Source organism: Numenius arquata, chromosome 6, assembly GCF_964106895.1.
Source record: "Numenius arquata chromosome 6, bNumArq3.hap1.1, whole genome shotgun sequence".
Classification (NCBI taxonomy): Eukaryota; Metazoa; Chordata; class Aves; order Charadriiformes; family Scolopacidae; genus Numenius; species Numenius arquata.
Genome location: NC_133581.1, coordinates 446517 through 585207, shown reverse-complemented (window position 1 = coordinate 585207; position 138691 = coordinate 446517). Strand labels below are relative to the sequence as shown.

Genomic DNA, 138691 nt, shown 5'->3' with positions numbered 1-138691 from the left:
AAATGAGGAGCTTGGAAAGATGCTGCCGGTGGCTCCTCTCTCCCCTGTGCCCCCAGGAACTGGGCTGGGGCTGTGGCAGGGCTGGATCCACACATTGCTCCTCCAGCTAAAGCCTTCAAAAAGCCCAAACACTATTTTCTATTAAGAAAGCAAGCAGATCAATGGTAAAGGCTGCAGCTGCAGAGAGAGAGCAGCTCCACTCCACCCCGTGGGTTTTTTCTATGCCCTTTGCTAAGAGGCCATTCCAGCTCCTACCAAAATCAACCCTCCCATCCCACCCACGGGAGGGGTTATCTTCCTGAAAAAAACCTTTGGCTGCTGGAGCTGAGTCCCAGCCCCTGTAACCGGCTTTGTTTTGCAGGAAGCTCACAGAATCTCAGAATGATATGGGGTTGGAAGGGACCTCTGGAGATCATCTCCTCCAACCCCCTGCCAAAGCAGGTCCACCCAGAGCAGGTCGCACAGGTACGTGTCCAGGTGGGTTTGAATGTCTCCAGAGGAGGAGACTCCACCACCTCTCTGGGCAGCCTCTTCCAGGGCTCTGCCACCCTCAAAGTGAAGAAGTTCCTCCTCATGTTGAGATGGAACTTCCCATGTTCCAGTTTGTGCTCGTTACCCCTTGTCCTGTCCCTGGGCACCACTGGAAAAGACTGGCCCCATCCTCCTGACACCCACCCTTTGGGTATTTATAGGTGTTGATCAGATCCCCCCTCAGCCTTCTCTGCTCCAGACTAAACAGACCCAAGTCCCTCAGCCTTTCCTTGTAAGGGAGATGCTCCAGGCCCCTCATCATCTTTGTAGCCCTCTGCTGTACCCTCTCCAGCAGTTCCCTGTCCTTCTGGAACTGGGGAGCCCAGAACTGGACTCCCCAAATCCACAAGGTGTGTGCGAGCAGAGGAGCGGGTACCACAAGGACTTGAGCATCAGCACAGAGAGCTCCAGCCCCGTCCTGCTCAGGAGGCTCAGCCCGAGTCCAATAAGGGGGAAAAATAATTATCTGTATGGATTTCAGCCAACAGGATGCACACACACCCCTTGTTTTTTCAGCGACAGTGTTGCAGCCAGGGTTGAGGGGAGGTAGAAGGAGGCTGGGTGTGCCAGGGGGCTGCTGGGGGTGACGGGCAGGCGAGGGAGCTTTTGGGGAGGAGGTTTCTGTTCCATTTGCCTCCCCTGAGCCTCCCAGGAGCCCGGAGAGCAGACTCACAGCCGACACACTCGCCAAATTAAATCACTGCCCCAGAGATGCCTTTTGGAAGATGAGGCCAAAACTCTTCAGCTTCTCTGCATGGAGAGGAGCCACCACAGCCCAGACATCAGACTCAAGGGAACGATGGTCCCCAGGTGTGGGGCAACCTTCTGATCCCCACATGTCTCCAGAGGGGTGGCATTTTCCAACAACACACAGGAACCTTTGCCCAAAAGGTCACTATCACTATGGGATGCTCCAGCTCCATCAATCCCTCTTTCCTGGGTGGGTTCTTGAGTGTCCCTGAAGCCTGGTCCTCCACAAGGGGGGTTGGGGTTTTTTTGAGGTCTGAAAAACCCCAACCCTCCCACCACACACTCCTGTGATTTTTCAACCCCAAAATCCTTTTAAATATTATTTTAATGGCATCGCCCATCTCAGCAAGGGGGAGGCTGCAGCTCACGCATCCCTGCAGAACCAAGCACCTCCAAGGGGCTGCAAAACAAGTCTGGGCACCTCCTCTCCAGGGACCTGGCTTTAACCCACCTTCCTGAGCCTCTAAAGCTGCAGGCTCTGCTCTGAGGAACACAGAGACCTTCTTCTTCTTCTTCTTCTTCTTCTTCTTCCTCCTCTTCTTCTTCCTCCTCCTCTTCCCTCTCCTCTCTTGCCAAGCCCTGCAGAGCCCCCACCACAGGGATTTAGGGTTTATGGGGTGTCCCCAGTGCATCACCCCCAAGGGCACCTGTAATCCCTGGGTCCCCACGGAGGGACCACCCCAAGGGTGACAACCCCACAAGCCTTCCCCCCCCCCCCCGTGGTGGATGTAGCACCCTCAAGACCTTGTACCTGAGAGGAGAAACCCCCAGGAGAGCTACTAAAGGCTTTCAGTAATTAGCAATTAACTGCCCTGACGAGCTCCCCCTGGCCTCCTGGGAAGCAGCTGAGCCTGATACTAATGAGGCTTCTTGCTAATTATAGCAGGTGAGCAGGGCCAAGCTGCCTTCTGGCCCTGGGGAGGGGGCTGTGGGCTGGGACCACACTGAGCTTTTGGCTGAAAACCTTCCTGAATTCCTGGTGCTGTAAAAAAAGCTCTGGGTTAATTGAGGACGCCGCTCCCCGCTGTGCCCAGCACTCCTCCGTTCCCGGGAGCGCTGACGGATGCTGTTCCCGGCGCCCGGCCGTGCTTTCTGCCCACAGGCTGGTCCTCTCTCATTCATCATTTTAAATAATTCATGCCAAATAACGTGGGTTTCTGCCGTGCCTGGCACTGCACCAACCCAGAGCCTCAAGGAAATACAGTTCCTTGGGGGCACCAGGGACCTCAGCGATGTGCTCGAGGACACCCAAAGCCTCGGTGGGAGGGATGGTGAAAGGCTGGAGCAGACGTCCAGCATCCCGATGGGATTTCAGTCCCTCTGGAGATGTTAGAGCAGCCCCGTGCTGCTGGGTGAAGGGTGGGCGAGCGAGGCTTGAAGGCTGTGTCTGAGTAGCCACCGGGCTCGTCTCTCCCTGTCCCGGTGGCCCTGTGGCCAGGCTGGCTCTCGCTGGCCGGGGTCCCCAGCTCAGCACCTCCCCAAAGCAGCTCTTTCCCAGCCAGCCCCAAGCAGCAAACTCCGGCTGCCAGACCACAAAACCCCAAGCCCAGCTCGCAGCGCTCAGCTCTCCTGGGAATGCCATAAAAAAAACCCCCAAAAAACTAAAATTAAAACAAACAAAAAACCACCCAGCCCTCGCTTCCCCTTGGCCAGTTCTCCAAGGCTTTAAAGCCCCCGTACGCAGAGCTGTGAGCGAACCATCAGTCCCCGGTGGCACTTCCCACTGCTGGCACTCAAGGATTTAATTAAGAGGCTGGAAAGGAGCAGTCCCAAATTGCTCTCTTGGCCTGGCCCCTCGGCGGGGCTCATTTTCACCCCACGGGAGGGACGTGGGTGTACAAGCGCAGGTGGGATCTAATTAAACCCTTGGAGAAAAAATCCCTTGGCGAGATGTGGGCAGCCCTGGGAAACGCCTCTGGGAGCTGTGAGAGGGGAAGGGGCGTCCCTGCGGGTTTTGGGGCCGGGGGGGAGGTGGGATAAGGGGTTTCCCCAGGCTTCGATGCTCTGGAGGAAGCCCTGCTGTGTCCCCTCCCCGGGCACCCATCCCTGCCTGCCCCTTCCCCATGGTGAGGGGATGGAGGAGCCAGGAAGGCTCGTGGTGCTGGGGCTCGGGCAGAAGCCCGAGGGAGATGCCCGGCCCTAATTTAAAGGCTGTATCCCCCCCCACCCCCATGCACCCCCTTTGCTGCAGTGTCCCTGAAAGGGAAGCAGTGTGATAGAATAGCCCTGTCCCCGCGCTCACAGGCACGAGAGCGTCGCAGGCGGTTGTTAGTTGGCATTTATTGTCACAGGACGCAGCAGCAGACCATGGGACACGTCGCTACGAGGGGGGACATGGGGTGTTTCACCACTGGGGGGGGACACGGGGTGTTAGACCAATATGGGGGGACACAGGGGTGTTACACCGCAGGTCTTCCAGCACAGTCAGCTCGAGCGGCAGCGGGAGGGAGGGATGGAGGGAGGGAGAGACAGGATGCTGTGGGGGGGAGATGCTCTCGCTGCAATCCTGGCTCCTGCCCACGCCTCTGCTGCCCCATCTCCACGCAAAAAGACAAATTCTCAGGCCACCGCAATTTTCCCCTTGGGGACGGGGCAATTAATAAGCAGACAAGGGGGATGTCCCCGCAAGGAGCATCATTTGCACCTCTTGCTATCGGCTCCGTGGCATCCGTGCTTCAAGTTGCCACCCAGGAGTTTTGCTCACCCCACGCTCAGCTGAGTCACGGGGCAAAGGCATTAAGGGGAGGGGCTGCCCCGGGAATACTGTTCCTCCGGGATGGAGAAGCCTGATCTTAACCAAAGGTGTCCATGAAGTTGTGGATCCCAGGTTGCCCAGGGAAGCTATGGCTGCCCCATCCCTGGAAGTGTTCAAGGCCAGGCTGGATGGGGCTTTGAGCAACCTGCTCTAGTGGAGGTGTCCCTGCCCATGGCAGGGGGTTGGAACTCGATGATCTGTAAGGTCCCTTCCGACTCTAACCATTCTGTGATTCTATGATTCTATGAGCATCAGAAAGGCAGTCTGTTTGATTTCCCTCCCCTCGGAGATGGGGACACTGCCCCAACCCGGACGGAGACACGAAATAAGGGGCAGAATCGGGGGAGGCAAAAAAACCCTGGCAAAGCACGGAGCAGGCGGTGCCCTCACCCTGAGCTGGGGCAGCAGCATCTGCTGCCGTCGCTGCCCTTTGCCCGGGGTTTTATTTGCAGTGTCATTAGAGGAGAGCGCGCCAAAGAGCCTGAAACGTTAAAAAATGGGTTTTCAGAAAAGCCAGGGACCAACAGGCTTGCTTTCCCCCCCGCGCTGTAAACAGATCTGTCTTGCTTTTAAACATGCCCCTGGTGCCAGCCCGTGAGCAGCCAGGGAGGGAGAAGGGCTCCGGGGGGGTGGGATATGGGGGTCTGCGGGGGTCTGCCCCTCTGCAGCCACTTCAGTTCACAAACCCGGGGGAAATGGGGACAAAGCGCAGCCCCAGGCTCCGACAGACGGGCACTGGTGGCTGCAGATGGGGGAACTGGCTGGACTGGCTCTTTGAGGGGGGCCGAGGCAGAGGGGGACACAGCCCTCCGTCACCCACCCACCCACACGGCGGGTGGGTCTGGGGGCACCGAGGGATGGATGGGGGCAGCGACCACCCCCTCGGAGCAGCCGACCAGGCTGGGGAGGTTTTGAGGGGATTTTACCCAGCAGCAAAAGCAACACTCCTTTTCCCCGGGACGGGGATGGCTGGTGACAGCTCTGGAGCCAGCACCACCCTCGGGGTCACCCCAGCCTTGTGGGTGCCTGTCTCGGGGCACAAACAGACCCAGCAAGCTTTCTTAGGGGAGTGGGAAAACCCACACAGACGTGTCTCTGCTGAGTCTGATCCCCGCTGAGATGCTTCTGAGCCCCCAGGGGTTGACCCAACACCACTGAAGTCACCACGACCCACCTTCACTACTGACTTCGGCCGTGCAGGAGGAGGAAGAGGGGGCGAAGGGGTAAGATGGACAAAGAACGTCTCCTCTGCCGACTCAAAGCCCATTTGTAGAAGCCTGTGGGCTTTAAAAGGCTGATGGAGCCAAATCCCGCCCTCCCCACCTCTCAGCCTTCCCTCTGGGAGCCAGCACAGCCCCAGGAGCTGCTCCTCGACCCTGGGGCTGACGCGCGGGCGCCCTGGCAGCAGGATGACCTGTCCCTCTGTCCCGGCTCGGCCGTTACTCGCCCCCACAGCGGGGAAGCTCACTCGGGGATGTAGTCCCTGAAGGAGTTAAAGCTGAGGCTCCGGCCCGCTGAGTTCAAGGTGGAGCTGGCTTGCATCTTGGGGATCTTCTCCATCAGCTTCGACACTGTCCTCCTCTTGAAGGAGCCCGGGGAGAAATGCCCCTGTCTCATGAGCTCCTGGTAGAGGGTGTTGAACACCGCCACAGTCTCTTCATAGCTGTCCCGGGTGGAGATCTCGTAGAAAGGAAGCTTCAAAGCTTTGGAGAGGTTTTCACCATCCTCCGTGGACACCATCCTGTCGAACTCCAAGTCCTTCTTGTTGGCCACGATGACCACGGGGGGCTGCTCGCTCCCGCTGCTGCGCTTGGGGCTGGAGTGGATGTGGTTGATGAGGAAACACAGCCGCATCACCTCGTCGAAGCTGCATCTGTCTGTCACCGAGTAGACCACGGCGAAGCCATCGCCCCACTTGATCTTCTCCTCTATCTGCAGGGAATCCTCCTCCTGCCGGGACAGACAAACTCGTGCCAACACCAGAAGCCCCAACATCTCCTCAATGCCAACACCACTGGGTGCAACCCAGAGAACCTCCCAAGGGGCCCATCACCATCTCCCTGGAGGTTGTGGCCCTTGGTTTGCACAGAGCAGTGAGGTGCAGAGCAAGACAGGCAGCCCAGGGCAGGAATTCGATGGGTCGGGCAAAACAAGGGACGGAGAGAGCGATCAGCCCCATCCTGATGCGGACGAGGGGAGGGTGTGCGAAGGCAGCGCTGTTGCCAGAAGAGAATCCATCACAGGGCTCCTGTGGTGGATCCTGGTGGTGGGTGGCCCCTTCAACCCAACTCCCTCCCGCTCCCTTGAGTTGTCCCCTGCCATCAGGAAGCTCCCCCGACGCAGGAGCAGGGCTGTGCCACACAGGGCAGGGAAGTGGGGAATATTTAGCCGAAGCCATGCTGTAATCGATGTTAGAGACACACAAACTATCCAAAACACCCTTTTTCCAAGATAAACTTGTCACGATCGATATTCCGGATACAACAGATGGAAGGTGGTGGAGAAGCAGGGATTGCCTTCAATGCAAGTCACACTGCTCAGATGGTGTTTTCCAGGGTGACCAGCTGTGAGCTCACCTGCCCCGCCGTGTCCAGGATCTCAAAGTGCACCATCTCCCCGTCGATAACGGCCATGTGTCTGTAAATCATTTCTGGAGGAGGAGAGGCAGAAAAGCGTCAGGGAGAGAAGCCCCCGGGTGGCAAACGACAACCCAGGTGCCCTCGATGCGAACCATTCGGGAAAAGTCAATTTTCCCCTGCTGCATCCTACAGCCTGGGTGGTCTCTGTTTCTCGAACCGGTCCCCAGCCTGTCCCCATGCCTGGGAAGGGCATCCCTGTGCCCATGACATCGGCGTCTCTGAGGGGCAGCCGAGACCCCCGGCCAGCTCTTGCCTGGCTGGAAATAAAAGGGTGACAGCGACCGAAGCGCTGGAGCAAGCAGGGGTGACGGAGAGATGCTTCTGCAAAGGGAGAGGGGCTTTTTTGAGACGCTGCTCCTGCTCCTCACCCAGCCCTGACCCAGCTGGCGCTGAACTCCTGCTCCGAAGCAGCGGGGGAGCGACTCCTTTCTCACCGAGCAATCAAAGCGGCTGCGAGGCGTGCGTCTGGGCAGCTCTTCCAGCACGGAAACCGCTCGGAGCTTCCCTGACACCAGCAGGCAGTAAAACCAGCCCTCCCTCTGCTTCGCAGCTGCTGCTCCACGGGGCGCCTCGCTCCGCGCCGACCGAGCAGCTCGGTCACACCGTGCCACGGGGCAGAATCCCGCTTGGCTCGGCTGTTACGGGGTAAACCAGGCACCTTCCCCCTCCTCCGGCTCGCGCTCCCCGCAGGGTCTCTGCATTTCATCCCATCACACGGAGCGAGCCCGGGCGCAGGAAGCAGCCGCGGGCAGAGCGGAAAACCAAGTTGCACTCCGGGGGGAAAAAACAGCTTGGCTCAGCGTCACAGGGGAGGAGCGGGGACGTAAAGGACAGAGGGGACAAGGCGGGGGTGGTTTCTCAGACCAAGCCTTTCCCTCGGGCCCCCCGTGAACCAGCTGGGTCAGAGCAGCACGGAGAATTCCCGCGTTTCCCAGCCCAGCCGGGCAGAGGCACTGCCAGCGACCGGCCGTTTCTGGGATGCTTCGGCAGGAACATGACCTCAGTGCCCCAAAAACCTCAAGCCCGGATGCAAAACAAAACCCCCGACAAGACAGGAAAGCAGTACCCACTGCTCCGGTGGCTTAGATACTGCCTGGCCCTCAAAAGCCACCTCCCCACTGGAGGGTCACTAAGCCCGCTGGGCTCCCTTGTGCCATGCCGACGGCTCGCCCCAACGGAATTTGCCTTGACAAAACAACGGAAAAGGAAAAAGGGACACAAGAGCCAGAGAGGTGCCACGACAGCTGGTGGCCCTGACCACTGCCAGCCTGGTCGAGGAGGAAGAGGAGGGAGTAGGGTGAGTTGGGGGCACTGGAATCTCCAGCCTGAGCCAGTGGCAGCAGAGAAAGCAACGAGAAAAACCTACCGAGGGTTGGGTCGTAGTCTCCAATGAATCTCCTGGTGATGAATCTTACAGTCAAGGCTGTAAAAAAACCAACAAACACAACAAACCCAGTTACGGCTGTGAGACCAAACTGCAGAGAAACACCAGCTGATCGAGGCAGGGGGGACGGAGCAAAGCCTTGCCCTGGCCCCACGGACAGTGCCCGTGTGGGCACCAGGAGAAGACATCCCAGCAGCGAGGCTGCGAGCCCGGCCCCGTGAGGAGCAGGGTATTGCAGGGCTGGGAAAAGTGTCTTTGAAGGCACCCAGAGAGGCTGGGTCCCTGCTGCCGCCGGCCGGGGCTGCCCTGTGACCAGCAGAGAAGACCCCAATAAAGCAGCCAATTGCCAGATCTTGGTGGGAAAAGGTGGGGCGAAGCTGAATGGGAAAGGATCATGGTTGCCCAGGTGGATCTCTGGGACCAAGAGTGTTCCAAGCCCTCTTTTCTCCCCCGAAAGTCCCCAGATGATGACACAGCCCCACACAGGCTGTCCTCTGCCTCTCTGTACCCCCTGTACAGCGTGGGAAAGGAGGAGCCCAGGAGCCCCCCCAGGCTGGCAGCTCCCACCTCACCTCTCCCGAGACACTTCCAGAGCTCGCAGACAGCGGGTGATTATTTCAAATTAACCTCATTGCAGCCCCGGGAACATCCTGGGTGGGTTTTGCATGTTCTTTGCGAACATTTGCCTTGAGGACTGAAACCCCCCCGCGCGATGGGGTGCCACAGGTGGGGATGAGGTCTCTGCCCAGCTCCACGGGCAACACACCCAGCAGGAGGTGGCCGAGGTGGCCAGCATTTCACCCTGCCCCGAGCCCATCCCGAGGTGCAGGCGAAAGGTGGCTCCTCGCACGGGCAATTCGCTTCCCGGCAGGGTCGGGCTTGATAAATTGCATTTTCTGGCCTTGGTCCCGCAAAGATTTATGCATGTGCTTAAGTTTTATGGCAGGTGAGCGGTCCCCTGGGTGGCCTCCAGCCAACAGCTTCCCGAGGGCGAGCTCAACGTGGGGGGAAAAGCCGGTTCTGGGCCAGGCTCTCCCTCTCCATCCCCGGCGCTGACGGTAGAGCTGCCTGGACGGGTCCCACGGATCTCAGCGCTGTTTGTTTAACCTGACCCAGGCTCGGGGAGAGAGGAAAGCCATTGGCACCAAACCTCATGAAATCCATCAAAAGGCCGAAGCCGGAGGAACACGGGGCACGGCGTAGCAGGAGGTCCCCCTTGCACCCGCCGTGGCTTTCAGTGAGACCAGCCCCGGGGAGGCACCAGCAGCCGGGGGAGCGAGAGCTGAGCCCCAAGGACCAGCCCCTGGGTGGACACATCCCCTGCCCACCATCCCCACGGGGACACTGGGGACAAGCGGGGACCGCTGGCTCCGTTTCAGCCCTGCACGGAGCCCTGCTCCCCGGCGTGCAGGGGGACAGAGCTGCAGAAACACCCTTGCTCCTTCCATCTGCTACCACAGCATCAGCATGGAAACCGAGTGATTCTCCTCCTTGGAAGGGCGAGGGAAGGCAGGAGCAGCCTCAGCACAGCAGCGTGGGCAATTAAACCCCTCTTATCCAATTACCACATCTCCCTGCACCAGAGACCGGGAGATGCGAAGCCCAAATTAGAGGCTAATGCTGGGCTGGGTGGAGGTCTGCTGGTGCTGGAGCCTTGCCCAAGAGCTCCATCAAACCTGGCAAGGGCTTTCTCCTCGCTGGGGAGAAGCGCTGCCTCCCATCACCTCCAGCCAGCCAGCCAGACCTCGGCTCCAGAGCAAGGGCTCGTTTGAGGTGGGCAAGCTCCCTGGGGACTGCAAAAAGAAATAATCAAAGAGACTCCTTGTATTTTTCCATAAGGGGTAGGAAAAGCTTTGCCATCATGCAAGGTCTCTGGATGGGTATTTCCAGCAATGGGGACAGCAGACAGGGCTGAGGCTCAGCTGGGAAATGGCCAGAACGAGAAACAGGGGGGAAAAGCAAAGGTTTTCTAAGTAACGAAGCAATTTGGAGGTGCCAAAAGTCCTGCTGGGGGCAGGAAGGCAGCAGGACTTTACCTGTCACTGCTGCCTCAGAGCATCAAGCTTGGAAAAATGTGGCCAAAGGGCCACAAAACCACATCTGTCCCTGCCCTGGTACGTGCTGGGCTTTATCACGGTCTCCTGCTCCAGAGCCTCCCCCAGCACCGCAGTAGCCCCCCCGGCACGGCAGGACCATCGCCGTCCCTATGCCGACACCTGGGGTGGCACTGGGAGGTGACAAGAGGAGATTGGTGCCTGGGAAAACGGGCAGAAGCAGGTGAGATGGTACCAAGCCCTTGGGGAGATGCTGCCGAGCCCTTGGGGAGATGCTACAGAGCCGCTGCCCTTTGGGAAGAGCGCGGCAAGGCTCGCAGCATCCCAAGGGCGGATGCAGGCACCCGGCGCTGAAGAGCTGGCCGGAGATGTGGTTTTGCCCTGAAGCAAAGCCAACATATTTCTTACCTGACTTTCCCCACCTGCAGCCTCGAGCACCCCACAAGGAAGCCCAGGGTGAGCTGCGAGGAGCCGGGATGCTCGGGCCAAAGGGGAGATACAGGAGAGGCGAGGGGGAGCTGAACTGATGGCTGCTATCGATTTCCCAGCAGTACAGAACTTGCCTGCGAGGCTGCCCAGGGGCTCACGGCAAGAGGACTCTGTTGCCCGGCAAGGGAAAGCCACGGCTTGGAGCCTGGGACTGCGGGGACTGAGCGGTCCCTCCTGGCTGTCACAGGGAAGGAGGCACGACAGCAAAGCCGAGGTGATGTTCAGCCCTGCACAGCGAGGGCAGGATGTACAGAGCCTGTGGTGGCTCGTCCTGTCCAGGATGGGATAATTGGGGTAATTACTGTTGGTTTGGCAGAGACCGGTGGCTGCTCGGAGGAGGCGGGTGGGGATGTGTCCGCACGCCGGGGCTGTGGTTGGCAGCTCGGCTCAGACCAAGGGGATAAATCCGGAGTTCCGGCTGCCAGGGATAATTCGGGAGCAGCCCTGTAAGAGCAGCACTACAGGAACCCGGCTCTGGGCCACGGAGCCGACAAAGCAACCGAGCAAACGCAAACATCACCCCTCCTCTGCTCAGCAAACATCAAAGGACGTGGTGCAGGATCCTCTGGAACCCCCCAGTGCTGGAGGAGCTTTTGATCAGCAGGAGAAGGGACCAGCCTTGAAAAGAGATCGCTGCAGGTGACCAACTGCATCCCCTGGGGTCCCTTCTGCTGGCGAAGCACCCCCCGGCCAAGCCCGAAGGTGTATTTTTCCACTCGCTTTCATCTCCATCCCACCCTTCAGAACACTTGCTGCAGGGAATTGCCTTTAGGATGCACCGGGGTGGGCCTGGGAAGCACCAGCATCTCCGAGAGCAGCTCCTGCCCTGGGACAGCGAGCTTTCCTCCAGCTCTTGGGTCTTCCCTCCGGAGCAAGAAGGGGAGCTGTGCCTGGGGGGAAAAGCCGGCAGCAGCACAAACACCCCCTCGGGTGCTGTTTTTGGGGAAGAGTGAGGTGACACAACTCATCTCCACACTGGGTCCTCCTGGTCTAGGTGGATTCCAGCGCCCTGCCAGGCTGCCTCGGCACCCGGGAGCCGGATGCTCGGGATGCGCCGCTTCAAAGCACAACCCTCCATCTTTTCAAGGCAGCCGCTTGGAAAACGCACCGTCCGTGCCTGGGTGTGATTTTCTGGGGAAACCCATGGTGGGGAGGGAGCTTGGGAGCAGGGCTAATGGAAACGGTGCTCAAACCCTTCAAGGTGTTAATGACAGTAATGGGTACGGACGGGCTGTGCGGGGATGGGAGCGACAGGCAGTGGAGAGGCTGAGAGCTGGCTTGGAAAGGCAACAGGACCAGAGAGTGAAATTGGTGGAAAATGAGTGGGAATGGGGGAAAAAACCCTCAGTGAGAGCAAGGCAGGAGTGCAGAGCCCAGGAGGGACAGGATGGAGATGCTGGGCACCAGGCATCACTCAGCAGGAGGAGGGAGATGGAGCAGGAGTGCAAAGGGAGCATAAACCTCACCAAAAACTGGGATATGGTGTTAAAACCCCCTCCCGAAAACAAGACGCTGATGGAAAGGCAGCACCGAGCAGGACGGATGCGCTCCCGCATTGAACTTGCCTTCCCCAGGCAAATCTGGGTGCAGTTTGTCCCAACTGGCCCCCAACTGGGGGATGGCAAACATCCCCCAAGTCCTGTCCCTGCCCACCCCACGCTGGTCAGGATCTGTGCATTCCCCCCAGGACCGTGGCTCCCACCGAGCCGGGATTTCTGCTTCTCCAGCCCCACCATCTCTGCCCCAGGCAGCTTCTCCACCCTCCCACGCCTGCCCAGCTCCCGCGTGGGGCATTCGCCACCCCCTCGCCTTCCAACCGCCTCTGGGTTCCCAGCCCTGCCCGTCAGAGACGGGATTTGATGGAACAAGCATGTAATTCAGCCAAACTGCTCTGTGGAGATAACCAGGGATCCCGCAGGAGGCACGTCTCAGCGGCTTCAAAGAGGCCACCAAATTATCGGGGGGGGGAGCGAGACAAGTCGGGGTGGATTTCTAGAAAGCACCTGATTCTGTGTCAGGCGTTAGGCAGGCACCCAAAGCCGGAGCGCGTGGTGGTGTGTGAGCAGAGGAGCCAATTAAATTGATTAAAAATTGGCCGGGGCGCAGGAACAGGAGGGGAGCTGCCAGTCGGAAGCAGCGGGAGCAGGCAGAGCCCTCGGCCTCCACCCAGCCTTATAAGGAAGTTTTTTTCCCCCATCTTGAACATGAGTAACCTCAGAAAGGGCTCTCCTTGGAGATTCCTGAAGCCGGAAGGGTTAATTTTATACTCAGCTTGGTCTCTAGGGATGGCTACCGGACGGCTGGATGCACAGGGACGGGCTGGTCGCCTCCGGGATGGCCGGGGCCCCGCGTGCCCACGTGCTGCCGTGTTTATGCTGCTGCAGAACATCCCTCTCCCGAGCGTGGCAGCTCCGGTGCCCATCCATCTCCAGCCGTGTTCTGTGAGCAGAGCCCTCCTCTGAAGCCCGGCAGAGTTTACACTGGCGAGCATCAACGGCGGAGGCAGGAGATAAGGAGGCTCTGGCCGGGCTGGATTTACAGCCTCCCGCAGGTGATTTACACGTCCCGGGACAAACCTCTCAGCTCCCGAGGGGGTTCAGCCGCGGGTCTGCACCCAAACCCCTCCCCGCTCGCGGGATCCAGGGCATCGGGTCACTGCATCTTAAAGACTTCCAAACGGCTCCAAAAAATCAAACTGTTCTGCTGAGAACTGAGCGGTTTTTTTCCCACTTTTGCAGCTGCCCAGATTTTAACTGCCCTTTTGACTGTTCAGGCTCCTCGGCCCCCTCAGCTCTCCCAACCCGGCTCCTGCTTCCCACGGGGTGGGTGCCAGCAGCTCCAGGGGACACTCCGGCATGGGATCCCCTCGTATCCTACCAGGACCGGGAGCTTGATGGCTCAGGGATGGGTTTGGATGAAACCCACCTTCACCCTCCTCTGCGTCCCCTCCCCAAAGCAGGGATCCCGGCACATCGCATCCCTTCCTCTCCCAGCCACCTCGGGCAGCCCCGGCTCCCCCCTGCCCCGGGGACCAGCCGCATCCCCCAGCCCGTCCTCCCCGGCCCCGCCGGAGCTCAGTGACGATGCTGAGGCTTTTGCCTCCTTCCTTGCGTTTCACACGCGGGTCCCTCGGGCCGGATGCTCCCCGTCCGTCACCTGGGGTGTAACCGCATCACCCGGGGTGTTAATGGCCCTGCCAGGCGGGGGAAAGCACTTACAGGTTTCCTCACCCCTGGCTCCATCCAACGCAGGGAGTCTGGGACTGGGCAGCTGAGGCACAGCACCCAGAGAAGATGACACGCTGCCCCTTTGCAGGGGAGGACGTGCAGGACAGCATCCAAGGGGACAGGGATGGGGACAGACCCGTGTCAGGGTGGCTGCCAGCTCGCCGGGGATTGTGTGCCTGCTCTGGGGGCTGCTGCTGGTTCCTGGCACCTCCCGCTCTCCTCCGCATGAGCCAGGTATCGATTGCCTCCCTCTGCCCTGATTTCATGGCCTGTGTCACCATCACAGCTCAAGAGGATGGCAAAAAAGCCCTGCTGAAGGGTCTAGAAGGTTGGAGGCACCCACGGAGCTGAGCCACCACCCAGCAGACCCTGCAGATACCCAGCCCCGCTGCGGCAGCCGGCGAGGAGGGGCTGCAGGAACCTCTGAAGACCTTCAGCATGACCCAACCCCATGGAGGAGGCACGACGGCCCCTCGCTTGCCCCCAGGAGGGGCTCCAAGCCCCCAGGCGCCGGCTCCGCGCCAGGTGGGATTAATGCCGGCGGGGGGAGCGTCTGTGCCGGCCGGGGTGGGGGTGAGCCAGAGCGCTCCGTACACTGTGTACAGGCATCGCTCGCAGCTCCATCTGCCTGCAGGGACTGCGGGGCCAAACACCCCACGTGGACCCCCCCCCGAGCTCTGGGTACGCCCGGAGCTGAGCCCCCTCCCCGTGCTGGGCTGCTAATTGAGATCTGGGAGTTGCCTCCTTTAATTTCATCAGGGAAAAATCATGGTTTTTCACTAAGGCTGGGCAAGGGGAGCTCAGGGGCCAGCAAGGCAAGAGCCTCGCCGGTTACTGTATATGGAAACACAACAGCCAAAGCTGCTGGCCACCAGCCAGGCGGAGGTGCCACTGCCGCAGCGTATTTAAAGGTTATGCCTTTTCCGGAGCCACAAGCCAGCAGGGGACATTGCCCCGTCCCCAAGGACACGGCAGCCCTGGCCATGTCGCCCCCCGGGCTCTGTGTGGGTCGCTGCTCCTTGGTCCCACTGCAATAAAACCAAGGTGGACACGCACCTTCCCTTGCCGGCACCTCTCGGCCCCGCTCCTGGCAGGCTGGGTGCTGGGCAGGAACGGAGCCTTCGGCCTCGGGTGCTCACAGCCCGGGCCAGAGGAGTGGGAAGGGGTGGAAGGACGATCCTCGGGCAGGAGTGGCGGTGACCGAGAGAGAGCCCAGGTGCTCCCGGCTCAGCATCCCCAATCCCACCCCGGTCGGAGATGGAGAGCGCTGGGGAAAGCGCAGGGAAAGGGAGTTTTCCTAAAGGCAAACTAACCCCAGCGCTGCGCCACGAGGCTCCAAAACCCTGCTCCTTGGCTGAAAACAAGCTGCACGCTCCAAGCACCCAAAAAAAGCACAAACCTGAGCTTGGATTTCTGTCCTGAAGCTCCTGCGGTCGGGAGCCTCCCCCCCTGCCCCGGGCTCGCCACGCAGGCAGGGACCACTCTGGGACCCTCGGGACCACCGCCACCGCTCCAGGGGGGGGAAACTCCGTGCCCTTGAACATAACGGGCTCAGGGGTCCACCTGGGCGATGCCGCAGCTGCCCCCAAGAAACTCATTCCCCGTCCCGGCTTCCTGAAACAGCCCCCGCCTGCACCCCGGGGGGCTCAGCCCCTCTGCCCGGGGGAAGGAGACCCGGGGGCGCAGGGGGGATGCCGGGGGGATGCTGAGGGGAGGGAGAGGGGATGTAGGGGGGGATGTGGGGAGGACGCAGAAGGGACGAAGGGGGGACGCAGTCGGGATGCCGGGGCGCCCCGTCCTACCTGTCTTGCCCACGGCGCTCTGCCCCAGCACGACGAGGCGCAGGGTGCGGGCCGGGCTGAGGCTCACGGAGCGGCGCAGGGGCCGCGGGAAGCTCATCCCGGGGCCGGGGCCGGCACCCGCCGGGCTCCGCCGCTCTCCCCGCTCCGCCGGGCGCTCCCCGCCGGCTCCGCCCCGGGGGCCGGGCGGGCGCAGCCCCGGGCTCGGTGCGGGCGGTCCCAGCCGGTGCCCACCTCTTCTTCCTCCTCCTCCTCCTCCTCCTGCTCCCCGCGGAGGCGGCGCCCCCGGCAGCAGCGCAGGCGGCCGCTACCTGGTCCCGGAGGAGCCGCGGGCATCGTGCCTCAGTTTCCCCGCACGCCGCGGCTCCGGGGGAGGGGGGTGGGTCTCGCCGGGACCCTTCGCCAAAGGAAAGGCGGGTGCTGGCCCGGAGAGCTGCTCACCTGAAAGGGGGCGACGCGAGGAGAGAGCGGAGAAGGGGGAAACACCTCCCCGGGCGGGGAACAGCGGGCAGGGTGCTGCCCCCCCCCCCCCCAAATCCCTGCATGAAATCACGATTGCGTCTCTGGCCACTTCTGTGTGAGAGAGAAGTTAATCGAGGCAAGAGAAGCTGGTTTAGCCCCCAGCCTCTCCCCCCGCCAAAGCCAGCCCTGGCTCGAAGGGTCCGTCCCGGCTCCGCACAAACCACCCCCTGAATCCCCGTCGGCACCAAAGAGCAAAGGCTTCGCTCCGGGCCGGGAACCACCCTCTGCAGGTGCTGTGGTGCGGCAGCCTCGCAAGGCTGTCAAATAAGGGTGTAAGTGGGGGTGTGTGAGTGTGTGCACAGCCGGAGCAGGCCTGGGTGTGCGCTGTGGGTGCTCGGAGCGCTGGGAAGAAGGGAAAAGACCCGCCACAAACTTCAGCAAACTCCAGGACTCTGCTTGCCCCAAGGTGCAGAATCACGGGCAGCACCAGCGCTGGAAACCACAGCAGAAGAGACCGGACGGAGGGTGCGGAGCAGCCAAATGCCTGCGTTAGGGATTCACGTCTCTTTTCTGAAGGCTTTAGCCATTCCTCTGGCACGGGGACCATCTCGGGTGACTTTGCTTGCACAGACCATCGGTGCCGCCTCGGACGGGGCTCAGGGTAACACAAAACCCGCCCGATATTTATAGACCGTATTGTGTGTCGAGAGCAAACATCGCTGGGGCCTCCAGGAGACGTCTGCACGCAACCAGCGCCTGAGCGGGTGTCACCTTGGAGGGGGAGAAGGGTTATCGGCAGCATTAGATAGAGCCGTAGCTGTTAATGCTGCCGGGGCAAAGCTCTGGCTGGAGAGAGGGGCCTGGATAAACAGGGATTGTCCTGGGGGAGTCCCAGGGTTCTCCTTGGAGAGCAGGGAGACCTCACCCAGCAGCTCATCTTGCCAAGGTTTGGCTACATCTGGAGCCCAGAGACAACAGCAGGAGCAATAAACCTCAGATTTCAGGACAAAAGCTGATTCCCAGCTGGGGAGGGGTGGGGTTGTCAAGAAGAAGTTGTCTCTGTTATGTTCCTCTCCTATTTTTAGCCTGATTTCCTAAGGAAATGAGATGTCTGCAATCAAGTCCTCTGTCTTGCCTCTTCAGTACCATTTCTGAGTACGTTGCTCGATCCCAGCCAAATCTGACAGCGAGGGAGAAGCCGCAGAGAAAATCCTTTTCCCGCAAGTTTTGTGGCAAAAAAAGCCAGTCAAATTTCATGGAAAATCAGCCCTTTCAGTTCGGAAGGCAGGAACCGGCCGGCAGGTTCCCGACTGGAGGAATCCAGAACGACCGCTTCCACTGCTCCCCGGGGCTGCTGAGGTCCCTCGCAGCAGGACCGTGCACCACAGCCTCGTCCCAGGCCGGCAGCCGAGCGGTCCCAGCCTGAACATCTCCATCTGCCTTAACTGTGGTCACGTCGCAGGGGCGGGGATTTGCAGGGGTGCGGGAACAAGCAGGATGGACATAACACTGAAGCGCAGCATCAGCAGTCGTGCTCCAGCCCTGTATTTTCCAGTGTCGCCTTGGGAAAACCACTTCCCCTCCCCTGCTCTCCTGCAGAGCTGAGCCATGGCCACTGCTGGCCGCACCATGGTGGCCCGTCCCTTCCCACGAGCATCTCCCTGGGGAGGGAGGGAGGGGGATGCGCGTCCCTCACAGTCCACAGTCGTTTCCAGTTTCCATTCAGAAGCCCCAAAAAACCCAACCTTCCCTTCACAGGGCTGTTCTGCTGAGAGACCTCAGCAACGGCAGAGGAAGTGATGCCATCTCGTTGTCTTCTTCCAGCACCCAGGAAAAAGACACAAGATCTACCCCCAAGGAAATTCTACATGGCCCGGCTACAACACATAGCAAGAGAGGAGATCCCAGCTTGGACCATGGGACTCCTTCCCCTTTAGCCTGGCCTCAGCAGGTCCCCTCTTTGGTGACTTTTGACCAGCTGTGGACCAGTGAAGCATTTCAAAGCCATCACACAGCCCAACAAGGGCTCAGGGAAGCGGACCAAAGGCAGGACTGAAGGCTCAGCCTTATCCACACAGAAGAAACCCCACAGGAGATCCGTGGGAGATGCTCCCAGCACAGAGAAGGCATCTTTCAGCTCTGAGTGACCTTATGCAAAGTCCCTCAAGCTCAAGAAACAGAGCCTGAGGCAACAACCCATCTTCTGTCCTTCCACCCTCACTGACCTCCTTCTCTAAACCCCCGAAGGCTCCTGCTGGAGGACACAAAAGCACATCCAGACACTTCCCCGCACCCCCAAGAACCGCTTTCACCAAACCAGCCCTGCAACACAGAGGTGTTGTGGAAATAAAGTGCTGTTCTTGCAGCAGAGCCCATAGAGGTGGTGTGGGAGAGGTGGGATTTCCATTAAGACGATTTCCTGTACTTCTTTAGCCCTGGGGACAGAGTACAAGCATTCAGCAGAGTCCACCTAAAGCTCTTTTTGGTGGCAAGTGTTTAAACTCAGCCAAGCATAGAGTGACGCTGTGCTCAGACAGCCCACGGCAGAGCTTTGAAGGCATCATAGAACAGAATCACAGAATGGTTTGGGTTGGAAGGGACCTTGAAGCCCATCCAGTACCACTCCCTTCCCTGGGCAGGGACACCTCCCACCAGAGCAGGTTGCTCCAAGCCCCCTCCAACCCCTCCAGGGGTTGAACCCCTCCAGGGATGGGGCAGCCACAGCTTCTCTGGGCAACCTGGGCCAGTGCCCGGAGAAACACCTCTGGCCGGCTTGCATCCAACCTCCTTCTCTCCCTCCAAAAGCTGTGTTGTTTCTCTTGTCTCAAAATCAGAGATAGGATTGGACTGACCTAGACCAGAACTTGTGTAAATTTGTTTCTTTTTCATCCCTGATCCACATCCACAGACCTGAGGATGCTGCCATTCCCAGTGTCGTGCTCCCCTCAGCCTGGTGAAGAGCTGGCCTCGGGGGTCCCTGGATATCCACGCTCTGCTGCAGACCCTCCTGCCGGGATGAGGAGCTGGAAGCCACGCTCTGAGAGAGAACAGCCCTACCCCCTCCAAAGCCATCTCCCACCCCCGGGCTGGATGGGACCCCTGCCACCCCCCCGTCCAACACCAGCTGCTCCAGAGATGAGGCAGAAAAATATATCCGTGACTTCTTTAGGAGAAGGTTGGCTTGTGCCCCGGAGATGGGGGGTTTGTGTCCCTGGCAGCACATCGGGGACACCTGGAGAAACGCCTGCTCACCTCGGGCACAGCTCTCCTTGCCTGCTGGGAACCCACGTGTGTCTTCTCCCACACGGGCATTCAGCGCCGCTGCCAGCGCCGTCCCACCTCCGCTGGGGACCTTCCAGCTGGAGGACACGGGAAACACCACTTTATCGCCTGCCATCGCTGAATAAGCCGCCCCCAGCCCAGCAGAGCCCCCACGGCGGAGCCAGGTGAGAGGAGGTGGGGTAGATATTGTTTTCTGCTGAAATATCTGTGGTCGGGCTATTCCGTACTTGCCGCTTTTTAAAGCAGTGGAGTCTGCACCGGGAAAGAGGCCAAAGGCACCCACGGATCACGTCCCTGCCAACAGAAATAAAACCTTGTCCTAAAGCTGACAAAGGACCAAATCCCCTGGGGCCGTGGCCTCGGATCAGGGCAGCCCCACACCAAGGGGTTTGGTCCAAACTAAACCCCAGCCAGATCATCGGCGGTTCTGAGAGCTCCCCAAAAAAATTGAACTTTGCTGCTTCTGAAAGAAAGGGAAGTGGCGTGTTTGTGTTTCTCTTTAGAAAAGGAAGATAAAGCAAAAGCCAATCCCTTTTCTCTCCATCAGGTGATGGGAAGGGGGGGGACGGTAGGAGATCTATGCAGAAACCACCTCCACTTCAAGCCGACCCTGAAGCCCGCACCCCCACTTCAAAAAGCACCGAGGTTATTTCAAAGTGTTGGTCCCACCACGCTCAGCTCATCTCCTCAGCATCCGGCTCCACGGGCTCCATCCCCACGTTTCCAGCTCGCGTACCGCATTTAATTGTCGCTCACTAACGACTGTACAAACACTGCTCCCACCGAGACGGCGCCGCGTGCCGCAGGCTGGGCTGCCAGCATCCCGAGAGAGCCAACGCGGGACGGGCCCGTCGGTCGGGGGACGCTCCCCGGGAACATCCCTGCAGCCCCGCTGCCTGTCAAGACACAGATTTTCGGTTGCCATAGCAAAGCTGGTGCACAATTAAAAAAGCGCTCTCAGGCTTCAGGGCCCTCTCCCTCCCCGGGGGCTTTGGGGACCCGCTCCGTTCCTACCGGGATCAGACCCCGACTTTGCCAGAGCCCCGAGAAGGCGGCGTTCGCAGCCGGGCAGAGAGCGGGGACGTGGAGCCCGCTCCCTTCTCCACGGTCTATGGACAGGGAGAGAGGAAAGAGCCGAAAAGCACCAATTCCCGGGGCCTGCTCACGCCCAGGCTCGGCCGCTCTCCGACTCCTCCCTAAGGGCTTTTGTCACCCTGGACCGGGATGAAGCGTCCCCTTTCTCATCTCCATGAAGGGGCTGTTTTTCAGGCCACAAGAGACAAGACAGCCTCTAGTGCGAGGGGCATCAACCCAGCGCCGTTTGCTGGTGTTACCTTCTGTCTCCTGCTGCTTTCTCGCCGCTGAAGCCTATCTGGACGCGCAGCCCAAATGTGTCCAGATCACGCTGAGAAAACAAACCTGGCTCCACGTCTGAGTTCAAAGCTGGCAGGGGATAAAAACCCACACCGAAGGGGCACATCAACAGCGTTCCCCTTCCTCCCCGAGGGACCCGTCCTAAGAACTTCTCAAGCTGCCTTCCCCCCTCGCCGGGACAAACGCCCGCAGCCCACGACACGGTGGAGCACGTGAACGTTCAGCACATCCAAACACCAGAACCCCGTCGCCGAATCCCTTTGCTGCCCCGCGGGTCCCAAAGAGAGAGGTCCGTGCAGGTTTTTGTGCCGCAGAAGCTGACGGTGGGGACACCGATGCGGGTCCATCACGCTCCGTTAGGCTGCACAAATAATGGATCCTCCCCACGGGCTTTGCTTGTGAAGCTGATTTTAGAACATGGAGCAACTTGCCAGGGGAAGGAAGAGGAACCCCATCACGCAGGTAATTTAAAACTTGCCCAGCTCCGGAGGCGGGCGGCAGAAAGCTGTCCTGCAGGATGACCAGCACGGACCCTTTCCCCTTCGGTTGCGATGACAGTCTCGTTGCCAGGATGAGAGACCCAAATCCAGGACGAGACACCCAAATCCAAGCCCCTCAAAGCTGCCGACTTCGCTTCCCGGCCGCTCTGACCACCGCATCCCGTTGCAGGTTGAGAAGAGCAGCGTTGGCCTTTTAATGATTGAAACCTCACTCCAAACCGAGCCTTGAAAGCGTCGCTATCTGTGGGGGAGGATAAAAATCAATGCCATAAAGGAAGGTGCCGTGGTCCACAGCTCTTCGAAGGGGGCAGGAAGGTGCTCAGCCAGGCCAGCAGCTCACTGATCCCGCGGGAAGCAGCTCTCATTAACCGGGGCTTGGCTAAACACCTCCCTTTGCTGCTCCGGGGAGGCAGTGGGAAGGGGGAACTGGGAGAACTGGGGGGACTGGATGGTCCGTCTGGGAGCAGCAGAGCCGGGAATCCCGACCCCGCAGCCTCGGAATGGGGGGACCAGGAGGGCAAAGCGGGACTGGCAGAGCCTCAGCGGTACCTCCCGGCAGCTCCTTCCCGGCAGCTCCCTCCCGGCAGCTCCGGCCGGCAGAAAACAACGCTTCCTTGTTGTGGAAAAACGTCAGTGTCTGCAAAGCCCGGGGAAGGAAGCGGAGTCCTACCGACATTCCTCGAAAGCAGGAGAGAGAAGCCAGAAGAGGCAGCGGCTCTGTGGGCAGGGGGTGCTGGGATCCTGCTCCGGCTCCGGGCTCCCCAGCCCCCCCGGGCACGGAACCCGCATTTACACAGAGCCCAGCAGCCCCGAGGGGGGTCTGGGGGGGAAAAATGCCCCCGTTTTGCTTTGGAGGCGCTGGATGGTGAGAGCTCGGGCCTGGTTCTCGTCTAACCCACGCGGACGTCTCGGGCAAAGCATCTCCCGGATCCCAGCCTGATCCCAGGCGGCGTCCCACAGGATGGTTTGTCCCAGCAGATAAATGTCCACTGTGAATCAGCGCTTAGGGAAAGGAAAAAAAAATAAAAAAGCCTGCTTTGTTGAGAAATTTCTGCTCTTAAACTATGTCAGTCAGTGTGGCAAATGGGAAACCACGTCTAGCAGCCAGGCAGAGGAGCACACGCCACCCCCAACATGAGAAGCCAAATGGAGACGTGCGACTGCACCGCAGAGAGCAGCTGGGGATTTCTGCTTCCGCTTGGAATGGCGAGAGGCTACTTCTCTAAATTCCCCGGAAGAAATAATCCCCTTTTGCCTTAGTCTGATTGCATCATTTAACAGAAAAAAAAAAACAAAAAACAAAAAAAACCTGAATATTTTGCTTTAATTTTTAAGTTTTCAAAACAAAACCCAGGAGTTCTGATATGGGCTCGGTCTTACCTTCCTGCATTTTCCTCCCCCCCAAGTTTTAGAGAGTGACTGAAGACATTTGATTTTTCTTCTGAACCAACACTGGGCTCTTCCTTCCACATTCCTGAGCCTGGAAGTCCCTCTTGCTCTGTTCAAGCGTCTCTCCGCAACTGGGAAGGACAGAAAATTCCCCCTCCGTCCTCTTGCAGCCAAGACATGATGCTTGTCGGTGGGAGCTGATTTTGGGGGGAGAGGTCCCCCCACCGCCTTCCACGCACAAGGGCTTGGGACCAAGGACGCGAGGGTCAGGGCTGGTCGCAGGAAGGTCCCTGCCTTCAAATTACCATCCGCTGTTTAAATTCTGGGAGCCCAACCTCCCCCGTGCAGCCAGCAGAGACGGAACAGCATCTCCCAGGGGCCAGAGAACCCTACAGGTGCTAAGACGAGTCCCCCATGAGGTGACCATCTCCCCAGTGACTGCGGAGCTGCCTTAACCCAAGCACGCCTGGGCCAGGTGAGATGAAACGCAGCCTGAGCCACCAAGCTGCTGTTTCTGGCGCCTAAAGCCACCTCCTGAAGGTTTATACGGAGCTGTGAGATTTGAAGACAGGATGAGACCCAGCCATAGTTTATGTTCAAACCCAGCGTCTCCTTCAATGGAAGGAAGGGCAACCTCGGTCCTGGGAAGGAGTCCTGGGGCAGGGGGTGCGAGGACACCCACGTGCGGACCTTCCTCCTGAATCATCTGTATTCCCTGGAGAAGTGACCGGGGCCACAGCACTTCTCGTGGGAGCCGCAGGGAAGCCGAGAGCTGCCCCAGGCTCCAGGAAACTCTTCCCGACTGTTATGACAGCCCCAGGACCACGGGCAGCCCATGGCAAATAGCCCTGCTCAATCCAGCCGTCCACATGCTGCTCAGCAAGCGGCTGTGCTCCACTCACAGACAAAGTAGAGAGAAAATACCGAGATCTAGACATGAAAATATACTCAGCAGGTCAAGCACCAAGTCTGTGAAACAGCCACGAGGTTGCTCCCGAGCCACAGATACCCGTTACTGCGACGGCATTAATACACACTGTTTGTTGCTACGCGACAGACCCTCTGCCTCACCTGCAGGAGGGCGGTTTCTCTGCCCCATCTCCTGTTGCTCATCTTTAAGAAGGATTTTCACCACTTCACGTGATCTGGGGATCCCGCAGTCACCTTGTCTCACTGCCCCCTCCAGCCCCACGTTTGCTGTGGCCACGCTGTACCCCAGGGCACTCCCCGAATCCAGACAACGCCGGGAATTCCACGCACAGAGCAGCAGAAGGGGCAGGCGGCAAAATTACACTGTGCACCCTTAAATCCACCCCACCTACTTACAGCCATGTCTGTGGAGAGCTACGAGTGGTTCCAAACAGAAATCAGCCCCCCCCAAAGGCCTGGCTCTGCTCACAGTGACTCACCGACACCAATAACGAAGCACAGCAACAGGCTGATTAAATTGACTAATTATACTCCCGGGTCGTGCCTTCCAGCTCGGAGCCTCCCCTCCGGGGCCGGGCAGGCACACGGCCCTTTGCTTCCACAACCAGCGAAGCCCAAGGTATTTCCGAGCCGAGAGCCCGGATCCCCACAGCACAGAGAGGTGTGGGCAAAGGCAGAGCCGGGGGTGGAACAGCCTGACGGCCGCTGGTGGGTCCTGGCTTGTTTAAAACTCCTGACAAATAAACACCATCAAGGCTGAAATAATAGTTTAAGAAAAAGAAAATATTTCATTTTGTTTTTTTAAAAAAGAAATTACATATAGATTTCCATTTCCGACAACAGCGAGAAGTCCAGAACTTTCCAATGAGGAGGCGGCTTTATTTCCATAATTGCCTAAAGCAATAATAAACCCAAAGCCACGCAACAGCCCATCAATCCGTCATGACAAAGAGGGGAAGATTTCTATGGTGTTTATCCGGAGGACAGTCTGTGGGTGCACGATGACTGAAAAAGAATGAAAAGAGGAAAAAAAAAGGTGAGATGACAGCACAAAACCTGTTGCATACCTTTCCTGCTGGCTGAGCTCCCTCAGTCGGAGCTCTGCCACGGCGTGAGGGCTCCTGGGGGTGCTGGAGATGCTGTCACACTGGCAGGACAGTGACAGACCATCGGTGTGACACGAACAGGAGGTCCAGGCACAGCTCCCGTGGGACTGTGTCCGGCTGGGTAAGGTTTTAACACCCATTTCATAAAATAAGGGTCCCAATTCTCCCTCTCAGTCATGTCTGAGAAGGGGGGGGGGGGGGTCACTCGGTAATCACAAAGCCCACCCCGGGACACGTCTGTGATTCCATTGCCCAAATTTAAGGTTTTGGAAAGGGCACAAGGTTGCTTGTCGGCCCAGGGTATTTTTTTCAGCAAGATCTTTTGCAAGGCTATTTGATGAAGGGCGCGGGACATAGAATCACAGACTGGTTTGGGTGGGAAGGGACCTTAAAGCCCCCCCAGTGCCACCCCCTGCCCTGGGCAGGGACACCTCCCACCAGAGCAGGTTGCTCCAAGCCCCCTCCAACCTGCCCTTGAACCCCTCCAGGGATGGGGCAGCCACAGCTTCTCTGGGCAACCTGGGCCAGGCTCTCACCACCCCCACAGCAAAGAACTTCTTCCCCACATCTCATCTCCATCTCCCCTCTTTCAGTGTCAAACCCTTCCCCCTCCTCCTATGGCTCCCCTCCCTCATCAAGAGTTCTCCTGTGCCACCAGGGACCCTGGGGACATGGCGAATGAGGCTCCTTCCCCAGGCGCTGCTCCTCCGTCATGACACATGTCCCCCCCCAGCTCCCAGCAACAAAACAGCAGGGGAGGAAGCTCTGGAGTCTTTTCCTCTTACTCTTCTTCCTCTGATAGTTGTGCCTCTTCCAAAAGCGCATGTTAATTTTTGGCCACGACTCCGTCTTTTCAATCACAGTAGCCTCCACGCGGACGAGTTCTTTCCTTAAAAATAAATTTTAGAAGCATCACTTTTTAATTATTTACATTCTCCTCCTATGTGTGAGCAGGCTGCTGGGAGGAAGGGACACCAGGGGCACATCCTGCCTTACAGAGCCCAGACCCGCAGGAACTACAAAGTCCCCGGGGCAGGAGGGAAACCTGTCAGGTTGGTGGCTTTGTGGTGGGGACCCAAAAGCCTCGAGGTGCCGTAGGTGGGTCAGGCAGGTGATGGGAGTCTGCAGGGTGGGACCTCTCTGCCACGGGAGGGATAAGATCAGGAACAGCTACGGAGGCAGCAGCACAGGAACCTGCAGGAACTTGTCAGATCACAGTAAGATGAATTCCCCTGGTGCGTTCACATGGTCTATGTGATCGTATCTTTGCTGATGGCACAGGCTAAACCCGCCTCAGCCCCTTCTCCTGTGCTGTGCTGGTCAGCACAGATGTCCTTCCTCCTCCTGAAGCACCACAGAGAGCTGGAAGAATGACTTCTCACTGAATAAGTCCTGGCAGAGGCTCGGTGAGAGCTTTGGCCCTGTTTCTAGCAGGAGGCACAGGTACCTGGCTGCTGCAGCAAGTCCCTTCTCCTCCCACTCACCCCCCTCCTGCCTCCCACTCTCCGTCCTGCTTGTTTACCCCAAACTGGCAGAGAAGACGGGGACTCGCTGAGGATTTCACGTTCTGCTCCCCACCCGCAGCTGGGGGAGCTCGGGCTGAGCGGTGAGACCACTCAAAGACTCCAGTCATTTCTAGATCTCATTTCTACACAGGGAAACTCTCAGCAAGTAAACATCCTTCCTCCCCGAGGGCAGCGAATATGGCCCATGCTCCCTTCACAGGTGAGTTCAATCACAGATCACTTCGTCTCCCCACATCACCTCACAGACACACACACCTCCTGCCCACCCAGGGACTCCGCAGAGCTCCCAGACAAGTCCCACTGAAGTTAGAAAGAGAGTGCTGGGATTTCTGAAAAAAATCCGAAAAACACCAGAGCTGGAAAACCAGGTGGTGTGAAGCCCGCGCTGGAGGACGGGCTACCTGTCTGCACAACTCCTCCTGGGGACGAGAAGCGCCTCCAGACAAGAGCCAGAGCGAAGCTTTGGAAAGCGTGGTTTTAATCAGCAGCCACGATGGCGGAGGAAGAGACGCTCTTCCACGCAGCATCACTGCAGAACACCATTAAGAACTCATTAGCATGCTCACTTCGCCGCCGGAAGACATTTAAAGAACGTTTTCCTGACAAACGACTCTGTCTGCACTGGAGGGGGACAGAGGGGGGCAGCCCATCCAGCCCAACTGCTCCAGCAGGGTCACCAGGAGGCCAAAGGCTTTGAGACATTCACTGTCTCTCTCCACATCGCTCCCCGGGGTGTAATATAGATCAGAGACTGAATCCTTGAGGGAGGCGGGAAGGGCAGCCGGAGGAAAACACGGATACATCTGCATTTAGCGGCTGGCCCAGGAGAAAATAGACGTAAGATAATCTAGCTTTTAAGAGACCAGTGGATGACCCTGACAACCCCAGAGCCAGCCTAGCAGCACACTGGAACACACAGCAAACCTCGCAGCGCTGGGGAAGAACCCAAACCCGAGCTGCACTCCGGGGTGTTTGACCGCTCTCATTAGGCAGCGACCCCTTCTGGGTCTGACTCCTGCCCGCTGGAGGCCAAGGGGAAACACAGCTCCCCCTGACTGCCCACAGGCTCGGACGAAGGCACCTCAGAAGCTCAGTAATGATGATCACGTGGGAAAACTGGGAAGCGGACAGGGCAGAGAGTGACCCGGCCACTGAAATCTCCGCACTGCTCTCAGGAGAGCTGGGGTTGGCCGTAGCCTGGCCGAGCTGTCCCTGATACCGCTCTCCCCACCGGGCCACGCTGGCTGCCCAAGGTAATACCCAGCCAGAGGGAGAAACACTGACACGGACCTGTAGATAAGTGTCCCCCACCATTGCTCATAGGTGCTGACATGATTCCAGACAAATCTTTAAGGGTATTGTTGAGACATCGTTGAGTATACGACTCTGCAAGTCGGCATTCACGGCCAGCGGGCCCCAGTGAGTCCTCCTCTTGGCCAGAGCACCAGGACCTGCTGCCTGAAGGGCTGAAGAACAGCAGGAACCAACTTACTGGTGAAGTGCACATGAACAGAAAAGATCTCAGCAGAATAGAGCCCAGGAAAAAAAACAACCCAACATCTTTATGGAATGTTTTAGGTATGACTGGAATGTCCATAAAAATAAGAAGAGGGTCACACATTTCCCAGAGTGGCTCTCTGCAGTAAAACGTTCCGTGACAGAGCACGTCTATCAGAGTTTTGCAGGAGGCAAGAAAAATCCACACTGCAGTCTCATAGATTTACACTGGGCTGAAAGCTACTGTCATTAGGCAGTGAAAAAGATGCAGGCAATCCACAGCCCCAAAGGATCATAACTCTTGGAGGTAATAACTTAGCTGAGAAGCTGTCTCGCTCCCTGCAGAAGGTACCCAAATCCCAGCCTGGCTGCCAGGGAAAAGAACAGGTCCTTTGTCACTCCCACTGAAGCTGCTGCACAAATGGGCAGGCAGCAGGAGAAAGAGCAGGGTTCATCCAGAGGAAAGAACTCCCATCAGCTGTACTTGGTCTAGAAATCAGCTCAACTTTCTCACAGAGGCACCATTCACTTCCCTTCACTCAGGTCTAAAACAGCCAGTGCCCCGAAATGCCGACCTGCCCGAGGTTATGCTCACTTCCAGTCGCAGCTTTAAAAGTGCACAACAATTTCTGCATTATAGGGCTGAACAAAGCACAATGCAGGCGGCCTGATCCCCTCCTGCCAGCCGAGCAGGCAGCGAGTTCCTTGAGCAAACACAAACCCCAGCAGATTCCAGAGCAGAAGCCAGCTCGGAGTTCCCAGAATAGCCTCTGCCACGCAGAGATGTTTTGTTGCGCTGTTGTTTTTTTAAGGCTTTAGAGGAGTGTCATCTTGGGAGGTATCGGACTGCTACAGAAAATTAAAACACAGCCATCTGTCCAAAAGAGGACAAGCTCCTGCCCGCCTCCGAGCTCCAATGGGGAGTGCAGCTGTAATGAACTTATGCAGATGCGGGAGCAGGCATTCACTCACGTGTTTATTTTTAAAACAACAGAAAAACAAAACCGCCTTTGTTCACATCCAGGCTCTTACCTCCCCTCCAAGATGTCTGTGGTTTGGGCAGGACTGGGAAGGATGGAAGAGCTGCAGTGCACGCTGCCTGTGACACGCTGTGCTCTGCTCTCCCCTCCTCGGCCCGTGTCGGGGCGCTGGGGCTCGAGGGGGTTCCTCCATCTCAGAGGGAGGATGGCACCTCCTCACCAGCCCTTCATCCTGCCTGGGCAGCCTCCTCCTCCTCCCCACCCTCCTCTGCCAGAGTTACTGAGGTTCAAGCTAACGCTGGCAGAGGTGCGGTTTGCTTCAAGCAACTGCCACCACTTTCCAGACACTCAGCACCTGCAGGAACCAAACAGCTGTTTCTCTTCCTGCCCCAGAGCTCCCGGGCCATGTGCCCAGTCCAGCACACAAACTGGGAGCTGCAAAGAACCCCCCCAGGGCCACCGGTTAAGAGAGCCAGGTGGAGGATGGTGCTCCTAAAACTGCCCGATGTAGCACATCCCTGCCTGCAGGACTCGGGCTCTGATTTGAGTTTCTGCCAGGTGGCATTTCTAGTCCCAATAATGAGATTCCCCTTCCTAAAACCTTCCCCAAGTGCCATACCTGGCAATAATTCAAGGACTCCCAAGGATCTGCTACTCCAGATGGATTTGCAGTGCTGTTCGAAGGACTGGCAGCCCTCACAATCCTGCCTAACACAGGGAGCCCGGGGCAGTCACCACCGGCACAACTGATCGTGTTATCAACTGTGCAGCGTGTCACTGTAACTCCTGAACACCAACTGCTCCTGGGACCACAGAGAACGCTCAGAAGAAAAACCCATCTGCAACCACATGGTATTTCTAACCTGAACCTAGAAGCCACCAAGAAATCGTTTTCAGATGCATAAGTCTCTCCTCATCTGATCATCCTCTGCCAAAGTAGCCGTGGTTCAAGCCCAGACCTGAACATGGGGATGCTGTGAGCAGCCCCCCAGCACCCAGACACCCCCAGCACCTCCAGCCCACCTTACCTTGCCTTTTACCACTTAAACATCTTGTCCTGGGGAGAACACTAGCTCCTGACTCTGCTCATGGCTGGTGCTAAGAGCTGAGCAGTAACACCCAGGCCACGCACCGCATCCTTTGGGTCAAGAAAAGGAAGAACCAGGTGTCCTGGCAGTGTGTGTAGCAAGTCCTACAGCTCTGGGATGGAGAGGGTGCCAAGGGGGGAAATTCCTTCTCCTCAGCTCTGCAATTGCTGGACTATGTGACTAGGAGGAAGGGAAAATTAGGAACTCTAAAATGAAGATTAAGGCCTGCTGGGTTAAGACAAGGGCAGAAGGAAATGGGTTAAAAATCCAAGTCAAATTAAGGGATGGGCAAGGATTTCTGGGTTATTCTAAAATGACTATCACTGGAATTAGGGTAAGGGAGTAAAGATGTTGAGGGGCAAGATTTACTGCTAGTTTGTGCAAAGCTTATGAGGAAAAGATCCAACCCAAGAGAAATGAATATCCTTCAGCGCCCTCAGAAACGGGAACTGCCGCCCTGTCCCAGCACCATGGCCATGGTCAGAGTCAGCAGCGGCTGATGGGCCTGGCTTATTGCTGATTCTTTCAAAAGCCACGGGGCTGGGAAAAACGCTAAGGCTGATAAATTCATGTTTCTCTTCAGTTTCAGGGACTGCAGGAGCCCTGAAGCTACAATTAAGTACAAGAATCGCCTCGAAGATAATTCTTGTATGAGATTTCTTACCCCAGGAGTGGCCTTCCAATAAGCGTGAAGTCGTCGGCACCAACCAGCAAAACCTATGGAAAATAAATCAGACATATACCACTGGTTCATTGTGCCAGCAGAAACACAAAGAGTATCTTCCAAATTCTACAGTCACCTTTAAAGGAGTCAAACTGCTTAAAAATAGGCCTTTACATGTTTCAAACCTTCCACTGTTCCTAGAGAGGGATGGTGGGGAAAGGCAGCTGACAAGTGAGAAACGGGTTCACCAAACAGAGTCTCCCAGCACAGCTTATCCCCAGGACAGCTCATCCTCCTCAAACACGCTTTACCAGTATCTTCTGCGCTGATCAGAACATGCTGAACTGCTCTGTTCTGGCTCACCACCAGCTGTAAGGATATGGCAGGCAATACAGGGCAGGAGAAGAATATGCCTTGCGTGGGATCTGGACGAACGGCAGCTCCTAGAATCATTGCATTTTTATAGCAATTGTTACTTATCCCAGTAAAAAAAAAAACACTACTTCCCCCATTCTCCTCCCTGAGGCCTCAAGGTGGGCAATAAAGAAATGAACACTGGGGGGGATTCACCACCCCAGGGACCAGCCCTTTTGTTTCAGGGCACCTCAGCCCCAGCCTGACTAAAGGAGCAGGCAGGATAACTGAGGAGATGGGGAGAAGAGGCAGCATTTCCCACTGACCGCCTCCTTCTCCACACTAACTGTATGGCAGAGGTTAAAAGCAACACATAAACGGTCGTGGGATGTTCTGGCGTTTGTTTTTGATACTTGCCAGTAAAATCCCCAAAGGGTTACGGTGGTCAGGCAAGTGTTTCACCTTCTTCACTCCCACCTAGACCTCTGCATTCCTGTCTGCCGCTCCATGCAAATCACTGCTCTATGTTGTATCCGAGGATGCAGGACATGGCCAAAGCTGTCCCAAAAAAGCTGCCTCAAAACTGGGCTTCAAAGCAAGAGAGAGTAGAAAAACCGCCCAGCTCTCTGCTGCTTGCTTGGCTCTAACAACCAACACAAAGCCAAGAGCATCCCACTTCATCATCTTTCATTTAAGGTTTAGATTAATGAGCCTCTACAAGTTCCTGCTCGTTACCCCAGGCGAAAGATAAAGATACTGAACGGCACTTGGCAGCTCTCCCCGCCACGCACCACCCCTCTCCCTCCACCCGACGCGCTCAGCGCGATAAGGATCTTGCGAAGCACGGAGCGGTGACAGTCCCTCCGGGAGCACCGCAAGTATTTTGGGTGTTGGAGGCTCGAGGCAAACACAGCCTTTAGCTGCTGGCTCTAGAAACAACAACTGTAAGTTTTTGGTTTTGGATGAAGTTAGTACAACAAAGATCTGTCTCCTAACGGAGTCTGGCACGACTCATCCCAAGCCTGTTCCACAGAAATCACAACAATATTATCGCTAACGGAGTAGCTGAAACTGGCACAAAGCTCAGGCAAAGCCCATAGCTGGAGTGGGACCAGGAGATCCAACGGGAGCTCTCCAGGACTTGTTTTTAATAACGGGTGATGGGTTTTGCCCCAAGGACTGTTGGCAGGGAATTTGCTCTGGCCCCATACACAGCACGGTGGAATCACAGCACGTCACCTTTTCCATCCGGATCCGGTCTCCGCATTCAGCCTCCAGCATGTTGTCCATCATGATCAAGTCCTCACTGGTTACTTTCCACTGCTTGCTGGCAAAGTGGACCACGGCAAAGAGCCTCCCGTACTGCCCCGCTGCGATCATGGAGTTCACCTTCCGCACCACCTCTGCTGGGAAATGCAGGGAAGGGATCAGGGGGGGAAAACCCAGTGCAGTGGGAAGAGCTGCTCAAAAGCAATTCAGCCACTCTGCTCTCCCACCAGAGCTCTCATCTTCTGGGAATCTTTGAGCAGAGATCAACAGCAATGTTGTTCCTACGGTACGTGAGCGACCCTTTCACAAACTTAATGACCTGTTTGTATTTCAGTTGCTGGCAAACCCACGTAAGCAAACACTAAGATACATACCGTGTAGGACTTGGCTTCTCAGCCTGTTTCTTAGGCACCCTAAAATGCGCTGTATTCAGATATAAAGCGCTCCAGAAAAGAGCACTTGTCCACATTTGGAGGGCAGCTCCCCTCAATTTCCAAGTGCTGTGCAGAAGGCCCAGGGCTCTGGATAAGGTGGGCAGAGCATCAGGAGGAGTTTGGCACAGTGCACAGGTAAAGGGGCTCCTAACGAAGCCTGGCCTGAGAACTCCTACCTGCGGCAGAGACAAGAGAGACCTTTCCCTCACTCTTCTCCAGGGAATCTCTCCCCACATGGACATACCCGCAGCATGGGGGCAAGCAGCAGTGCAGACCCCAAGGACGAGGGAGATCCTACACAGGACCCATCCCAGCTTTCTGTCATCAGCCTCCTCTGCAGTGAGGCCAAACCCAATTCCGATGGGAACGTCAAAAGGTATTGCTTAACGAGTGCCATTCCTCCGCCAAATAGTAGTTTCCTGCCCTCTCGAGCTGTTCAGAAAAAGAGCAGCTTTTCTATAACTGGAAAAATAGATTTTTTTTTTCACTGTCCTCAGAAGTGGCTGAATCATTTTTTTTCTTGGAATGTAAACAAAACACCAGCCATTGGGGACCGACAGGAATTCAGCAGCCAGTCAAAGCAAACCCAGCCCTTACAGGAACACTCTGACAGTGTCCAAGCTCCAGCCCAGCAGATGCAAGCTCCTCAAGGCAGAGGTAAGAACTGAAATGCTCTGCAAGGCAGTAGTTGCTGCAGTTCCCACCACGATGAAGAGTTTAGCTTCTGTGCTGCTGGAATTCCTCTCCCAGAAGAAAAATCCACTGTGAGCTCTTTTCACTGATTCACACGAGTTCAATACAAACGTCCAGAGAAAAAATACAAGCCCCTTCTCTTTTGCCTGCCTTCGACTGCACAGCGGATACAATAAAGTCCTCGCAGCTCTGAAGTGCTGATCCAGGTCTGTCAGCAGTCCTGCGGTCAGCATTTCAAAACCAAAATTCCAAAATGCTGGCCTACAATTTTCTCTTAGCAAAAAACATGTAGAGTCATGCTCTAACAAGGGCTATTTCCTTGTCAAATTTCAACTTTCTACCCACAGAGCTTTCTCATCTTTTTGTGCCCAAAAAAGGTGCATTTTCTGCACCGTCCTTGGGCTCTGAAGTTGGTGATAACTCTTCCAAACACCTCTAGGGACAGGAAACATCAATGACGTTCCCATTTGATCGCCAGCACGGCTTGTATCTCAGCACCATGTGGAGAGACCCTTCCTAAAATACCCGGGGCTGTTTCCATTGCCAGCAGGAGAACAGAAGGCAGAACTCAAATGTTCTCACTGCTGTTTGCTTTGGATAAGCACAGCCGGGAGATAACGATGCAAGCTCATTAACAGCAGGAGGTTATGAGGCACGGAAATCACAGCGGCCCTGAGGATCCCATGCGAATCAGTCAGGGGACACAGGACCCTGTTCTCAGTGGGCTTGGGCAAAGCACGCCCAGCAGTTTGTGGTTCACCACTGGGTCAGATCACGCTTGGGGACAGAACACTCATCTGTCACCTCAGCAGTCCCAGGAGCACGGAGGAGATAAAGAACAGGATGAAAAGCAGCCAGAGCGGAGACCTGGAGCAGGAAGCTCTCTCCAAAGCACATTCCACACCGTTATTAACACTTCAGCCAGACGACAGCAGACTGTCTGCCAAAGCATGGGCACACTCAGCTCTTCTCCTCTCCCTCTCCTCATAGAACAGCTCTCCTTTCCTTCCTGGGCCTCCTCCACCAAAGCAGAGGAGCTGGGTGCCCTTCCCGGGTGTCCCAGGGGCTAAGGTAAGGAGACAGTGAGGCTCCCCCTGAATAACCACGGGAGCTCATTGCCTGCAGTACACAACTGCTAATTGCCACCAGCACAGACCTGTGCAGGAAACCCCCCCGCTGGGGCTCGTTACTGCCCCGTTCTGAGAAACATCCCCTACCTGGGTGGGCGCCCCTGCTCCCATCCCCAGCCCGCTCTGGGTGACAACAGCCCCCCTGGGCAACAGCAGCCTTCTCTGTACCCAACTGTCACATCCCCAGCTCCCGGGGGACCTGTGGCCGGGTACAAGGGGATGATTGCCCTGTTCTAGCCCGGCCAAGCAGGGAGGATGGCTGCTAACCCGCTATGGGTGCTCGCTCACTGGCGAGGCTGGATGCCCCACACGTTCCTTCCAAGAGGAGCACTGGCTGCGTTCAATGGCCCTGACTAGATGTGGGGACAAGGACGCATTCATCAACGTTATGTCGCTTCCCAGCTGCTCATGGCCTCGTGTCATACCTCTGCAGCTCTGTCGTGTGCCCACCAGCCAACTGCTAATGCTGGCTCCACTCTTCTGTTTCATGCACTAAAATACACCAGCTCTCTGGCGTGCCCACCAGCCAACTGCTTCTGCTGGCGTTAGCTTGTTGATTTACCCATTAGAAGAAAAATAATTGTTTTCTCCTGTCCAAAAGGCTTGTTTCATGCTTTAGAAACAACATATCACATCAGGTAAGGTTCCTCTGGGGGTCTGTCCTGCTGCCATAAACTAAGGAGACCTCACATTTTGCCCAAACCTCCAACAGCAGCAGCCGGAGCACAAGTCCAGGGACACCAACACGGGCCAGGAATGAAACAAAAATGCAAAGACCAAAAACTACCTCCAATCATTGAAGATACTTGTTTATGCTCAATCAGGCCACCAGTGGCAATACTGGAGCGTGAAGCTTCACCCGAGATCTTTACCTGCGTGATGCTTTGCTTCTTCTACTGGATCTGGAAGTTTCACTTCAGGCCATGGCGGTGAAGTCAGAGATGTTTTGGCAACAAGTCTGTGAATGATAAGATGAGATTCACTTGTAGCAAACGGATACTGTCAAGAGATGTAAAACATGAGGAGAGAAAAAAAGGTAAAAGAAGCTGGAAATGGGGCAGAAAGTGGTTTTCCACTGGGGGAGCAGAGGTTGTACAGGAGACTTCACGTGTCAGTATGCGGGGTCAGCCCAAAGCCCACTCGCCATACCATCATTTAGGTCCACTGTGAATTGCAGCAAGCTTTAAGAAAAAGGGGTAAATGCTTCAGTGGTTGGTTTGCTTTACTCCCATCCTACCATGAAATCCAGTACAGCGAAACGAGTATTTATTTCTTCTTTAGTTCTTTTTACTTCCCACCTCAGAATATTATTTGAAATAGTTTGAAACAAAGGACAAGTGCAGAAAGAAACAGATGGAAAACTGACTGATAATTCACCCGGGCTGGGTTATCACTCGCTCCTGACATGGAGACCTGCAGCTGGATGTGCCAGTGGTGACCACGCTCAGCGACCACTGGTCACTTCCCACCCCCTTGTTCCTACAGACTGGAATTTTGTCACCAGCTCCAGTGGAAACAGACCTGCCTTAAGCTTTGCTTACACTTAAGTTTTAGATAAAAGGTTCTTGTCAAGCTTTTCCAGGTTCAGACACAAGTTACCTCCAGCCCAGCTGAGAGGCTGAACACGGTAACGCTCCTCAGCCCACTTCAGCCCAAGCACAAAGCCCTGAAGTTCCGGGATAGCGGGGAGCATCCGGGAGGAGACGTGCCTGCGATGGGGAAAAAGGGCTAATGAGCCTTCTTAAACCAGCCTCCAGCGTTAGACACGAATGACTCACAGGCATCCTTTTTTCCTCTATATTTTGAAGCTCTTCTCTGTTAAATAGACAGTTTAGAGAGGGCCTTACGACCACAGCTGGGTTCTTTACAGGAGAGTTATGAGCCTGCTCTTCTTTTGTCACTTCCAGCTGCATCCCTGAATGGCAATAATAACGGCTTCTCCCACCCCCAGTGCAATTCAGCGTTTAATACCACAAACATTCAGCCCAAAAGCCTCTTCCGTGCCGTTCCTGTGTCTGTCTACAAGTGACAACCCCAGAGTGGAGAGGGACTAGCAGGGGCATGACAGGACTTCTCAGAGCCGTGCCCATCTGGGTTCAGGGTGACCACAGAAGGGAGCAAGAGCGTGCACCGTCCCACCTCCACCCGGCCAAGCACAAGCATCGCCCCTCACGATGACTCTGAGCACCAAGATATTTTGCCAAAAGGTGCAAATTAAATCCTTATTTAAATTAAATCTTCTTGGAAGGGTAGCTTCCACTGCTGTGATAGAGAATCGCTTTAATAATATCTCTCTTCAAACCCTCTGCCATGGCAGCGCTGAGACAAGAGCCTCCCCAATGTTGCATCAGTCCCCAAAGACCTTCCTGGTGACCAGCCCGGGGACTCCTCAGCATCACAGACACGTCCCTTCAGGATCACTCGGCGCTGATACAGTCACAGAACAACCGCAACTCAAACTGCACCAGCACCTGAAGGACAAATTCCGTGCAGAGACATCTTACCCGGAGCCTGCTCTATTTTCTATATGTAGATGTTGCTCTTACCAGTGAAAATGGTACACTGACACCTTCAGTTCGGTGAGCACACTGGGGGCCTGAAGGCAAACAGCCTACGGGGTCCATACGCAACAAAAGACTGAAAAGTGCCAGGGGCACTGCAGCCAGCAACACATTCTCAGGAGCTGACATGGTGGATTCCTTCTGCTTTTCTCAAGTTCATCACTGGGAGGGATCCTCTGGTCAATACCGAGCTCATTCCCAAGTGCCTCGAGCTCTGCGTGGTCAGGGCCCTTCTGACAGGGGTGCAGCAGCACCAAATCACTGAACCCCCTCACAGCATCAGAGCTGAACAACAATTAACTCTGCTCCAACGTGCCACGGGGGGTTAATTCACAAACGAAACACTGTGCAAAACTCACAGCGTGAGTCTGAGCGGAAAAAACACAAACGGCACTTGCTTATAATTAGCTGTTTTTCAAGATCTCTGGGCCAAGGAGCAACAAGAAGGAGGCCCAGAGGCAGCTGTTTACGTCTCTGCCTACGAGCCAGTTACAAAAACTATTGATTTGTTCCCAAGGAACTGGCGAGAGAAGCAGGACTCTAACAGGGACAGCACTTTGCACATGCAGAGCTTCCATCAGAGCTGCCGTACACGCGGCAGGGGACAGGGAAAGAGGGAAAAGCCTGTCCTGCCGCGTTTGGGGATTATCCCCAGAGGTGCCAAATGCCTTCACTCAGAGACAGACACACGACCAAAAGGCACCGGATTATAGTTCCTTATTAAGCAGGAATCTACGATACCACAAAGACAATCTGAGACTCAGAGAGGAGGGAGATTCACCCTGGATCTCGAGGAGATGACCAGGAAGGTATCCAGTTTCTGAAATGGGAAGAGAAAGGTGCTGCTCAGTAAATACCGTCTCCATCACGATTGGGAAGCTCAGGATTTCCTGCGCGCTGGGATCCACGCTTTCTATAAACAACACAGGACACGTAAACTGCATACAATATTCAGGGAAGAGCATTCGATGCTAGAGAAAGGCAGTAAAATTAACGCCACAGCAGTTGTGTTTGATCAGTTTACTCTGAAATGGCCAGCAACGCCTCCCAGAGGGCTTGCATTTAACAGAAACCCAAGGCAACTGCGAGCAGGTCCATAACCAGGAGCACCACGGCTCCGTGGGTCTGCTGTGTGGTTTAGTGACAATGTCGGGCGCTGTGTCCCAGCGGCAGAGATCCCAACTCTGTTCCCACATGCTCAAGGACCAGCGGGAAGAGGCCACCCCTCTGCACCAGCACAGAGGGAATGAGCAAATCCTGCCATTTTTCCCAGACGCTGCTCGCAGGAGTTCTCTATTTCGCAGTGTCCCCTCCTGGTGAAGGCGAGCAGCAGCAGAGCCCGCAGCGCTGCCTCCGCGGGAGAGCCCGGCAGAGCAAGCAAAGTACAGACACAAACAAGCAGCTCCCAAAGGGCAGAAGCAAGCAAAGCCTGAAGTTTCCTGGCTCGGTGTCCTGTGCTTGGGCTGTTAAACACATTTCATAGAATCATTTAGAGTGGAAAAGACCTCGAAGATCATTGAGTCCAACCGTTAACCTGACACTGCCCAACCCACCACTGACCCATGTCCCTCAGCACCACGTCTGCCCGGCTTTTAAATCCCCCCAGGGATGGTGACTCCACCACTGCCCTGGGCAGCCTCTGCCAAGGCTTCACAACCCTTTCCAGGAAGAAATTGTTCCCAATCTGCATCCTAAGCCTCCCCTGGAGCAACTTGAGGCTGCTTCCTCTTGTCCCATCACCTGTTCCTTGGGAGAAGAGGCTGACCCCCCCTGGCTACCCCCCCCTTTCAGGGAGTTGTAGAGAGCGAGAAGGTCTCCCCTCAGCCTCCTTTTCTCCAGGCTGAACACCCCCAGCTCCCTCAGCCGCTCCTCACAAGACTTGTGCTCCAGACCCCTCACCAGCTCCGTTGCCCTTCTCTGGACACACTCCAGCCCCTTAATGTCTTTCTTGGAGTGAGGGACCCAAAATTGGACCCAGCCCTCAGTGTGGGGCCTCACCAGTGCCCAGTCCAGGGGGACGGTCACTGCCCCAGTCCTGCTGGCCATACTGGTCCTGACACAGGCCAGGATGCTGTTGGCCTTCCTGGCCACACTGCTGGCTCACGTTCATATTTTATGAATACTGCCGTGCAAGTTCAGTATTTATCAGGTATCAGAGGCTCCAGGCAGAAGAAGAACCTTGCTGCAGGAGCAGACCCCTGTACCTAGAAAGGTGAGTGGCAGCTGAAGCCCCTTCTGCAGTTGAGGAGTTTCTATGTCCTGACTTGAGTGGCTTCTCTGCTGTCTACTATGGGCTGAGCCCACCCCGCAGCCCCTTTCTCAGAGAAGGACCTAACCAGAGGAGACTCTGCTGCTTAATTACACAAATCAACAGAACACCCTGCTGGCAAAGGGGACTGAAGGTAGGCAGAGAGCCCAAAACTCATTGGGAAGCAACAAAGGGTCAGACAAGTCTCCTTTCCAAAGGAAAACCAAGCTGCCCTCCCCAGCCCCCCCAAGGAAGGTCAGCATTTCAAGGGGCAAAAAGCAAAGCGGAAAGTCATTTGACATTACCCTTGTTGCAGAGACGTGCTCTGGGAACGCTGGTGCCGAACCGCAGATGAAAGGAAGAAGGCTAAAGGGGAGAGAAGGACAAAGAATTACAAGTAAACAGCAACTGCTGGACTTTTAGTCCCCGGTGAGGCAACATTACCGCAACGCTGAGAGCCAAAGCGCTGGTCACCTTCTGGTACCATTCCTCTGCCTGTAAAAGCTGTGTTCAGCTTTATCACCACAGGCAAAGATAGAGGGGGAAGCAAAAGAAGACACATGATAAGAGAAAGGACCCATGCGTTGTGTGCAGCACTGCAAGAGAGCAGCAGAAAGGCCTCCCACTGCAAACACACTTATTTCAAGTGACACTTCCAGCCAGATGCAACAATTTAATACGGACACACTGGGAGCATCCCGTCTCTCTTGGAAAACAAGGTGACCGAAAGGCAGAGGGGAGGAAGGGGCGGTGTGAAGGATGCTGTGGTGCACTCTAATTCTGAGCACTGATGGCACTAGAAGGATCCCTTCCAGTGCTCTGGGCCCTCCAAAAAGGGGAGGGGAGCTCTACTACACATTTACCAGGAGATTCTCAGCAACTTCCACTAAGCCTTACAAAGTTTCCACTCTGAAAAGAGAGCAGGAAGACAAGGCGCCAGCAACTCATGGCCCTGGAGCTCCCAAGCAGACACGGCAAGGGCAGTGAAACTCAGGGAACGGGAAGATTTGGCAGATTTGGTTCTGACACTGCTGTGTCTGGGTTATCACCGTCCCAGGCGTGCCTTTTCCTTCCAGGCAAGAGAAGGGGAGGAGCCATGTAGCCAAACATGGAACAATGGAACACGGGGATTAGAAAAATGTATCGATGCTTTTCAGAGCTACGTACACACCAGCTCACGTTCACCAGACCAGCGAGGCTGTGGTACCATTCCAACACACAAATCTCCAAAGAATGAGTGGTTCTACTACAACTTACATTACCCTTTGAGTGTAGCTTCAGCATTTTTGGGAAAGGAGCCGAACTTGCACACACTGTTAATTAGTGGAAAGAGATGACAAACACACGCTTGGGGATTAATCCCTACATTATCTCAGGGATAACAATACACTTTCTGGAGCAATTTGCTTAATTAAAAGACAGACTATGCACAGCTTCTTTGCAGGAACATCACCTTTCTAAGCCACCAGCCAAAGCATGACCGACACAAGTGACTGGAAGGACCTCTTAATGCCAAATGTAGGTACCCACCTCCCTTGCTGAGGCTGCAACCCCCCAAAGCCAGGCTCACCTGGCACAGAAACCAACCCCAGCTGCGAAGGGAGGGTCCCGCAGCCCCCCGACAAAACCCCATCCGTCTCCCCAGCCCGGGGACGGAGGGAGGAGGTTGATAGAGCCCCTACACCCCCCCCAGCCCCTGGGTTTTGCTGGAAAGTCCACACCGGGCCGGAAAACAGCCTGTAGAGTTGATTCTGCTTTTGTTAACGTGTGTCTGCCCCCGAGGGCCTTCTGGCTGCTCCGAGGGTCACGCTGGTAACGACCCGAGTCGCTCCTCTTGTGCCCTTCTCACAGCTTTTCCCCTCGGGGGGAGCTCCGGGGCTCACCCACCGGCGCGGATAAACGGGGCCACGGGCCCTGCCCGGGGAGGCCGCGGGGGCTCGCCGGGTCCGCCGAGGGGACGGGACGGGCCGTTCAAACTGCCGGCGGCGGGGCAGGGTCTCCGCCGCCTTCCTCCTTCCCTCCCCTTCCCCGGCCGCAGCGGAGCGGAATGTCCTGTCCTGTCCTGTCCTGTCCCGTCCCGTCCCGTCCCGTCCCGTCTCACCTGTCGCCCGCCGCTGGGCCCCCGCCACCAGCGCTGCCGCCATCGCGGTGCCCCCGCCCCGGAAGCGGAAGTGACGAACACGGAGGGGGGGGCGCGGGGATGGCGGCGGAGGCGGCCGAGCGGCACCTGGAGCTGCTGCGGGAAGAGCGGGAGGCCGAGCTCGCCGAGAGCAGGTACCGCCGGGGGTGGCTCTCCCTGCCGGCTTGTCCCTATGGAACTGCTGTCACCTATAGCAGCCCTGGCGCTCCGGTCCCGGCGGGGCCGGCGGTCACCTATGGGGCACGCTGCCGGACTCACCCAGTAGGGCCTGCTGTCACCTATGGGAAACCATGATGGACCCTCCCCTGGGACCTGTGGGAAACCCTGATGGACCTTCCCCTGGGACCTATGGGAAACCCCGCTGTCACCTATAGGGAACCCAGATGGGCCCTCCCCCGGCACCAATGTGAAACCCTGCTGTCACCCATATAGGGCCTGCTGTCACCTACGGGAACCCCTCTGTCACCTATGGGAAACCCTGATGGACCTCCCGTGGGACCTGCTGTCACCTATGGGAAACCCTGTCACCCATATAGGGCCTGCTGTCACCTATGGGAAACTGACAGACATACCTCTAAGGGACTTGCTGTCACCTATGGGAAACCCTGCTGACTCACTGCTGTAGGACCTCCTGTCACCCGTGGGAAACCCTGCTGTCACCTCTAGGAAATGCTGTGGTACTCACTCCTGTATAACCAGCACCTCCCAACAGGAATCCCACCCTATAGGGCCTGCTCTAACCCATGGGAGACCCTGCTGGACTCACCCCTGCAGGAATCCCTCTCAGACTCACCCTTTAGGGCGTGCTGTCACCTGTAGGGTCCGAGCTCACGTCAGCAGCACCTTGGGGCTCCCCTTCTCCTCTCATGCGAAATCCAAACCACAGCAGCCACTGGGAAGCAATTTCACCCCATCCCAGCTGAAACCAGGCCGGTGGGCAGATCCGAAAAAACCAACTGGGCAGGTCCTTTCTTTCCACACCCAGACAGGAGAGAGGAAAATCCACATAAACAGAGGTTTCTCCAGGCTCTGCATCGCCCCGTTGCCCAAAGCGAGCCTGTGGAAGCCAGTCTAGTTACATCGCTACAAACTCATCACACAACCCTACACTTCAAGCAGCTGATGTCCCTTTTGCCATCACAGAATGGTTCAGGTTAGAAGGGACCTTAAAGATCATCGAGTTCCAACCCCCCTGCCATGGGCAGGGACACCCTTCATCATCCTTCCCCTTCTTTTCCATCTCCTGCCCCATTTTCTGAAGCTCTGAATCTCAGTTTCAGCCCAGCAAGGGCTTTTCACACCTGTGTGTGGTTCCCAGGGCATGGCAGGAGAGCGTCTCCCTGAAGGAGCTGCAGCGCAGGGGCGTCTGCTTGCTGAAACTCCAAGCTGCCACCCAGAGAACCGGCCTCTACGGACGGCTGCTCATCACCTTTCAGCCCAGGAAATATGATTCAGATGCCGAGCTGCCCTCTAACAGCTTCGGGCCTGGTAAGTGATATTGCTGGGGGTGCAAAGTAGGTAAAGTAAGAGATGACCAATGTCTTCTTCTTAACATCCTTCTAATGTGATATTGGTAAAGCCTGAGCAATTGATGCAAAAAAGGAAGGGAGAAAACGTTACAGCTCCAGGATGAATCTAGAGGAAAACAGTCTCTTTGTCTCTTGGCTTGTTACAGATGTGTATTTTGCACCAGAATTAATGCCAGTGCCTCCTGAATCAGTAAAAACAAAGCTCTGGTCTCGTCATGAAAGATTTCATGGCATTCTTTGTACAAGCCAAAGAGATCACACTTATGTCTGGAGCTTCTGTCACTTACACTTTAATTGCAAAATGGAAAGTGGATTTTCCTTTTCCTTCCTGAGTTGCCATATTTCTGCCCTTCCCTGTACTGTTATTTTTGGCGAGAGAAGTGAAATATGTACCGTTACTAGTTGACACACCTGGATCTCTGTTGGAAATAAAGGTCCTAGAGAAACACAGGGTCACCAGCACATCAGCCAGTGCCCCTTTCACTTGTGTCTCACCCTCTGCCGTCACTTCCATGAAAACACGACCAGGATCAGAGCTGAGCTGGTGCCTCTGGTGCAGGTGTGTGAGGAAGGCAAGGTCACTCTCTGCCATGCAGGGTTCCCCCTTGGAAGGACATGGTTTGACTGGGAAGTAGCTCCAAGCGCGTCTGCAGAGACCCTTCTGTGTTCCGTGGGCAATGAGGGTACTACCTCGCGCTCTCCAGAACTGGTGCCCGAGAGAGAAGCTGGTGCAGCAGACAATTCTCTGGTTTAGTTTAGTGATTTTCTTGGGTTAGTTTGCTGGATCCCTGAGTTCGCTGAGCAGGTGGATCACAGGGAACCAGCCTGTTTCTGACGCTGGTCACACCATGGCACTATTTCAGCGTGCTGAAGTTCAGTTCGATGCATCTGTGTCAGCCAGGCCCCCAAGCTGCCGAGCTCTGAAATCAAGGACTCACTGCAGATTGGGGTTCCAGTCCTGAGGGCATCTGCCAGTGCTCTTCAAAGAGAAATGACAGTGCCCTAGCGGTAAATTATTCCTGGGATGCAAATACTTTAATGTAAGAGCTGATGGACCTTACAGAGCAAAGCGTCCCATAGTTTGTAAATCTGAAATTTAACCCTCGATGAACATGGGCCCCAACTGAGTTACACACTTAGTCAAGCATCCTGCTCAGAGTCTCCATTTCACCATTACTCTCTGTAATTCCACTCCCATCATCTCACAGTGACTGAAAAGCTGTACTGAGCCCTTAAAAATCCCTGGTGTTAGTGCTGCTGACTGGCATGTGGCAGTCACCTGAGAGGCACGTATTGCCATGCAGACTCCTTGGCTATTGTTAAAAGTTAAACTGGATGTAAAATGATTTGTCTGGGAGCTCAGAGAAGTCGGGTTCTTCCAAGGTCTGTGTGAAAACACGGCTTTCTGAGCGGCTCTGGCAGCGGGGAGCTCTGCTGGTCTCCTCCCCAGGACCTGCCGTGAGAGGAGGTCTGAAGGTCTGGTGTCTCCTCACCACTCATTGTCCTTTTGGTCCCTCTCGCTGTGTGCTCTCAGCTAAAGGAAGGACATCCTTCTTCACTATGGGCTGGACAATCTCTGACCTTAGCAGGAGACAGGCTGTGGTTGGTGATGCTGGTCCTGCTGTCTGGGCCACACTTGGTTGCTGGTCTCCCCAAAAGAGCTTCTTTTCACAATGTTTGGCCCACTTCACACTCTCTCTTCAAACTTGTCTTTGCAGGGGACATCGTGGGCCTTTACGATTCAGCGGGCAGGGGTGAGCCGCTCTCCACTGGCATCGTGACACGGGTCACCTCCAAAGCAGTGACTGTGGCCTTTGAGGAGTCTCGCGATGGGATGCTGAGCTTGGACCGGGAGAGCTCCTACCGCCTGCTCAAATTAGCCAACGACGTCACCTACAACAGGCTGAAAAGGTAGGGCCGGGGGGCTGTGCTTCACCTCCAATCGCTCTGCTCAGGAGTGCAAAAACCAATTGAAAACTGCCAAGTTTACTCTAGAAAAGCTCTTCTGAGACAGATCTCGGTTAACTTCACTTGACTTGGTTTCTCTCCTTTCCCATCTCATTCTTCTCACTCCTAGAGCAGCTCCGCTTAGAGGAGGTGTCCACCTTGTGGATGTGCCTTTCTTTTTCTGCTAATTCCTGAGGGCACTCCCACAGAGATAACTCAATTGGATCTCTTATACTACAGTGTCACAACAGCCTAAATTCATCTGCCTGCTGGCTTTTACGGTCCTGCTCTTCCCTCCCTCTCCCGCCCCTCGTCCCACACTCTGTTAGGTATTTTGGCCCCATGTTGCATCAGCTCTGGTACTCACAGGATTCCGCATAGAGCCTTTTCCACGCTGGCAGGAGAAGCGAATAGCTCTTGGCTGAATTAATGTGCTGAAAGGGCTCGGCCCAGGGTCTGGCTGTGTCAGACTGGAGTGAGTAGGAGGTGGAATTCTGGCTGGCGTAAGGGCTGTGTGTGAGTGCTGGGGGAGGCAGCAATCAGATAGGATTAGTCTGTGACGGAGTAACACTTTTCGGCTCTGGAAGAGCTGAATCTGTGCCCAAAGTCTTCTGTCAGTGGGCCCCGAGGTGCGCAGGGATCTCTGAAGGAATTCTTGCTCTGCCTGTAACCTGGCTGTTTTCCTCTTTGGCAGAGCTTTAACTGCACTAAAGCAGTATCACGGCGGCCCAGCCTCTGATCTCATCAACGTCCTCTTCTTCTCTTCTGCTCCGAGCGCATTCAGGGAAACAAGTAAGGATGCCTCTCTGTAAGATTTTATACCAGCCTGATGGCAGGTGCTGAATTGACCTTTCTAGAGACATTTTCTGCCCCCTCAAGGTCAGAGCCCCTGGACCCTCACAGCTGAGCACCTGCAGTGAGCCTGCTGCTGGTGTTCATCTGCCCCAGTCTGTGAAGCTGGGGTCAGGCACTGGGGAGCTCTCACGCTGGTTTTAAGCAAAGATAGAGAAAGTTATTGTGGGGAAAGTGGGGGGAGATATTCCCCCTCCAGAGCAGTCAGTGAAGGCTGAAGTTCCCAGCCCACAGGATAAGGGCTCTGTGCTCGTCACTGCCCGGTTTGGAGGATGCTTATCTCTGCAGGTGTCACATCTGACAGGTTTGGGGGAATTTGTTTGCACACGTTCATGAGTCTGAAATTCGGTTTAGTTTATGAAGCATTTCTCATTTGCTTCCTGCCCCAGTCCCATCCATAAACTTCAAAGATCAGAAACTGGCAGCGCCGCTCCTATATTAAAAATCCAATAACTCTGCCTTCATGGGAATTAGTGCCTGTGGAACTGCTGCAGTTTGGAACAGTGTGGGAACACTTGGGGTTTTATTTTTACAGCCTTCTGATTGTGCTCAGTCAAGTTGGAGATGCGCGGGCTGCTTTGGTTTCATCACATACTTAAAAACTCACAACTTGGTTTTACCAACAGCTGTCAAAAAATCACATACAAGTAGAATCCCCTTTTACACAGATCTTTTTTGATGTGAGTCTTTGGAGAAGTGTGAGATGAAGTTCCACAGCTTACCTGTTCGGGGAAACCAAAGCCTCTGACCAGCAGAATATCTGAGTGCTCGGCAACTGCCAACAAATATCATCCCTTGACAGAAGGGGAACATGCCCTGGGCCGCAGGGATCAGGGTGGAGGCAGGGGGTGGCTGCAGCCTCGCAGCTGGGGCTTGCTCTGTCTCCCAGCCCCGCAGAGAGCTCAGGGCTCACCACGCCACAGTGTGACATGGGTGACACATCCATCCCTGCCTGGGGCTGTGCTCAGGTCCCTCCCCACCGCAGCTCCTGGTGCTCTGTGCTTGCTAGTCTGGCTTTTCCTCGCTTTTATTACCGTATTTTGTTGCCCACAGTAGTTCCCCTCTTTCATGCCCCAACTCCCCACTGTGTTCCTCAGGCTGGGTTCCCATTCTGTATGCCCAGGGCAAAGAATTCATGTTAGTGCAAGTCATGTCTCCCTAGTTCTAAGGGCTGAGCTTGGTCTGAGTCAGACCTCTTAGCCTTTTGGCTACCTCGGGACCTTGCTGTGCTCAGGGTTTTAATATTGGATAAAAGAATTAAATTTTAATGAGCTAACTTTCTTAGCAGCTTCCACCCTGCTTTTCCCCTGATGGTAGCAGAACTGCCTCTCTAATGAAGAAAAATTCTGTTTCACCAAATGGCTCACAAGTGCCAGACTAAGCCCAGAGATGAATTTTACATCTCCCAGCACTGGGAATATTGATTGATAGAAACGTTCAGCCCCATCAGATGGAGAGAGGGGATGCAATACGAGACGGCAGCGGATAACCTGAGAAGGGCAGAGTGCTCGGGCAGGGCGGAAGGGCCTTCCTTCTACCTTCTCAATTTATAGCTCCTTCCTCCCCAACTAGAGAGACGTTATACTAGCCAGGAATTAAATAGCAATGACTTTAACTTTAGCTAGGTCCTGCCTAGCGGCCAGGCTCCACAGAGCTGACAGGGAGGGCACTCGGCAGCTGCTGGGATAAGTCCCATCTCTTACACTTGTACGATGGCACCTGCAGTGCCCCAGGTGTCTTGTATGTGGCAGGACACGGCAACATGTCTCTGCAAATGGCACAGAAACCCGCAGGTGTGGGGTCTGTGGGCAGAAGGCAGCACGTGTTTCCCGGGTGCGTGCTCTGTGACAGGAGGACAGAAAAACCCCTCAGCGTTGCAGGCTGCCCCTCCTCCATGGCGCAGTAGCTCCTTCCATGACCAAGCATCTTTTAGCCTGGTTTCTCAGGGAGATGCTTTCCTGCCTCTGCCTCATCCCATCCATTATCTGATTTCAAGCAAACTCGTAGGACTCTGAGTTAATAAGTTCTGTACATCTTGTAAAAGAGGCTGTCTAGACACACATCTATAATAACACCATCCCAGGATGCAATAAAGCTCCGCTCAGTCAGAAGCCCAGAAAGCCAGAGGTAGGAGAGAGACCACATAAACACCCGCCCAGAGAAAGAGCTGGCCCTAGCACGTGGACAGGAGGAGAAGAGGAAGACCCAGAGCAGATCCATACCTGGAGAGGGAACATTTGTCACTGTTTTCTGTACAAACGGTGGGGAAGAACCAAATTACAAGGAAATCGAGAAGTAGAAGGGTCAGTGGAAATCATAAGCACCCAGCTCTATGCCTGGTGCTCTCCCAATAGCAAAACAGGCTCCAGCAAGTGATACGTGCAGCAGCAGGATGCTAAATCTAATTTTTCAAGTGTGGGGAAAAGGTTAGAAGCCTCATTTTTCAGTCATAGGAGTCTCGGGGCTTTCAGGTGGGTACGAGAGTACCACTACGCGTTTTCATAAAATGTGTAGGGACTTGATATCAAATTGGTTAGAAACCGGTCAGCAGGTTCAGGCTTTATGGGGCTGTGACCTGGAGGGGCAGCAGAGCCCTTTCACGTCCCCAGGAAAGCGGGCTGTAGGTGCCCAGGCTGCAGCACACAGCGCAGACTGACACACACAACACTCACCAGCACCACCGAAAGCCCCGAGACGTGGTGGTTCTTTCCAGCAGCAAAGCTCGCACAGTCCCAGTGCCACGCTCTGCTCCAATGGCGACTCTTTCCCATCATGGAACCTTGGAACCTGGAGGGAAAAGGGAAAAGCATCTGGCTTGTTTTTTTATTTTCCGAAAGGTTGGTCATGCAGGGTCTCTTTAGGGCAGGGCAGTGGTGGAGTCACTGTCCCAGGAGGTATTTAAAAGATGGGTAGATGTAGTGCTCAGAGAGATGGTTTAGTGATGGTTTGTGTCAGTGCTGGGTTGGTGGTTGAACTCTATGATCTGAAAGGTCCCTTCCAACCCGGGCAGTTCTATGATTCTACGGATTGCAAGCTATTCTGAAAATTATGCTAACAGAAGAACAACTTGTGTACCCCCTCACCGAGCCTTTGACCTTGGAAATTACAAGGTGAAGTACGCGTTTGCATAGCCAGCTTGACTCTTCCAGACTCTGTACCCAAACAGACTGGCATCAGCCCCGTGGCCTGTGCCGTGCTGGGATCTCCTGACTGGGAGCTGGGTTATCCTGGCAGAGCCGGCTGCCACACGCCGCACCTGCAGGAGCTGCCTTAAAGCCTGTGCCATCCCAGAAGGGTGCCTAAATCCAGCTGCTGACCCAGGAGGTTGACAAGGGGTCTGATAACACCGATGGAAACGTGGTTTTGAAGTAGTGCGTGGCTGCTGGTGCCTGACCAGCGTGTGATACTGGCTTACTAAAAAACCGTCAGTGTGCACAGAAGGGTAGTAATGACAGAAACAAGGCAGTGCCCCTTTACCCAGCTCCCGGGGACAGGAGTGGCTGCTGCTGCGCTGATTTGCACACAGTGACAGGAAAATCCCGCTCCCCAGTGGGGGATGAATCCCTCCCAGCAGAGATGGATACAGGCACGATTCCCACTGCAACAGTGTCCTGGAGCATGTCTTTTTGGGAGTGGGCTTGGGTAAGATGGTTGTCAGTAACTGGGGAAAAAAATACTGGGCTTTTGACGCTAAGAATCCTGAGGCTGATTTGTGCCAGCCTTCTCATGCCGCGGTCTGTGCAGGGAAGAGGAAATCTCCCACCATCGCTCCTGCAGGACGCTTGGGCTGGGGGCTGTCTCTCCTGCACAAAGGGCACACTGAAACACTGCTGGAGAGCGTGAAACACGCCAGTGCCACTCTCACAAGCTCACACCTCTTGTGTGGCCAGAAGAACGGCATTCGCTGAAGTCATGCGCTGAATCAGTGCTTTTCCCTTTCTCCTGAGCTGCCGGGGTTGTGTACAGGCTGAGGTGTTACCTACAGCCCTGCACATCAACACCTAAGGCCTTTAAAACACTTAAAAATACAACTCAGAATGAATATCTTTGGCATAACACGGAACCGCTAGGCAGGCTCTGGGGAGAATAATCTGTGGAGCAGTTGAAAGGCGCATCTGAAGGTATCACCAGTGGGTAGGTGGGATCTGCAGCTGAGAATGGGACTGGTCCCTACCACAAAGCGTTTCCAACCCTTACCTTGTGCCTCCAGAAGGTGAACCAGGTGGGAGAATGAGCTCGCTCAAAGGCAAACTCCAAACTGTAGGTGGTGGTGGATGTATGGAGAGGCTGTGCTTGCCAGCAGAGGCCAGCATTGCTCTGCCTGCTGGCCTGAACATGCCCTTTTCTGTCAGAAATAAGGTTATACCTTATTGTAGGCACAGTCCTGTGCAGGTCAGGAACAGCCACCACCTCTCTCTGTAGTCCTGGTCCGGAAAAAGCGAGGGAGTGTTCATCCCTGTGCCCAGACACTGGAGCTGCCGTATGCCCACTTTGCCTATTGCTGGAAAAAGGCATTTGAAAAGAGAAAGGAGGAAGGGAAAAAAAAGCCATGTTAGAAGGCGGGGGTGTCCCCAGTAAAAGCTGACCCAGCAGCACTGGGGAAGCACCAGGGATTTCTAGCAAAACTTCCTGGGCTCCTTGGCACGAGTCGAGTGGATGTGACAAGTCACTTGCAGAAGTCTGAAATTCTTCTTGTCCCTCCGCCGTGTGAGCCCTCCTGCCATCGCAGGGGCCATGAAGAGCCCATGAGATCTGTGGGGAACACTAAGCTCTCCAGACAGCTCAGCTGCCAAATCCTGCACAGGGAGAGCAGGGAAAGTTCCTTCTTTCAGTCTTAATCACCCGCCGGGACGTTGCCCATCCTTGTTTGGCTGCAGCTGGGTTGTGGAGGAGCTGGTCACAGGCTCTGGCTTGCTGGTGGTGCCCGTACACAGTGGTGGCAAGGAACGTACTGTGGATGGTACATTGGGAAGCGAGAGGCCTCCAGCTCTGGAGAACCTGAGCTTTCCCTCCCAGGAGGAACAGCTCCCACCCACTTTTGGTGCAAAGGCCCCTTCCCTGGACTTGAACATCACGCTCCAAGCTCACCTCTTCACCAGGACTGCTGGTCCTGTGCAGAAAAGTGTCTCAGTCCTGGAAATGTTGTTGGAGGGACAACCTTGGTGGCCAAGGTGATTTTTTTCCAATGCTATGCTCCTAAATCAAGTTGCCCGTCAGGGGCTGAATTACCTGGGCAGCAGCGAGACCCAAGGGTGCAGATGGACATCCGTCCCCTCCCCAGGCTGCCCTGAGGGCTGCCATGGACACCCCCGGGCAGAGCTGGAGGCAGAACTGATGCCATGGGGCTGGGTTAAGGGGTGTCTTCTGGCAGCATGGGTGCAAAGCCTGATCTGATGGCTCACACCAAGCCCTCAGGCCAGCCCTGCTGGGGCAGATAAACTGCATTTCTTCAGGTGAGCCTGCTCAGAGCCCAGCTCGGGGATGGAGGAGAGCTTAGAGGAGCCAGAGCACCCCTCCAAAGGCTCTGCCCTCCTCCTCCTCCCCACCCTGCCCAGCCCAGCCGAGGCACATCTCCCAGTCACCCACACAGCAGCTTCTGGCAGCGTGGGATTGAACGGGAAGAGGGTGCGGAGAAGCCTGTTTCTGATCTCATTCCTTGAGCAAGGAAATATCAATGACTCCTACGTCCCGGCTGTTCCTCATTGTGGGAAATGCCTTTCAGTTTTTAAGCTATTCTTTCTTTTTCCCCAGGCCCACGGGATGCTTCCCGGTCTCCTCTTAGTCATTAGCACACCAGCTCCAGAATTAGGTGCAAAGCAAGAGGCAGGTTAGCAGGAAAAAGTCCCATTAGTCCCATTTCTCTCCTCCTCTCCAGCATCTTTTTAACAAAGATTATTTAACCCTCATTTAGTTGTGCTGCTTCAGAATTCAGTGCTGGGGGTGACACGGGGAGTGCCCGCAACTCAACCTGCCCGAGGCCAGGAGAAACCTTTGTGCTTTTAATCAAGCTCCTAATGCAAAGACAGCGATAACACACGATGCCCAGCAGGGACCGATGCCCAGAGATGGGTCTTACATAAGCTTCCATGGGAACATTATTTTCAGTAAACCTCAGTGTAATGAGTCATCAGCCCTGCTGTAATTAACTTCCATAATGAACAAGGAGATTAGCAGCAGGATTATGGGGGATGAGAATAAATATGGGTTTAAATTAGATAAATCTGGGAGGTAAAAAGCAGCTTGTGAGAATTCGGTCTTCTGCAGTGAAACCAATTCTCTTGTAATGCAATTTGCATATCCTTTTCTCCTTTCTGATCATTAAAGCCCAAACTAATTTTAGTTTTCAACATTTGCATTGCCGGTTTGTATCTGTTTTCCTGCCTTCCTTTTCAGTCATTGTTGGGCAATACAGCCCTGCTCTTTTCTGCTGCTTTTTCACTGATGCTGTGGTGGGTTTAACTGGAACGGGAGCAATTTGTTTTCAAGATCAACTACTTCCCTCTTTTCATTGAGGGTTTGCTAAATCAACCGCCTCACCTTTAAAATAAACCCAGAGCACCCTCCACACCCGGGAGATCCTACACATTTGATGTTGTAGCAAGTAAATGCCTCTTTAAATGCTGAACATTTCCAATCCAGACTAGTTGTGTTCCCAGCTGGGCGCTTGCTCCTCCTGAGGAATCGCAGGGGACAGACATGGCTGCCGGGTGGGCTCCCTGCTCACTCTGAAAGCAGAACAAGCCTTGCTTTTACCAGCCTGGGCTCTTGTAGCCCCCTGGCTGGCACACGGTGTGCCTTCCTCCCCAGGAACGTTCTTCTCATTATCAAATTGATTTGGGCTAGCTACCGAGAGCTGCTTCTTTGTGTTCCCGGCTTTGTGCTGCTCAGCAAGCCCTGGGTTAGGGCTGAGTCCGAGCGAATCTCCCGCTGTCTCCCCAGGGCCTCTGAAGCTTTACAACGAGTCGCTGGATGCGTCGCAGAGGGAGGCCGTCTCCTTCGCGCTGGCACAGAGGGAGCTCGCTATCATCCACGGACCGCCTGGCACGGGGAAGACCACAACGCTGGTGGAGATCATCTTGCAAGCGGTCCAGCAAGGCCTGAAGGTGAGTATCGGTGGCAGGACGGGAGTGACAGTGACCACGGTGGGTTATTTTGGAAACTCTTTGTGCTCCATGGCAGCTAGAGCAGACCCAGCCATGGCCGTGTCATGTTGCAGGCTCTGGCTGGGCTTGCAGGGACCAGGGAGCTTCCCCTGTCAGCTGAAAGGAGGTGCAAACAGTGTCTTCAAAGCTCAGGTTTGCTGTTTGTTGAAGATCCCGCACTCGTGCTTCAAAGCCAGGTGGGAATTGCCTCTGGTGTCTGGAGGCTGTGGAGATGTCAGTGATCTATTCCCCACAGATGTTGGTCTCCCTCTCTCTGCTGAGGGTCTCCCTTCTTGGCCGCTGCAGCTCCTGTGCTTTGCTGTCCCTGGCAGTAACGAGCACTGGGTTTTTCCCCTCACAGGTCCTGTGCTGTGCTCCGTCCAACGTGGCTGTGGACAACCTGGTGGAAAGGCTGGCCGGCCACAGAGCCCGCATCCTGCGGCTGGGGCACCCTGCTCGCCTGCTGGAGCCCATCCAACAGCACTCCTTGGATGCCGTCTTGGCCCACGGTGACAACGCCCAGATAGTGGCAGACATCAGGAAGGACATCGACCAGGCCTTCGTACGTGTCCCTGTGATGTGCCCCGTGTGGGCTACCCGAGTGCTAGCTCTCTAGATTAGCGGTACCCGAGCTGCTAGCCAGGCGGGCTACTTCGGCTCTGAAACCACAGAACAACTCTGCCACTTCTTGGATGTTCTTAGAAGGGAATTGCTGCAGCCAGGTGCTCTGGGTTGCCCCAAAAATCAGTGGCCAGAGGCAGATCACAGTGACTAGCCCGGATGTGAGCCACGGGCAGCGTGCAGCCAGCCTGTGCCCTGGCTGAACCTGGTATTTGTGGGTACAGGGCCCCAGAAGCTCCCAGTGATGCTCCCAGTCTGGATCATGTTGTGTACAGGCAGGGGGAGGATACTGGGGGGCACGAGCCTCTCGTGGTCAGTCAGCAGCAGAAAGCCCACTTCAGGGGAGAGGAAAGGAAAAATAGCATAGTGCAGGGGAGTGGCAGTGACAGCTGGAGATGTGTGTCCACTAATTAGTCCCATTTACTCCAATTGGGAAGCATTGAACCTGGCCCTGGAGGAAAAGAGCTGGGGAAGGTCTCTCAGAGAACTGCTCTACCAGGGGCTGCCGGAGCCTCCCAGGGCACCCGCCGCCAGGGCTCATCCTCATCCGCTGGAGGAAGAGCCCAGGGCAAAACTCCTCCGCTCTGAATTCCTCACTGAAGTGGCAAAATCATAGTCATTGCCGCTGCGTGGGGGGACGCGGCAGTGCCCTGCTCTCTGGATGATGTCTGACATCGTTCATGCGATCCTCTTCACCAGAGAGCGAGGGAAACAATCCCATCATTAATTCACTTCCTAACGAGATGTCTGGCTGTCCTGACACTCCCTCCCACTCTCAGCCACCTCGAGTAGGAAGCACACTGTAAAAATTCATCCTTAATTTCTTCTTTCACAACCTAATTTTCCTAAACTTATTTTACAAAGTCGCTCTTTTACTTGAGATGATAGGCTTTGGTACTAATTAGATTTCCCCCCGTCCCTCTTTCGGTAGCACCATTGTCCATTATCTGCTCAAGAGAGATCCCGTCTCCATCAGAGGTGCAGGAGGGCAGCCTCACAGCCCTGCACGTGTCAGGCCGTGGCTGGCCCTGCCCTTCAGTGAGGTCCTGCACATTCACTGTATAAAATGACGCACCCCAAACACGGCTCTCAGCTCCAGGAGCGCTGATCTGCAGCCACCACCACGGCAGCAGCTCCGGTTTTCCCAAACGTGTTATTTTTTCCCTTCCCTCTCCTTGGGAGGCATGTTGGGAGGAGGTTTTTTCACTGCTGATTTCCATAGAAGAATGGAAATTGGGGAGAAAGCAAAACCTTCAGCACTAAGGTCTCCATCTGCTTCCTCCCTAGAGGAAGGGGGACGTGGTGGTGGGAGACGGGGCCTGGCCACCAAGGCTTGTGCCTTGAAATGCCAAACAAACCCCAAGAGCTGACACACTGCTGCAGTTCCACTTGCTTAGTGGTGCTTCGGGCTGTCCATGGCCAGGTCTTTCACAGAAGGTGCACCTGAGGCATTAGCATCTCCTCTCTCTGGGCTGCAGAGCGCCCACCTCTGAGGTCCTGGCCCACCTTCTCCTCATCCTGCCTCACCTTCTCCCCACAGTGTCCCCTGCTTACCCCTGTAATAATTTCTTACTTCATCCACTGTACGTTTTGACTCTTCTCACTCCTTTCCATCACCACCACCCCCAACCGCAGCAGAACCAGGAATATCAATGAAACCCTGTGCTCTCTTTGCACATTTTCCACCCTTTGTGTCTCCTTCTCCCACCTGTTCAGGCTTCAAGCTTTCCAGGACGTCAGCTTCGGGATGCTCTTTGCACCAGCAAAGGTGTAGTCCCCCAACACAGGTCCAGAGTGAGGACACAACCCCTGAAGCTCAGGGTGGGGGCAAGGTCTGGCCATAAATGCAGCTCCCAGCCCCAGGAGTGTGTGGGTAGGGGCCCAAAGGAGGCAGGTCAGGACAATTAGAGCCTGGATCCCACCCACACCTCGTTAGTACTCTGTGGGGGTCACCAGGCTCACCCTCTGCCCAGCAGTAGCCTTGGGGCTGGCTGAGGGTGCTCTGTTCCCTCAGGATGGGGCGTCCTGCGCCCACAGCTGCTTTGAGAGCTGAGAGACAGTTGATGTTTGGATCCTAATGTCACCACCAACAGCAGAGAGCAGTTGTTAATTTACTACCTAGATCTTGTTTGCAGAGCAGACCTCGAATGTGGCCCTGCTGGCACCGTCAGGTTTGCTCTCTAGTCTTCCTCTTTCCAGCAGGGAGGAAGACGATGCTGATCTTTGTCCCTCAGCTCGGTGACTCTCAGGGCTGGTGCCCACCCTCTCCTTTACGTCAGGTTCAGGGAAGATGCCCATGGGATCCCGTTATCCGTGTGTGTGTGATCCCTTCCTGGTGACTTCTGAGCCTCTCAGCCCATTTTGCCTACGCTTGGCAGACACGGAGAGGTTCCACAGGAGTTAAATACCTACAGGTTTAACCCAAAGAGGTGGCAGAGCAGAGGAGTGAGACACCTGAACGTCTTTCCTCGGGAAGAGGCTGCAGTATGAGCTGTTAGACACTGGAGAGTCCATCCGTATGGAGGAGGATTAGAGGGACCAGCAGGTCTTATTGGTTTGGCTGCTTAGAGAAGCTGCTGCCCGCAGCCTTTCCAGCCTTCTCAAGTCATCGGCCTTTCCTCCAAGGAAATGATCCCAATGTCCATAATCCAAAGCGCAGGGAGCTTTCTCAGGGTGTCCTGCAGTGTCTTGCTGGGCCCCTGTCTGTAGCCGGGGAAGCGCTAGCAACCAGTGGGAATGATTTGGTGCGTTAGATATATTTAATAGGCGCTGCTAAAAAAAGCCATGAGCCTGTCTGGCTATCGCTGTGAATCACGTACAGCGGCTCAGAGGCACCTTCTTAAAAATGCAGAGCTGCTGCTTTGGCCAGACACAGTGCTGTCACTTGGGGAGCCCTCCTGCTTCGGGGTCACTCGGAGGCAGAGGGTCCCTGCTCCCCCCGAGCAGCGGAGCAGAATGAGATGGGGGGTCCTGAGCCCAGTCACCACCAGACGTTACTCCCCGCTTGGTGCCCGGATGCTTTGGTGGTGCAGAGACTCGGCGGGACGGACTGAAGCATCTGCCCCTCTCCCTGCTGGTCTCTGGGGCGCTGGGGAGGGACAGGGCAGAGCAGGAAGGGCTGGACAGAGGGTTTAAGGACAGCGAGTAACTCTTCATCCTGGGCTGCATCCCCAGCGCAGGGCCAGCAGGGTGAGGGGTTGATTCTACCCCTCTGCTCGGCTCTGGGGAGACCCCACCTGGAGCACTGGTCCTGCTCCGGAGTCCTCAGCACAGGAAGGACATAGACCTGTTGGAGCGGGGCCAGAGGAGGCCACAGAGATGCTGGGAGGGCTGGAGCCCCTCTGCTGTGAGGACAGGCTGAGAGAGTTGGGGGGGTTCAGCCTGGAGAAGAGAAGGCTCCAGGGAGACCTTAGAGCCCCTTCCAGTCCCTCAAGGGGCTCCAGGAAAGCTGGGGAGGGACTCTGGATGAGGGAGGGGAGCCATAGGAGGAGGGGGAAGGGTTTGACACTGAAAGAGGGGAGATTGAGATGGGATCTGGGGAAGCAATTCTTTGCTGTGAGGGTGGTGAGAGCCTGGCCCAGGTTGCCCAGAGAAGCTGTGGCTGCCCCATCCCTGGAGGGGTTCAAGGCCAGGTTGGAGGGGGCTTGGGGCCACCTGGTGTGGTGGGAGGTGTCCCTGCCCAGGGCAGGGGGTGGCACTGGGGGGGGCTTTAAGGTCCCTTCCAACCCAAACCAGTCTGTGATTCTATGATTCAACACTTTCTGTTCAAAATTCAAGACTCTCAAAACGTGCAGCCCGAGGAGTTTAAGCGTGGACCGACTAAGCCCGAGCAATCGCTGCCTGAGCCCGGGTGTTACTCCCGATGCTCCCGGATGGTCTGAGGGGCAGCAATAGTCTCATTTTGCTGCTTCATGCTCAGAGCCTGGGTTGTGTTGATACAGTTCGTCTCTTGCACAGACAGAAATACTCCATGTGCTTCAGGCAGCACTGATGGTGGAAGGGGTTTTCTGGCAGGGGGAGGGAAGAGAAGCCCAGGTTTCCTGGGGCTGATTGTGATGAGCCAGGGTTTCATGTGGACGCAGAACAGCCATGCTGTACCTGGGTTCTTTGGTTACCAGAGAAGCTGAATGTATCCTGAGGACTAGAAACAGTTTGTTCTATCTTGATTTTTCTGTCTTGTAGGCAAAAAGCAAAAAGGCTCAGGACAAGGGAGAGCGGAGCCATTTTCTCAGTGAGATTAAGGCACTGAGAAAGGAGCTGAAAGAACGAGAGGAGACGGCCATGGCTGCAGCCCTCACCCACGCCAGCGTCGTCCTTGCTACAAACACAGGTGCCAGATCTTTTTCTTTGTGGTATTTCACCTCACTTGCCAGGACTCACATAAATCGTCTGCCCTGCGAGGCAGTGTCCTGCCGGGACAGGAGGGAGACTTACTCCCGGGCTCCCGGGACTTGGGTCGAGTTTGCTGCGTGCTCTCAAACGCCTCCCCAGTGGGATCCTCCCTGCTCACGCTTGGGCACCTCATCTTGTTGTTTATCAAAGAACACGCGTCTAGGTGGTGGTGTGAGCCAGCGTGGCCCATCTCGGTTAGCTCTGCGCAGGAGCTGAGCCTCCGGCGCGTAAACAAGTGCTAGTGGAGGTGTGCAATCTGCTTATTGATTTCATAAGTCACAGGGAATTGCTTTCCTGCTTGGATAGTTGCCATGACTGATGGAATACAGCACGTGTTCCCGTAGCCTGGTCCCAGCGCGCATGTGTTTGGGTGGTTCTGTGCCTCACCCAAGTGTGGAAAGGACGTGGGACATCGGGAAGGGCTCCAGGTTCCCATCCAGCAGCACATGTGCACAGCTCCTCTGCACGCAGGGAGAGGATGCCCTGCCATCCCAGAGGAGCACAGCTGCTTCAAGTTTAACACCCGCTAAAGCGCTTTTCTACATCAGGTGGATCATACTCCACATATAGTTTTTGGGCTGGATTGCTCAGGGATTATTTGCTGCAGTGAAACATCAATAATTTTAGGTCATAAAGAAGAATCTCATGGGGCGTTCACAAGTTACCGGTGTGAAGGTTAAAGGGAAGGTAGATTCTTCCAGTGCATTAGTTGCTGGGAATTGGCCTCTCGCTTCTTTTAACTTTGCCTGGCAAAAGAGGGGGAGGTATCCTTTTTTCAGTAAAACTGGTATTTTCTGCTGGCTGTTGCATTGATCAGTCACTGATTTTCTCCTGTGACTCTGGGGCTGGTGTGGAGCTCTGCACAGCTCTGCTGCAGAGAAACGGGGTGGACAAAGGAGGTGGATTTTGTGTTTTCCTCAGTTAAGCAATCTTGATATTATTCTGAAACCACGTAGTTTGATGGGAATTATTATTTATGCAAGCCAAAGTGCTCCGTTGCTAGGCTCAGCAGAGAGAGGATTTATTTAATCATGGCAACGCACAGGGACACCAGTGACCTTTAGTTAATGGTGGTTCGATAAACTCAGGTTGAGCTGTAAGGGAAGAAAACCATCTGCATGGCTGCCTCCGCCTCGGTACACTCTGTTTTAGAGAGAGAGGACCTTTCCACTTATTTCTTCTCCTTTCACCTTCGACATGGCAAAATTGCAGACTGTATGCCCCGTGTTACCAGGGTGGATTCGTATAGACTGGAAACAATTTTTTTTAAACGAAAACAGGGTGTCCGAGTTGACAAACTGTAACTTCTGAGCTGATGCAGAGCTGGAGAGGCAGCAGGATTTACTGTGGCAAAGCAAAATCACCCCTAATCAGAGCTGCTTTCGCTGCAGTAGCACAGAGGCTTTTGAGAAAATATGTCTGTGAGTACGGGGAATAAAGATCTCTGTGTCTGGCACGTGGCTGCTTGATCCTCCTCTCCTCCCTTGGCATCCCTTTTCCTGATGAAGTGCAGTGACATTTTTGATGCCTCTGGAATTCAGAGTTCCAATGGATGTGTGGGTCACTGTCGGTTCCCGTCTGGATTACAGCAGGGCCTGCGTGAGGGTTATTTGGCTGACATTACAGATGGGAAAGGCTTGTCCTTGCCGTGGCAGTCTGATGGGTCTCCCGTGCCTTCCCTTCTCCCGCTGCCACCGGGGAGGACGCAGCAGCACGGCCGGGGTCCACAGGGCAGGGCAGGCAGGGGCTCCACCGATCGTTGCCTCGGGGTGTCCCTGGGTGCGTCAGAGGAGGTGAACCTCCAGCCCCCCATCCTTTCGGTTGGGGAGAAGCTTTGTTTGCGTTCGGGGGCAGACGGGAGGTGGGTGTTCGTTAGTGCTTTTGCTCTGCTCCTGCTCCGGGTGAGGCATCTGAGCATATTGCTCCGTGTGTCATCTTGGCCTCACCGCGGGTTTCAAAGATACTTGGAAGCTTTTGAGCCCAGATGCCGAGGAAAAAAGGACAAACAGAAATTGGCAAAACCCAATTCTGACACATATAGATGTGTATGGATCTGGCGTGGAGTACAGAGCCGAGTTTCCGAATCTCTGCAAAGAAACATTATTTTTCCTGCCTCCCTCAATCACAAGGTGTGTGTGGTTTGCTTTAAAACCAGGGCGCTCCTCTTCTGTGCCCACCGCTGAGCCGTGCACCCTCTCCTTTCCCTAGGTGCGTCCTCGGAGGGCCCGCTGAAGCTGCTTCCCGAGGAGCACTTTGGTCTGGTGGTGATCGACGAGTGTGCGCAGGCGCTGGAGGCCAGCTGCTGGGTCCCTCTGCTCAGGGCCCCCAGGTGTGTCCTGGCCGGGGATCACAAGCAGCTCCCCCCCACCATCATCTCCCACAAGTAAGGAGCGGTTCGTGGTCCCTTATTGATGCAGCCAAACGCTTCCGAATGCCTCAAACATTGAGATATTTCATTACTGGGGGTTATTTATCAGTGTTCCCCGTCAGCTGGGTTTGGTCACACTGCCAGGGTCACATCAGAGCTGTCTCACTGATACCCACTGCTTAAAGTTTAATGCACCCCGTCTGAGCAAGCTTTCTTAGAGCCATAGAATAGAATCACAGAATTGCCCAGGTTGGAAGGGACCTTCCAGACCATCGAGTCCAACCATCAACCCAACAGTGACAAAGCCACCACTGACCCATGTCCCTCAGCACCACGTCTGCCCGGCTTTTAAATCCCTCCAGGGATGGTGACTCCACCACTGCCCTGGGCAGCCTCTTCCAAGGCTTCACGACCCTTTTGGGGGGGGGGAAAGAAATCTTTCCTAATCTCCATCCTAAACCTCCCCTGGTGTAACTTCAGGCTGTTTCCTCTTGTCCCATCCCCTGTTCCTTGGGAGAAGAGGCTGACCCCCCCGGCTATCCCCTCCTTTCAGGGAGTTGTAGACAGTGAGAAGGTCTCCCCTCAGCCTCCTTTTCTCCAGGCTGAACACCCCCAGCTCCCTCAGCTGCTCCTCCTTGTGTGCTTCCTCCCCATGCTCATCCTCACCATCCTCACGCTCATCCTTGCCATGTGCTCCTGTTGGATTACTCAAAATTAGGTATATTTTAGCAGATGCTCTTCCCGAGAGACATACCTTCAGCAGAGATAGTTTTTGGATTCCGCTTGCTTGGCAGCGCTGTGTTTGAATTCTTTGCTGTCTCTCTGTCGTGCAGAGCAATTTTCAGGCTGGTTAGAAAAGTTGTTCAAAAAAACCAATTTAAAACAATCACATGGAACTGTCTAGGTTGGAAAGGACCTTTAGGATCATTCAAGCTAGTGAAATGAACGAAACAGAGACACAAATTCTGGTTTCACTCACCAGTATTTATATATAAACTTTTAAATGTTTGTTTTTAAGACAGATAATCTGTTTTTCTACGGGAGGTTTCCCCGGCCTGGCCTGGGTTACCTCCCCTTTGCCGACTGCAGGCTCTGCAGAGCGAGTTCAGGCTTGTGCTCAGTTTAAGCCAAGTCTTGCCTTCCCTTTATTGAATTCTACTCCTGTGGTTCCACATCTCTTTATTTAATGCATTACCGTGGGAGCTGGCCCACCGAGATGCTGCAGCACGTTATCACACACACCATATTGTGTGGTTATAAAACCTCACGGTACCTACAACGTGCTCATTCAGACCAATTAGTTTGTGGGAGAGAGCTATGGCCAGTGTGAATTGCCTGTGCGTGGAGGGGGATACTCTGAGTGGTACTGGGGAGCCTGCAGGTAGGGAAAAATATAAATGTGTGTGTTTATCGAACTCTGGATCCGGAATTACTGAGTCGTTGTTGTGTGGCAGCAGAGGAATAGGGCTGACCCCATAAGCTTTCTCTCCTGCTTCCGAAAACATAACGAGCATCGTATCTATGATCTCACTTGAATTCTGAAGAAGGGAAATGAGAAATCCAGGGGAGGCAGCGGCTCACGGCTGAGAGATGATGCAAATAACATTAAGGCACTGTATCATCTCCTCATTTTACCCTTATCAGCCACACAAATGGTTATTGTTCTGCAGACCTCGGCTGGGGACAAGCTCTCTCCTCCTCTGGCTGGTGGGGGTTTCTGGGCTGGGGACCTGCAAGAGCAGCCTCTCCAGAGCCCCCTTCCTGGATCTCCTCCTGCTCGAGGAGCTGTGCTTTTTTCTCCCTCGGTTTTGAGTTCATTGGACTTTGCAGTGGGAAACTGCCCCTAGCTGGCATCTCTCCTTGGTCACAGGGGATCAGAACATCCTCTTCCTCACAAACCCTGTTTTGTTCCTTAGATCCTGTGCGTGTGAGTCAGGCCAAGCTGTTTGTCCTTGCTGTTTCTGTTGGTTTTCTTCAAAAAGAGCTCGACAGTTTTATTGTGCCCTTTGCACGTTTTCTGTGTTTTTAAAATCCCAGCTGCACAAAAAACTGGCCTTTGTGAAATTAAGAGGGAGTGAGGGTAAAAGTCAGATCTTCTGGCTCTTCAGCCTCGGCGGGGTGACCAACGGCGCAGGGAGGTCAGTTGGTAGCTCAGCTCCTGTCGCTCGTGGATAATCCCTTTGGGGCAAAAAACCTCAGGGATGTTCAAACCCTGTGTCACTCTGTGCCCTTCCCAAAGTTCAATAGGTTTAAAATAGAGCAGTGAATCAGTCGTGTTAACAGATTTATCTCTCAGCCTGCCTTACCAGTAAATTATGATCCAAAAACTTGCTACATCAAACAAAATTATTGCTCGAGGCATCAGGCGCTGGTCAGAGAAGCCACCAGTCACCAGTGCCTGGTGTTTTCCGAGGGTCCATCTTCCCTCTCTTTCCCCTCACTGCTAGAGGCTGGCATCTTTTTAAGGAAAATTATTCTCAATTGGGTGTTTTCAAGCTTTGCCCCTTGCTCAGGTGGATGCCTGTTGCAGGACTGAGAATGCCGAGAAACAAGTGGAAAAATAAAGCTGTTTTAGCTATTTATGGCTTTACCTCTCATCTCAGCGGGGCCCTTGGCAGCAGCCTCACAGGCATTAATTGCAGACGGGTGCTGTGGCACATGTTGACTGTGCACACAGAGGTGGGAACGGGAAGCTCATCAGGCAGGTCCCGATCTGGGGTGTTCCCCTCCAGTCCCAGCCTCTGCTTGGGAACAGCAAAACCTACTCTCCTCTTCCCAGATGCCCAGCGTCTCCCTCCCACGTTTTATCCTGATAGAAAGCAAAACTGCCTGATGCTGAAGGAAAGGACTTTCTTTCTTTCAGGCTCCCTTGCTGTCAGTGAACCCCCCAAGCAGCCTCTGCTGGAGAAGCTGTGCAGTGAGGTCCAGCTGGAGCAGCTGACAGCGTTTGCCTCAGGAGCCTCCTAATTAAATGCAAAAGCTAACAAATTTTGATCAATTAGAACAACTTATCTTGAGAAATCCAATTACATTTCAGATAAACGCCTTTGAAAATTATTAGCTCGTTCCCTTACAGATCTGAACTCTGCCCGTGTTGTTAATTGCTGCCCCAGCAGAAGCATTCTCTGTATCGAAGACGGCACATCCAGAGCTCTCCTCTCTGCAGCACCATCCCCCTGCACGATGCAAAGATGCAAATCCAGCCGAGGCCAGAGAGCACCGCTTTGCGCTTCTCAGGGTCCCCAGGGGCTGCGAGACGCAGAACAAAGGCAGATTCCCTCTACCTCCGCCCTGTTCAGTATCTCCAGAGATTTAATTAAGGCACCAAATCACCTGCCGGCTCCTCTTTGCTTAATGGAAAGCGATAAGCTATTTCCAGGGATGATTCATGCAGGAGTCAAACGCTTCCGCCCACCTCCCCCTTCTCCTCATTGATGGCAGCAGCCCTGAGGTGGGTGGGCTCCTATTTTGGGGGCCTCAGCGTTGGCCGGGGTGGATCTGGGCTGGCAGGAGGAGGGGCTGTGACTACACCGTGGGTCCTGCAGGGAGCTCTGTGACAGAGAAATGCTTTGACTCTGGGTAGGAGCCATCCTGCAGGCAGGAGCAGGCAACTGGGCTGCCACGCAGCACGTCTCTGCTTGGGGAGCAAGCCCTGTCTGGTAGAACCACCTTCTTATCTTCGTCTTCCTCCATGGGCTCAGCATTTATCAGTTATTATCATCAGCCCTTACCCACTTGAGGCTGAGGGAGTTTTGAAGGCTGAAGGCTGCTCCTCTTCCTTCCTTTTTGACTACCTGGAGTTCCCTCAGGATGCAGAGGGCATCCCTACGCACCTTACATCCCAACCCACATCTCTTCCAAGCTGGAAGGGTTTCTTCTGAAGGGCCTCCCAGCAATGGCAGTGCCAGCCCCACGCTGTTCCCCTCTGGGCAGCTCCCGGACATCAGCTTCCAGCCTCCTGCTAGGGGTTGGCCTGGTCCCAGGGGCCGTCTCCATGCCAGGACGCTTTCTGCTGTCTGACAGGAGCATTTATTTTCCTTGTTTTCATTTTAGTCCTCGTTCCATCCTTTCCTGACATCCTAATTAATTTGTCTCCACATCAGGGCTTTGATTTATTAATTTGTTTTTACACTGCACAGATTTCTGCAGATCCTTGTCAGGCCCCTTGCTCTCAGCTGGTTCCTCAGCACAGGAGTATTTTGCCCGACTGTCCATCGTCAGTCGGGACATCTCCACCACCCCACGTCTACGCACAGGTCCTCCATGGCCAGTCTCTTCCCGATTTGCCCATCGGCTCCAAACAGATCTGCTTTTCTTCTCACCAAAGAGCGAGTGTCAGGCCTTGGTTTTCTTTGGTGGCCTCCACAGCTGGAAAGAACAAGCTGCCCTCCTCCTCCTCCTCCATCAGATTTGCAAGGATTAAAACAAACCCACAATATCCAGGGAAAGGGGAGTTCTGCACAGCCTCATGACTGCTTCTTTACCTGTTTGTGAAACCTCTTAAGCCTGTCCCAGGGCAGAAAAGGCCAGGGCATAGAGCAGAACCCAGCTGATGCTTTGCATCTCCACAACAGCCTGGTTTTTCCATCCAGGAGCTTAGTGCAGAGTTCTTGAAGGAGGAAAACACAGTGACATCCTTCTGGGGACGCTGCTGTCCGAATTCTGTGGTGTGCAGTAGAGATCAGGGTCACACCAACATCTCCTTCTGTCCCCTGGGGAGCAGACCAGCTTTCCAGAGCATGAATAAGAGAAGCTCTAACACGACTGAGGGCACAGCTCCATCCCTCTCTGGGAAGCACTTCCCCTTTGTTCCCCCTCGTACTGCTCGTTCCTGACAGCCACACGCCAGGCTGCCTGCTCACAACAGCCCAGAAAGGATATTTCACACCACAGCAGGCACAAAAGCCTGTGAAATCTTTGGTTCCACTTGGCTGCAGCTATCACTGTTAATGTATATACGCTATACATTTCTTCCCAGGGCTGGGGAGGGAGCCTTGCCTGGGAAGAGCAGCAAGACCTCATCCTCCCTCTCTGGCATCCATCCTGGTACCCACCTCCCCGCCCCGGGAGGGTGCATTCAAGCAAAGTACAGCTTTTCCCTGCACGTGAAGCAAGGTGAAACCAGGTTAGCAGCAAGTACTGGCTGCTCTGGGCTTATTCTGGTAATTTCAGCTTTCCTAGCTTGACTTTAGAGTGGGTACTCCTCAGCATCATGCATGATCCTGCCTGTCCGCCCTCCTGTCCCGATTTAATTTCTCTACAGCAATTGATACTTAAAAAGCTTTTGCTTGGTGCTCTTAGGATTTTGTTGGCATAGAAATCAACCATTGTAGCAATTAATGGAGCGGTAAAATAATAGGAAATTTATTAACAGGTGAAATATTTGCAAGCAGTTTAATATCCTCATTATTAATTCACCATACAGCCTCATGTCGATCCCTGCGGTGGCAGCAGCGCTGATAGCGTCTAGAAGAGCACTGTTTCTGAGGCTTGCTGTGAGGTTTAATGCCTCCCCCATGCTTTATTGTATATCATTACAAGAAACACTTCAGAATATTTGTTGTTAAAAAACAGCAGGGTTCTATTGCCAGTTCTGCATGAAAATCAGTTTTAGGGTTGGTCTTCAGATTTACAAGAATTTGTGAGCCAAGGGAGGGGAGTGAAGCAAACGGGAGAGACCTCTGGCTGGTAAGGCTGCTCGGACTTTGAGAGCCTTTCCTTTGGGTACACTTCATGTCTCACCTGAGTTTCCTGATGCGACTTCCACAGCTTCTGGCAGCAGCAAAGGCCAGGAACAGTGTCATTGCCAGCAGGACACAGCCCCACAGGGCCAGAGCAGAGCAAAGGGCTGGTAACAGGGCTCATCAACAGCTCCATCAAGCTGGGAACCAGGTCCAGGGTCCGTCCCAGGGATCCCATCACGAGGTGGGCTGGAAACAAAGCCACCACACAGGTCCAGGATCTATCTAGAAGATACAGTGAAAGACAGGAGCAGAGTGAGCTGCAGCACAGGTCCAAGGTCCATAGACCTCTCCACCCAGGAGACAGAGCTAGGATGTAGCTCAGGTGGGGGCTGAAGGGCCAGTGCTGAGCTTAAATGGGGCCCATGGGCAGAGGGTGTGGGACCCAGGTGAGGCTGGTCAGGGCAATTAAAGCCTCATGGTGGCCCTGAGAGCCAGCTCACCCATGGGTGCCTCAGTGTGTCATCTGCTTTCCCATTAGCCTGTCGGAATGAGGTGGCTGGTGGAAGGGACCAGAAGCATTATCTTGGTGACAGTGGTCACACTGTAGGCAAAGACTAAGTAAGAGGTGGGCTCGTGAGTCCCCAGATTCCCTGGTCAGGCAGGAGGAAGGGCTGTTCCCAAGGGAATGGCTATCTCAGGTAGGTTCTCACACCCAAGTGCCACCAGCTCTCCCTAGTAAAGCTGCTTCCCTCCCTCTTTGCCCAGGAGACCAGGCTGCCTGTCAGCTCCTCGGGGGGCAGAGCAGAGCAGAGCTGGGAGGTCGGGCTGTCGGTGCCTGCTCATTCCATTGTCAGCCTAGGAGGAGACAAGACAATTCCTGATGAGGGGAATGTGCTCCCCAGCCCCACATCCTGCTCTCTCCCCTCACCCCAGCTGATCCCCTTCCCCTCCCGGGAGCCCAGACTGCTCTTTCACCCACCCCCCCTCGCCTCTTCCCTGCTCCCATGGGGAACACAAGGACCCCTAAGGAACGGGGGGCTGTAAATGCTCTGTGGCCAACCTCGGGGTGGCTCCCGAGCAGCAGCAAACCCTCAGCACAGCTGGAAACCTCTGCTGCATTAAGCGCTATATCCTTCCTGCAAACCTGCCAGCCCTCCTGGCTCCTGGTGCTCCTTAACTTTACAGCAGCCTTTGAAAAAGCAGCGCCGTCTCAAAGTCCCCCAGCTGCGTCCCCTCACGGTTTATGACCCCTTTTTCCCCCTGTTTGCTGCAGTCTGTGATGTAGCAGGAAGGAGGGCTAATGAGACTCGGCTTCTGGGAAAGACCTACCCTCAGTTTTCCCTTCTGCAGTTTTAGTGAATTTGTGCCCTGCTGTTGGCACGGCAGGGCTGGCCAGGGCAGCACACAGGTGCGTGCTGTGCCCCTTCGCCTCCACGGAAATCACTTCCCCGAGCCGCTCTCTGTCATCATTTCATCATCTTTGTGCTTGTTCTTTGTGTGCTGGTGGCCCAGGCCCCCTCGCCAGGAGCCCCAGTGTCGCACAAGGCGCTGGGCACACAGCATGAAAAAACTTTGTGCTCTGAAACGCTCAAAAACACAAAATCAAAGTACAAGGATTCTCGTCCTTCTTCCTCAGACGGCACCGCGGGGCGATGCTGCTGACAAACCCTTTCTGTGCGGCGAAGAGAAAGCAATTAGGCTCCTGAAAGGCTTATTTCATTAGGAGCTTTATTAATTTGTGCCGCAGATCCAAGCATGGGACCTTTGCCAACAGTGATGGAGTGTTGATTTTCTTAATGGGCAGTAAAGCAGTGAGCGCTGAAACGCGTTAGTCTGGGGCGAGCGGCCGAGGAGTGATGAGAGCGCGGGAGCAGCCGGTGTCTCGGTGGGACACCAGCGAGGTCTGGTGGGGCTGGCACCAAGACGGGGTCGGGCTGTGGTGCTGATGCATTAGGGGATGGCTTTGCCTGTGCTGAGCCTGCAGTGACGCGAGGGCCGTGTTACACCGACGGATGCGGTATCTGGAGCTTTCTGAGAGCAGCGTGACTGAGGGTGCTCACGGGGTGAGCTTGCAGGTTCAGAGGGGTGTGTTCCGGAGCTATTTCCCCGAGCAGAGGTCCTGGGCATCCTCACTCGTCTCCTTCCAACCCCGCTGAGCAGACCTGGGTGGGAGGCTCAGGCAGGGATGGCCGATACCGTCTGCATCTCTTGGGTGATGGTGCTGACCCCCCCTGGGCATTTCCTGCGGGAGAGGGGAGTGGGCATCTCTCCACCCCCACGTGCTCGAGCCCATCTGACCTCCCTGCAAGGCAGAGGTCTGTCCCTGGGGGTCTCCACCCTCTTGGGTGTAAGAGAATGCTTGGGACCCCACAGCCTTCTCCTGCTCCCTTTCCACCGGCTGCTGGTGCCCAAGGGAAACAGCGGGAGGCCAGGGAGATAACGCCGAGGCCAGGGGGATAACTCCATCCTAGCAGAGCCGCAGGAGGATGCTGAGCAGGGACCAGGGCAGGTATTGCAGGTGCTCCCACAGCATTGGAATGTCACCCCGTTAGCATTGATCACCAGCGATCAGTTCCAGCAGCAGCAGCAGTGCTGAGCTGGATGTGCAGTGAGATGCTGATTGATTCTTTAGTCCAAAGAGGGGCATGTCCGTCCCTTAGATCATCCCTTCACCTCGGACACCCAGACCCCACTCCTGACTCGCTGTTCCCACGCAGGGCTGCTGCCAAGGGCCTTTCCCTCAGCTTGATGGAGCGTCTCGTCGAGGGCTACGGGGAGCAGGCTGTGAGGATGCTGACGGTGCAGTACCGCATGCACCAGGCCATCATGCAGTGGGCATCCGGGGAGCTGTACGGCGGCCGGCTCGCTGCCCACCCCTCCGTGGCCCAGCACTTGCTCAGGTGAGTGACCTGCTCTTCTCCGGTACCTCAGCAGGGATGCCTTTTCCCTCCCACTGCCTGCGGGGTTTGTCCTTCCCTGTGATGGACTTTTCCATTCCTCCTGGCCCTGCGATAGCGTTTCTGTTTCATCCTTTATTTCATTAAGGAAACATTAATTTGGGGGCAGGGGGTTGTCCTTTTTCCTGTATAACAAGAAGTCATGGGGAGTTATCTTCCGTCTCCTCCATTGGAATGATGAGCAACAAAACGAAATCCGCTGGTGAGACCCTCTGGAGCCTGACCTGCAGCGTCTCTCTGTCTTGGGCTCTCGCTGAGGGCTGGACCAGACACCTAGACACCGTCTTTTATTGTGTTTCCACACGTCCATGTGAATACGAGGGCCAGCGTGTGCCCCGTCTCTGGTCCCAACACCAGAGAGACCAGAAAGCGAGATTCCCTTTCCAGCGTGGGTAGTTTTACAGCCGGGACAGCACCTGAGGCAGGTCCGAGGCATCGGATCCGTTCCCTGCCTGCAGCAGTTCCCCTATCCTTGGTAGCCAAAGGAAATGACTGGCGTTTCATTCCAGTGCCCCCGGGACAGCGGGCTGTTTGCCAACACACGCTGCGACTGTCAATAATTGGAGCTTTTAAAACCTGCAGTGGGTGCAGTTCTGGGAGGCGGGCGGGAAAACATTAATTCTCTCTGTTGGACTTGGAGAGCGTGAAACACCACAGAGCTGGGCTGCGCGGGGCTCCTGGATTTTTAGCAATGCTTTTTCTTAAATGCAAATATTTAGGAGTCGGAAAAACAGACATTCCCCTAGAATCTCTCCATTTCATGGAACATCCACTTTGGGACGGAGATAGCTAGAGAGGCCATTTTTTTATCGTACTTGTTTCAAAATAATCTTACTTGTGAAGAGCGTGAACACAAGCTGGCTGGGAAGAGCACGGGTTGTGTTTGAGAGGGCCCCTCCTCTGCCCTCCGTATTACGGCTTCAGGGCTGAGGCTTCGGTTCAACGTTCACCAGTGGGGCTGGGCTGGCTTCTGCCTTGTCCGTGCACACACGTGTGTGTGTACGCGTGTGTGTACACGTGTGCGATTCCCTGGATCTGTAGGTGAGAGCAGGCAGGGCTGGTTCCTCGCTGCCAGGAGGAGCTCGGCTGAGCTGGGTGAGATCCTTCAGCCCTTCGGAGCTAACTCCAGGAAACCCTCTTCTCGATTGTTCTTGTTCCTTGCCATGCTTGCTTTTTTTTTTTTCCATTTAAATTTGCAAGTTAAAAATAGCAACTAGAGAAGAACCCCAGGCAAAATGGTTTGAAATCATTAAAATAGGAAACCGATTGAGAAGTTGAATTTAGGTGAGTGTGTTATTCTGGTGAGCTGGTTTATTCTTCTGGCTGGTGAAGGTATCAGTGCTTTTCTTTCCGGTCCCAGTGGAGTTCAGTGCCCTGCTCGGGGCCTTTTCCTGCACCCACTGCTGCCTGAGCCCGCGATCAAACCTGCTCGTCCCCAGCCCTGCTGCCGTACCGCAGAAACACAGAGATCCCCAGCCCAGCACTGCACCCCACAAAGTTCCTGTGCTTCTGTAGGAAACCAGGTGAGGCAGGGGCTGGATGTTGGACTACGATCTTCTCCTGTTCAGGTTGCTGCTACAAAGTCCTTCATGGTATTTGTGAGCATCTCACGTCTTTCATGGGCTTAGACCAAATGATCTGCTTAATCCCTTACCTGAGCAAGAAATAAGTAAGTTTTATTTTCTGATAGCTCTAGGGAAAGCTCTCTTCTGAGCAGATGTGTCCCAGGGAAGTGCCCACAGGAGGTACCTGCTCACTCTGGGGAGCAGCCAAAGCCTGGGCTGCAGCTGCAGCAGCAGCATCCGACAAACCCTGGGGCTGGAGCTGTTGGTTTCCTCCTCCGAGGGCTGGTGGGTGACGAGTGAGGGACCCAAAGAGCCCCAAAGCACAGTGCTAGGAGGGAGGTCTCCATCTCTGCTGGAGGCATTTTGAGGTCTTCCTTTGAAGAAAAGTCTGACTCAAGTGATTCAGACCATTATCCCCACGCTCCTCTGGCGTGAGCAAAGCCAGCCCATATCGACTGTTTTCTGGCCTTCAATTTGCAGTCACCTCGGTGCCCTTCTGAGAGGTGAAGCCTGAAGAAGCATGTCCCAATCTTGAGACTGGGAGCAGGTCCAGGCATAAACACCTTGTGGCAGGAGATTTTGGTCGCGCTGACCTTGTGAAGCCCAACACCCACTGGCTTTTCTTCAGAACAGCTCTCCCGGGTACAGTCCCCACATCGACAGTAAGGGCTGGGCTCCACCACAGCCTTCCCCTGATCGGCGCCGTGGATGCAGGTCCCACCTCCCGTACCTGAGGCACAGAGACTGCTCTTTGGGATTCTGCTCCCAACAGCTCTGTATTTCCTTCCCAACTCCTGCTCTGACCTGGGGGACACTCAGAAATCTTGGTCTGGGGTCTGTCAGAGACTTCTGCAGCACCACCTTTTCTCCAAAAAAGGAAACGTTGGTTTCCTATGGTATCTTTTCAGGGGCAGAGTATTTCCAAGGGAGCAAAACCTTCTTCCCAACTCTCCCTTCCCTCTGAAGTGGGCGACGAAGCACATCAGAACCTCCCCACATCTCCAGAATTCAGCCGGGGAGGCTGCAAGCAGTGCTTTCCACAGTCACAATTTGTGACTCAGCCCGGGAGAAGGTGGTTCGAAAATCACCAGCCGTTTCTGCTGCCAGTTTTTATCTAAGCACAGTCTCAGCTGCCCCTTCTCTTAGCACGTTTCTTTGGGCTCACGCCCCCTCACTGCTGGGGAATGTGGCGGGGAGTCCCCCAGTGGTGTGAGACCTGGAAGACGCTGAGAGGCCGGGATGCCCCTCAGCTGCGATGTCCGACTCACCCAGCCGGGATCAGCTCTTCCCGGAGGAGCTCGGGGTGACCTGGGGCACTGCGGAGAGCCCGGATCCAGTGTCCGGCCGCAGGGACAACCTGGGTTGTTGTCACGCACCAAGAGTCTCTCTCCAGGACCAAAACCCATCTCTGCAGCTTGGGCTGGTTTGCAGCGGGTGGGAGAAGTGCCTTTCCCCTAACCATGCAGGGACAGCAAAGCACCGGGCAGCTTTTCTCCAAGGTGACGGCCAGTTCCGCTGCAGTCTCACTGAAGAGCACGAATTCTTCTCTCACCTGAACCACTGATGTAGACAATTCCTCCTCTGAAGCATATTCCTGGGAATGAGCTTTTCCCTAGCATCGAGAGATGCTGCCAGGGCTTTCCCTGGCCACTGCCAGTAGGCAAAGAATGGGGATTATCTACCTGGAGAACTTGGCTTTTGCTCAACGACTCTTGTCTGCACAGAGGTGCGTGGTGGCAGGACAGCCACTGACAGGAGATGGGAAGCCTCTTGGGTTTGGTGTTACAAGGAGAGGGAGATGAACCTGTTGTGCCCTTCACAGGGGGGGAAACGCTAACGGGGAGCTGGAGGTGACCCCGTTCCAGAGGAGATCATGGAAAGCAAAGTTGGTTGCAGGTCCCTGCGGTCCTTGGAAACAGGGCAGGTACCTTGTGCTTCTGAATCCCGTCGCTGGGCTGAGGGAGCCTGTCCCAAAGCCGGGGGAAGCAGAGCTCTTCCTTTGGGCTCCACTTGGCCATGGAACCGGGGAAGGTGCATCCCGGGCTCTCTCGCTGGGCTGTGTCTCCCTGTCATTGGTCTCCCTGCCTTCCCAGCCCTGCGTCACAGCAGCAATAGCTTCACACAGGAGGAAAACGAGTTTCAGCCAGGAGAGGAGACTTTTGTTGTCAGTGGAGTGAGTAATGTCCGTTCTCCGTGGGAAGGAGGGGCAGTCGGTGCCGTACAGATGCCAAGGAACAGCCATGTGGTGCCCGAGTCCTGGGGAGGAGAGGCTGCAGCTGGGTCTTCTCTTCAGCTGGGAACTGCCTCTGCCCTCACTCCCCTTCCTGTCACTGGGAGGGAAATCCTCCTTGCTGATGGCTCGCCATCTGCCTTGTTTGTTTGCAGACTCTCTGGAGACACAGCTCTCCGATTTGTACGTGATGTACAGTGACGTGTCCTTGTGTCAGAGCTCTCCTGCCATCTCCAGGCGTTCCCTTCCTGCCCTGTCCTCTTCCTTGGCTGAGAATTCAGCAACTTCCTTGGGTATTAAAATACGGCTTATTAATATTTTTTTGAACACAGCAGCTTTAGATATAGGAACGATGTGAAAACCCAATTCCTCTGTGGTTCCTTAGGCTGCGCTTTCTTCTCCTGCCCGACAGCGCTGCTGTCAAATCTCTGGGAGTACTTCAGGCTCTGCTTCCCCTGCTCGACGCCGTAAAAACCAGAAAGCAGCTGCCACATCTCCCTGGGTCTGCACAGCTTTCCTGTTTGAGATCATTTCAGCAAGACACTGAACACCCACACCCCCTACCCTTCTCTGGCAATAGCTGGAGAGAGGGCTCTCCGCGCTGCTCGCTGCCCCCCCTGAGACTCTCTGGGGCCCTCAGCTCTTTGTTTGCAATTTTGGGAGAGTATTTAAGTGACAATACCGTGGTGCAGAGCACTAATGGCTCTTCAGCGATGGCTTTTCTGGCACTGCCAGACTGCTCCGGGCCCCTGGGGACCTGCTGTGCCGCTGGCCGTGGCTGCTGCTCTCCTGGCACAGAACCCAGAAGCCGGTGCTGAACGCTGGAGGAGCCCACCAGGGGTGAAGGACCCTGCTCAGTTATCACTCTGCAGGACACGCGCTTTGGTAGCATCACTGCAGACAGGGGGGACCAGAGCTCGGTGGGGCAGAAAGGTGGGAATCTCAGCTCTCGGCTTCTGTCATTCTTCACCACCCCCAGAGCCCACCTTCCCGCGTCTCACCCCACAGGACACCGCTGCTGGTCCCTAGGCTGGTCCCTCGGGAGCAGTATCCAGCTGTTTGCCCTCTGTCCTTGCAGTGCTGTTGGGAGGAGTAAGCAACAACACAACTGAGCAGCCCTGTGGCATCATTCCAGCCTGGTTAACTGGCCCTTTCCCACATACCTTGTGCAGGGACCTGCCGGGTGTCACCTCTACGGAAGAGACGACAATCCCCTTGTTGCTGATAGACACTGCTGGCTGTGGCCTCTTTGAGCTGGACATGGAAGATGAACAGTCCAAGGGGAATCCAGGTACCGCCGTTCGGGTAGTTTTGTTGGCAGGAATGGATTGTCTGAGGTCCTCAGCCTCCCACAGGCTTGGCCGCTGGCACCAGCTGAGCCACGGCCCAGAGATGTCCCTTCCAGAGCAGGGGGAAGGTGGGGTCCCCAGGGAGCATCATTTGGGAGATCATTTCCCCTGTAAATCCTCAAGCTGAAAGGACTGTGTGGGAGAGCAGAGTGGCCACAGGGCCACGATGACAGTGTGCAGCTTGCGGGTGGCCACGCTGGCTGCCTTGTTCCCTTGCAGAGACATTTCTCCATGGACTGGGACGGGGTGGAGGGTCCCTGTGACGCGTGCAGTAACCAGGTTGGCAGGACACACGGTGTCAGGCAGGACACAAGCCCCTTTTGGAGAGGCTGCAGACAGGGCTTTGAGTCGCCTCCCAGTCCTCTGCCCAGTCCAAGATCCTGTACGGCTCTTCTCCATGAGTTTTCTTAAGACATTGAGTTTCCTGCTGGTTTTCTGATTTAAAAAATGGGTTTCATTGCAGATTGTGTGTAGCCAGGCACCACAGCTGTTGTGATAAACCCGTGCCTGAGGGGACTGATCTCCATACAGTGCCTGTGCCCTCGCTTTTCCCGATGGCCAAGCCACAGGCTGTTGTAGCCATTCACTCTCACGTGGCCACAGAGCTTCTTTGGCAACGGGGCTGCCTGCGTCAGGGGTTAATTTGTTTTCCTCTCACTCACCGGTGCAGATCTCATGCCAGCAATGAGGCTCCAAGCCTGTCTCTGGCCAGGCAGGGAAAATGGTTTATAAAGTACAAGGACATTTTTTACCAGTTTAAATATCTTTTGCCTTCTTTTTGTTGTTTTTTTTTTCAAACCCACCAGCATTTAAGTGCCCCTCATTTTTTTCATGCAGCAGTCCCCGAGGCCCTGCCAAACAGAGAAAGGCTCTTGTCTCCCAGCGGAGAGCCAAAAAGACTTGTCCAAGATAACTCCGGGATTTGAAGCAGAGGATTAAACGTATGGCTCCCAGAATTTGGGAGGCAGCCTTTTGGAGCAGCATGCTGCAGATGCTGGATTTTTATACCTAGGTTTTGCTGCCAAACGGAGGGTGACGTCAGTCCAGCCCATAAACCAGTGAAATGGTTCACATTTGTATTTAACTTGCCCTCCTTGGATCTCTCCAAACCCGGCACCCTCCTGAACGGGCAGTTTGGGGCAGGCTGCCCACGGCCTCTGAAGCTCTGAGCACAAGGAGCTGAGCGCGAAGCTTCTTTATTGGGTCCTGGGGATTTAGAAATGCGGGGACTTGAAAAAGCAGAACAAAAAGGAAAGGTGGAGTTTTTTTTCCGTTGCAGTGTGGAGAATTGGATTTTTAGTGAGGTCTAGGGTCTGGCTTCAGAGAGAGAATAATCTATTGCCTGGATTACCGTTGATCTCTTGGATTAATAGAGGAAGGCCAGGGAAAGGCAAGTGCTGTTGAGAAAGCTCTTCTGAATCTTAAGCGAGGTGGGGACTCGGAAAGGCAGGAAGCGGGTGCTGTGCGGCTCTGGGAACGGGAGCCAAACTGGCCAGGCTGGGAATCGTTAGCCCCGGGCCACGCTGGACCACAGGCAGGACCTTCCTCAGCCTGTCCTTGCTGCTTAAGGGCAGATGGGCAGACTTCTCTATGTCCAAGCTGTTGGCTTCAGCCTCTCCCTGTCCCCTCTCTGCCCTAGGTGAGGTGCAGCTGGCCCGTCTGCACGTCCAGGCCCTGGTGGAAGCCGGGGTGAAGGCACGGGACATCGCTGTCATAGCCCCCTACAACCTCCAGGTGAGACCACCCGCTCCTGCTTTCTCCTCTGTCTTTCCTCACGCTCACAGAGGTGGATTCAAACCTTGACGTCTCTGGGAGCGATACCAGAACCTCCTCAGAGAGATGAAGGTGGAAGTCAGCAGAGCCAAATTGTATAATCAGAATTTGGGGCCAGCTTCTCCCCATTTCAGCAGCCTGAGGTCACGGAAGGAAGAGATGTTCACTGGGCATTTATTTTCCCTCCCAGCCCCAGGAGTCAGTGCCTGAGCTTCGGGAGATGTGAGCGCTCACCCTGTGGGTTTGAGAGGGCGATACTTTACCAAAACAGTGCCATTTTAATCCTTTTCACTTTGCACTTTTCTTTAGTTGCTATCTATCCCATGTTTTCCAGGTGGACATGCTTAGAGAGGACCTTTGCCACAGGTACCCAGAGCTAGAAATTAAGTCAGTTGATGGTTTCCAGGGAAGAGAGAAGGAGGCAGTGATCCTGTCCCTCGTGAGATCCAACAGGAAAGGTGAGAGAGTTGGGGCTGGAGAGTTCCTCCCTGGGGAATGAGATGGGAACTGTGTGACTGCTCTGAGGCTGCTCGTCATGCTGCCAAGTGCTGTGCTTTAATTGCAGTTCTGATGGTCCCCAGCACTTTGCTCTGAATGAATTTACTGGCAAGAACCTTCCTTTTAAGCCTTTCTTTTTTTTTTTTTCTAACAAATGGATATATTTGCTGTGACAGTTGCAGGGGAAGGCTCCCGTGGCAGCAGGCACAGGACCCCTTAGTTTGAAGGTTTCCTGGCTGTCGAGGCCTCAGAAATGATTGAAACTGGGGTCCCAAGAATGGCAGGTGTCAGGTGAGCACCTCCTGCAAGAGCTGAACATTTGGGAGGCTTATTTCTTGGGTTTGCAGCCCATTTTGTGTCCCTTCCCCAAAGGAAGCGAGCAGGAGCTGGCGTTACAAGTCAGACACAGAAAACGCTTCTTTTGGGAGCAAAATCTAGAGCGGAAAATCGAGTTTTCTCTGCTATCAGCAGAAAGTTAAGAGCTGGAAAGAAGCTGCTCCCTGGAGCCACGAGGCCCCTTCGGCCGAGCCACCGGCCCGTCTGAGGTGCCAGCTCGAGCAGGGGGTGACCCTCTTGAGCCCCCTCTCCCCGAGCGTGGGTCCCTGCCCCATCCAAACCCCTGGTGAGACACATCCCTGCCTGCACTCCCGCTGCTGCTGAGACTCTGGGTGTGCTGGGAGCGCTGATGTCTAGGAGGGAAAACAGGGGAAAGGAGGCAGAGAAGGAGGAGGTGCTTTTTTTTGGTTGGTGGTTTTTTTTTTTAAGAAAGCCTAGAGCAAGAACAGCAGCGCTGGGGGGAGAATGGAGGTGGGGGACAGGACTAAGAATAGTCCTTATTCATGAGTGACTCACCCTTTTTGCTCAGTGGGAGCTGGTGTCCCCCAGCCCTTTCCCGTGCGCAGCTCAGGCGTGGTGCAGGAATCACTTTGTGCCTTCCCAGGGTCACAAAGCAGCTTCTCCTGGTGTCTGGGCACGGCCCTGCTCTGCACGGGGTGCAGGAGATGTTCTTAATGCCCTCTGAGACCTTGGAGAGAAAGCCATAGCCCTTTTACAGCTGCATTTCTCTGCTCAGAGATGGCCAGGGACCTCGGCCAGCAGTGCCTGTCCCTCCTGCGGCCAGTCCCGATGCGGCAGGAAACCCTCTGGCCGGCTGAGAGGAAGGACTGGCCCCTGCAGTCGGGCGGAACCACACCAGAGAAACTGGAAATCGTTCTCTAGGCTGCAGAGCACAGGGAGGGCATCGCCCGCTCCCTCAAAGGCAGCTCAGACTAAACTGCTCAGCCACGGCAGGGCAGAGCCGGAGCCGGGCTGGTCCCGCACCGGCCGAGACGTTCATTCCTTCCCCACTGGCCTCCTCCTTATCCCCAGGAGCTGGGAACTCGAAGGCCGCCCACGCTGCCCCTCTCGCTGGCTGATCCTCACTGACTCATCCTGGCCCTCGCCAGCAATTACTGCTCCTCTTTGAGCAAATAGCCAGGGAGCAGAGCAAGCCCTGCAGCGCTGCCTGGACGGCTCTTCCTTTAAACCCGTTAAGAATCTGGGGGCAGGTGGGGGGAGCTGTGTAGCACAGGGGTATGGCTTTACCTGCAGTCCCTCTTCTGTCGCAGTGAGCCTCTCCATGTTGCTCCATACGGCGTTTGCTGCCAGGTTCCAGCCTGATCTTGTGTCGTGGGCCGCCCAGGAAAACGTTGCTCCTCTCCATGTGCCATCCATCCTCCTCCCGGCCCCCGGAGCTCCGCGGGGAGCCCTCCCTCTGGCTTCAGGGGTGGAAAGATGGAGGTGACAGCATCAGTCAGGGGCTAGAGTCCAGTAAACGCCAGTTCCCACTGTTTGGCCAAGCAACCCCTCAGTCCTTTGGGCCAAATCTGGACCTGGAGCCGGCTGAGAGCGGGTCCCTCAGCCCCTGGTTTCTCTCTCCCAGGTGAGGTGGGCTTTCTTGCCGAAGACCGGCGGATGAACGTAGCGGTGACTCGTGCCCGGCGCCACGTGGCCATCATCTGTGACACCCGCACCGTCAGCAGCCAGGCCTTCCTGAAGCGGCTGGTGGACTACTTCAGCCAGCACGGGGAGGTCCGCACGGCCTTCGAGTACCTCGACAGCATCGTGCCCCAAAACTACGCTCAGGAGAGCCGGGGTGAGCGGCAGCAGGGGGCAAAGCTCCCTCCGCCATCGGGCCCCAAGCCCCAGCCACCCCCGGGGAGGAAACCCAAAGCAGTAGGAACCAAACCGGAGCGTCAGAAGCCAGAAGAAGCGCGTTTCTCCCCAAACACGAGTGGACCTGGGAGAGAGAGCCCTAGGACGAAAGAGGGTGCCGACAGGTTCAGGGCCATGCTGGTGGCCTTCCTGGAGAGCAGCGAGACGCAGCTGGATTTCCCCCCGTCCCTCAGTTCTCACGATCGGCTGCTGGTTCACCAAATGTCGGAGGATTACGGGCTGCAGCACCTCAGCAGCGGGGAGGGCAGGCACCGGTACATCAGCGTTCGCAAGAAAGAGCCTCCCCAGCCTTCGCTCCCCACGGCGGTTCCCCCCGGCAGGCAGCTCCCCATTCCTCAGCATCCCAGCGGGGAAAATCCTGTCCCCGCCGAGCCCCGGGGACACAGCGAGGGCTCAGGGATGGTGGACCTGAAAACCCTGCACCTGGAGAGGGTTCAGAGAGAGAAAGCCCCGCGGGAGGAGGAGGCGAGGAAGGCTCGGGAGCCCGGAGCCAGCCTTCAGAGCAGCAGCAGGAAAAAAGACAAAAGCGAAGCCAAAGGTAGGTCACTCTCTTTGTAGCCAGCACAATTAATGCTCTTCCCTGGATGCTTTTCAGGCCCCGTGTTTTTGCCTCCAGCCTTGGGATCTGTCTGTGTGCGTGGAGCGTGGGATGTGGCTCCGGGAAAGCTCTGATGCTGGCACTGCAGGGATGTGAGAGCTGGCAGGAGCCTGCATGAGGCGGCTGCAGCGCTGGGGAGAGGGCGTTGGGAGCCTGGAGGCATTTCTTAAGTCGAAAGAAAAACATCTGGGGACCCTTTCCCAGGAAGAGAGAGACTCAGGAGTTAGATTGTGGGCTCACAAACGTAGGCAGAGGAGCTGAGAGGGGTACCTGGCCCACCCAACGGTTGAAGGAGGTGGCTGCCTCCTAAACGTGGAGGCAGGGGAAGACAGAGCCAGGGGCTTGCAGATGTGGTCCCTCCCTCAGCCCCCTCCGAGCCGAGGGAGGCAGCCAGGCACGCCATGGGTGGGAGCCTTGGGATCCCAGTCTGAGTGCCTTTGGACATGGGGCAGAGTTTACTGGGGACTGAAATCCCAGTTGCTGCAAAGAGCGACTCCCTGGACCCAGCGGGGCTGTAGCTGGGGGTTGCTTGGGTTTGTTCTTCAGGTCCAAGCAAGTGGTTAAATGGCCAGGTCTCTTCCCCTACCTTCTCTCCAGGAAAGCCAGCGGTGAAGAACGGAGCAGGCAGCGTAGCAGAGGAAGACATTGATGCTCTGATCTCTGAGGCCATCAAAGCTGACAGCACCTGCGGCTTCCCCCGCTGCAAAGCCAGTGTCACAGCCCTGGGACAGCTCTGCCACCTCTGCAACAGGCGCTTCTGCCTCAGCCACCACGTCCCAGAGGTACGCGCAGGGCCAGGCAGCCTGCCCGGGGGGCTGGAGCACTGCGGGGGGGCTGGAGAGGAGTGGGATGTCCTGAGCAGCGCGGGTCTAACCTGGGAATTTCCCCATCCGGCTCCCCAGACGGGATTTCCTCAGGAGGAGTTTAAAGCAGGACCCTCTGTCAGAGCTTTGGCTGGAGCTGCAGGGAAAGGGCTGCTGGGCGTTAACACGTGGGCTCTGTCTTTATTCCCCTCTTGCTTTGTGCCCTTCTTCACCATTCTGTGGCATTTACACTCCCGGGTCGTGCAGATAAAGCGCGGCAGAGAGGAGAAAGGAAGAGGCATGAGCTTAAGGCAGTGATTTGCTGGAGCCTGGATGCTCGATTCCCTCTAGAGCCTAGGGAGAAGTCAGGGCTGGAGCCCGCAGAGAGCAGTGCTGTGGGCCTGGGTAGCAATTAGGCGGTTCCTGAAGTGCTTTGCTGGCTTGGAGCTGAGCGGCTCCACGTTCTGCAGCCTCAGCATTGGCTCTCATGTGCACCCGGGTGATACCTTCAGCCTCCTCCGCTCTGCTTGCTTGTGGTGGAGGACTCTGGAGTGGGCATCTCGGAAGCCCTGCACCATCCTGCACCTCTGGATGTGGGAGCGGCAGCGCGATGGCCACTGAACCAGCAGCTTTACATTGGATATTGGGAACAATTTCTTCACCAAAAGGGTTGTGAAGCCTTGGCAGAGGCTGCCCAGGGCAGTGGTGGAGTCGACATCCCTGGAGGGATTTAAAAGCCGGGCAGACGTGGTGCTGAGGGACATGGCTCAGTGGTGGGTTGGGCAGTGTCAGGTTAACGGTTGGACTTGATGATCTTAAAGGTCTCTTCCAACCAGAACAATCCTATGATTCTGTTTCTTGCTGTTCTGCCGAAGCTGCCTGACAGCCCTTTCCTCCCCCCCATCTGGGAAGGAAGGAAACTGAGCTTTAAGTGGTGTCAGGCTTCATCTCTCCGTTCGGGCGCAGAGAGAGGTAGGAGAGTTCAAGCTTCCAGAGCTGGCAGTGGGGTGCCCTGTGGTATGGTGGCCTCGGGGATGGATGATTTTCCCTTCAGCCGCAGCCTCCTGCGCCCGTCGTCCCTCGTCCTGCATCACCCAGGCATTGCTCTTCGCTGCGGGGAGCCTCCCGGAGCTTAGCAACGTTTAGCAAGCTGACCTATAAATCCTTGGCAGAGATTTTCCACTTGTCAAGTACTATCTGTTTCCATGGCAAAGAATAGTTGTATTTATGGTCATTCACAGTCCAGTTGGGATATAAATTTTTATTTCCTGCGGAATGGCTTCTCCCTGCTGAATTGTAATGAGAGCTCCAATGAGAAACCTCCAATCGGAAGGATAAAAATCCACAGCAACGAGTTTTTCTTGCTTTTTAGAGTTCATCCCTTTTTCCAGATGTTTTCAGACTTAGTGTGAAATAGCCTGGACCCTCCTGCCCATCCCTGCCCCTTAAGTGGGGGCCAGCACATACCTGAGCCATCTCAGTGGAGCTGGAGCCTCTGCGTATGGAGGGTCCCTGGGCAGAAAGGGCTTGTGCCCCTCTTTGGCAGCCCCCAGCTGCTGACCGACACCCCCCCCCCATCCAGCACAGCAGACCCCACTGCGTGACATCCAACCTCTCCAGCACCCACTGCCTGGTTCAGAGCTGCTCCGGGGGGTCCTTTGGCTCCAGCTGGTTTAAATGGGCAGCAGGGTCAGAAATCCCCGTGCTGGCCAGGAGCCATGGGCTATTCCAGCCACTGACACCGGCTCAGCAGCGCTGGCAGGGACAGCAGGGTTTGTCACTGCCATCCTCAGATCGGCTTGTGGTTCCTGAAAACATCAAACGACTTCAGGATGGACCAAGCAGAAGGGGTAAACTTTTAGGGTCTGGAACTTAGCACTGGTGGAGATGGTTCAGGGGGTGCTGAACGTGGCTCAATGCACCTTAAACAGGGGCTGGGCTTCAGTGCGGGGGGGGTGGAAAAGGTCTGCCTCCACAAAATCAGCATTATGAAGCTTTTTTTACTCCAATGAAGCAAACAGATCTAATTACACTAGAGCAGCGGATATGTGGCTTAAAAGGTTCCTTCTTATTTCCCAACTCACCTTTCTAGTTTCTCTCCTTTTCCCCTGAGTCACTGTTCCAGCAGAGAGCAGAATGGGGAGCTCGGGTCCATCTCTAGCTCTCACGCGAGCGCCGTGAGCACCCCAGCTGCGCACACGCCGAGGGCGAGCTCCCCAGGGGTTAGAGTTTTGGAAGGAAGCACGTAAACCCTCCAAAAGGATGATTTACCTGCTGTGCAGGTTCCAGCAGGAGAAAAATTACCTTCATATTTTTGTTTCCTGTTAGAGGAGCTATAAATAAGTGGGAGATGGTTTCAGGGGGGTGCAAAGCAGGTGGAATTCCAGGCTCTGGGAATAAAATCGCCGGATTCCCACACGGGCAGTCGCTGCCCTGATCCCAGTGTCCGTTCTCCCTGGGCAGGTTCACGGCTGCGGAGAGAGGGCCAGGGCCCAGGCGCGGCAGAAGATCAGCCGGGAAGGGCTTCTCCGTCCCGGTAGTGGCTCCAAGGACACGTCCCTGGACCCAGCCAGGAGAGCCCAGCTCCAGCGGCGCCTGGACAAGAAGCTCAGCGAGCTGACTGGCCAGAGGAAGGGCAAAAAGAGAGACAAGGAGAAGTGAAAGAGCTGAATACTTCTTTTTTTTCAACCTTGACGTCACAGGTCAGACTACACAAACCAAAGATGCTGTTAAAGCTGCAGGGCCATGGGGAGCCCGAGAGGAACACGGGCGCCCTGGTTTCTGGGGGGTAGACAGCTCGGAGCCAGCAGCCTGAAAAAACTGTCACTGGGTCTCCCTAAACCACGGAGCTGAGGCGGAGGAGGGAGAGCAGCTTTATTTGTCCCAGTCATCCGTATTGACAGAGTAATGGATGTGCGGGGAGGCTGGAGAATGCCAGGAAGGACGGATATTAAACACCTGAAGCAATGGGCTGTCACTGTGACATTTCTGCTGCTACAGCAAAAAGATAAATGTCTGTGAGCAGGAACAGGGAGGAACTGGGAGCCCCGGGTGACCCTTTCCTCCAGGGAGGGTGACTAAGGAAATGGGTGCCTCCAGCACCGTTTTCCCAGCCCAGCAATGCTCCCAGCATCCTCCATCCATCCATCTCCCACTGCCCGCCCATCCTCTTCTCCAAAGCCCCTCTCTCTCCCTGTTAGTACGGGCTGTGAACACCTTCACAAAAAACCTTCCTCATCCTTCAATAAACCTCATCCTTCAAAACCCCCTCCATTTGCAGCCCTGGTCCCGGGCAAACCCGGTCTGAGCCTCCCGTCACTCCGAGCATCGCTTGGCTCGTGCCTGGGTCCCCGTGGAGTGATGGCACCAGCTGGCACAGCAACAGATGGGATGTCAGGGCTCCTGGGGGGAAGGTGAGGAGGAGGAGGAAGGGATGGAGCACGGGAGGAGGAAACCTGTGCCTCGGCGAGCGGCTGGGTGTCTGCAGGGGAAGAGCCGGAGCAGGGGCTGCGGAGGGGGGGACATGACAGAAATCGCAGCCTCCTCCCAAAAATGAAAGTCAGGCAGAGGAGACGGATGAGCAGAAAGGAGAACTGCTGCCGGCTCAGGGCACCGCCACGGGGTTACTCTTAGCCAGGGGTAAACGGTTCAGCCGCAATTCTTTTCCCTGCTCAGATCATTCAGGCCAGCACATCCCCAACCGTGCTCACCCCACGGCACCGGCTCCTGGCAAACACCCCCAGACACCCCCAGATTTCCCCAGCCCCAAACACCCCCAGATTTCCCCAACAGCATCCTCAGGCAGAGGAAAGCCGAGGCTCCGGTGTGAGGGATGCGTCCCCAGAGCACCCTCTGCCCTCCAGCCCGTGCCACGGGGAGCTCTATCAGAGCCCTCCATCCAGAAAACAGGGTGGGCATCGGCTCCCCCCAAAAAACCCAAACCTTACGCAGGAGCTGGGCTGTGCTTGGGCCAGGAGCCCACAAGCAGATGGGACCTAAAGGGCTTTTTCCCCTCCCTGCCCCCTGAAACAGGAGTTGGGCTTAAAAATTACTCAATTAGGACTCGTTGATGTCTGCTTTGGTCACAGAGCCGGAACGTTCCCGTCTGCACCCAGATATTGGGAAAAATGAGTGAGCTCTGGGACGAGCGAGTCAGAGCGTGGCTCCGGGGGCTGTAGAAAACAATCCCCAGCCGCGAGATTTGTGTTCAAGGAGCAGGAATTTGGTGCTGTTGGGAGCAGCCCCGGGGTCTGTTCAGCCGGGAGAGGGGCCGGGGTGGGAAAAGCTGACCCCGGTCGTGTGGGGGTGACTCTCAGCCCGGGTCTGACCCGGCTGGAAAACCAGTCGGCAAGTCCAGACCCTCCTCAGCCAGCAGAGACGGGCAGAGATTCACCCTGCCCGAAACAAGATGGAGGGAAAAAACCATCTATAGTAACAAATTCCTTTTCTGCTGTTACCTCTCCCTTTTTCCTTCTCACTGGAAACGGTTCAGCCCCAGCGTGATACAACCCGAATCCCTCCCAAACCCAAGAGAAAAACCACACAGGCCGAGAGAAACCACACCGTGCCGGCACTTTATCAACCCCCTCTCCATTTCCCCCCCTTTTGACCCAAAACCGCCTTCCAAAGAAACCCGCCCCCTCCCCGGGAGCTCTCCGGGTCCGCGCTGGAGGGCAGCGCTCCACGGGGGGAGCACGGGGGCTGGGCAGCGCTTTGGGGAGGTTGGTGCTGGTTTTGGTCCATTGGGAGAGAGGGCTCCTTTCTCGGGGCGGGGGGGGGGTGCGTTCACAGCCCCCAGCGCATGCGGGGGCCACCGGGGTGGGCAGCGACGTGGCCGAGGAGCTGCTCCGGCAGCTCTGCCCGTTCAGCGCTGCAAAGTCCCGCTCGGCCCCTGCCCGGCTGCCACCGCGATGTCGGGGCACCCCCGCCGAGCCCCCCCCGTCCCCGGGGCAGGGCCGGTGCTGGGGGGCAGCACCCCCCGCCAGCAGCCTTAGCTCCTGCGCAGCGGGTGCCACATGGAGACGGGCTTCCTCAGCGTGGCCAGCATCTGGTTCCAGTGGGTGATGCCCATCCCGCTGGCCGCCGGGCCGATGAGCACGTGGCCCGTGTTGTCGGCACGGCCGTCCTCCCCGCTCTCGGCCACCGTCACCCTCAGGGACAGCTCCTGCGGGGGTGTCACAGGGGGCCATTGCTAGCGCCCACCCCCCCCATATACACGTATCCCCCCCCCACACCCTCCCCAGCCAGGCAGGCACACACAGACACCCCAATACTGACCCACATGTACACATCCCCTATAGCCCCCTTCCCCAAACACACATCCCCTTATAGCCCCCCCCCAAATACACATCCATCAGAATAGCTGTGTCCCATGCACAGACATCCCCTATAGCCCCCACCCCACACATACACATTCCCCCCCATCAGCTATCCCCCATACATACACCCCCCCCCATACCCCCTGCCCCACAGATACATCCCCCAAACCATATAAAGCCCCCGTCCATCGCTCCTACAACCCCCCCCCCCCGAACCCCTCACACCCTGGGGGTCCTCACTAGCACAGGGATTTGGGGACCTCGAGGAGCAATGGGATGTACCCCCCGCCCCAGGCAGGGACGTGCCCCCCCAGCCAGGACAGACCTGGAGCACGATGGCCGGCACCGAGAAAATCATGGCCTCGTTGAACACGGGGTTGGTGTCGTCCCGCTTCACCGCTGTCTTCTTCTTGCTGATCTTCCTCCCGTCCTGCAGCAGGTACACCTTGACAAAGGGATCTGCCCGGGGTGGAGGGAGAGAGAAAAACAGGGGTCAGTCACGCGCTTCCCCTGTGAAACGGAGAAAGTGGGGGAAACCACCTCTGGTGGACATTCCTGGTGGGGTCTGTCCTCGACGGGAGCCGCTCCACCGAACCAGGTGGTAATAAATCCATGTAGGATAAACCAGGGTGAGAGCCCACCTCCAGCCCGCAGAAGACCAAGGGACTCTGCACCCACCGGGACCCCCCGCTCACCTGCAGTGACTTTGCCGTTGGTCCACACCAGGTTCTTGGCTTTGACCACCACCACCGTCAGGCGCTCGGCCGTAGGCAGGTAGCTCAGGGAGAGCAGGATCTCCCCCACCGTGTCCACCGCCTGCGGGACACACCAGCCCATCACCCAGTGACCCCAGCCCGGCAGGGAGGAGAAACCCCCCCAAAACACCTGGGGGGGGAGACAGACCAACCACCCCAACTCACCTTGTTCATGTCCTGCAGGTAGAGCCAGGCATTGAAGGGCCTGGTGGCCAGGTCCAGGTCGGAGAGCTTCAGCTCGGCCACACCGGTGCTGACGTTCCTCTCGTCCTCGTCGATGCCAAAGACGGAGAAGCGCAGGCTGTTCTCCTCCAGCGCTGCCGGGTCCAGCGGGATGGAGAACCGCTCGTCAAAGGCCACGGTGTAGGCGCTGCGCTGAATCTGCGCCGGGGAAAGGGGGGGAATTGCCTTGGTACCCCCCGGGTTTGGGGGCTGTACCCCAGATCTGCTCTGTTCCTCTAATGGGAACTGCCGGAACATGTGGCTTTGGGGCAGCGAGGGCAGAGCATCCCCCAGCCCCATAGAACCACAGAATTGCCCGGGTTGGAAGGGACCTTCCAGACCATCGAGTCCAACCATCAACCCAGCACTGCCCAACCCACCAGTGAGCCATGTCCCTCAGCACCACGTCTGCCCGGCTTTTAAATCCCCCCAGGGATGGTGACTCCACCACTGCCCTGGGCAGCCTCTTCCAAGGCTTCACAACCCTTTCCAGGAAGAAATTGTTCCCAATCTCCATCCTAAACCTTCCCTGGGGCAACTTGAGGCCGTTTCCTCTTGTCCCATCCCCTGTTCCTTGGGAGCAGAGACCGACCCCCCCTGGCTACACCCTCCTTTCAGGGAGTTGTAGAGAGCGAGAAGGTCTCCCCTCAGCCTCCTTTTCTCCAGGCTGAACACCCCCAGCTCCCTCAGCCGCTCCTCATCAGACTTGTGCTCCAGACCCCTCTCCACAGGGGACAAAAGTTATTTCCCACCCGACCGCAGCCGCTCAGCGACTGGGGTAGGAAGCAGGGGCCATGACCTGCTCCATCGCCCATTAATTCTTTTAGTTACAAACTGAAGGTTGCTCTGGTGCTCTCAGGCTCCAGCTCCACCACTCCAGGCTGCAGGACTCAGCCAAGGTGTACCCCCCAGCCCTGCACGACCCCTCAATGTGCCAAACGGGGACGATGCTTTTTCCCAGACACCGTCTCCACGTCACACCATTCACCTGGAGCAAAGGCAGCAGCAGCTCCCGGGCCCCATCCTGCAGGGTGCTGGTCACCACCCGCTCCCAAAGCGCTGGGGGGGCAACGGCTCCCAAATCACGGCTTTAGAGACTGGTTTTTTCCTTCTCCGGCCCTATTTCTTTCAGCATCCAAAGTACCACCCACAAATCAGGGGTTTGTCCTGAAAGGAAGCCTGGTGCTCCCACGGGATGGGAGCCGCAGCCTCGGATGGCCCAGAGCAAAGCGGAGCCACCCGCTCCTGCTCCCCTTCCCTGCGGTGGGAAAGGGACCCCTCTGTGGGAGCAGGGACTCAGCCCCGAACCCCTCAGGCTTCATCAGCCCCAGAGCACCCAGACCCCCCGGCAGTAGTGGGGAGAGAGTTCATCTCGTCCCAAGGACTTCCTCACGTCTGTCTGTCTGTCTGTCTGCTCCTCAGCATGCTCTGTCCCGGGGATGAAGGTGATGAAGCTGCTCATGAGGTGGGACCTTCCATCACCCCCTTCCCACGCTCTCCCGTGGGATACAGTCCCCGGGGGATCAAACACCTCTGTGGGAAAAGCAGATTTGCGGGTATCTGCTTTACAGCACCCAGCACTGTCTGTCTGTCTGTCTGCAGCCGACGTTAGATTTGGGGACCTCTGGGTGGAACGTACGACAGAAACATTCTCTGCTGTTTGAAAAGCAGAACAAGGCGCGGGCTGCAAAGCATTAAAGGGAAAGAACGGAACATGTCCTTGTGTCTCGGCTCGGAACAGCGAAAGAGGGTAAATAGCGCTGGTGAATTATAAATAATGATGCTAAATAATAAATATCTCCAGGGCATAAATAGAGAGCCGGGTCTTTGGATGGAAAAATGGTCTTAAAAGGGCGCAGTGGAGGTATTTGGAAGGCAAGGGTTCCGTGCTCGCTGGAGCGGTACCTCCCCCCCGCGGAAAGGTTTGGTTCGTGGGATGAAGCTTTCTGCTCCTTTCTGGAATATCCCAGTTAAATCAAACTGGCTGACCCCCAGCTTTGCAAAAAGCAGCTGCTGAAGGAAAACTGAGGCTCCTGCTTTCCGAGAGCAGCTTTTGGGGCACTTCTGGGGAGGTTTCTCCCCAAACCCACCCCTGGTTCTGGCCCTGCTGGTGCAGCGCCTGGACCCTCCTGCGCGGGGAGGGGAAGCGTCGCGGCTGCCGCAGAGGGAGAGGTGACTCCGGGCACAGGCTCGGGCTCCGTCAGGGTGAGTGGAACGTGTGGGGACACGGCATGACACCAGAAGTGTGTGCCCAAAAGGCCAAAATCCCCAAATCCCCCCCCCCCAGACCCTCCACCCTCTGCAGCATCCCCGGCCCCGCAGCAGGGAGACTCCAGCAGAGAAACTCGCCACAAGCCACACTTGGGGACAACAAAGCCACCACGCGTCCCAGCCAAGAGGGAGAAATTTCTGCCTCTGCCGGGTCTCTGATGCACAAACCCGCCCGGGACCCCCACAGGCCGCAGGATGCTGAACCTTCCCCCCACAGGGCTCCACAAATCCACAAAGCCAACCATACCAGCCCCAAAGTGTCCGGAGCCCCCGGCTCCCAGAGCCCCACAACTGTCCTGGGGAGCTTGGCCAAGGGACGCTGCCACCAGCAGTGAAGGCTGCGGCAACGTCAGGGACACACGGGGGGTTTCATGCCCGGGGGGGGCGAGGGTCTCACCCGGGAGATGCCGACGATCTGCTCGGCCGGGAGGAGGCTGATGCGCATGAAGCAGGACTCAAAGCGAGCGTCCTCCTTCTCCAGCAGGTCCTTGCCCTGCAGCAGCGTCACGTGCAAGGCAGCCGCTCTCCCGTCGTACTCCATGGAGACCTCCACCTGCCCCACCGTGAAATCCTGCCCGAAGTTGTTCCCGATGGAGGAGATGGAGCTGAGGGAGTCGGCCGAGATGGATTTCTTCAAGGGTCCGTAGTGGGCCAAGCCCAGGTCCTTGCTCATCAGCTCCAGGCTGCCCAGCTCGTTGATGCTCTCGAAGGTGTCGTCCCCCCGGAGGCTGCTCTTGCGGGAGAGTGAGGTCTTATCCAGCGGCCTCTGCGAGCCCGGGGCCACCCCTCGCTGCCAAGAGGGAAAGGAAAACCAGGCGATGCCGTCCCCGGCTCCGTACAAAGCCGGATCCACCGGCTGGGATTCACCGGCGCCTTTTTGGCTGCCTTAGAGCCCCTGCTCGGCCTCAAGCTGCTGCGGCATCAAACCCTGCGCCTCCTGCAGCTCCCAAACCCTCTGAAGAGACCCCCCCCAAACTCTCCAGCGGCACCAAATCACTGCCGATGGCTTTCCTCCCGCCCAGTGAGAGGATGGGGGTGATATTTTTTGCCCCTCCAGTGGCTCATGCGTTGCCAGGGGGAGGGATGAGCGCCAAACTTTGGCCCTTTTACCTTGTGTTTGGCGTCCGAACGCGCCGCCCCGTACTTCTGCTCCAGGTACCGGTAGTCATAGTTGGGGAAGGGGGAAGGAGCCGGGTAGCTGCCCGAGCGCCAGAGCTTCCAGAGGTTGAGGGCGGCGATGCCCAGCAGGGCCAGCGCCCCGGCGGCGTAGATGCCGATCTCCCACCGCGGCGGGCTGGTGGCCACTGCCAGGGGACGAGAGCCACCGTCAGCCGGCCAGCGGCCGGGGGCAGAGGCTCCATCCTCTGCTGCTCCCGTGCCAAACCCTCAGCTCTAAGCTGTGGGGACGGGATGGGCCAAGGGGGCTGGGGGGAGCATAAATCACAGCGTCCCACTCGGGCGGGTGGCAAACTGCATCAGGCAGCAGCTCTGGAAGCCAAAAAGAAAGGATCAGAGTCCTGGCTTTGCTCTCCTGGGAGGTGAAGTGCACGGGAATTCCAGCCCTGTTCCCCAGCAAACATAGAAAGTCAGAGCACGGCTCTGTCACCCCCGGGGGGGTCCCTTCACCAGTGGCGGGTCCGTCCCGTTCACGGGGTGCTCAGCGCATCCCCCCTTCCCACCCCACAAAACCCTCACTGCTGCCTGCTTCCCCAGGGGTGGGGATACCGAGAAAATCCAGAAACAGGGAGGAAAAAAAAAAAAAACCAAAACCCAAACAAGAAGCCTTTGGAAAGAGGGGGAAACCCAAGCGCTGCCGAGGCGACGCAGGGAGGGGAGAGCCCGGAGGACACGGCAGCCCTGCCACGGAGCACGGAGCGGTTGCTGCTGCATTGCACCAGCCTCCATCACACCCGCCACGGAACCAACACCAATCGCTCCGCGGAACACACAAAAAAAAGGAGGAAAAAAAAGAAAAGAAAAAGAAAAAGACAGGTTCCTCATTCCAGAGCGCCGCCGGGGAGCCCTCCCGCGTCAGCCACCGCGCTCCCTCCTTCGGAAGCGGCTTTGGAGCCCAGAGCAGCCCGAGGCAGCGAACCCCCACATCTCATCCCAGCATCCCCCCCCCATCCCAAACTCCTCCGGCAGCAGCCAGCAAAGGGATGTATCAGAAGGAACCGACTATTTGCAGCCAAAGCCCCTAATTTTGATCCCTTCCGAGGGCCAGAAGCAGCCAAGAGGGATCTCACAAGTTAAAGCCTCGGGGCAGGAGCCAGGTTCTGCTTCCTCCCCCCCAACCAAACCCCCTACGGTCACAAAGGGCTGTGATTTATGTGATTTATCCCCCGCAGCCCCGGCTAAGGATGCTGGGGGAAGCGCTGCCGCTTTCTAGGGAACTCCTGAGCACGGAGGTTTTCGGTGCCATCCAGCTCCCTGGAGTTCACACGCTGCTGCTACAGCAGAGGGCAAAATTGGGGCAAAATAACACTTTACGGGCTCCTACTTCTGAATAACTCCAGGTGCAAACCCCAGCTCTGCTGGAAACCCACGTCCTGCCCGTAGCTCCCCATGTTCTAGGGCAGAGCCCCTGCTGTTGGGGAGCTTGGGGGGTTTTTAAGGGTTTTACCCTCGTATTAGGAAGCTAAGCCCTGTGTGGACGTGGTGCAGAGCGGAGCTCCTGCAGGAAGCAGCGAGGATCAGCAATTCCCCCCCCAGAGCAGCTTGGAGTGAGAACCCCCAGCTTTCCCCCCCCCAAAGCCCCTCCCCGGAGCCCCCTCGGCCGTACTCACCGCTTACATGGTATCTGCTTACGTGCCCGGTGTCCATGGCAAACGCTCCCCGCTAGCGGCGCAGCCTGCAAGGCGCGAGACAATGAGTTTAGGATACAGGGGGGAAATTAAAAAAAAAAAAGCTGTCTTCTCATTTTTTTAGCAGGGATGCTAAATAGCTGCTCCCCCCGCATCGCTCCCAGCCTCGGCTCCTCTCCCAGGCACAGAGCAAAGGTGGGTGAAGCCTCTCAGCCACTGACAGAGGAGCTGAAGCAGGGACTGAAACCCCAGGTGACCCAGGAGAGTGGCCCCGCCGAGCCACGGAGCCGCACGATTTACCTCGGGAGAAGTTAAGGGGTGACATTTTCTATCGCGCTCTGCACGGACGCCTCCCCTCCAGGAGCCGTTTAAGCCCTTTGCTGTTTCTCTAATCTCTTTTCCATCGTGCCTTTGCCTTCCGCAGCTTCCCTGGCCTCACGGCGGGGCCGCTCGGTGTCCCCGGCTCTGCCCTGGCCCCGTGCGAGCGGAGCCGCCCCGTTCCTGGGGCGCTGCGGGGTCTGGATGATGCCGTTCCCCGGGAATCGATCCCTGCGGCGGGGAAGCCCGATGGCCCTCCTCCCCGCAGGGGTTTTCCCAGGCAAGTCCTACGGGAGATCCATCCCGAGCGTGAGGAGGCTGCTCCTCTGAGCCATTGCCACGGCGAAGGGCATTCATCCAAGCCAGGTATTTCCTGCTGCACAAGGGGGGCTTGGGATGCCCCACAAACACCCAACGAGCAAATCCAACGCCAACGGGGCCAGCACCCCCCTCGGTACCCGGAATCTGCGCCGGGTGATGACGGGCCACGCTACGGTGGTGCCATCCCACAGACCACAATCCCCGCGTCCCAAGCCCAGGAACAGATCGCCACCGAAAATCCCCCCCACCGCCCCCACGGGAGCCCCCCAGACCCCCTGTAAAACTCCCACCCCCTCAGAGCCCACTCGTCAGAGGAGCTGGACTTGCCTCGGCTGGACGGACGCTCGGTGTTTGGGTGCCACCTCGCAGCCTCAGGCGCCGTGGAGGTGATCGACCCCCCCCCAACCATCCAGGCTTGGATTTTAGTTGCCAAAGGTGGAAACTGCAGCGTGTTATCGCAGAAAATATCAGCCTAAAACACCAGCCACGCTGCCTGACGCGGCTGGGGGACCCCTCTGCAAGGGCCTCGCGGTCCACCCTCGGGGTAACTGCAGGAGGAGGAGTTTTTTCTAAATGCAACCGAGTCACTAACCCAGAAGGACCACAGGGCTGTGACGGGGCCGGGAGATGCCCCTCTCAGCCCCCAGCCTCTTCCCACAGACAGACACCTCTGTGTGCGACGGAGAAACGCTCTGTAAAATCCTGGCTGAGAACGTGCTAAACTCGTGTCACGTCTGGACTGAGCTCAGCTGAAGGGACACTTTGCTGTTTAGCGCTGGAAATCCCTGCTGACGTCTCAACAGTGCAACATTGCAGAGATTTACCCAAAACACCCTCTTTTCGTGTCCTGAAAAACTGCCGTGTCAACTAAGAGGCTCCGTTTCTTTCCTGCGGGGGGGGGGGGGGTTAACATGAAAATGCAAAGTTTTCAGGAACCAACTTTCCCTGCAGGAGGGCAAACGTCCCTTTTAAACACCCTCCGTTTCTTCCCTGTTTCCAACAGGAATTGGAATTTCCAATTTTCCATTTCCTTCAAAGCTTTTTCTCCCCCCAAAACACTCTTTCCTAACGAGCTCCAAGCAGGAACTTGGCCACGTTTCCGAGGCATCGCCCGCGAGGCAGTGGTGGCCGCAGCGCTGGGCGGCGTGTTCCCGTCAGCAAAATAACGTCGGCCTTTCCTGAGCGGGAGGGAAGGTGCGAGGCGCTCGGGGAAGGGGGTTATCGCTCTTTATTTTAACGAAGCTCTTCCCACCGGGATGCTCCGTCACCCCCCCGACCTGCCTTCCAGACCCCTCCCCGGGGAATCAGGCCGGGGGGACGAGGAGGGGGCAGGCACCGCTCTCCCACTGCCGCTGGCACAGGGACGGATGGGTTTTCCCCGGGGAGGCCCGGCAGAGCCCCGGTTTGGGGGGTGCTGAGCCTCCTCCGCCCCCCCCCCCAGCATCGCCTCACTGAGGGACAGGGCAGCTCCGCTCCCCGGGAGCTGATGCGGAGCTGGGGACACCCTCTCCTGCTGGGGATGGGGGGGGACAAAATGTCCCTATGCGGGGACAGAAACAGCAACGAAGCCACACGTCCCTTCTGGAAGAGGGGGGCTCCCCCAGACACTTAGGGGGGGCTGACACCTCGCTGCTGCTTTGCCATCGTGACCGGCTGAGGCCCAAACCAGCTCGCACAGAACCCCCGGCTGCTGGTCCCAGGGCACCGGGACCGACACGGGTACGGCCCCCGCCGCGCGGACACCCCCCGGAGCACCCCACGATCCCGAAACGTCACAACCCAAGTTACAGATTCCAGCGGCCACCTCTGCATCCGTCCCTTCCCTCTTGCCCCAACCCGGACACCAACGCCTGGATTCGCCGGGAACCCGAGACCGGGCAGAACTCTCCTCACGGGTGAGCCTTCCCTCCAGCATCACCCCCCGCGCCCCAGCACCCACCCCAGCTCCGAGCCAGGCTTTTCCAGCCTCCTCCATCCCTCTCCCTCCTGCCGGAGGGGAAAAGCCCCCCCTGGCCTCACGCGCGAAGCGGAGAAGCGGGATGGAGTTTGCTGCGGGCAGGTTTGGCAAAAAAAAGCCACCGACCCAAGAAACAAAAAACCCACCCAAACCCAAATAAACCATCCAAAACCCAAGGGTTTGGGCTCTGCCCCACACTCGCTCGCCCCCTGCCCTCCCCGCCCTACCATCGGAGCCGCAGGGGAGGAAGCGGCCGCCCCCCCCCCAAATGATGCCCCGAATCCGCCCGATTTCCACCCAAAGCCCCCGCGGCTCCCGCGGCCGCGAGGCTGGGCCCGGGGAACCCCCGGAGCCCCCCCGGCAGGTCCCCGAGGCCCCCGGCCGCGCTTTACCTGGGGAAGCGACAAACCCGGCGGGCGGGAGGGGGATCTCTGGGGCTCCGCGCCGAGGAGCGGGGACCCCCCCGCGGCCCCCGGCATCGGCCGAGCGGCAGCAGCGCCTTCGCTGCCCGCCCGACCCCGGAGGAGGAGAAACGCAGCGAGGCTCCCGAGCAAACCCGGCCGGGGAAGCGGCGGCCGGTCCCCGGGAGGGGGGGGAAGGGGGGGTCGGGGCTCCCCGCAGCGCCCGGCGGACCCCGAGTGCGGCTCCCGGGTCCCAGCAGCCCCCCCCGCCGCGACGGGGGCCGGGCTGGGATGCTCCGCCGCAGGGGGTTTGCGATCCGGGCTCTGCCTCCTCCCCCTGGAGCCGCGGCTGCGCCTCCTGCTCACTGGTGCAATGAGCCGCCCGGTCTCTGCACCCCGGGGCCCTCCGCGCCCGCCCCAGCCCCCAACCCAGCCCCAACCCCCCAGCGAAGCCGGGGGGAGAAGCGACCTCCCCCCCCGCCCCGTAATGCCGCTCTGGGAAGCGTTTCCCACCTGGATTCTCCCGCTGGGGGCTGAGGGAGGGACACAACGGCGGCCGCTCCCCCGCCTACGGCCGCTGCCGGGCGGGCACCGGCTCCGCCATCGCCCGGGGCTGGCGAGGAGGCGGCTCCGCTCGCCCGCCGCCGCGCCGGGGCAGCCCGGGGACTGCGGGGGGGGGATAACGCGGAGGTCTCTGGCTCCGGTTCGCCCCCCCCCCCCCGGCTCTCAGCGCCCGGCCCCGCAGGCTGGCAACTTTCCTCGGGAACTTGCCGTAAAAAAAAAGACGAGAAACCCCCCCCCAAGCCCCGCTCCTCCCCCCCCCCCCGGCGGAGCAGGGCCGCTGCCTCCTCCTCCCCCCCTGCCCCCCCCGCGGGGTGCGGGCAGCCCCGGGCACCGACGGCAAACGCGCACCCCCCCTTCTCCGCATCCCTCCCCGCGCTGTCACCCGTGTCGCAGCCCCCAGGGCTGGACCGCCACCCCCTTGTCCGTCCCCCCCCCGGGCAGAGCCGCCCACCCTGCGCGCTGCCAGCCTCCGACTCACCGCTCCTTTGGGGGAAAAAGGTGCATTTTCTGGCCGATAGCGGTAGTGCGGGGGGGGACGCGGCCGCCGGAGCGGGGAGGGCGGGCGGTGCCGCCCGGGCTCCACCGGGGCTGGGGGGGGAGCTCCGCCCCCCGCCCCCCCAATCTCGCTGGGGGGAACCGGGGACGGGTTCTGCCCCCCCCGTCCCCCCCTTCCCTTGAGATTGGGGCTCCCCGAGCCCAGCGCGGCCCCGCTCCAGCTCCAGGGGACCCACATCCCACAGCCCCCCCGTTGCTGCCCCAAATACCACCTCCTGCTGCCCGGGGACCCCCCCTCGCCCATCCGACACCCCCACCCCCCGCTGTCTCTTGCAGCACCCCGACACCTTCCAGCTCCTCCCCCCGTACCCAGGAGACCCCCCCCACGGTGGTCCCTCCATCAGGACCTGCGTCCCCTCCTCTTGCCCCCCAAAGGGGCTGCTCCTCCCTAGAAGCCGTTTGGGGTCCGTGGATCCTCACCCGAGCTCCAGCCCCTCGGATCCTCACCTTTCCCTGCCCCAGGCTGCTCCTCTCTCCCGCAGGGATGGGAAGGGGGTCGCCGGCCTCCTCCATCCCACCCCCCAGCAGCTCCTGGGGTCCTGGCCGTAGCGGGGGTGCAGCAGCGGGGTCTCGGCTCTGCCTCTTGACGAAGATCCATCGCTTCTCCTCTCCCTCGGCGCGGCAGACGGCAAGGCTTCTTCGCAAAGCGCCGAGTGGCATTTACACGGGAGTTGGCCCAAAAAGCCCTTCCAGCAGAAAAAGCTCGGTGCCCGCCGGCAGGTGCCTTCTCCTGTGACAGGAGGCAGCAGCCACGGCCCTCCTCCCCGCGCTGCCGTGGGACAGGGATGGAGATCTTCCCTTTCCTTACCCACCTTCTCAGCCCCCCCACCCCAAACGCCAGACCCCCCATTTCAAACAGCAAGAGATTCACTTGCTTGGAGAAAACGCGATAATCCCACTTTTGTGGGGGGAAGAACCCCAGGCACCCCACGCAGAGAGGGTCTCGGCTGGGCACAGGGACACCCCAGAGGACCTTTATTCCCAGGGAAACCCAGCACGTCCCGCAGCAGGGCCGGTTCACCCCCCTCCTCCTGCCCCGGGGTGATCCGGGGGGGCCAGCACCGGGAAATGATGGGACCACGGTTTTCCTGGCAGGGGAATTAATTTTCAGGGAGAAAACAGACCCAGCTTGGACTGTAACTCAGACCCCTGGGTTCCTCCCCAGCTCCCGGACCCCATCCACAGCAGGGACAGGAGACAATGCCCCGAGGGACACGGTGGGCCATCCCTCTGCCCCGGCACCCCAGCCTCTGGGGGCCACCTCCAGGCTCCATCGCTCCAGCCCCACGGCAAAGGCAACTGCCCCCCAGGGAGCTGCTTTCAACGGGGCTGGGGCTGGCTGAGTTCTGGTAACCTCCAAAGGCTCGAGTTTGGCACCTGAAGATTTACCCAGCCTTGGGCAGGTGCTAATTAATCTGTTAAACAGCAGGTTCTCATTGCCAAGAGACAGCACGAGCTCGTTACCACCCCCGGGCTCAGGACAGGACTTAGATAAGCATGAGGGCAATTAAATAACAGCGGTTCCACGATGCTGACTGACAGACAGACAGACAGACAGACAAACCCCTCCCATGACCAACTCGTGGCCAGGTGGCCCACGCAGCCCTGGTGGGGTTTTGGTTGGGTTTTTCACCACCGGGACGCAGCAGAGGAACCCTGGGTGGCTCCTGCCTCTGGGGCACTTCAGCCAGCCCCCCATGCTGGAAAAAGCTACTTATTCTCGGCCAAAACACCCCTGGAAAAGCTCCCCAACAGTCGTCAGAAACTGAGGATTCCAAAAGCGTCATACAGGCCCCTTAAGGCCAGAAACAGGACCAAAAATTCACAGGGAAAGGGAAAAAAAGGCAGCCCGGAAAGGCCCCTGCAGCCCCGGCTGCTCTCACTGCCCCCCCCCAGCACCGCAGGCAGCAGGATGGGGGGCAGGACGGACCCATAAACGGGCGAGAATCAGGGCTTTAGAGGCTGCAGCCGCTCGTGGGGAACGGTCTCTGCTGACCCCAGTTCGGAGACTCCCGCCCTGAGCCCCGGCAGCGGGCACTCCTGTCTGGAACAACTGGGATGCTCTGGAGCAGCCGTTCCCCCTTGACCCCTCCCCAGCACGCTGTACCTGGCACCCACGGTGGCACCCCCACCACCTAAAATCCTGTCTCACTCCACACGCGTGGGTTTGAGGGACACCAAACCCCCATCCCTCAGGGCAGCGTCCCCCCTGCCAGCTCCCCTCCAGACCGAGAGAGAAGTGTCACCGCACCAGCAGCCGAGCAGGCTCCCCCCACATTTCTCCTTTTCAGAGCCCACGACTTCCCTCCGGTAGCTCTCACGACAGGTGTTAGGGAGGAGGAAGACGATCCTGTTCCCGTTTCCTGACACAGGTGAGGTAGGGGACGGCACAGCGGGACGGAGACGTGCAGAACAGGAGGCTGCTGCCTTTCATCTCCAGAGGGACGGTCTCCTTTGTGCCACCCCAAACGTTATTCAAGTGAGGCTTCTCCGTGTCCTTTCATCTCTGTACCTGCTGCTTTTGAGTATTTCCCGGGGGCTGATGATGAGAGGACTCCTAGAGGCAGGGGAGACGGGGACGATGAGCCCACCCCTCGCTGCACGGGCTGCGCACAGCCCGAGGCACACACAGCGGGGGCATCACCCCCCTAAACACACCGCGAGAAGCCTTTCCAAATTACAGCAGGGGACCCAGGGGGTGTAACCGCCCTTTCTCTGCAAATCCAGACATGTTCATGACCTCGAGGGCCAGCATCCACCCCCACACCGCAGCCTTGCCATGGGGGGGACTCGGACCAGGCCCCCGCAGCCCCCCGGTCCCAGCAGCGAGACAGAGCAGGAGCAGGCAGACGTGGTACCAAAGAGCACACCAGCAAACAAACACCGCTTTATTACACCGGGCCAGCCCCCCCACGAACCAGAAATGCCACGGAGACGGATGCAGACAAACAGGTCAGGGGTTGATGCGTTAGGTCCAAGCTCCAAAATCATCACCGAGGGATGGCAGTTCCTCCCCAGTTGTTCCAGAAGTACCCAGAGGGGTCTCTAGCGGGGAGGGGGGGGCGGGAGGAGAGAGCTGACCCTCCCCGGGGGTGCCTGCTGCCCTCGAGCCATGGGGCAGACACAGAGGATGCACCACCGAGGGGTTGGGGCGGGGGGCACAGTGTTAATCCACAGACAGGATGGGGAAGGAGGGACCTGAGCCCGGCCAACAGGGACAACACAACACAACACACCAGGACGAGCTACCCGACAGCTACAGCTCCTGCCACTGGCCTGAAGGGGGGACGAGAAGGACTCCGGATGGAAAGGCGTAGAGATAAATACCTGCTCAGCTGGGCCCTCTGCCCACTGCCAAACTCGTCACACAGCCCCGATCCCCCCCTGCCCCCAGCAGCAAACACCAGCCTGCAAGGGCAGCGTGGAGCAACCGTCCAGCCTGATGCCACCTCTCACACCGGTCACCCCCCTCCTGCCAAGGGACAGGGCAGCCCCGGCCCATGAACTCCACTGCCTTCGCTGAGCTCTCCAGGTGCAACCAAACTGCTCCATTAATTAATCAAGACTGCCCTGTTGCTACGTGCTAGTTCTTCAGGGGTGGAACAAATTTGGGTCACTGTGAACACAGCAGAAATGCGGATTGTGGTTGTCATTCACGTACAAGACCAAACGGGATGGGAAACGCGGGTGTTTGCTCGCCAGCAGCCACTCAGAGAGTCTGGGGTTGCACTGGTGAGGTTTTACTGGTGGTGTACCCATTTTCTTCTGGGTAAACACTTCCCTGAAAAACACCCTGATTAGAGCAGAGTACTTAAGAAGTGATATGGTTACGGCTCCGTCAGCGCCTCGGACACCGGAGCAAAGGCTCAGAGCAGAGGTTCCACACTGGATGCTCAGTGCAGCGCTTACAGTTGGGAATAATGACCTGGAAAATATAGAATGCAGCCCAGGTTTCCCATTTCTCCTCCTAGATGCTGAGTCGGCAGTAAAAGCGCTGTCTGGCCTGGCGGGCAGCCCCCACTGCCACACCGCGCCAGGGAGAACCACGGCTCTGCCTCCCTTTGCTCTCTGGGCAGGGCCAGTAACAGCTATTTTGTGCGTGGCCACGGAAAACACCTTTTCCAGCCCAATTTGGGAGGATGCTCAGCCGGGAGCTGCCTTGGGAGGGACGGGTCAGAACTGGATGTGTCCCCGGGGGCAGCCACCCAGAACGAAACGCTCTTGGTAAGAGAACTAAAAGAGCTGAGAATAAGGCAAATAACTTAAGACTGACGGAGTAATTCCCAGCTTCCCGCTTGCAATGCATTTACTCCAGGGAGCGAGGGAAAGGCGGGCTGACCTTCCCTATCTAACCTTCCCTTACATTTAAGAGATGACCGAGACTAAAAGAAAAAATTTTAAAAATATGAACAAAAAAAAAAAAGAGAAGAAGTAAGGAGCAGCTGTCTGTCTCCCTAGAGCTGTGACACAACATAAAGCTGCAGAGGCTGCTCCAGGACGCCGAGGGTCAGCCGGAGAAAGGCGGCAGCCCCGCGCCAGGGGCTGTGACAGTAGTGTGCTGCGGTACGGTCTGTGCAAGGTACGCAACTTGTTCACAAGCTTCTGTTTATCTACGTCTGTCTCGCTGCGGTGCCATTCATCGGTGGCCAAGCACTTCAATCTGAATTCCACAGCTCAAGGTAGTTTCAGCAGAAAAAAAAAAAAAAAACCCACATTAAACTCATCTCCTGCATCTGGTTTGTGCACTCTCCAAAGCGAGTGTTCCTAATGCCCGAACGTCACCATGGAAATCTCACAGGTTACTGGAAACGCGTCGGCCGGATTCCCTTTGCACTTTGTTTCAGAGCCCCTCGTCTCCAAACCTTGTTCTGAAGGAAGACACATGACAGGCCTGAGGGGGGGTCCCACCTCGCCACACCGGCGCTGGGTCCGGCTTCCCTCCGCACAGACTCTCTCCCACCCTGCCCAGGCCTGCCAGGAGAGAGGGGGTGTGCGCCCAGGGGACAGCTCTTCCTTCCCCAGAGGAGTCCCACAGCCGGAGAGCTAACAACGACAATTACACGTTAGGGAGGATGAGGTTGGACTGTCCACCAGGCCGCCTTGAGAACTACGAGTCCCTTTTTTAGCCCTTTCTTTGCTGCTCAGAGTTTCCTCTCCCTCAGTTTGTTCCCGTTTTGTTCCTCCAGCACTGATGAGTGTCCATCACCATTGCTCAGGCATTTGTCCTTCTCGTGTTTGTGCTCCTGCTTCTGTCGCCTGATCTCCTTATACCGCAACGTGATGTCACTGGGAAGGAAAACAGACAGATGGGAACTAGGATGCGAATGAACAATTTCGGTATACAGCACAAACGATATGGCAAGTCTGCTCTGGGCACAAGTGCCCTTGGAAAAACCACCCACTCGAGCCTTTTGGCTGTAAATTTCTGAAGTTGCTGATCATAGAATTGTCTGGGTTGGAAGAGACCTTCAAGATCATCAAGTCCAACCATCAACCTAACCCTGATAAAACCCATCACTAAACCATGTCTCTAAGCACCATGTCAACCCGTCTTTTAAATCCCTCCAAGGATGGTGCCTCAACCACTGCCCTGGGCAGCCCATTCCAATGTGCAATAACCCTTTCCAGGAAGAAATTGTTCCCAATCTCCATCCTAAACCTCCCCTGGGGCAACTTGAGGCCGTTTCCTCTTGTCCCATCCCCTGTTCCTTGGGAGAAGAGACCGACCCCCCCCTGGCTACACCCTCCTTTCAGGGAGTTGTAGAGAGCGAGAAGGTCTCCCCTCAGCCTCCTTTTCTCCAGGCTGAACACCCCCAGCTCCCTCAGCCTCTCCTCATCAGACTTGTGCTCCAGACCCCTCACCAGCTCCATTGCCCTGATTTGGCTCCGACTGACTTGAAATGTGTGTTTCTTGCTGTTGTTACTAATATTGCTATCATCACCTCTTTCGGAAGCGTAACACAACAGGAAGCTCAAGAGGAGCAAGCGCTGCTGTGGCACAGGGGCTCCTCCACAGATTGGTGTGGTTCTTTCAGGCTCCTGCAGCTGCTTTTCACTGACTGGCGGAGAGCAGCACCCAAACCACACACACCTTGAACCTGGCCCTTGTCACCGACACTGGCACAGCCCAGACAATTGCCACAGCAGACTGTTCTCCCAGTGAAGCTGCAAAACATCTCAGTCTTGGCTGACTTAGAGTACTGATCTCAACAAACCACTGATCTCTTCTGCCATCTCACCCACCCAGGAGGACCAGGCGCAGTTCACCTGCTTCTACAGCAGCACCAACGCAACGGCCACACAAAGACCATACCAGAGGCCTCATCCAGGAAGAAAACTGCCCGGATCAGGCACAGAAACACCCCTGTTCATTGGAACGCAGCACAGCCATCGCTTACCGGATGAAGAAGCGCCAGGCCGTCCAGGTGAGCACCAGTATGATGCCCAGGATCCAGCACTGGGTGATGTAGAAAGGGAGAGAGAGGGTGAGAGTGTAGGGATCGTACTTCACCACGATCAGGAACTCCGTGGCAGTAATAGCAGCAACCAGCCAGGCCTGCTGGCCCAGCTTCTTGTGGAACTTCCTGCAAAATAACAGCACAGATTAAACAAAAATACTGCTAGAAAATTAGGCATTCAGAGAAATATTCACAACAAGTCAGCTGGGGGAATAAATTCACTCAGCTTTGCACAGTTCTAAAAGTCTAGTTTGGATTACGCATGTACTAAGCCCATCCAGGCTGACAACTTACTTAAGTTTCCTCACGGAGGCTCTGACAACACATGAAAAGTTAAATTCCCTCATCCTGTGAGGCAAGGAAGTGTCCCCATTTTCAGGGCATTGGTAAAAACACACAAAACAATTATTTAACGAGCCTGAGATGAGCTGAGGTTCAGGGTACCGTATGAAACAGGAGCTCTACTCCTAGATTTCCTCTGCAAATATCCAAGTCACACTGCTAGAAACATATTTAACATATTTAACAATATAACTGCATTCTGAACCTTACTCTCTTCCCAAAAAGGTATTCAGTGAGCTGTCACTAATGATCTCTGAAGGGCTTTTAAAAGAAGAAAGCTTAACAACAAACAGGCAAGATCCTGGAAGGCACAAGGACAGTGCTTCACTTCTAGGACAACACAATCCTGGGGCAAATACGCGGTTAATATCTAATGCCCAGGGCTCGTTTTAAGCAGTAGCAGACAAATCGATGAGAAGCTGCTCTGGACTCATCAATCAGCAATGCTGGAAATCACACTGCAGCAGCAGCAAGACATCTATTCAGATGGAGAGACAGGAAATACACCGTATTTTGGGTCACCTCTTCCTGCACAGGAAATATATAAACCCAAACCAGCTACGCAGCTCCTGCAGGAACCCCCTTTACCCTCACAGGTAACAGCCTGCGAGAGAAAACTGGGGAAGTGCTTCATCTAAACCACTTCTTGACCTTGTCTGGTCACGTCCTTTCTAGAGCTGAGGATTTTACAGCTCACTGACCTGACAGACGGGATGATTCACACGTCAGGAATCAAATAGGGTTCTGTTCGGGCAACAGAACAAGCCCCTTTTTTAGGCGTTGGGCTGCACTGCAATCCTGCCACCACAGCACCACGGGGGCAAGCTGATGTGCCGTTCAACAACACTTGGCAGACTAAATTGTGTTCTTCCATCACCCATCTCCTGGGTCTAAAGTGGGATTTTATTCCCTTTAGAGGAAAGAGAAAGCTACTACAAGCTGTACGTATTTTTTTCCTTTTTTTTTTTCCTCCAAAGGCATGATTTAATTAAATGTTTCCTGAAATCCAAGTGATTAGAATTGAGGAAGACTGAACGTGAGAAAAGCAACACCCTCGACCACCACAATCACCAGCTGTTTCACAAGCAAGCACGCACACCATTAACTTTTCTCAGCAGCCTTCTGATGGTGTCTTCTACTCAAAAAACCACCCAAAGCAGGTTTTTGGTGCACTTTCCTGCTAGCCCTACACCTACTACCTTAACTATTAGTACGTCTCTGGAGATGCCCCAGACAAACCACGCAAATAGAAGTGCCACCAACTAAACGTACACGTGGCCGCTCTTTTTGCCTTGTTATTCCTCATTCTGCCTTTGTTCTGTCTCTACTTTAACCACAGGGAATTGCAGAGGGCCCTGCCCTCTCTCCTAACCACAGCGCATTCTGAAGGATGTTTTCCTATCATTCCTTCCTCTTTTGTCCCGCGTACTGTGTTACTCCACTCCTGCCACAGCCTGAGAGGTGGAGTGAGACCCATCCAGGAAGAATTCGGTGTGAAGTGGCAGAAGTACCGAGACGGGGAGCTAAGCCATGTAAGAGATCCAGAGAGGGCTGGGGAGAGGGATGGAGGTGTTAAACTGACCTCTGCAGTGCTTGCAGGGCATTGCAGCGCTGGGAAACCCTGGTCTGGTCTGTGACTGGGGTGATGCACAGCCTCCTGGCTGGCGGAGGGACAGACTTAGCAAGTGCTGGGATATTCAGCAGGCACGGCACCTCTTTGGGCCAGATTTTCTGGCTGTTTTTGCCACGTGGTGAATGAAACAGAAGCCACCTCACAAATCCCCGATGAGGATTTCCTCTGCCAGGTGGAGGAACGAGCCTGCTTAACATGCTGCCGCCTCCAGCTGGGACAATGCCCCGTTCAGAACAGGCCCCGGGCACCTCCAGAGCTGCTGGGGCAGAGGGAGCTGCGACTGCGTCTGTGCTCCCAGTTCCTCTTCCCCTCTTCCCACCCAAACCAGCAGCTGCACTGGGAGAGCACCCTTCCTTCAGAGGAGTTTTCCGGTTGCTCAGACAAAGTTACTCCACTTCTTGGTACCTGGGAAGGGACGTCATCAGGGAGAGCAAAGAGCTTCTCCTCCCCCTCCTGAATCCAGGGCAGTTGTTGCAAGTCAAGCACACAAAACACACAGCTTATTGAACACGAGGCCCGAGAGTCCTATTTGACACCAATGCGTAAGTTCAAACTACACAAAATTGTCCAAATACACTGGAAGAAGAATCCGATGCAGTAAATCCGTGTGGGTGACCGCTGATGCAGACAGGATGAGCACATTCCATTTTCAGAAGTACCCTGCCTGGACCAACGCGGATGAAAGGCCTTCAGAAACTGCTCCAGGTGGCTCATCCGGTGCGACAGATTAAATGGGCAGAAACGAGCTTTCACACATGGATAAGAGAAAAAACGAGAGCGCAAATCTCTCGCTGTGAACTCAAGCTGTTGAGATGACGAGGTCAGTTCTGCTTTGCTGATCTGCTTCTCATCTGCCATCCTTTCCTCTCACCAGCTCGTGACAGCACGCTGAGAGAAGAATTAAGTGTAGCCCTAACGGAAGAGCTGGGCAGAACCAGCGCTGCTGAGGAAGAGAGCTGGTTTCCTGCCCTTGTACCCATGAAAGATTTTAAAGAAAAGTCCTTTTTTTATATGATGAATGAGATTAAAGTTCACGGCGCCAGTGCAGACTCCTTGGAAGAGACTTGAAGACTAGAAACCAGGAAGATAAGACAAGGTCAAACGCTACAGATTTGCATCAAGACACTCCTGGTTGGGGACATTTCACACAGCTGGTCCCCAAGGGCTCCCGGGCAGCACATTGATCACAAGAGGAGCGTGGTGTGTAAGGGATGGAGAACAGCTTCAAGAACTGTCCCCTCTTCTTCTTGGACTATTTAAATTCTAGATATTGTCACTGTGCTCCGACCAGGTTCCTGAAAGCGAAGTCCTAGAACCATCTGTAGAAACAAAGAATCCCGGATGAGAAAAATAGAGCCTTTGTATTTGAACTTCACTGCTTTCTAAAGTAAATATTGCCAGGTTAGCTAGAGATGCAACCCCCTCACTGCCAGACAAGGCAACAAGCCATGTTTCTGACAAGGAAGGTTAATGGAATATTCCAGCCTTTGTCCATTAAGAAGTTGAGTGAGTTTCCAGAAGGAAGAGTCAGGAAGGTTTCTCCTGTGCTGGGAGCCTCTGGTGCAGCCCACTTTTCCCCACCAGCTTCTCTCTACAACGCAGCAGGAAGAATCCAAGATGATTCCTTGGTTCAAAATGAAATGCAAGTGGAAATACACCCCATCAAACTGGTAAAATGGGGATAGATCATCTCTGCTTGGATGACCTGAAATGCACGGAGAAGCTGAAGTCCAGTTGCAAAACCCTTCACAGAGAAGATATGAGGTAGGACCAGATGCCAGGTTCTGCAGCAACGCTCTGACAAGGTCTGCTCTGTGGTGAATAAGCAGAGCCACGAACCTCAGGAGCGAGGGGGACAGTCACTGTACCCACCGAGAGGAACAGCGGTGGTGGCAGCACTGAAGCCATGCAGCTCAGGATGAGTCTCCACTTGCTGGATAAACTTCTCCAGACCATTGAAAGAATCAGCAGTGAGGCACCGGTGTTTCTCCTGAATTTCGATGTTATGCCATGAGGTTGGGCAGAGGGCAAAGGAGTTTTTCCCACCCAAACAGGAGGACCAGGAGACTGTGAGCGGTGCCAGGAAAGGAGCTCACCAGCGAGAAGCAGAGACCTGTGCCTGCCTTTGAGCTGGAGGCAGGTCCGACAGCAGAGGCCACAGCCTGCCACTGCCGAATGTCCTGAAACCCAACTAAGCAATGAGGGGTGACCCTTCTTCCCAGCTCTAGAGCCAAAGCCTCGCAAGGGAAACTGATCTTCAGAGAGTGCTGGAACCCCAAAGTCTGAACACAGACACTCTGCGTCAGTCAGAGACAGACAACAAACATCCCTTGAAGCCTAGACTTAGGATGTGGGCGCAGGCAGTTTGTGACACTACCACTAAAACTTAAAAGAAAACATGATTTTGAGACCAAAGCTTTCCCAGGCCTCACATGGTCTGCAGAAACAGCAGCAGCAAGGACTAATCCCATGCTTAAGGAGAAACAGCCTGAAAGTACGGGCACTGCTGTGTGTGGGAGCACTCCACCTTCAATGGCCTTTGCTGATTGGCAAGAGGATGCCACCAGAGCTCCAGGGACCACTGGGAGGCAGCTCAAGAAAAGAAGTGCTTTAAAGAAACACATTATTTTTTTTCATTTGGGCCCTGTTGTCCTTAGAAGGTACATCTAAGGACTGTAGTCCCTGGCTACCAACCTGAAAGCAGCGTTCAATACTCCTCTGCCCACAATTTACATATTACATTCCCAAAAGAGCAATCATCCATTAAAAACCGAGGTTAAAACCAGTGCACACGGGATGCCCTTAACAGCAGCTGTTCTCTAACCAGATGTAGCCAGAATTTTACCTCCAAAACAAAGGAACACAAAGCAGACGCTTTAGGATTAGGCCTTTTTGTCCCCAACAAGCTGACCTATTGCCCGGAGATGGCTGCCAACAGGCTGGAGCAAACTCAGGCCAACACGGGTGAGGCTGGACGGGGTAGAGAGAGCAGAGGACTGGCTTACGGGTCGTCCATGAAGTCGTAGATCTCCCTCATGGCCACACCGCCCACATTGACAAAAAAGACAAGTCGTAACAGGACCAGGTAGTGTTCTGGTGGCATCCAGAGGACAAACTTCAAGTAAAACGTGTTCAGCTCTGCCAATAAAAACTGAGATAAAGGACATTTTAATTACATTCAGAAGACTTCGCTGAATGAAGCCTGCAATCTCCCTCTCTCCCTCCATGACCCCTTCCCCCCATTTCCCTAACCCCCCAAGGACCCACTCGGTATTACTGAGCGCACCAGCATCAGTTGCAATGATCACCAGGAACAACCACCAGGCTTTTAAAATATTTTCTGTGTGTTGGAAGAGGTATTAACTAAACACATCAGAAGCCTGGACAAGTGCTGCCTCTGGTTCTGAACGGGTTCCTCGGGAGCTTGAAGTACCCACAGAACTACTGATAACGGATCCCAAAAGCAGCAACTCGCCCTTTCACCGTGATTTAAAATCTGACTGAGGGACCCCAAAATAAGAAGAGGCATAAGCAGTACGTCTTGGTGGGTTGTCCGGTTTGGTATTTTACAGAGTTATGCAAGTGTCACAAAGCCAACTGAGGAGAACTGGTTACACATTTATAGCAAAGCGTTTTCGAGTGAGCTGCCCTGGCAATGGGACACAGAGAGCACGTAGGCACAAGTTTCTCGCCTCAAAACAAACCGTGACATATGGCATCCAGCATTGTTTAATGCAAAAGAGTGAGCCAACACCTGAAGGTGCTTATGAACTCTCAGCTGCAGCTGGGCTTTGCCAAAAGAAACATTATTATACCAAAGACTGGTATAAATTCAACAGTCTCTGAGCTGCAAAATCTGCTCCAGCACCTGAATCCGGCAGGGAGTACACGCACAGCAGCCATTCAGAGAAATACGTATTTCATTTGTGCAGATGCATTTACTTCGCTTCTCCCATAAACTATGGGAACTCCAAGCAAGTGCTGTATGTAGCAGGAATGAGGTGATGTGAACTGGTATTCCCCTGGCTGAGTCTGCAAACTGCCTGCACCGGCTGCCGCCGCCGCTTGTGTCCTTACAGACAGCACAGCGTTCCTAAAGCACACCCCGCTCTGCGACCCAACAGCAGTGTAAAATGCAGTATTATTAAGAGAGAGGGGGGTGGGTGCCAACCTGGCTAACGCGTCCCTCTCAGCAAAGCGTAATGGGGAACTTCACCACAGACCCCAAAATAAACCACCACCGGATTTCACATTCCACATATTTCAAGATGCTTAAAGGTACGCTGTTCTAGCAGCCGTTTAAAAATACAGAATTATATCCTGTACCGCAGCAGTTACACAAGAACTGGCTAATGCCCGTTGTCTTTGGCATCACTAAGTGTCACGAGGGTTTTTTCAGTCAAACTTCACAGTTGCTAGACTGAAGCAAGTTTGAGTTGCTCAAACCAGAGCCAAGTGATGTCCCATGGAGAGCACAAAGGCCAAAGTCCCCCCCAGCTGGCAGGAGCGGGGGGAAAAGCACTAAAACGGTCGAGTTTATCCTCCCCATCAGCATCACGTGTGTGGTACCTGTGACTGTGCGATGGAAGTTGTGAGTTGAAGACGATGCACTCCCAGGACACAGCCCCAGCCGCTCCACGGAGCGGGCAGACAGGCAAGTTGCTGTGACTGTGGGAGAAGCCAGCTTTCACTTTTCTCTAAACGGGGGAGCTGCTTCACCTGAACTGGTCGAGCTGGACACTGTTAACACCATCACATGTGTTCAGTGAAACATAAGGAAAAAAAATACCTAGGATAACTGAACAATTTAAGCCTGTATAAAAATATTATCTGAGGCAAAACTGTGCTTAAGGAGCCGTCGCTGCCCAGAGCTCACCCACAGAAGCCTGAGGCTCTGGTTACGGCTGTGATGTGATGTGTATCTGCTCCAGACTGAGAGAAACTCTATGATTCTATGAAACCAGCGCCTTCCACCCAACGCCAATGCTTCTCGTAGCAGCAGCTACTTGGTGCATGATGTGTAGGCGATAGCTCATATTGCTGGCATTGCCAATGGACATCGTTCAGCAAGAGGGAACAAATATTTGCACAACAAGTGTGTGAACTGCACCAGAGACACGGGCACGGACCCCTTCCTGCAGGATTCCAAAGTGATCTCTTCCAGCCTCACCTACGGACACACCGCCTCAGAGTTTCAGCCTACGGTACCCTTGGTACAGCCGCTTGGGTGGTACGAAACATTGAAACGACAGAGAAAAGGAAAGGCAGAAGTTTCCTTACCACAAAGATGATGCCGCAAACCGCCAGCCATCTGCGCAGGCTGGACGCCGGCTTCCACTCAAATTTGACCCAGCTATACGGGGTGAACTGGAAGACAATTCTCTTCATTTTACCTCTGGAAAAAAAGCAAAGCACATCCTTGTAATATTAAGAAACAGCACATAAGAGGCATCTACTAACACTTCGAGACTCCGATTCACATATGCAAAATGCCTCCATTTACTCCATTAAAACTACTACTTAATGAGATTAACATGCTGAGTTAGAGGGAAGCCTGTTATTTGGCCTATCCTAGACTACAGCCGCGGCAGCAAGCAGTTCCCCAGGCTGCTCTGCTCAGCAAAGACCCACTACAGAAAGGGATCGCTCATTACTGACCCAAGGCTACAGGGGATTTATGACATTTTAAGTTTCGGTGTCCCAGTTCCTGTGAAGCTCTGATTACTGGCCAGGGTGTTCTTTGCACAAGGACCAAACAGATCCTCTGTGAATGAAAGAGTATGAATCCTGCTTTGGGTTCCTGCTCTCCTTTACCAATCCATTGAAGACGCTCTTTTCCCCAGGATGCCCCCCTTCCCAGACATCAGGCGATGCTCAAGGCAGACAGGTACTTTCAATGATTTCATTCCCGAGTTAAATCAAACTCTCACAAATGAGCTCCCATGCAGTACTAGGTACTGGATACTGGAGTCATCCAAACACACCTGAATTCTGTAACTCACATTAACCCCCACTGAACAACCCTTTAACAAGCAACATCTTTAAGGTGGGCCCATGCGGCTGCCTGTGGGGTTTTCCTACCCCAGCTTACTTGTATGTAGGAATGTTCCAAAGCCCTTGCCACTTGTATGTCTTCAAAGAAAGCCAAGAGAGAGTCTTCATCCCACAGTAAATTCCTAATCCATTGCACAGGATCACGTCCATTATCCACTGAAAGTAGAAACACACAGTGACGCTGGAGAGGAAACACTGAAGGGAAGATCCTACGGGTACACACACACGGACACACCCCCGTCACGAGGACGGGACACCCCCAGAGAAGGGACATGCAGGTCTTCAGGAGGAAGAATCTCAGCAGCCCGAGATTCAGAACTTCAGAGACACACGCAAAAAAATCTGAACCTGCTCCTACGGACTGGGTTTTACTGTGCCCAACCACTTGGCGCACTCTTTAAGCTTCAGGCTGCCTCCTAAAGAAATGACTCGTCTGCAGGCTCGAGAGGTGAAATTAAAGAAGGGATTTCTCCCCACACCCTGCCTTATTGCCAAGCGTTAATTCTGGAGATGGAGCTCTTGAGCTGAAAAATCCTGGCTGCCCTCCACGTTCAAAGGAGCTGAGCACAGAGCGTTAATTTCATAAGAATTTTTTTTTTTTTTAAAGTCAAAATAGCTTTGCTTGATGTCTTTATACATAATGCATTTCCTTTTATAAATACAACCGTGGAGCAAATCATTACAAGCTGGGAAAAGAGCTTGTGCTGTAAGAACAAAACCAAGCCCAAACAACCTAAGAACCCCAGCTGTGTGCCCTGAATGCAGGTAATTTTGACAGGTCTGGTAAGCAATTTACATTTCATAGGAAAATTAAAAAAAAAAAAAAAAAAAGTGTGCCACTAGAAGCTATAGAGCTTGTTTTTTCCACAGAGAAACTAGATCACACAAGTCCCTCTGGCTTGGAAAAGCACACACAGGCAGTGTGTTTGGACAGGAACAGTTACAGACTGTCACCAAACAGCTCTTTAGTCAGGCCAAACTTTGAGCTTTTAAAAGCTTTTTATAAACCACACCAGAAATTCTCAACACAGTAATATTCACTGTTTTCAGAAAATGGTGTAAAAACGTTTGCACAGAGGGAAGAGCCAGACAGAAACTGCACTGAGCCTGTTTGGGGTTTTGTTTTAACAGGCAAGAGAAATCCCCATCTGAAACTTTACACACCAAGTTTTTACCTTTCTCTGTATTTCAGATTTTATGGTTTGTACCATCACCAGATATCTGAAAGTGATGAGGTAAAGCTTCAGATACTTTCTCTGGTATGAAACGAACCAAGACAAATATTTAACCATGTGCAATAGTTTGAAACCCCACAAAATTATACAAACAGTGACAAACCTATTACAAACCCAACAGGGAGAAGCAAGGCTGCTCCTGAGCCGCAGTAATTACACACACCCCTTCGGGCACACAATGTCAGTTAGTTCCCACCACTTCCTACCCCCTCCCTTTAAAATACATACGTCCCTTTAGCCAAATACACCGTGATCCACAGGGTACGTACGTGATCCCACCAACATTCGCTGAAGTTGGGGAGCTGGTGTTCCAGGCTGTACTCCAGAAACTCGAACATCACACTGATGATCATACACATCCACCAGTCTCGAATCATCAAAGTCTATATAAAGGCAGAAAAAAAAGTGTTTCCACAACACTTGCACAACGTACTAAAAACCATTACAAAAATGAATACTCGCGCACCAGACTGAGTAAAACCAGACACCACCTACTTAAGGACCTTTAGAAATCTAAATAAAAGAGAACTCCATAAATACACTGCTCAGATTTACAGTTTTGCAACAGTGTATGGAAAAATTATTACTTTTTTTTTCTAATTTCGAAACTGATCACTTAAGGAATATGAGATCACCCCTTACAGACTCTGGACACAGAGCACACACACGGTGTGCTTTGTTTACTGGTTATTTGTACAGTGGAATATCTTGTCTCCAGTACCCAGAAACGGATCAGGAAACTCATGGCAATCTTATTTTTACCATGTGATAGCCCAGTACAGGCAAATGCTCACAGGCCTCTGAACTCATCAAGCAGCACCACAGACGAGGCAGACACTGATGAGGGCAGTTGATGCCGTTAATAGCATTACATGAAAGACCAAAGGCAGGCAACTGGGATCCAGGGGGAAGTCAGTGAAATGAATGGAATTCCTGGGTGCTCCACCACCACATCGTTCTACCGCTGCTCAAAAAAGGCTTTTCAGAGCCTGCTTAGCGCAAACTTTTCACAAGTCACCTGCACCGAGTCTCAGCCCTGGCTGTGCTGGGGTACCCCAGTCTACTCTGCACCAGCAGCTCCTCAGGGTGAGCAACGGAGAGCAGTGTCTTCTGCCTCCCTCAGCAGGAGGGCCCAGCCGAGCTGCCGTCCTACAACCTCAGCATCGTCTCAGCCTGCTCTCCAAACAGGGAAAGAGATCTGCAGTAACGCTTTATTTCCTATCTGTAAGTGGGTAAGAGCCCGTACATCCCACACGCTGCACCCTCAGCAGGGCGCATGGGTGGAAGGGGGCAACCCCAAACGTGCTCTGGCTGATTCTGGAAGGGTGAACGTGGCTTGGCCTTGACTGCCTCAACCAGGTGGAAAAACATAAGACAGGCATTATCACAGCTTAGTCTGACAACATGCGATATAAGCGACTCCAAAGCAAAGGGGGAGGCCCACAACAATTTCTGATGAACGAGGCACGCTCATTTGCAGTATCACCCTTCAGAGTCTGTTACTCAGACAAAAAAACCCACCAAATCCAAAGAAGAAAACGCCAAACACACGCTCATCTCTGTTTATGGAGACAACACATTCCACTTCCAGCTTTTTATAGACAAATCTGTGAAGTGACAAATAGGAAATACAGCAGCCTGTTTCCTCCAGGCTGAGCAGCAGAGGAACAACTCCCCTGTGGGGCCGGGCGCAGGCTGAGAAGGTGACACACCATCTCCACCGTTTCTGCAGAAACAGCCTCTAATGAAAACAAGGCGTCTTCCAGATCAAGCCAGATAATAGCCAAGTGAGTGGTCTGGCACAGGAATTCTGTCCCATTCTGGTTCCTCGGGAACGCGGAATTACTCCCCTGAGGTCTCGGTCCCAGGCTCTCACTATTTAGGCATTTTTTCCTCAGTATGACATGTCTTGTAAAAATAAATAATGTGACGGAAATGCTATTCTGATATTTAAGTTTCTAATGTAATTCTCTTGGATGAAGAAAATCCAAGTTTCTCCAAATTTAATTCTGTATCCTAATAGAGTGAGCCACGGACAAGCTGATCTGAAGTCCAAGCCTCCCCGTGCCTACCACACTCATCTTCTGGTTACAGGGGAAAAAACACAGAGGAAAACAAACCGCCGACAGGAATCCATCCCCACTTTTGAGAAGGAAAAACAAAACAATGGATATAGCTTGTTTTTAAAACAGCCTGAGCTTTTTCAGTTTATTGTATATGGTGGTCTTGTGGGTAAAAAAAACAAACAAGGTCTGCAGGGCAGAATCAAGTTAGCTCCTGAGTTTGCTTGTGTTAAAAAAAAAGCTAGTATTTATACCAAAGGAATCAGCAAAACACGTGTTGAAAGTGTTCTGCCAGAGAGCAGCACAGCTGAATTACTTCCACTGCTGGTTGATATTGACTAAAAAGTAACAGGAATTAAACCACCACCCATTTAGTGATCCAAGCTCCTGATTGGGATGCACGGGGAGAAGCCTGCCTGGGAAGAGCAGCAGGGTATCACCTATGCCTGGGTAGCAGCAGGCCTCCACTGCCTTCCCCGTACTCAGCATTCAAAGTTCAGTCAAGTATTTATCTTGTTACAGGAGTAAAGGATTTTTAATTTTATTGATCTGACCTGAGAACGTGTTGTGGTGGAGGAGGGAGCCTGTCAGTGTGGTGTTACTTTGGAGAGAAATGAGGTGACCTGACACGGCCAAGAGAAGAGAGAAAAAAAAGAAAAAAAAAAGAAGAAAAAAGCCTTTCACGTATTCCAAACACTTAGTCCAGTTCACAGATGACTGCCTGATAACACTGACCACGGAGACTGGCACCACCAAACCAGAAGCAGCCAGGCTTTACAAGCAGACCAGCACGGTCACAGAAACGTAACAGGTTCTTACTTTCAGGTACCAGCCAAAGAAGTGAGCAGGAACAAATCCATCCAGTTTGTCCTACAAACCAAGAAGAGGGTATAGGTCACTTTGCACCACAAACAATAACCCATTAACGCTGACTTTTTCCCCCCCTGCAAGAAAAATGCAGCAATAAAATCCCGAGTCTCCTGTTTGCCAGGGAGAAACAATAACCTGACAGTTTCTGGTGCTCAGAAAAGCCCAACTTATGGCTTGCTGGGCAACATGCACCTTCTGAGCCTGGTGTCCCCAGGTGATCGCAAGCAGAAGATTCTTTAAGCACACAAATAAACCCAAACTCCCAGGGGAAAAGGTTTACATCAATAATCTGAGAAACAAGGCTTGTTAAACAGTTCACTCTCTCCTGGGCAATGTCATTAGGACACAGAGAGACATATCCCCATCTGGTCGACAGGGAAGGTCAAGAGAAGCGAAATAAGGACACTAAAAGAGCCAGTCATGGCCTGTTCTCTTATTCAATGCTCAGGAGGACTCATGACTGGGCTCTGAAGAGCTCAATTAAGCAACCTTTCACCAAGAAACAGTCAGACTCATTAGCAAGTAACTCTCTTTGCTTCTTACCCAGATGTTGTGGAACGGATCCGTTGCGTTGCCGGGATCATAAATGAGGCAGTTGCCACCATAGTCTCGTTCTGGCAAAGGAACGCCCAGGTGTGGGTCAATGTACTTCATGAACTGCCGGCCGTCCTGCACGGTCTGCGAAGGAACACAAACCCACCTGCCCTCTCAGCCAGTGTCAACGCGCAGAAAAGTACAGAGAGAATTAAAATCAACACCGCACCCTCAAATGGGTGGGTTTTAAAAATCTATTGCAGAACAATTCTTGAAATATATCCAGACCCCAGAGCATCACTATATACCTGACTTTCTGGGCCTCTAATGCTAAATACTAAGGAAAAAAATTACTACAGAATGAACTTAAGATTTTGTAAAGATGAAAAATCAGAGCTCTTTTACTCCATGTCCTCAGCCACCCCTCAATGCCATCTCCCTCCCAGAAGCTCAGCACTCGGGCTGGCTCACAATTCACCCTTCCCACTGGCCCTTCTGCTCTCCCTCCTCCGGCTCGGCGGGGGTAAAGCCACAGCAGAGACTGGGGACAGGCTCATTTCACGCTGCATCTCCCGTGTCAGTGACCACGGGGTTTCCCAGCACGGGAAAGAGCCGGCAGCACGGGGACCAGCAGCTCGAGGGAAAGGCGGTCCGTGCGGACACCAACTGCTCACTGCTGTGGTCAGGGGTTCACACCAGCAGCAATGTGACGCCTAGGACAGACCGGCCACAGGAAAAGCAGGGCAAGGGCACAATGAGCTAGTAGCAATAATAATAAAATTATAGAATAAACCCACTGAAGTCACCTTAACTGTAAGGCAAGTTTCAGCTACAAGCGAGCTTGCATTTGCTTTTAAGGAAGTTCAGTCCCTTGCAGACTCAGCATAATTTTAAGCGCATTTAAACCTGTGCAAAGTAACAAGGTATTTTTAGTAAAGAGCTGAGCAACAGCTCGAGAGTGTCCTGAACACCCAAACGGCTCTAACAGGACACACCGCCGGGAAAGCAAAGCAATTCCAGGCTTTCCTATTAGAGTTCACAACTACGACAGTGCTAGCAATTAAAAATGAAACCCTAATGATACAGCAGGGCTCTGCGTAAGGGTTCACACACAACCCCCAGGTGATGTCAGCGGGACACAAACTCACTTTGCTGCTCACTGGTCCTGCTGTGGGCACTTTCCAGGGAAAAAAGGCAAAAGAAAAACAAAAAGCAAAAAAAAGCAGCAAGCCCAGTTTGTGTTCCTAGGAGAGCTTGGCACTGACTCTTGGGGAGGCTCCAGGAAAGCCAAGCAGAACAAGAACTGTTGGAGCCAAAGGAAATCTTTGATGAGCTGGAAAGGGGCCGATCAATATTAAAAACTTGTTTGCAAAGCAAATGCCCTGCTCCGACAGAAGAGAGGTGACAGCTCCCGATACCTCAACTCAAGCCCCGCTTCTTCCACCTCACTTGGCCTCTACAGGCAAAACAGTGGTTTTTAAAATATGTTCCTCATCCTGCTCTCATCTGAAATGATTTTTTTGAAGCCAGCTGAGGAGTATGTGGTGGTACCTGCAGAACCACAGGTTCTCACACGGAAAGGTGAGTCTCCATCAAAACCTCGAGCTCTTTCCCGGCACTCCAGCTGGATTTGCAGTGGTGTAGATACACAGGGGAACACCAGGGCTTTGGGAACAGCACCAGCCTCACTGCTCTCACTTACCCCTCAGTGTTTTACCTCTGCTGCTGCACTTCTGAGAAGTCAGAGAACTGTAAAAGCCAGGGGAAAATTCTCAGTGTACCAAAGGACAAGAATATGTTAAAAAATAAAGTGCTTTATTTGGAAGTACCAATAGCGTGTCCTTCTAGAAAAACCACCATCCTCAGTTTGCTGCCGCTACGGAGTTGCATGTGAAATTTTGGCTTAATGCAAAAAAAAAATATGTTGAAAGCACATATCATTCAAGGTAAAAAGTATCTCAGAAGATGAAACAAGACGAATTTACCCCACAATCTGCAGAATTTACAAACTAACAGCTGGCAGGTGACCCCGGCAAGTCACACCAAGGCCAGCAGAGGAGAGACCAAACACCAACTCCTGATCCATCAATCTCAACAAGAACTCCGATTTCTCATCAACTCATTTAAGAACACATCACTGCGGTGCCTAACCCAGGCTGAGACAAACAGCAGGTTAGACAACAAGGAGATACAATATTTTTATAATACCATAATTTTTCCTCAACCTAGAAGTCTCATTAAATAGCATATGATTTGGTTTCACAAAAACAAAGAGCATCTCCTGTAGGGAGTGAGAATCATAACGACCACCACAAAGGATTATTAAGCTGACATTTAGGAACCAGTGGTCTCGATTACTTACCTGGAAGAGTATGAAGATGAGGAAGAGCTCATAGACGACGCTGACACACAGCCAGAACCTCCAGTAAGCTACAGAAAGAGACAACCGGGAGGTTAGCAGGCTTCCAAGCACAACAGCTGCTGGCTGTTCACTGACTGTAACACAACCAAACACTTCAAGAAGGAATGCTGCTCCCAGGAAATGATGGAGCCCAGCATTCAGGTGAAGTGCTCGCTGTGCTCCCCAAAGAGCCCGGCCGGAGAGGCTGCCAGCCTGGCGCTATGTACCGGGATCCATTAGAACGCTTCAGCCCAACGAACTAAACCTTTAGGAGTGAGAAGGAAAGATCCATGCCACTTGCAATGCCTTCTAGCAGTCCTTGGGAGAGAACTACATCCTTCCTGGACTAGTCCGATTTCTTTCTCCACATCCCATATAACCTGACCTGTCCAATTTTGGGCCTCCCATCCCAACTAACACGCTTTGCCACCTCCTGCCCATGAGCTGCTAAACCAGGCACAACTAAGCCAAGCAGCAGGAACCACTGCTTTTACTTCCGCAAACCTATCCTTTTCCCTGAAGACAAGGTTCTTTCCTCAAGGGGCAAAAAGCATTTCAAAATACGAGCGATATTTTCACTTCTACTAGGAATTAAATAAAAGTACTAGAGGTTCAGCAGGTGCTGGCTGTAAGACCTATGAGATCATCTAAACTCTTCATAAGAGAAACATGATGCAAAACTCAGCTGCTTCAGAGCCTGCAGTCGTTATTCACCCTCCCCAGATGTGTGATTACAGCTCTCTCCACATCACCTGACTCTAAAAGGCACACAAATTACAGTATTTGTGCATCTCCAGCTCCATCCTCATCACCTCAGTTCTCCCGAAGGACTCAGTCCCCTGGGAGCAGGCTCTGACTGCCCTGGCTACGAGCTTTGTGTTCCATGGGCTGCGTTCATGTCCCCAACTCATCCTAATCCATCCAGAGTGGCCTTCTAAAGTGATTCCTGGGCTCGGAAATCTCCCCCAGCGTCTCTGCTAGCTCCGGTGCAGGAGGAAGGCGGCTAACGCAGAGCCAGGATGTGCACAGACTCCAGCAGGTTTTCCTGACCACATCCCAACATTTACACAAGGTAGTTCAGCAAAACCCAACTCAGTCCAAGGGGATATTTAAATCCCTCAGTAACACCACACACTAATCACTCTGGAATGATTTTAATAGACTTTCCTTCAGGTGTTTCCTGTTTACACCTATAATAAACCAGGGCTCTCCTTCCATGGGGGTGGCTGTGTGAGAGTCAGAACGGCACTGGGGAGCCAAGAGGGTAGTTCCTTCGGTGAGCGGAGGCAGCGAGCGATTCCACTGGCACCAACAGGGCTTGCACCAAGTGAGAAACCCAAAAACCTTCAGGTCGATTTGGGCGTTTCTCTCCAGTAACTCCACGGCAGCTTCGGTACACGAATGCTTAACCTTGACAGAAATAATGCAAGAACTAGGCATCAGCTCCAGGCTTCAGAGTCACCTATCGGCTCAGAACCTGCGAGCAGCCAGCCATGGTCTGGCAGAGCTTCACGGAGGCTTCCTTGCCCCCTGAAACAAAGGTAAACATTGTCTTTATCCAATTCAGCCTCGAAGAGGGGGTGAAAAATAATTCACATTTTTAAAAGAAGTCTCTAACGGCCTGCTTCTGACACCATCGTTAAAATAGATTGAAATGTGAGAAGGTGTAACCTTTTTTTTTTCAGCAAAACTGCAAAATTAACTTCATCAAAATGGCCTACTTTACACCTCCAGGGGAGGAAAAATAAACCAGGCAGGTGTGGGCTGGGTAACAGGGAGCTCAGAGCTCTCTAACAGGGTCCACCGGGAAATTGGAACTTCTAAGACTTTTACTTAAAGTCTACAAGCATAATTGCCATGTCTTAATTATGCAACAGGATGAAGTGTCTTCTCAGGGGTCAGTCATTTAAAGAACCAACCAAACCTCCAAACACACAGTACGAGGTGGTTTTGCCCCTTGATCTCCTGGAGGGAAGGAAAAGCAGAGTTCAGGCTGCCTTCTCCTGGCCGAGGCAATACCCAGCGCCTCTCCTGCAGCCTCCTCGCACGAAAGCTGTACAAACCACGGCTTGAGAGCTCTGCCCTTCCTTCACATTTAATTAACTGCCAAACCCACTGCACCCGGCAGGGCTGACCGGGAGCACGCACCCTCCTGTCTTTCCGGAACGCAGCTCACGAAAAACAAACAAGCAAAAACACCTCCACTGGCCAAAGTGGGTTTTTTTTGGAGAGGAACCTCTCCCCAGAGTAGTTCTGGAACTGATGGACATACAGTTCAGAGAGTAGAAACATCTAAAGCCCTAGTAGAGCTTTTCCTCTCCTGTATACATACATAGGGTTCTGGCAACAGAGGATCTGCAGCTGCTGGACAGGCTCTGCGATATTTCAGAATAAAAAAAATAAGATCTGGTTATAATTTAGTGTGCTTTCTCCCCAGCTGACATTAAGTGCCCAGGAGGTTTTGAAGCCTACTTTCTATCTGTACGGGTACACCAGAAACAAGATGTTTTTGAAGCTGTACAAACATTGTGTTCTCTCTCTTCCTGGAATGGCCTCAGCTTCAGCTATAAAGTTATTTTTGGCATACTTAATATTTGTTTTCCTTAAACGCACTTGTCACCATGATCCTCCCGCAAATTAGGACTATCTTCCTGATTAAGTAGGCTTCAACTAATCATTACATACCTGATAGTTTAGTAATTACCACGCTCAAAACGCTGCAGTGCTGCCACTGTAGGGAGGCTGAGAACACAAGACCAACACTTCACGAGAGCCACCGCCGGGCTGAGGGCACAACCACCCACCTGCCCCCACACCGACAGCGGCCGAGTCTGAACTCTGCCACCTGAAGGGCTAAATGGGCAGGAAACGAAATCCTAAGGAAAGCAAACTTATACTGAGGGGGGAGACTAAAAGCAAAACTTGTTGCTTTAGCAGAACCTGTTTGCTTTAGTGAAACCAAGGGTGAGTGAGCTGGCACAGGTGAGCCGTGTATAAATAAGTCAGGAGGGTAAACACCGGGCACGAAGAGCTGTTTAAACAGAACAACAACATTAGGCACAAAACCCAGACAAAAATACAAAACACCTCTGAGCTGGCCATAAATAGGTAGCCACATACTGAATAATGGGGCTCCAAGAATGACGGGAGAGGAGCCGGGCAGGAAGGCTGGCTACGTCTAAGAGCCAGCGCGAGGAGCTGCGTGCCAGCCCCGCTGTGTGACCGCAGTGTCCCCGCTGGCCCAGCGCTTCCTTCCGCCCTATAAAAGGAAGTGGGGCACGGCAGCGGCCCCGCTCCCAGTTCCTTTGGGATGAGGTCTTTCTCCGGGAACAGCAGCACCAAGCCAAGGTCAGAGCCTCGGCTGAACTCCCCAGCACAGCCCCTGTAACTGGAGAGCCGACACAACATCTCGCCGGGCTGCAGCACCACGTCTTCTGCTGCCCCACAGCCCTCCTACAGGAGAGGAGTGGAGAAGGACTGCCATTCTCCTTAAAACAGGCACCACCATCTCCTGCTGCAACTCCATGAGCACCCACTGTCCTACCAAACCCCTGAAAACCCCTCTTCAGAAGATCAATCCATCACATGAGCTGGAGGAAAGGTGAAGGTAATACAAAAGAGGAAATGAATACACCCAACGTTTGAAGTGGCTAAATACACGGGAACTTCTCCCATCACCCTGTTCATGGACCATCTGATTCTGCTGAGACACTCAGCTCTGGTCCCGTAACTGCTGCTCCCGAGACAGGAGCGTGCAGAAGCGGTAGATGTTGGCTCTGTCTGTGCTAGACGTTGGCGTAGAGATCTTTGACCTTTGTAGATGTTGGCTCCATCTACGCTAGATGTTGGCTGCAGAGGTCTCTGACCTTTGGACTCTCCCCATCCCATTTGTACCACTTTGTTCCAGGGAATAAAACCAGGTTCTGTCCCAGACAAAGCCACAGGAAGGTCTAACACTGGAAGCACCCGAGTATCGCTGCTGTCCTTAAAAGGAGCAATTTGTCCTATAGGAGGAACCAGAATTAACTGTAACAGAAAGACCAAAACCTTCTGTTTAGTAAGACCTCTGAATAAAAGTGTATGTTTGCAGAGCGTGCTGTGGGCTGTGCTCTAGAACAACATCTGCTTTGATGGAGGTTTTGAACGTGTGGAGTTTCTCATACAGAACAGCATTCCTACACTGGAACATTACATTTTTGGCACAAGAAATACTTAGAGCTTTATTGGACTGTAGGAGAGCCTAACGCTGTCAGGAATATTATATAAACCTATATAAATTCCCTTAATTCTTTCTCAATGATTCACATCTAAAATGAGGCAAAAAAAAAATCAAAGATATTTTAATATTTTCATACTTCACCCTATATAACACTACATGGAAGAGGTTTTGTGTTGTGCTTTCAAATGCTTTCAAGACTTCCAGTCTTACTAGAAATCTTTAAAATCGAAACTGCTGGACTAGAAGCCCTTGATTATCACGGCTAATGGACAGACAGCAAAGGGAGCGCAGGGACCAGCAACCGGCTGCGTGGTCAGCAGCACAGCCCTGTTACAGAAAGTAGGGGGGAAAGAAGGGATAAACAAGGGAATTTAAGGTTTCCAGAATCTGGCAGTTCACACAAAGCTTTTTACTAACAACAGGAAGCCAGAAGAGGGAGATAAAAATAAATAAAAACTCCTCTGGTACCCACAGATGGAAAGCACAGAAGGATCCCCGGGCTGTTTGGAGGCTGGGTGGAAGCTGGGAAGGTATGTGATAAGCGGGCAGTGCTAATGAACCTGATTTGTTATTATTTAAATTACAACCTACTTTCTCTACAAGTAACACAAATATTTACATTCACCACAAACCATGCAATGTACCAGAAATATCTGAGTGACTTGAGCAACCAAAGTTACCTGGATGAGGTCTTGAAAATGGTCCATCTTTAGCTTGTGTAACTCCAAAACACAAGAAAACCAGAATACTGGCAACAATACCCCTGAAAGTGGAAAACAGAACAGTTTATGTTGCTTCATCTTCCTCATGAAATTGGAAATTATGCTCTTTGTTGTAAAAAACATCTGGTCTCTGTTTTTTAACTGCTGAACACGTCAAATGTAAACCAATGCCTCTTGGAGGTTTTATTTCCGGGAAATGGGTGTAAATTGCTATATTTAAGCGTGGTTTGACCTGCTCAAGAACCCACCCAGCAAAGGAAGCAGCTCCTCCATCCGCGCGAGGAGCCGCGCCACTGGATCATCACCAGATGCACAATGAGCCGAATGCTCCCCTGTGTCTCTGAGAAGCTTTTATGGCCACTTTGTCAGAGAGACGCTGAAAGTTTAGCAGTGATCAAGCTCTCACGTTAGAGAGCTTCTCATTGCTCCTGGGAAATTCCAATGGAATTTAAAAACGAACTGTTGAACTGGCCACTGCTCCAAAACATTTTCTTACTCAAGCATTAAGACACAGAGGAGGTACTAAAGCCAAACCAGCACCGGTGCTATTTCAAAAGCTGGAACTATAATTAATACAGAGCCAAACAGGACCTAACAGAGACACAGAGAAACAATGGGAATTATCAGACCAGGAGCCCAAGTAAACCGAAGACCCCCAACCTCACCCATACCTCTCACCCCCAGCAAGGCAGGACCTGACTAAAGCTGGCCGCGTCCTGCTGTCCTCCTCCTTGCAGGAGGGGCACTCCTGCACATTCCCAGACCAAGACACTGCAAGGACTGATCCAGCTGAAAACTCACCTGGGCAAACCCAACAGGTCCTGAGTTGGCCCAGCTCCCCACTTTCACTGGGGGGGACGCGGCAGCCCCGCTCAAGGCTGAGCCAAGGTGGAACTGGACCCCCGAGGGCAGGGAGAAGGCTCCAGGAGGAGATCCCTGCTGGCCAAGCAGGAAGCAAAGCAAGCAGCAGGCAAGATCCAGGGTGTGAAGCCCCCTAATTCCATCCGGGAAGTTTTTCAACAAAGTTTTGATTTGCAAGTAAAAGGAAAACGGGAGAATGCACATTCTGCTGCGTGAATGCCCGCCCCGTCCCGCCGGGAACACAGCTCCAGCACTCAGACCAGAGCTGGGCTGAGGTGCCAGCGGGTGGGCGAGGGCTGGCCGTTCATCCCAACGTACCCAACATCAACCCACAACTCCCCCGAGATATTAAACTTCCCACATGCACACAACAGCAGCATTTCTTTGCCAGGGGTCAGCACTTGTTTTTCACGAGGGCAAGAGCCCACGCTCTATACCTGGACACGTTCCTTTACCCTTAATGGATGAAACCATATAATCCAGTCCCAAAATGCTGGTTTTTTCTATATCCAAACTCCCCATAGAATGTTCTTTTCCTGCTTAAGAGCTGCTGAAGAGATGTACAACTGAGAAATCCCTCACCACACCGCAGGGTGAGCGCAGCCGTGTCTGCAGCAAATGGTGCAACCCCTGACTGTAAATGAAATGGCTGTTTGCAGCAGCCAGAGAAAATAACTAATAACTTTTCTTTTATTGAGAAAATGTTACACACCAGAAGCATTTCAAAATCTTCTTTCAAAATAGAAAACAAAAGGATTTATGAAAACTGGTTTGCAACATTCACCTCCGTGTATGAAATGTTTGTGTCCTGAAAATACAAATGTTTCCCCTAAGAGACGTAGCTGGGTATTTGGCTCGCTCTGTGACACTGGGAAGCACAACAGGATTAGCTCCTGAACGCGACAGCAAACAGATCGTACCATCACACTTTTCAAAGATGAAGATGCTAAAAAAGTTTTCAGCTGATCTCAAATAATGAGAATATTCTGTGTTTTGAGTCACCAGTCTTTGTTTGGAAACCCCAGGCCTACCAACCGACGTTTGCACCAACCAGTCTGCGTTCTGTCCCCAGTAACACCACACATCTCCCTGTTGGCTCTCGTGCTCAGCCAGGAGCCAAGATGTCCAGGATCGTTGGTTTTGGCCCGGGGAGGGTGATTTTCCCAAAGCTGGGGATGGCCTGAATCTAAGTAACCACCAGAACCTGCAGTTATGTCCTTTTTCTAAAATCCACTCCCAGGCAAACAGCAGCCGGGCTGAAGTCAGCCGGAGCTCCAGCCGGATGCCTCTACTTCAGCTTCACCATGGGAAGTTCTGAAGAAAATCACAAACTTGTATAATAACCACACCAGCTCCATTATCTCTTGTTTTTTCCTCCAGTAACTAAATTTCTGCCCTTAACACCATCACACATGACACCATAACATTTGTGGCTGTTTGTGGGTGGGGTGGGTGTGGTTGTGGGCGTTTGTTTTGGTTTGGTTTTGGTGTTCTGGGACTTTTTGTTGGTTTCTTTTTTTGTTGGTTGGACTCGATGATCCCAAAGATCCCACCCAACCAAAAATACTCTGTGATTCTGTGATCACGCTGCCTCCTTAGGAAGCCTGCAGAGCCCAACCAGGAGCCGGGGCTGCTGCTTTCCAGGGCTTGAGAGAAAAACTTCTCTAGGATTTGAGAGGGGTTTCTTCAAACGGCCCCAGCAGGCGGCCTGGCGGGACAGGGCTAAGGTCTGCTCTCAGGCAGCAGCTCAGGAAGACATTTAAATGGCAAAGTGCACCTACAAAAATAATTTTAGCACTTAACTAAATACGAAAGGGAGAACGTGGCAACAGTTTTATCAGTACAAACGAGTTACTGTTTGTCTCTTTTTAAGAGCGGATTGGGCGACACGAGACAATGACGCTTGTCTGTGAGTGTCTGTATCACCCTTTGTTCCAGGCCCTTAACGAGGCAGGTCCCACGCCGTGCCCCGTCCCGGCCGTGTCTGCAGCAGCGTGACTGGTACCAGCCCCTCACTGGTAGCCCAAGCCTGGACCTGGGAGGCAGAGGTCGAGCCTCCTCCTCACCTTGTGTTCTCTGCAGGTGTTCAGCCACAGGAGCTGGAGATCATCAGCTTGCCAGCACACAGACCCCGGGACTAGATCTAGCCTTTAACAGAACTGTTACCATGGCTGAGCTGTGAGCAGTTATTGCCAAAAACCAGTGCAGAAAGGCACCTTAGAAGAGAGGCTTGAAATTCAACATACAACCCTGATGCATATACGATTTGTTAAACCTGAATGTGATTTTTTTTTTTATATGGAAAATATATTAACTTTTTTTTTGCCCAAGAACCCCTGCTCAGCATTCAGAGTATCCGGGAGACATGGACTTTCTCCACAGCCACTGTATGCCAAGGAGGCCACTGAATCTTTAGCTGCCCTCAGAGCTGGGTCCTGTCAGCTCCTCCTGGGGCTGCACGGACGGTGGTCACACAGGATGGACTATCTCACAGCTGCTTTGAATGCTGCAGGAACTGTAATTAAGAGTCTCACTGATCAGACAGGCCTTGCAGGGCAGGATCTCTTCAGCTAACAGAATTTTCAACCATTTACAGCAGAGGCAGCTGATCACAGATCTCACACGATCACACCAACATCTGTGTGTGTGACCCTAATGAACTTCAACTAGATTTACATGTAAAACATTTCTGTAAACCTTATCTTAAAAAAAAAAATAATTCCTCTTTTATTGCCCTAACATGTTGCAGGAAGGAAGGTGGCACTGAAATGCCAGCATATAAACAGATGCAAATATAAATCTCTGCTAAGACACCACACCCCATGATCTCATGGGTGCATCCTCTTGGGTTTTGACCACAGTTTCTCTTGGTGACTTATTGCAGGAATCCAGCCCCTCGCCCTGCCCAGAGATGCTTCTCCAAGGGCCTGGGTGAAGGAAACACTTTTAGAGGGGAGAAGGCGGCAGGGAGCCCCAGATTCCTTCCTCTGGCTACTCCAGGAAACACGCACAGCAATTTGTGTTCTTTGCTTCAATTTAATGTTCTGCTCTAGGCACCTGCTGCCGTTCACAGCCTGGCACCTCGCAGCAAGAGCCTTTGGAAACAAAGGAGGCTGAAGCGTTTGCCTGCATGAATTTAGGCTTTGCACCTAAGCACGGGAACAGTGCCCCTCTGTCGCTGTGCAGCAGTTGGAAATAAAGCAGCATGACAGCTAGGGACACTGCTCGGGGGTCACCAACCCACTGCCGGTCGGTAAGCAGGCGAGCGTTCCAACGAAGTAACTGCACACAGGGACAGCCTTAGGCAGGCCAAAATTTTAGATCAAAACACACAACAGCTCTACATTACCACTGAAAAAGATCTCAGGGTAGGATAAGGGATTTTAAGTTATGGAAGCAAAAAAAAAAGTTGTGAAAATTTGGGATATGGATACATTTATGCATGTTGTGACCATCTTAGTCCTGCTCCAAAATGCCTCTTTTTGTTCAAATAGACACTTAAGGAGCCACACAAAATTGGTGAGGAGCAATGAGATGTGAGAGCGGCAGGGAGACGGATGCTAACAAAGACGTAAGAAGAAGGGCTGGGACGGGAACTGAGCTGGAATCCTTCATGCTTACTGGCACTACACTTGGCACAGCACTTCCCCCAAAGACCTTGGGAAAGGGATTTAATTGAGACCAGAGAGGAGCTCACAGAGAACTGACTCAGCATAAGGAGGGTGCTGAACCCCACAGATGCCTCCATCCCCTCTGGGGCCAAGGCAACGGGTGAAGCTCAGAAGAGGCCACAGCACTCTGGTGTTCTGTTTGCATTGATCTTTAGCTTGAAAAAGTGATGATTTGGCCGATATAACTACTCTCTCAGAATCTGGCATGTAGTTTGGATGACAACGGCAATAGCATGAGTGGAAACAGAGATGTATCCTCCAAAACCAGTAAAAAAAACAATTTGGAAGACCGTACACAATTCTCAGGATGCTGCTTTTCCTGTATTTTTGCATCTGGATATTGCAGGCAGTATCCACAAGCAGAGATACAGAAGTGATCAAAGAGCATTCACTGCTCGTTGCCTGCTAAGGTGCTGTTAAACTGCTTTCAACAACTGGTCACCTTATTCCCTGCACTGAATACGCAGAAAGCAACTTCTATTTCATGAAAAAAAGGTTAATCTGCTGATTAATCTTCTTTGGGTTTGTTTTTATTAAAGCAGTAAAGGCTCTAATCTCAATAATAAGATATTCCACTGAGTCACCTTAAATCTGTATTACTCCCTAACAATGTGTCATCACTTCTCTTCCAGCTTTCCCCCCGCTCTGTTCTGAGCTGCCATTCCCAGGGATGCCAGGCCTCCATCCACTCCCAGGGCTCCATCCACTCCCAGGGCTCCCTCGTTATACAGGAATAAAATGGCATTTGCTCACACCAAAGCTTTGCAGAAGTTTTCCCAGCTCCAGACAGGTCACTGTGTTCCAACCTGTTCAGTTCCCCACGCGTGAAAATACAGCCCCGCAGTTTGGCACACGTGTGAGTTACACCAGCGACAGCTATTGTGTGCCTGACAGAACAACCACCACTATCTCAGGAAATACCCCAGGTCCTGCATCTCCATGACAATGAATACTAGATCCTGAGTCACTTTAAAAAAAATGTAAAAAAATAGGAAGAAATCCTTTAATAGCAAGGGGAAAAATAATATTGTACTTAAGAAACCAGACTGGTAGGAAACAGAATGATTTCCATGCATATAGAAAGGATGCTTTGCAGTCTGTAAGCACCCCCTTAATTTTTAAAACATACTTAGATTTTCAAAAGACCACTTTTCTTCCCCCTTTTTGTTCCCTACTTATTTCTTTAAAAAGAGGAGAAATTCAGCTACATTTAATTAGCTCAAATTATAGTACGAATGGACACATATAAGACTCATCTCATTCTTTTTTTCCCAAGAGTTTCCTTTTTGGCTACAAGTTCTCCTGTTAATTTTCAACAACAAATCATGATCCGTATTGAAGTCTTGAACGTCATTTTACAAAAAGCACTTCAGTCAGAAAAATTTAGTCATGGCTCACACAATTTAGAAAGTCGAGTTATTTTAAGAGAAAGAGGCAGAATCATTGCCAGAGAAACTCAGCCAGTACTTTGAGGCTTTAGGAAGAGTTTTGTATTTTGTTTTAAATCACACGCAGGCGGCACCACCCGGTGCGACAGTGAGTGACACTAAACCGATTAGAAATTAAATTCAGCAGCCAGCAGAGGAGCTCACAGACTCGGGCTTGGGTTTGTCACTTTCTGAGGGTTTGGACGTTTAAAGGAGTTAATGCAAAGGTCATTTGAGGAGGCTCATCCACAGGGTAAAAGCGTGTACAGTACCCCGGCCGCACAGTTCTACCCCTTTCTCACACACCCCTTGCAGAAAGGCTCTCCCAACTACTCACCTCTTTGTATTGTAGGCTGTATCTTGCGGCGTTTCCTCAAGCAAGGTCACGTAGCCCAGCGCACAGGTGAGGATGAACAGGACTGTCAAGGTATGAGCTCTCCTGAAACGCAGCAGAGAGAAAAATGACGTCAGGAAGCAGAAAAACTTGTCCCTTCACCTGTCAGCGAAGCCTTGGGAAGCGTGATACACAGACAGCGGTCGATGATACTGAAGACGTGTAATTGCACAGCCCAGAAGCAGCATTCCCAATGGCACCGCATTAGTTATCACCAGCACACGACAGAAACCTGCCGAGGAGAGAGGGTCTTCCTTGTTTACTCCCCCCGAGCTTTGAGTTAAGGAAGATTTGGACGAACACTTGCCAAGTGAACAGCAGCAACTTGAAAAAAATTAGCACCAACTCTGCTAATACTTAGAAATAAACCCCCCCAGCTCTCCCTCCTGGTTAGTGGGGTCTGTACCGATGGTGCTGCCGCACAGCTGTTTCACAGCCTGTTCACCAAAGCTGCAGCAGACGGACCAGCCTCTTCAGACTGAACAGAAGGAGTCACTCCAGACATGGGAATTACACGCTACCAGAAAAACTAGTCATTAAAAAAAAAAGTAAAATCTCTGAATGAGAACAGTTGCAATTGTAAGAATTATGACGCTCCTCTAGATGCCTTATTTGCAGTAATTCTCACAGTTCCAGTACATCCTAGACGTGAAGGTGTGCAGGTACACACACCCCCCTACAGGTTTGACACACAGAATACTCCTACAGCGCACCAAATGCATTCTTTTAATGTCACGCTGAAAATTCCTTTCCTAATGAGAAGCCATTTATTGTTTTCACTGGAAAACTCCTCTGACCTCAGCTCAGAAGCAGGGGAAGTCTGGCCACTTAAGATCAAGTCCCAAAGACACCAGTTCTGGTTTAGAGGACTACACAACAGCTCTTAACACAAGCGGTGAAAATCACCCCAGTATAAAGCACCAAGCGTAGAGACCAGGGAAACTGGGTGACAGTGACAGTATGTGTGGGTACTGTTTGTCTGTGTGTGCATGTGTAAAATACATCACAAGTATTTGTACACACTGGCTCTTTTTACATAATACAAGACAGCACTACGTTTCCAGTTTATGCCAAAAGACCAAAGTTTGTGTATATTCAGGTTGCACAGTGCCTGATAAACTAGAGATCACCATGGATTTCTAAGGGGTCCACCGACACCCTTCAAACATCAAACCCAGAAATCTACCTAAAACTGCTCTGAAAGTTAAGGTAAGCGTTATTTTGAACTACAGTTTCATCCTAATCCAAACCACAGCCACTTCTCGCAGCATCCCTTTAATCCCACTGGAAAACACAGGCAATACCTCATAAGCAGATGCAATCCTCTTCTGCCGCTGCTAAAAAGGTGTTGGGCTTTTAACACTGTCCTTCCTCGCAGCCCAGAGGACAAGGACTAACCAGCTCCAGGGGAAAAAGAAAGAGAAGGACCCAGGAGTACTTTCAAAATTAGCCAGGAATCAACAAAAGCAGGCAGAGGCTGGCAGCAGCAAGCTCCCTGCTCGGCAGCAGCATTTTCCTCGGCCTCCCCGGCTCCACGTCCCGGTGATTCAGAGAGCACACGCTTCCCAGCCCGCTGCCACTCACCTGACTCGTGCCGATTTTGTAACCTCCAGTAGTTCAAAACCTGAATCCAGCCCTGCCAAAGGAGGCGGCGCAGCAGGGGGCTGAATTAAATGTTCCAATTCACTTCAATCAGACCATGGTGCTGCTTGCTGCATGTATGTATGTATGTAATCAATACAAAACCAACCTATATTTTGATCATAGGAAAAGGTTAACTATGCATTCTATTTTATGCCTTGTTTTATTGTTTACTTTTTTGAACCTAATATCCAAGAGGCTACTGAAATAGACCTAAAAATGCTGTCTTCCATCTTACCATTTCACCCTCTGAACACCTTTATGACATCAAATACTTTTTCAGGGCATCGAGTGTCATGGAAGTTGCCAAAAACTCAGTTATTAGTGTCTCCTCATGTAGATAAAAACCTCTAGAAACTCCTGTGCTAGAACAAGGACGGTCTGGTTTCACTCACCCAGTGGGGTTTGCAGCAAAGCAAATGGTCAGCGTTTGAGCTCCAGGCACAAACCTGCTTTTGGGTTAGTTTTGGTGCCACAGCCATCACCTTGAAGCTCCCCACGGTCCCCTGTAACGACAGCCAAGAGGCCCCCCAGCTCCCTCCCCGCTCAGTTTTTCCCCTCCAACCAAAGGCAGGTTCTCCCGCAGCAAGTTTTCGAGAGGGTTAGTCCTGTAAACGTACGGTCAGTCCAGCACCACATCCAGACGCCAGGATAAAGACGTTTGGATCGGTCTGTTTTGGGGAGAGCGGGTTGGCAGCTTCGAGCAGAAAACTGCGAGTGGTCTCAAAGCGCTGGCGGGTGCCAGAGGCAGCAGAGCATCCTGTCAACCTACCTGTCAGCGCAAAAAACAAACAAACAGACAAACACAGATACACACCGTGCCCTGCCACAGCTTGAGAGCTAAAAAAATAAAACAGAAATCCACAGTCACGTGGAACAAGACTAGATGTGACACATATACAGTGGCCAGAAAAATGAGCAGCGTACAGAAGAACTCGTACGAGTGAAGCCAGACTGGGCTAATTAAACTGCATAACGAGGGATTATTTTAGTCTTCACATAGACTTTAAAATAATGCAGCCAGAGGAAGACAACAGAGCTAAGAAGATCCCGGCAAGGTAAGCACTGCAGGAATTACACAGCAGGGCTTATGCTCTCCCCACGGAGCCGGGGGCGCTGCCGGGAGCGAAGCATCTCCCCTGGGAATTACACACAGTCTGGCCACGCACCAAGGGGGACAGACACCACCAGCTCGAGGAGGTTTTAGGTCAAAAAATCCAAGAAAGCAGTGCCTAAGAGTATATACATATAAAAAATACGTAAGACCAGGAAGGTCGAAGAGAATTCACAACAAATCCCAAACTATTAAAAAGCCAGAACATGAAATAGCTGATTTTTCTGCACTAGCATTTTTCCGACTTTCTGTATTTTACATCTAGCTCTTTCCCCATTTAAACACTAGGGCATTTAAGGGAAATTCAAGTCTTGTTTTCATAAAAGTACTTGCCCTGCTAACTCAGTTGAACACCGAGGGAGAGCAGTTCGGGCCCCCCAGCACCGTCCCTCCCCTCAGCAGCTTCCACAGCACGGGCTTTCCCAGGGAATGGGACTCAGTTCCAGTCCAACCTCTCTTTTTCTGCTGTCACACTCAGAAACTGCAGGCTTTACAAGGAAATTACTGTCAGAGCTTTAATTTTCCAAATAAAGTAGATGAGAAAAATGATCTAAGGCTATTTGTAAGTATGCTTTTGGGGGGCAATGGGAGGGCTGGGAGCAGTGATACCCGGCGGCGGAGGGGTGACCTCCTTCCATCTCCAGCACAAAGGACAATCAGCTTAATGAGTGGCACCACACCCTAATTACTATCCGCTGCTCTGCACCGGGGTTCTTGTTTGTCAGAAATGATGCAATGGCTGCCCTGAAAACAGTAACAATCATTGAGAACAACCTGCAGAGTGTTTTTTTATTAATCTTTTTGTCAATTCCCTAAGCAAAACCAAATCCCAGAGACCAGCCAGTGTGGTCTGTCCCTCTGTCCCCCCGGGTTAGAGACTTACATTAACAGCTCCTGCTGGGGAAGGGGCTGTCAACAAACCCAGCTGGGCTAGCTGCAACTGCTTCACAAAAAAAAAGTATTTTTTTCCTTGATTCCCAATAACGGTAAAGTCATAAAAGCATTTCTAGAGGAGATTTTGAGTGACTGTCAAAGCGGCCTGCCCTCCATACACCAACACGCCATCTGACGCCTGCTGGGAACTCTAAGGAAACATGACAGACGGACAATACAACAAAGGTATTACTTCAACGGCAGCGGAGTTATTGTGAAGAATAAGGTAGAGGGCAGTTATTGTAAGGAACGACGTACAGGAAAATACAACAATAATTAGTAACAATTTAAAACCATCCAATATTTTGACATTCAAAATCAAAATCATAATTAACAGGGGAGCAATCCTGTTTGGATATAGAGAGGTTTTTGAAACCTTCTACAAAGATTGGTCATAATCTTGGCAATACATCCCAAATTAGAGACATGAGGCAGACGTTCAGGTTGCACGGGGCTGAAGCAAGCGCTCAGGCCTCAACATTTCAAAACTAAGCGTTTAACCGCCAGTTTGTGACACAAGCTCTCTCTCATCCACCTACACCTGAAAAAAATAACCAGTGGCCACCAAGCCAAAGTCTGCACTTTGTATGTGCCGCTGCCTGAAAGCTCCAAGCACCTGCATCCGTAACGCAACAGAACCTGGCTGTTGGATTGAAGCTGTAGTGTGGTTTAAAAGCTGGTTAAACTCTCAGATAATAAAAAAAAAGTACCTATTCTTAGACCAGCAACAAGCCTTCAGCACATCTCTAAAGGTACACAGCGCTGATTAAGTTTCTAGACATACTTGTGACACTCCAAAATAGTAACATTCAGTTTCCTTGCCATAAGCTGGTGCCTCTCGTAAACCCAGGGCTGCGAGAGAAGCACAAAGGCTCGTTCCTCCAGAGAAGCCAGACCCGGGCACTCAAAAGGCAAGCACCTTCAGCAAACCAGCCGTGTGCCTTTGGATGAAGAGGCAAAAGCCAGTCTCCCATTCTGCAGTTCTAGACAGTTCACAAGTTAAAGTTCCCAAGATGATCTACTTTAAACATTAAACATTTTTGTATGTTTAAACCTACTGAAATCCTGGTTTCGGGTTTCAGTTTGAAACTGATCCAGAGCCTCAAGCCCGGGTGGGGAAACTCTCATAGGGTCCCTGCATAAAGAGATTTCTTCCGCACTTGTAGCTGACTTGAGGGAACTATGCGATCCCTTCCTTCCAGGAAAGGCCTGGGACCTTCCAGTATCGCAATTCTCAGGGGACGGCCACCTCCTCTGCCACAGGAGTCAACGCACCCGGCCTCAAACGGCACCACGTCCCAGCAAAGGACACTGCCGGCGGGGACCCCACCTCGTGTGGCACCACATCCCAGCAAAGGACACTGCCGGGGGGACCCAAACACCCAAAGCCATGGGCTGGGTGACACCTTGGTGGCCTGACACGAGACTTCTCTGCTGGAGTTCAGCAATATGCTCCAAGGTGGTCAGTTCTGGGATGGCAGAGAATGGGAAGAGGGGGCCAGCAAACATGGAACCCCACCTGGGCCCGCTCTAAGGCACCAACCTTGCATTGGATGAAAAAACAAAAATCCAGGAAATGTGAAGTTTCCAGGGAGGTCACGGGGTGTTGTACGAGCTGCACAACCCTCACCAGCGGGCACAGAAAAACATTCCTGCCAATTTCAGATCTTCCCTCTCCCTAATCTCTCTTCCCGATAAACCATCAGCCCCCCTCCAGACAGCCCCTCGGAAACCCCAGAAATCTCCACATCATGGCAAGACAGAATTATTTAGCGTGAGAGAAAAAAAAAAAACGCATCAATACCCAACTGAGGACATTAAAGGTAATTAAATTCAAATTAAAGTCAGACTCAGCAAAAGCAATTAACCCATCGAGTCACAATGTAATGTGGCAGCAAAGATGTATCTGGCACCTCCCAACATCTTCAAATCAAGGCTGGAAGCCTTCCTGGAAGATGTGCTTTGGTTAAATACAAGCTATGAAATAGACACAGAAATCAGGGGTAACACTGAAATTTCAGGAGACAATTATACACAATTTCTAATTAGAAGATTCCAATCTGGTAATCCAGGATGGGGCTGGGCTGGCACGAACAGATTCAACGCCACACTACCTTCTGCTGCCAGGACGGGGAGGAAGGTTTCCTTCTCTCTTCAGAAAAGTTGCTGCACACCCCCACTCTCATCATTTATTTGATTTAGTGGAGATAAATCGATTTTACTATTTCACTGAGCTGTTTTGCTCCCCCTCAGAAAGACATCCATCCCCTCTTTCTCCAGCGTCACCTATCTTTAGGCATCTCTCACGGTTACTGCTCACTGGCACCAAACCCCAGCTTCTGTGGGATCCCCCTTTTCCCCGCACGGAACCAAGTCCCAGCAGCACCATCCTGTGAGACACACCGGAGTCACTCTCCCGCGGGTGACAGAAACCAAGCCGCAGAGACGTAGAAAGCTCTATGTGGGGATATTTAAAAAAAAAAAGAACAAACCACAAACAAACCAACCCGGTGGTTTTTCCACGCTAGCTCAGTAGAAACATCAGATCTACAGCGCTCCACGCCGCACAAAAAACAAAAGTCAAAACCTCAGCCACAAAGAGGTCCTTTGTTTGCATTCAGAGAGCGAATTCTGTAAGCGGACGGGCAAGAAACAATGGCAGGTACTGGAAACACCAGTGGCCACGTTTGCCCAGGCCAGTGGCCGCGTTTGCCCAGGCCCAGCCTTTCCAGCGCTCGGCCAGTGGGAAGAGAGGTCGGAGATTCGCCCAGGGATAATCCCTTTCATAAAGCTGCTTCCCGTTTCCTTCCCTTGACGTTCCCCAACGACAAAAAGAGCTGACAAGGTACTGACTGAGCAGGTTCCCACAACGCAGTTAAAATATAGTATTTTCTAGATTCCAGTTACTAAGACTGAATAAGAACAGAAGCATTACACAGCATGTGACTTGTTTTTCAAAGTTTTAAAAAGATTCTAGAAGAGCAGGCAGACAGCTAGAAAGTACCACCTTTCCCAAGGGTCGCGTTTATAGCAGTGAAATTACTTTTGCAAATTGAACTACTTTACTTCTAGAATGATTTCTGACTGTGTCTACAAGTCCCAAATTCTTGAATTTTTCCAAACCGAGCAGGCCACAAGAGTAACCGTGTCCACTGGCTTCCAAACTTCAAGAAGAAAAGGTATTTTCCATACTTTTCCACACGGGCAAAGACAGAGGGCAGCTACACTCCTAAATTTCCATTTTCTGTGACCACCTCTGTAACAGACAGCGCAAGAAGAGTACCAAGGCTCACAGGAAGAAAATCATTCCTCTGTATAATCTTTATTCTCGGCCGCTGTAGGAACCGAGTCATTCCCAAAGGGTATGGTAACGCGCTGGCACGCACGGGTCAAAAGGAACAGCAGGAAAAACCTTGAAACTTTTACAAGCATTTTAACTCCTGGCTGCCAGCGCAAGCAACGTACACTTCTAGGGAAAATAAAATAAAATAAACGCTAGGGAACAATTCGACTGCCCTCCTGGAAGGGACTAGCCGACAAAGGGGAAGCTCCTGAAAGAATGATGGCACATTCGGAGCTTCAAAAGGAGAATTCACGGGGACAAATTAACTGCAATTACAGCCCATATTTCAGGATGATGATCCCGTACCAACAGCAGACTGCATGCTGGCCCCACACCCCCACCACAGGAAAAAGGTGCAACAGGGTGAGATTATACAATAAAACCAGTAACGGGCGTTTTTAGGGCATACAAAATGCCTGGCAAGAGCCTCCTTAAGCAGACAGTAAGAAAACGATAGCTTTACCCATTTTCCATTTATAAGACGGCACCACTCTGCAGACCTCGGCAGGCTCCGGCTATTCAATCACCCGCTCAGCCGACATGTGGCTCTCCAATGTGCTCTCCGAGAAAGGTCCTCTTGCCCTCAAGACGATGTCCCTTGGCTACGCTTGCCCGTGTCAGGCTTCTGCAGAGACCACCCTGCGACCCGGCAGCATGGAAGCCTTCCCTTGCTGTTGGTACCGGCAGAAATGTCCCCTGGAATCGGCAGCTTCATCCAGACGGACACCCTGCGCTCGGCCGCTGCCCACACTGGCAGGGTGAGAGCCAAGCGCCCTCCCCCTCCGGCTCCTTAATGTCAAACTCCAGCCAAATCATATCGCCCTCGGCTCATGTTCCCAACGAGGGACCTCACTCTCAGCGTGGGCTCCTTCGTCGAGGGGGACGCGCATTTAGCACTCACAGGAAAAGCTACAGACCTACACACGCGTGCTGGAGTGGGTTTCTGGAACAACTCCAGCAGAGATGGGATTTAGAAGCCCTTTTCCAGCATCTCTTCCTGCGAGGATTGAATTTAAGAGAAACCCGATTTGCCCCACTGGCCCAACACAGGCGGTCGTGGCTTTTCTGCACCGATCTCCTGGACTGAGCACACCACAAAACCATACGAAACGATGGCTTAGCGGTGGACTTGGCAGCGTCAGGTTGACAGTTGGACCCCGCGACCTTACAGGTCTTTTCCAACCTAAAAGACTCTATGACTCTATTCTGTGGAACACCTGACCGGCAGAAGTTAGGGATAACGACTCTGGCGTTCTGTCAGGCTTACGGGAAAGAACGCGGGCAGAAAAAGCTTTTCCCAAGGCCGAGGGAGCGGAGGAAGCCGAGGGGCTCACACACACGCCCGGAGTCAGGCACAAGCCTGTGCCCAGACGGGGGGTCCCCGGCGGCAGGGTGTCGGGGGGACCGGCGCCCGCGGAGGGGCCGGGGAAGGCGCCGCTGCCCGGAGCCTGCCCTAAACCGCGGTCACGGCGCCGGGAAACGGTAATTAATATTACCGCAATACCGGGAAAAACGCCTTCAGACACAGCCTACGGTCTCTCAGCACCGGTAGCTGTGGCGGCTCAGCCAAAAGCCAGGTAAATCGCAGAAAACGCGCCGCGTTTTCTTCCTCCGTTTTCCCCAGCCCGGTGCCCGGCAGCTCCCCGCGGAGCCGCGCCGCCCGGCCGGACAAGCGGGGGGACCGAAGGGCAGGAGCGGGCCGGGGGGAGCCGGGGCCGGGCCGTGAGGGGGCGGCTCTCACCAGAAGAAGGTGTTGGTGCCGTCGTCGTAGACCTCGGACTCGGTGCTGCGGCGCAGGCCGGGGCCGTCCCTCTCGGCTCCGGGCGGCGGGGGCCGCTCTTCCGCCGCCTCGGGGGGGTTGGCGCCGCCGTTGGGCTGCGGGGGCGGCTGCTCCTCCAGGGCGGCCTTGCCCAGGGCCGCGCCGGGGCCCCGCCGCTCGCCGCGCCTCATGGCGGCACCGGGGAGGGGGGGGGGGGGGAAAGGCGGGCGCTCGCGCCGCTCCGCCGCGCGCGCGGGGCACGCCCCCGACGCGACCCCACGTCGGCGCAGGCGCAGAGGGAAGCGCGGCGGGAACAGGGCGTCTCCCGTTGCCGTGGCAACCGCGCGGCCGTCGGCGGGTTCGCGCGAGGTGCCGCCTCACCGGAGAGGGCCCCCCCGCCCCCGTGTCGTCCCCCCCCCCCCCCGGTGACAGGAGCCCCGCCGGCCGCCATAGCTCCCTCGCTGAGGGGACGCGGCCTCCTCCCTCACGGCACAATGGAGTCACGTCTCCCCCCGGCCCGGCCCGGTTCTCCCCCGCCGCCCGCCGCGAAGGAGCCGCCCCAGGTACAGGCCCCGGCCGGGGGGAAGAGCACCCACAGCATCCCCGCGGGTGCCCATGGCGGGGGGAGCTGTGCCCAGCCCCCGGCCGGGGCGCGGGGATGCATTAACACCCCTCAAAACTTGTTCTGCTCAACGTCCCCAGGGCCGAAAGCCCTGCAGTCCCCGAGGTGGCGGCTCAAGGAGCGCGTTGGTGACATAAACCCCCACTGCGGGACGGGAGAAGGGACGCAGGGCTAACCGAAACACCGCAGGGCTTCAGGGGCCTTGGCCCTGTCACCCCCCAGGCCAGGAGGAAGCAGGGCCAGGAAGATGATCAGAGGGACGGAGCACCTCCCCTGCGAAGACAGGCTGAGAGAGCTGGGGTTGTTCAGCCTGGAGAAGAGAAGGCTCCGGGGAGACCTCAGAGCAGCCTTCCAATATCTGAAGGGAGCTACAGGAGAGCCGGAGAGGGACTCCTTGTCAGGAAGTGTAGTGACAGGACAAGGGGTAACGGTTTTAAATTGGAAGAGGGGAGATTGAGATTAGATATTAGGAGGAAATTCTTTCCTGTGAGGGTGGTGAGGCACTGGAACAGGTTGCCCAGGGAAGCTGTGGATGCCCCATCCCTGGAAGTGTTTAAGGCCAGGCTGGATGGGGCTTGGAGCAACCTGCTCTAGTGGAGGTGTCCCTGCCCAGGGCAGGGGGGTTGGAACACGATGATTTTTAAGGTCCCTTCCAGCTCTAACCATTCTATGATCCTATGATCCCCACCGCTGTCACAGACCTAGCGTCATCTTTGGGGAATGTGCCCCGAGCTCCTGAAACCTGGAAATATCTCTGCTGGAGGTGGCAGGCATTTGCTTTGTCTGAGGGGAAAAGCAAGCAGAGAAGAATGGTGTTTTCTCTTTCCAAGAAAATATGAAGGAGGGGAAGAAAAAAAAAAAAAAAAAAGACTAAAGAGAACAGTCCTTTCAGCTGTGAGAGGGTAGTGTCATGCTATGAGTACATAAACTTGGCATTTACGAACTGTAGCGACATTGTAGCAATATTTGATGCTAAAAATCTGTATCTTTTGGCAAAAGTAGCCAGAGAATGCTAATTAAAGAAAATGGCTTAATTCTACATACACTCACTTGAATTATTCAGGGAGAAGTGCTCTTTGCCAGCCTGTTGGGCAGCTTTCAAGTACCCCAGCCCAGGCTTTCCAGTTACTCC

At 54.3% G+C, this 138691-nt stretch overlaps 5 protein-coding genes across 6 annotated transcripts; 1 reads left to right on the top strand and 4 right to left on the bottom strand.

Annotated features, from left to right (window-relative positions):
- Window positions 1-3541: 3541 nt before the first annotated feature.
- On the bottom strand, window positions 3542-15771 carry LOC141465768 (ras-related and estrogen-regulated growth inhibitor-like). Its single transcript, XM_074149375.1, has 4 exons — window positions 15632-15771; window positions 8042-8098; window positions 6613-6686; window positions 3542-5986 (listed from the first exon to the last, which is right to left on the bottom strand). The coding sequence occupies exons 1-4, from the start codon at window positions 15726-15728 to the stop codon at window positions 5501-5503; spliced, it is 714 nt and encodes a 237-aa protein (XP_074005476.1). The 5' UTR covers window positions 15729-15771; the 3' UTR covers window positions 3542-5500.
- An 8557-nt stretch (window positions 15772-24328) lies between these two features.
- Window positions 24329-41276, bottom strand: MRPL21 (mitochondrial ribosomal protein L21). Of its 2 annotated transcripts, XM_074148678.1 has the most exons (7): window positions 41217-41276; window positions 39421-39481; window positions 35179-35264; window positions 32020-32183; window positions 30427-30479; window positions 25457-25560; window positions 24329-24570 (listed from the first exon to the last, which is right to left on the bottom strand). In XM_074148678.1, the coding sequence occupies exons 1-7, from the start codon at window positions 41257-41259 to the stop codon at window positions 24506-24508; spliced, it is 576 nt and encodes a 191-aa protein (XP_074004779.1). In that variant the 5' UTR covers window positions 41260-41276; the 3' UTR covers window positions 24329-24505. The 2 variants fall into 2 exon arrangements, with proteins under 2 accessions (XP_074004779.1, XP_074004780.1); XM_074148679.1 differs by lacking the exon at window positions 39421-39481.
- A 30-nt stretch (window positions 41277-41306) lies between these two features.
- On the top strand, window positions 41307-82742 carry IGHMBP2 (immunoglobulin mu DNA binding protein 2). The gene is made up of 15 exons (XM_074148677.1): window positions 41307-41389; window positions 42574-42743; window positions 44503-44695; window positions 45426-45523; window positions 52523-52686; window positions 53087-53287; window positions 57529-57676; window positions 59947-60121; window positions 68508-68690; window positions 73715-73833; window positions 75531-75625; window positions 75999-76122; window positions 78084-78914; window positions 79572-79756; window positions 82241-82742. Exons 1-15 carry the CDS (start codon window positions 41316-41318, stop codon window positions 82436-82438), a joined length of 2958 nt encoding a protein of 985 aa, XP_074004778.1. The 5' UTR covers window positions 41307-41315; the 3' UTR covers window positions 82439-82742.
- Window positions 82743-84767: 2025 nt separating this feature from the next.
- On the bottom strand, window positions 84768-91166 carry SYT12 (synaptotagmin 12). Its single transcript, XM_074149822.1, has 7 exons — window positions 91130-91166; window positions 89454-89647; window positions 88741-89133; window positions 86016-86231; window positions 85791-85911; window positions 85421-85554; window positions 84768-84941 (listed from the first exon to the last, which is right to left on the bottom strand). Exons 1-7 carry the CDS (start codon window positions 91164-91166, stop codon window positions 84768-84770), a joined length of 1269 nt encoding a protein of 422 aa, XP_074005923.1.
- Window positions 91167-98119: 6953 nt separating this feature from the next.
- On the bottom strand, window positions 98120-137128 carry PTDSS2 (phosphatidylserine synthase 2). The gene is made up of 12 exons (XM_074149316.1): window positions 136920-137128; window positions 128091-128192; window positions 121753-121835; window positions 116815-116882; window positions 114462-114596; window positions 113868-113918; window positions 111255-111368; window positions 109788-109906; window positions 108977-109091; window positions 106702-106847; window positions 101662-101847; window positions 98120-100549 (listed from the first exon to the last, which is right to left on the bottom strand). Exons 1-12 carry the CDS (start codon window positions 137126-137128, stop codon window positions 100405-100407), a joined length of 1473 nt encoding a protein of 490 aa, XP_074005417.1. The 3' UTR covers window positions 98120-100404.
- Between the last annotated feature and the right edge of the window lie 1563 nt (window positions 137129-138691).

What these genes read in the sequence shown, in the direction of transcription:
- SYT12 (XM_074149822.1), bottom strand. Translation starts at nt 91,166, where the DNA reads ATGGACACCGGGCACGTAAGCAGATACCATGTAAGCG. An exon ending in GTTCGGACGCCAAACACAAG is followed by an intron (nt 89,134 to 89,453) that starts GTAAAAGGGCCA and finishes CCCTCTTGGCAG; the next exon opens with CGAGGGGTGGCCCCGGGCTC. An exon ending in AGATCGTCGGCATCTCCCGG is followed by an intron (nt 86,232 to 88,740) that starts GTGAGACCCTCG and finishes TCCCCGGCGCAG; the next exon opens with ATTCAGCGCAGCGCCTACAC.
- IGHMBP2 (XM_074148677.1), top strand. Translation starts at nt 41,316, where the DNA reads ATGGCGGCGGAGGCGGCCGAGCGGCACCTGGAGCTGCTGCGGGAAGAG. An exon ending in ACCTACAACAGGCTGAAAAG is followed by an intron (nt 44,696 to 45,425) that starts GTAGGGCCGGGG and finishes CCTCTTTGGCAG; the next exon opens with AGCTTTAACTGCACTAAAGC. An exon ending in AGGACATCGACCAGGCCTTC is followed by an intron (nt 53,288 to 57,528) that starts GTACGTGTCCCT and finishes TCTGTCTTGTAG; the next exon opens with GCAAAAAGCAAAAAGGCTCA.
- PTDSS2 (XM_074149316.1), bottom strand. Translation starts at nt 137,128, where the DNA reads ATGAGGCGCGGCGAGCGGCGGGGCCCCGGCGCGGCCCTGGGCAAGGCC. An exon ending in TCTTTGGCTGGTACCTGAAA is followed by an intron (nt 111,369 to 113,867) that starts GTAAGAACCTGT and finishes GCCTTTATATAG; the next exon opens with ACTTTGATGATTCGAGACTG. An exon ending in GCCTGGCGCTTCTTCATCCG is followed by an intron (nt 100,550 to 101,661) that starts GTAAGCGATGGC and finishes TTTCCTTCCCAG; the next exon opens with TGACATCACGTTGCGGTATA.
- MRPL21 (XM_074148678.1), bottom strand. Translation starts at nt 41,259, where the DNA reads ATGGCGGCAGCGCTGGTGGCGGGGGCCCAGCGGCGGGCGACAG. An exon ending in AGCACGTCTCTGCAACAAGG is followed by an intron (nt 35,265 to 39,420) that starts GTAATGTCAAAT and finishes TATCATTCACAG; the next exon opens with ACTTGTTGCCAAAACATCTC. An exon ending in AGAAGCAAAGCATCACGCAG is followed by an intron (nt 32,184 to 35,178) that starts GTAAAGATCTCG and finishes ATTTCCCAGCAG; the next exon opens with AGGTGGTGCGGAAGGTGAAC.
- LOC141465768 (XM_074149375.1), bottom strand. Translation starts at nt 15,728, where the DNA reads ATGAGCTTCCCGCGGCCCCTGCGCCGCTCCGTGAGCCTCAGCCCGGCC. An exon ending in GAGCGCCGTGGGCAAGACAG is followed by an intron (nt 8,099 to 15,631) that starts GTAGGACGGGGC and finishes GTTTTTTTACAG; the next exon opens with CCTTGACTGTAAGATTCATC. An exon ending in AGACTACGACCCAACCCTCG is followed by an intron (nt 6,687 to 8,041) that starts GTAGGTTTTTCT and finishes CTCCTCCTCCAG; the next exon opens with AAATGATTTACAGACACATG.